At 38.9% G+C, this 127,871-nt stretch overlaps 1 protein-coding gene across 4 annotated transcripts; it reads right to left on the bottom strand.

Annotated features, from left to right (window-relative positions):
- Positions 1-20,960: 20,960 nt before the first annotated feature.
- CDC42SE2 (CDC42 small effector 2) lies at positions 20,961-101,539 on the bottom strand. 4 transcript variants are annotated; one of them, XM_088054525.1, is made up of 8 exons: positions 101,321-101,539; positions 100,344-100,407; positions 86,803-86,867; positions 67,854-67,990; positions 53,622-53,943; positions 27,949-28,050; positions 23,295-23,412; positions 20,961-22,863 (listed from the first exon to the last, which is right to left on the bottom strand). In XM_088054525.1, the coding sequence occupies exons 5-7, from the start codon at positions 53,673-53,675 to the stop codon at positions 23,314-23,316; spliced, it is 255 nt and encodes an 84-aa protein (XP_087910651.1). In that variant the 5' UTR covers positions 53,676-53,943; positions 67,854-67,990; positions 86,803-86,867; positions 100,344-100,407; positions 101,321-101,539; the 3' UTR covers positions 20,961-22,863; positions 23,295-23,313. The 4 variants fall into 4 exon arrangements, with proteins under 4 accessions (XP_087910651.1, XP_014114301.1, XP_014114302.1 ...); XM_014258826.2 differs by lacking the exon at positions 67,854-67,990; XM_014258827.2 differs by lacking the exons at positions 67,854-67,990; positions 101,321-101,539 and adding an exon at positions 100,939-101,033.
- Positions 101,540-127,871: the final 26,332 nt, after the last annotated feature.

The raw sequence follows: 127,871 nt of genomic DNA, 5'->3' as shown, positions 1-127,871 counted from the left end.
GAGACCCTCTACAATCATGCTGAGCCAAAAAAGTTTGGAAGTCTCACTGGTTTGAATTCATTAACTACCCTGTGTGCCAACACAGCAAACAAATGCATATTTCAAAGATATACACTATGTCTTTTTACCCTACTCCCTTTAACCCCAGTAAGCAGAACAGGACCTAGCCTGTTATTTCTTTTTTTCAGATCAATCAGTCTTTTGATGCATAGTGTTACCTTCTTGTACCAGTAGTGAATTGCTTTAATGGAAATGAAAGACCCAGAGCAGCTGATGCCAATTCTGCTGGCATGCATATGAATAAGGGGCCTTCAGAGCAAGTGTTTGTCCATGGGAGGTCAGGAAATAGGGAAGACTGGATGCTAAGGTCATGACAGCGAGGATTTAATGTTTTACTGGGCAGCAGCCAATGCTACACCTGCATGAATATGTAAAGGTAAATTCTCAAAGAAGTAGCAGCATTGAGATGTCTCTCTCAGCACCTCATCAGTTACATCTGCTCTCAGTTCCTAAACAGCCATGTACATGCAGGAAGACTAAAGTGACTGATGCCATCTAAACTGTTGGCAGAGATAGTACTGTGGTGCCTGATTATTTGCAGTTCTCTGCACATGCATAAAGAAAGCTCTACTGTCTTTACACATTTATAACCTTTCTAAGGGTGTTCCCTACAAAAGTATCACATATAATTTAGGTATAAACAGACTGCAGTGGTTTATTTCTGGTGAGCAATGATCCCATTAGCCCAGCAGAGGGAAATCTGGAGACATTGCCAGGGCAGATTGAGTTTCACAGAAGGAAAACCAGCTTGATGTCATAAATATATCAGAATTAGCTAGTGAATGCCTTCCTTTTTGATTACATGACTGCAGGAAATGGTTAGCTGATGTTATTGCTTAGTATGCATTTCAAAATTCTTGTTTTTAAGCTGCACTCCCAAAAGTGTAGCTCTTGGACTTTTTTTTTTTTTAATCTGGAGCCTTAAATTCATCTGTGGTGTCACCTGACTTTCTATAAAAATTACATCTATTTTTGTAAGTTATTCAGACTTCTAAGTTATTGATAGAAGTGTGATGCTGTATTTGGGATTTTTTTTCCTTCTTCTTTATATATTTTACATGTACCAAAAGTAGATAACAGATCTTCACATAAAATAAAGAAATTATGCTTTACTATTTTAAAAGCATCAGGTTTTATAGAAAGGGATATATATTATTTGATGAATACTCTTCTGGTACTTAATAGAAAGTTACGTTGTAACAAGAGGGGGGGTTAAAAGTGGGTTCTTTCCCTTTATTTCTCTCTCAAGTATTCATCTTCTGCAGAAACAAGAGACAATGTAACGGTATCTCCAAAAGGGAATTCTGCTGACCTACCTATGGTGGACAGTAACAGGAACTTCAGATGCCTAAGAAACATGTAAGTGACAGAAATCTAGAATGTAAAGATAATAATGAGAAAAAAGATTCCTAATTAGTCATGAGAGTGAGGAAGAATAATTACATGATTATTATTGAATGTATTGAAACTGGAACAGAATGACAACTGAGTGACTTAGGATGAATTTTATCTCATGTTCTAAAGGGATGGAAAAGTCTGGCAAAAATACACAGTGCCAAGATGGAATTATTCTGAACTGATAGGAAATAAAATATTTGCAGAAACAACCAACCACAAACTCCTACTCAATTTACTGAGCAAGTCTCCTTGGCCTTCTAGGCAAGCCCTTGCCACAAAACTTCACTCCAGAATTTGAAATTTCATTTTAATACTACTAGTTCTGAAAAGGAAAAATAAACATGTAAGAAATTGAACCAGATGAACTTGAAGCTCTTGACTGCTACTTGAAGAATGCTGACTTGCCATCCCAAGGAACTTCAACTCCAGTGGCTGATTTCTCTTCCTCCCTCAAGCCTTCCCCAAGCCTTCCCTACTGCAGGAGCATGTAGTGCAAGGATATGTATCTTCTCCCTATTCTCCTCAGTTAATATAACGTAACATAACATAAGCTAAGGTCATCAGCAGTTTATACCTGTGAGGCTGGAAGCAGTGGTAGGACTGTAAAGAATATGCCATCCTCACTGTAGAAGTATATCACGTATCCATGGATACCGGACCCCTGAGCAAAGCTACTGGTTTTTATTTGCTTATTTAAGAGTTAATTTTAACCTTAGTCAGTTCCTTGGTTTTGTCAATTGTGGCTTTAGAAGCAGTCTCACAAACTTCACAGCTACCAAAACTAGGGGGAGAACACGGCAGGGGGAAGATGCCAGGGCACAGGGAGGCAGGAACTGCTGGCTTTGGTTTTGCCAGGAAGCTTCTCTGTCACCATAGCAGGGCAAGGGACAGTGTTGATTGTGGGGATTGGGACGTGCTTCTGTGCCTGCAGCTGAGCCTACTGCAAATTCAGCTAAATAATGTCTGTCTAGACAACATGTGAACTCCATAATTTGTCTCAAGGATAAACTGTCCCAGCAGTCTATAGCGATTTGTGTCGCTAGCCAGCTGTTCTGCAGAATACCTTGGTAATCTTCCTAGCCCCATTCACAAGTGCCTTCTAGGTGTTAAACCAGAATATTGAACTCAGAAACTGTGTGTTTGAGCAACATCTTTAAGATTTCAATGTTTAACTCCTTATCATCAGTACATAAATCTTCACTGACCTAAAGATACAGATGATAAAAATGCAAAATCATATCAATGTATGCTAATTTAAAAAAAAAAAAAAAAAAAGAGAAAAGGAACTTGATGTTTAGGAATTTCTGAAGTTCTGCCCTGTAATGGTGGAATGGCTTTTAATTTTCTTAAGCAAGTTGACTTTACCCCTGAGACCTTGAGCCCTGATCAAAAGCTTTGCTACAGGGTCCTCTGCTAGATTCCTATAACCTGTGTATCTGAGAAGTTTGCCTGTCATGTCAAAGCTGAGGTGCTTTTACACAGAGATGACCTTTTCTTGGGACTCGTTATCTAGCCTGCATAGCCCGTCATACTACATTGTGCTTATATACAATTGAGGATAAACACAAGCAATTCCTGACTTTGCATGTATGTGAGCTAGCCATATTGGCCTTTTTAATTGCTGCTTCACACAGTATAGATGATGAAGGTACCATGTTCTGTGCAAATACTCATGAGGAAAAAAAAAAAAAATCCCATTTCTACATCACCTGGAAACAGCTAACCATCAAATTATCAAAAAATGTGTTACAGGTGAGTCAGGAGAAGATGAGGATTTTACACCCACTGAGAAAACCGTTGCCAGGCTAAGTCAGTATATCATCTTTTGTTGGTGGCTAAATATTTAGGATAGAATAGTGCTTACTCCACATTTGTTGGCAGGAAACAATATTGCATGTGGAAGTACCACAAAAATTAACCAGGATGTGCAGTTTAAGATACAATATCTAGATAACAGGCCTTCCTAACTCACAGTGCTGCCCAGAGTTTTGATCTATCTCTACAAGGACTGAGGGTAGTATTAGTACTAACACTATATGTGGTCCCACAAGGTAAGTCTTTGTTGTCTTGCACAAAGCCTCTATCTGATCAGTATTTCAAACCTACCTGCAAGTGCTAGGTCAGCAGGTTAATTGGAAATTTGTGACTGGTTTGACAATCCAGGAAAACTAGAGTAATGTCTCACAGGTTTGTATTTGTAAGACACAAATATGTTGAGGTCAGTAAGTCAAAAGCCTTAGAGAAGCATCCCCAAATATTTTCAATTTCTGTGTCAGCAGAGCATTCTTACTATTTAGTATTTTGAGATTTACTGCCAACAGGAAACCTCTAATGCTAAAACCCCTAGGGCTTGTGATTGTATAATTCTAAACAGTGTAACAATACATTTTGTAGCTTTTATAACTCTGGTGCCTGAGGCTGACAAACTTCAGTTCTGTGAGGTTTACTTCCTCAGAATGATTTAGGACAGGGTATTTCAGTAGCAGAGATGTTCAAAAGCCATGAAGAGAGTGATCTGTATCAAAAAAGAGAACTGGAAGCAAGGGGGTACACATGGGGCAGACATCTCATTCTGTTGCCTTCCTCCTCCTGCTGCTACTGTTTTCCCATGCAAACCAACAGGCTCCTTCTGCACAGTGATTTGCTGCTCCTGTAGCTCTCCCAGCCTGTTATTCATTGTTTCTGGCATATCTTTTCCAGCTGTTGCTTGGCAAGAGCCTTCCTGTCACCCTGTTAGTGTCTCAGTCTCTAGTGGAATGTTTGAAATGTGTATGCTTTTGGAAAGGCATATATAATGATGGTCCAGGCAGCCCCTTGATGGTAGCTTCAGGCAAAAAAAGGACAATGTGACTAATAACCAGTCCACATTTTGTGGTCTTAGTGTACACCACAGAACACAGTAATGCCTTCAAAATTTCTTTTTCATTTTCATTAAAGAAATATATTTTAATTTCTTTTACAAGATTCCAGGATGTTCTTTTTCACAACTGCAAAATATAGTTTAAGCCTTTTTGTTTAAATTTATCTTCCTTATTCTGTATGGAGTGTTAACTTTGGTTGTCTTTAACACCATGAGGCACACATAAATTGTTAGGGGCATGTTGAGATGCAAAGTTCACCTCTTTGTTTCCAAGCTTCCTGCCTCATGCTAGGCCAGATTCTTTAATGAAGAAAGGAAGGAAGAAAAAAAACCCTGTGGTCCATCCAAAGACAAACTGATGCTTTAAGTCAGATGATATTTAAATCTGCATTTGCACTTCCTTTACCGCCTTACCCAATTTTCTGTCTGTAGAATTTGTCTGCTTTGGAGCAATAGCTACATGGGAATGAGTTTCCAGTGCATGTTCCATGCTGTGATGTACCTAATTTTTCAATTACTCTGCATAGAAGAGGTAATTTTTGCTACCTGCTGAACTTGCTCTGTAGCTTTGGGCTGTTTTGAATTAAACCTGTTTCTTATCCCCTCCTTATTAATTCCTTAATAAATCATCAGTTTCTGCTAGTTCTTAGATGTGTCATATTTGGTTAGAAAAAATGGAAAACAGATTTAATTCTGGTATATAAGATTTCCTTGGCTATGGTCTGTGTATGGAGAGAAAAAGAATCTGCTGTCTTCCCTATCAGAAAGTTCTGCTCAGGGCATTTAAAAAAAATTATTGTCAAAAATCATATCTCATTTCTTGGAAGACAATAAATGTGGGTAACAAGAGCTAATGGCTGTTGGGTGAAACATATTTAATTTCCCCATTTTAATCATCCATGCTAAAATTTAGTGCTCAGTATTTAACAATTCTGCTGGGAATTCACAATAAGAAAGGGCATTTTGGAGGGACAATTTAATTATTCCATCACTGGTCTGCATGATCTTGGCCCAGAATATTGATATCTTTGTCCATCAAGATAAACAGCTCCAAAAATTCTGTAATAACTCCATTATTGCTTCAATTCTCGGATCCGTATCCTTTCTAATATTTTACTGTGACATAGGCATATATACAGAGCCGCAGAGAACTGGTTCCTCACGTTTTCTTTCTTCATCAAATGCCAGAGGGTCAACTCCTGCTAATAATGCAACAAATCTTGTGATTTAGTATATCTCCAGATTTATAACAGTTTTCTTAATGTTCATAAAATGCACATTTTTCAATAGCTTCTGAATTTTCTCTAATAAAATTAGAGAACAAATTGTTTCATTGGGGTTTTTTGTTTTGGTTTCACTTTGGGTCTTTTGTTTGTTTGTTTTTGCTTTTTCCTTTCTAATCTTACAGATTTGAAAGAAAATTCTTTTACTGAATATGCAACACTTGTGAATTATCCAATATACTTCTTTGGAACAAATTATGATGATATTTATCACCTTTTCTCCCTTGCTAAGTTGCTAAAGATTTTCCTGACAAATCTGAAATGAGTACATTTCTGCATGTGTTTGTGTATTGTCAGACACATATTTGAAAATATGGAGAAGCTTGTGTTTCAGCAACCAAATCAGTGTGCTTTCATCTGGCATTTTTTACACACATGGAAAATATCTCTGTATACTTGGGAGTAATTAAATCTCTTGTTTGCAGTAGCATTTTTTTGCTGACTGAGAGGTTCAGGATTAGGCAGGCTTGCTTCAGCCCATGAAAAACTTGCCAGTCAACAGAACAGCTGACTTAAGGTACTAAACAAATAAAGCCTGTACTAAGTGAATGTTTTTCTGCCTTTCTGTACATATACTCCATTATTTTAGTTAAAATTTAGTTTTTACTAAGAATTTCGTTTGTTGAGCTTTTTGTCAGCCTTAGGACTTGGGCTCATGAAATGTCAGTTTCCCTCCTTTAGTCTCCTAGAAGAAACTCCTTACACTTGTGCATCGATGGCTCTACCTGAGCTGGGCAAAAATCACTTTTTTGTTTAGCAAAGGGGTTTGGACGGCCAGAAATGTTTTGGTGCCTCTGAAGAAGAGAAACGTGGCACACTGGGTCTCTTGATATAGTAAGGGGATAAGAAAGAAGAAAAGGTAGATTTGGTTTCTCTGCTATGAGGTTATTCTAACACCATTGTGTAGTAAAATAAGGAAATGAGACATAAAGAAATTATGAGTAGAATGTACATCAGATCTACCAAATATGAGGAGATAATACACTTGAGAAAGCCAGGTTATTTTCAGAGGGGAAAGCACATTGTAATGGATACTCCCTCATCTAACTCCTACTTTTTAGTAGCTTTCTTCTAAGGAATATTTTTTCATTGGGAAGGATTCCCAAGAGCTATCTCTAGGAGGAATGATAGAGCAACCATTGTGGTTTTCCTTTAAACTAGCATTTAATTACATCAGATGCCACCTACAATGTACTAAGCCATCTGGCTTGTATTTCTTTCATTACTGTAAGCTGGCTTATGGGCTAGATTGGTGCCAGTTCAAAGCTTGGACTGGCACACCTATCACCTAGAGGAAAAAACTACGGTGATGTCAAAGTTATTCATCCAGCAATTATTGTTCACTGCATTCATGGCATCGGTTATATTCTGTAATAGAATAGAAAGGGAGCACAAAGCCTTTATATTTGACATGATTTTAGGACTGGTGAAAGAAAATCACAAACTATTTCTGCAGAAATACTTCCCAATTTGGCCTGTTATCTCAGGAAATTATGCCACAACCTGAAGGCACTAAATTTTTGGGGGGTGAAAAAGAGAGATTATTTGTATTTTTGATCTAACTCCCAAAAATTATGTCTTGTCTCTTGTTTTGTTGGTTCAGATTTCCCTAGAGAGCTTACAGTGGCTACACTGACTATTCAGAGCCAGGGTGAATTTGTAGATATCATAAGGCCCTTGTTTTCCCTTGAGAGTCAATTTAAGTATATTAATTATTTAACAAGCATGACATCGCAGATGTAGTCTGAAGATTGCTGCTAATACACTTCTCTGTCCCGTTGGTCACTGCCTGTCCTTGAGGGAATGCATGCACTATTCATGATTGTAAGTCAGAACGGCACCCTACTCTTCTGACATTGTTTGAAAGTTTAGTTGGCTTGAGCAGTTAAGAAAGATTTATAGCTGAGCAGAGACTTCAGAAATGTACCAACCCCATTATTAGCTAGGGAGGCTGTGCTCTTTTATTTTGGGTTTGCTTCTAAGTGGAAAGGAAGAGTGGAAAAACACAGAAAAGGTCAGAATGACCTGACCACACTCAGTTCCTCTCAATCTTTGTCCTACACTTCTTCCTCCACAGTCCCCAAAAATGTCAACAACAAACACTCTCCAAATTTCACTTCAAAATAACTGTCCCTTCTCAATCTGCTGTTAGTTTAAAGCCAACATTACACTGTTCATGCTTGCACATGGCAGTGATTTACTTAATTTGGCAAGATTGATATAACTATCTTTATAGATATTTGTTAAAACAGATATGTAGCCTGGTACTGAAAGTGTAAAAAAATCCAACAGCTACTAAGGAAAGGAAAAAGAAAACCAAACCAAAACTACACTTTTCACATTTTTGGGAAGTACTTATTTTTCTGACCCTCTGGCTCCTCTTTTGAGATAATTAGACTTTTCTGTCAGCATATTCTTGCAAAAACATCACAGAAGGTGTGCAAAAATTTCAGAAGTGTCTGTAATGAGGATTCACTGTTTATGGGAGCACTGACAGCTCAGAGGGTATGTGGATCACACACATTTCTTCCGTACTGCATTTACTGCTATGAGTCATGGAAAAAAAATGAATGGGTGCTCCAGCAGGTTTTCCAAATCTGCAGCAGCCAAGTTCCTTTTGGTAGTAATTTCTTGCTTATATATGCATACTGTACATAGACAGATTCAATTTGATCTACAGCTTAAATACAGAGGGAGAATGTCTTGTTAAAGACAGAGAGGCCAAATGGAGGAATACCAAATATAGGCATGTGATGCCTTGTATGTCTCATCAGCTACTGGCCAATGAGTGTATAATTTTCACCAAGATGTTCAACCCTGGCTCATAATGACAAAATTTTAAAACAGTTCACCCATATATGAATGACAGAAAAGAAATTAGAGAAGCCAAACTATCCCTGATGGCCTTTGCCCATTGTTATTTCCTTTAGTTTGAGTCCTCATATATTTGTTTTTATTGTGAAGGCTGGGAATTTTTAGTTGAATTTAGTAGAAATTTTAGTTAATTGTTAGTAGCTGCAGGCTGCATTCAGTCCCTGTTTTCTCTTAGCTGGCATCAGGCTCCACACAACCCTCAGCCTCACAGCTGAGCTCACAGCTGTCCTGTGATCCCGCTACATTGTGCCTCATTTATTTTTTCTTATGAGATACACTCCTGGAGTGCTGTTTCCTCATCCGTAGTAAAACTCTTACCTAAAGAATCAAAACCTTAGAAAGAAAATATGGGAAAAGAACTGACTGTACGCTTAGGAGGCTGTTTTCTAACATGTTTTCTACATGTTTTCTAACATGTAGGCACATTCCCTACACTACTGCCTGCAGCAGAGGTCACCAGGGCTTGAATAAAACACCATATTCTGCACAGCATGCTTGAAATACAAGTGTAAAAGCTCTTCAGTGCTATTGCTTTATCAGTCTCTGTGCTCTCTCATGGTCTTGGGAACTCTTACTGTTAAAACTGCCTTGCATCTTTCCTCAAGTGTATAACCACTTCTTAGTACTCAAGAAAAGCTCATACATTGAGTATGGGTAATCAAGGCACCCTTAAGTTTTCACCCCAATATTGCACCACTTCCTGAGACCTGCCAGCCTGAGGAAGCTCCCTTACAGTAGATGGACCTGAGAGAAGCTCACTCAAAGGAGATAACGATCTGTGGAAATAACTCTAGCCTAAGAGGTGAGGACATGTTTCACCAGAGATCAAGGTGCTCTAGTAGCTGAAATATTTCTCTGCAGAGCTGCTTTTGCCAAATGCTTCATTGCTATAATGAAGAACCTTAATTATATGAGCAAGACTTGTGGGATATCACTTACAGAGAATCTAATTATCAAAACCTAGAGTATGTTGTTGCTGGTATGGGACTTATGGGACTTATGGAACAGTGTACCTATTATTGTAGTTCCGGATGTGTTGTTCATATGCTCATTCACTAATCTTCCCCCTCTCTCCCCTACTTTTTCTTTTTTTTCTCTCTTTTTTTCTATGTCAAAGGTTGAGGAAATAGAGTTGTGCTTTGCACTGTCTTTTTCTTGTCATGCAGAGAGGAACTGGAAAAAAGGAGGCACACCACAAGGTTCTGCAACAACACCAGAATAAAAGAGGGCAAAGAGCAAACAGAAAATCACCATGAGCAGCACGTGAATGAAAAAGGTAAGGGAGCTATCAGAGCATGGAGACAAGGCATGAAGAGCACAAGGTGACAGCAGTAGCAGACTAGCCAGAGCTCTGGCCACAGGGTCAGACGTGTGAGGAGAGGAGGCTTGAGAAAGTGGGTCCTTCTGATGCTACTGACCCAGAGCTCCCCTTCAGATTACAGCAGAGCTTTAAGAATGCTCCTGTTCTGGTGTTTTTGTTCAAGTCTCTTCAGTCACATTTTGTTTGATGCAGTTGACGGGAAGACTGAATTTTTTTTGTCAGTGTATGAGGAGCGTGGGGACAAGTAGGAGGTTGGGGGAGAAACCAATTGCTGCACAGAAATCAGATGATTTTTATGCTACAGACTGGCACAAGGAAATGGATTTTATAGGTAAATGGAACACATGTGTGACAATTTCCATGCCCTATATTTGTAGCATACCTTGTTCTGGTTATTATTTTGCAGAGTGCTAACTTTATTTTTTCTTTACTGTGGGAAGCACAGCCCTTATCACACAATACATCTAACTGAAACCTTCTAACAATCCAAGGTGTGCAGACACACAGAGTGAAGGGAGGGAGAAATTGGGCAATGTGTGTATTGATGGAACAATGCATGCAGTAATCCCACTGCCACCATTTTCAGTGTGCAGGAAACAGCCAAGACAGCAGAGCTGCATGAAGCACAGAACAGCTATTCCCTTTGTAGCTGAGCAGAATTATACCTTCAAGGTAAATGGCTTCGTCAAGAATTGCAACAATGCCCTGTAGATTGCCTAGGCAGCTTTCACATGTGCTCTTTGAAGAAGCATGCGTATGAGCTTTGCTGTTGCACAAGGTGTATATTCCTAGGGTTGAGAGGTGGCAAACTTTCTTTTCCTGGTGTTGGTAGGGAACTTCTATATGTGGTGCTAGAAACCAGCTTGTCCTCATGAAGCAGCATTTCAAGGCAAAGCAAATGCAGAGGCCTAGAGTGGGAAATGCTCATTCACTCTGTCACTCCCCTGTGGAGAGAGACTGGAGCCTTCCCAAGGGAAATGGCAGTATCAGAGCAGCATGAGGCCCTTGGGATTACTGCAGATATGATGTGATCTCTGTGGGGCTCCCTCTTTTTGCACTGAGCTGTTCATGCATCTTGGTCCTGCATATCCTACACTGCTAGGATCAACTTTAGGACAGGAAAGATGGAGTGGGATGTGAGAACAAAGCACTGCACGAAGACCTGAGATGTGGCTGGAAAGCTAGTCATGCTCCCTTAGTACTTAATAATGTTTCATGTAACCACTCTCACAAGCAGCTTAGAGCCAATGAAGCTCTGAAAACCTGAGAACCAGGCATGCTTATGCATGTACTGTTTTGTCCTGTGTACACTCCTCTTGTACAGCATGTTTCAAAAATGGTATATTTCCTATCTAGTTCAGAATTGCCTTTATTCCACCTAGACAGAATAAAGGTGGTCGCACAAACAGCTCTTTGAATTTATCTATAGGGAATAACAGACATCAAAGATGTCAAAAACCAGTTCAACAGTGCTTGCCAGGTCAGCTATTTGCCAGGTCTAAGGGGACACAGGAGATCAAGAATTCAGCCAGACTTGCTGGGAAACCATAGTATCATAGTTTAAATAATGTATTTTCTTCTGCCTCATCCATATTTTTGTGCTAACTAGGGCTTATTTCTGACAGCCAAATGCAGCAGAAAATGTGTAACTTTTTTCTTGGTCATGCACATATTTATTAAAACTTGTTAGTCTCTTGCTGTGGGGAAGAGAAGAAAAAGCACTGTCTCTAGTTATTCCTTTGGTTTGGTCCTCAGAGATTTAGGACAGTCTTAAGGGACATGCGGAGAAGCTGTTATATTTCTGAGGTAGTAAATATCTTAGAGCAGTAAAATGTTTCTTTTCAGTGTGTCTGGTGGGAAATGGGTAGTCCCTGGATGGAACTGGTGCTAAAATGCCTGGGAGCCAGGCTCGTAGCTACACATGAGGAGACACAGTGCAACAGAAGGTAGGGCTTCCAGCAGAAAGCCATTGGCACTGCCAGTTAGGATTTTCAGCTTTAGCTGAAGCAAAAGATTAGAGCAGACAGTAATATGGTACATAAGGCACTGTGTCAAACAATCAACTCTGTTTTACCCCTTAGAAGGGAACTTGGGCTTTGCTGCCTTTTTTGCCTCCCCTTTGAGTTGAGGGTTCCGTGAGCATCATCACAGAGCTCATCATAGCAGGGGCTAAACTCTGCCTGTGCTGCCGAAAGGCACAGCCCAGAGGAAGAGGGGCTCACAGTGCAGATGGACACACGGCAGGAGTCCCAGTCTCAACCAAACCACCCACTGTAAGCTGATTTGTAGCAAAAGTTTATCAAGTGTCTGGGATCTAGTGGATAAGCAATGTCACACTGGGTTTTTTCTTAATTTACATTATTTTTCAGGACTTCAGACTGTTGTAAGGCAGACAACCAAATGCTCAGTGGTAAATGGGGTTGCCCTGTGTGAGACAAGTCTCCATGAAGCTGCAGAGTATTCTGCAATGGCAAGTGAAGTCAAAGGGGAGAAAAAAGCATACAGGGTTTTATTATCCAGATATTGATTCAAGAATTCTTATTCTCTAGGAATGAGAAACCTACATACCAACCATGTCAGTGTGCTTCTCAGCTTCTTTGTGGCGTCTTCATCCAGAGAGAAATGCAGAGGACCAAGGGCAGCAGCACGTCACAGAGACATGGTGACTCCCACCACCACCACTTGCAGTAAGCCAGAGGACCCTCTGAAACCTTGAGGTTCTGCACCAGTTAAAATTATCATTATACTCTCAGAGGTAGGTCACCTTTAATATGAATTTTGGTAGCAGACATCTTATACCACCTGTTCCATGCAGTGTTTTGAAGAAAATTAAGCTTAGCAGTCACCAGTTCACCTTGTCCAAAAAAGGATAATGTCTCTCCATCATATTTTTCAAATAAGCTTTCAGGTATAAAGGAGAGCTTAATACCAGGGGTGTATTGGGGTTGCTGGGTTTATGCAGCAAGGTTTTGATAGAAGGGAGGACTGCAGGGATGGCTTCTGTGAGGTGATGCCAGAAGCTGCTCCCAACAGACAGGGCCAGTTCCAGCTGGCACTCACATGTACCCACTGCTGGCCAAAGCTATGTCCATCATAAATACTGGTAGCAGCTCTGTGACAACATAATTAGGAAACAGTAAAAAACCCCACTGTGCAACAGCAACTGGGAGAGAGGAATAAAATATGTAAGTGAAAGAACTGAAGACAACAAGGTCAGTGAAGAAGGAGGGGAATGAGGTGCTGCGGGCACCAGAGCAGAGATTCTGCTGCCCCTACTGCCCCTGGTGAAGACTATGATGAGGCAGGCTGTCCCCTGCAGGCTTTGCCCTGAGGAAGTCCACAGCGGAGCAGCTTGTGGAAGACCCCATGCCAGAACAGGTGTATCAGCCCAAAGGAGCTGTAACTCTGTGGAAAGCCCATGTACAAGCAGGTCTTGTCAGGACTCGTGGTGCCATGGGGGATCATGCTGAAGCAGTTTGCTCCTGAAGCACTACACTGCACTGTCTGGAAGGGATCCAAGCAGGAGCAGCTTGTGAAGAGCTGCAGCCTTTGAGAAGGACCCATGTTGGAGAAATTCATGGAGGACTGTCTCTTGTGGGAGGGACCACACACAAGAAGACTGTGAGATTTCATCTCGCTGGGGAGGAGGGAGCAGCAGAGACCTGTGATTAACTAACCCTATTCCCTGTCCCCCTATGCCACTGCAAGGGAGGAGATTGAGAATTTGGGAGTGAAGCTAATCCTGGGAAAAAAACTTGACCTTCTCTGGATCCTTGAGCTTTTTGTTATATTTTCTTTGCACTGCCCTGAGCTGAGGAGGGGAGGGACAGAGCAGCTTCAGTGAGCACCTGGTGTCCAGCCAGGGTCAACCCACCATAGCTGGTGAACTGACACAAGGGTCAAGAGCAGAGGGAATGGAGCTGGACAATGAAACTTCTTCAGCGTTATGATTCCACAGACTATGTGTCAAGGTGAGAAAACTTGATGGGGAAATCAGGGTTGGAAAAGACTCCTGCAACAGACTAAATATCTCAGTTCATCAGCAGATACCATTATGTCTTTCACTTTAGTCACTTCTGCATCAAACCTATCACTGCTCCTCCTGAAGGCAGCTGCTGAGTTCAAGGTCAGTTTCCTGTAAGATTTAAAGAAATGAATGTCACATAGCCTGTCATCTTCTTTGAGTCCTGGTGCTGATAGCTGTGTCATCTGAGACTTTCCAGATTGCCATTTGTCAGTCCAGAAGGACTGTCTCAAAAGGGTTCCTTCCTTCAGGGACCAGGTCTGGGACTTCTCCAAAGACTCTTCCCATTTTCCTCCATCTAGGTAGTTCTACCTGACCAAAGGAAGTGGAACCTGGAAGTGCAGTAGCTGTTGTATTTTCCTTTTCTCACTCTGCTGCCAAGGCTGGCTTGATGTAGGCTTTTGAGACCTGTGCTCAGCCTCAAAGCAGCTGATAGCTTCACTGTGGGTCTGGATTTTTAGAGAACTGCTGATTCTGCAACACACACCTTGTAATGCACTTTCACCTCCAGGCAGGCTGGGATTTTTCTGTTGCTCCCCATAATAGATGAATGCAAACATCAAACTCACTTGCTGATTAAGGAATCTCAAACAATCAAAATCAATATTGAAGCATTTAGGTCTGAGGAGTACATGTGCCATGTTCACAAAAGCATTTCTCAAATAATCACTCTCTCTGTAAGGAGAACAGGTGGTATGTTTTTCACACCTCTGTTCTCAGAGATAAGAGCTGAAGATGGTATTACATCAGTGACAGTGTTGTGTCGTTGGGGCTGACTAAGAGGATGTCTTAGTGTTGTAAACAGCTTCTCTGATGATCATATGCAAGCATAGAGTCAGAAATATTTGTCAAAACCATGCAAAGTTGCACAGCCAGAGCGCTCTGAGTCTTGCAAAGAGCTGGTGATATACTGTGACATTGTGTTTGAGCAAAATGCCAGATGAGCAGCCCTTGCGGACAGAGCTTGCAGTTGCAGCAGTCATGACTGTGACAGCCACCCTTCTGATCGATATTCTTTTCCTCTCCCTGGAGGTGTTGCTTATAGCAACAGAGATCACATCTACCTGTGTAAGTTCCTGAGACTTACCCCATGTATTTTAGTGTTTCTTCCATTGTGTCAAGATGTCAGTAACAGGACTGTCTCTGCAGAAGCTTGGCAGAGGACAGATCTTATTCCTGTGTCCCCAGAAATGTATAACTGAGATAGATGTCACTAAAAGCTGTATCTGAAGCTGTATTATAAATGGAAGTTTCTTTCTTTCTTTCTTTTTTCACTAGATGATTCTATGTGTTCTTACTGATATAAATGCACAAAGTAAAAGTAAGTTGCAGTGACCTCTGGTAAGACAAGTTATCCTATCCTGGCTTAATTCCTGCAGTCCTTGTTCAAATAAATCTTTCTATTAAAACAAATGAGGCTTTTTGACAAGAATGCTGTGACCCTTTTTACTTTTCTCAGAGGATCTATTTTTTCTTATGTTGTGGTAATTGCTTGAAGCAGCAGAGAACTCTCTTGTTACCCTGCTGCTTCTGTAGCAGTCTTATCTTTCTGACTACAGAACAAGGCAATTAGTTTATGGAAAAGATGGCTGATTTTATATAATTACTACTAAAAAATAAATGAATTTTTCTTTTTCAAAGTGTCTATTATACCCTGTGTGCATCTCACTAGGAAGCTCTGAAGTAACCTTACAATAATTAGTATTACTGATGAAGTGAGGGTAAGGCATTGGATGCCAAGCATTTGATGCTATGTTACAAAAGCAGAATGTGGCAGTGCTGTTACTCTTTAGAGGGTTTTAACCCCCAAACAAATTTCAAAACACTGCTGATGCTACTGCTTTAGGAGCATTGTGGATATATAGGGCCAGTGTTTCTTCCTACGTTTGCTATTTCAAGTCTCACTTAAATTCATTAACTCCAGTTACATATTCCTGACATTCCACTGAGATACGGCTATGATGCCATTTATGGTGGGAGAATTAAGACATTCCTCAGGTGCAAAAAACCAGCAGTAGCACGTGAAGTCTAGAAACAGTTCTTAGGAGCCCCAAAACCTTAAGTGGTACTCAGTGAAAGAATAAAAATGCAGATAATGTACTGTACCTGGCATTTGGGTAAAAGGTTGTGCAGATGAAAAAGCAAAGCACTGAAATCCTGAACTATGGAAAAATACTCTTAGTTCTTTAAAATCATCTAAACTCTTTCCAGCCCTCTGATTCCAGATTCTCTTGGCCTGATTAGAAAAAGGCATTTTTATTTGCAGGTTCATTCATGGTCAGAGGATTGGAGTGTAGATTTCTCAACTGGGAAATAGTTCAGTGTGCTGTGAAATTTGCTTTACCATGAGACAACAGGGAATCCAAAGCAGTTGCCCATCCAGAGAGGTTAGTGGCCACTTTCTCATTACCTAAATACTTAATAAAACTTTTGAAACATATTTTAATGTGAACATCAGCATTGTAAATAATGGGACAGGGCAGGGAAAGGTTATGGGCCCTGTGGCATGGTTTGTTGGACAGGACTGTGGAAATTTCTTGCTTAAAGAGCTTAAATTTAGAAGGCATGTCTGTTCCCTGGAGGACTTTTCATCGTGGGTGTGGATAGCTTTCCTCAGTGAGAAAGCTATTCAAATGAGCAGCTGCACATACTTGATCACAATTTTCCAAGCAGTGACAGCTCTGATTATTGTATTGATAATAGCCAGCTCCAGTTGCCCTTCCATTAGCTGACTGTGCTGGCATAACCCTGCTATATGGGGGCAGGGAAGGAGGAGGACCCGACTTGCTTTACACAGAGTGCCCTTTCTTAGAAAATGTGATTCGAAAGGGAATTTCTTAGTGCAGTACTGTGCAAATTTGCACTTGGGAAGACAGCAGTGCAGCCCAGGAATGTGATATAAATGCCCCACTTAGTGTGTGGGGAGGCTGGTAGAGTCTGGGTCTGTCCCAGCCGCCCCTTGAGCAGGGCAGCTGCTGTGGCAGCATGTGTTGGCTGACCCTGCAGGCCCACTGAGCTGGGGGCATGGCACTTGCATCAGGTTTTACCTGCTGCAAGCACCAACAAAAATATCTATGACTCCTTTGCACCAAGTGGCTTTGGCACTTTGGTTTGGGATGCCACTTCCATCCTTATCAGTCCTGTGCTGGCCTCCACACTGCTGTGGGATGGGTGTTTGAAGTGCTGCTCCAAAAAGGGGGACTCTAACACAGCAGCTGAGAAGTACCTTGTGCTCTCAGAAATTGCTATTTCTTCTTAGAGAAGAAATTATTTTGTCTCCTTATGGCACACACCATTGTGGACAGTATGGGCCATTGATCTACATAGGTCAGAAAGTTTTAATTTTGCTCTATGAGAAAGTGTGTTGTGAGAGGCTTAAAATCCTACTGTTTAAGTAAGCAGCCATCTTCATATAACCTCACAGTTCAAGACTTAACAAAGCTGTTGTTTTAGCCACAGTATTTCCTTCTGTATTTCCAGTGGTCTGGTTGTGATTCAGAGAATGAGCAAGGAAGCTCTTAAATCAGATCATGGCATGGCAATTTCACTCCCTTCCATGGACTGGGCTGGGTGCATTTTGGCAGTCTCTGGGGAAAACAGCATCTGTGCAATTGCAGTTAGATGTAAGACAGATGTTAGGTAGAAGTGGGTGGTTCTAGTAAATAAAATGAAATAGTGGAACTTGAATCTATAGCAGTAGGTCCAAGTATCATCTTGATTTTGTCCAGCTCCACTAAATGAGTTTGGAAACAGACTTCTAAGTTTTTAGAGATGTTAAAAAAAAATTGCTGCATGGCCATCCATTCACCATCCTATGTATGTTCACAGTAAAATAGTTTCTATTTAATCTGGACTTTGAAAATTTTCAAAAGGAATCTCATTTCCCAGCTCTGTTCACCACACAGCCCTGTTGCCCTGAACTGCACCTATTACCCATTATGACAGACCCTGATTATGCCAGCAGGAAATCAAACATCCATAGCAATGTACAGAAAGAGTAATTGTCTTGGAACCTACTACCTGAAACAGTGAAAAATGAACAAACCTTGCAGCACTGGGCTGTTTTTTGCAGCTGTTGCCAATACCTCCTTCTTGAAAAGAATGCCATGGGGAATCCATACAGTGCTTGGTCATCTGTCAAAGTTTACCATTCTCCCCCACTTATTCTTCTTTCTTTTCACTCACCCATCATTTATATCTGCCCTCCCCGCTATCCTCCATCCCTCCAAACCTAAGACTGCTTACTGAAATGTTATTTTTTATTCCTTATTTCCACCTTTGTAAATGTTTTTTACCATTATAAATGTGAAACAAAATGCCCGCATTACTCTACTGCTTAATACACATACCATACATGAGATTATTTTTACTGTTCCAGAATGTGGAATTTCGACAAGTGAAAAAATTTGTGGAGTCCCAAAATATTTATTAGCATCAACCACTTTGAAACAGTACTCTTTTCCAAGGTTTATGGTTCTTCTAAAGTTTTATTGATAGTGTAAGATGATTTCCTAAGGAAAACTCTTTCAGAATAGCCATTTACCCACAGTTGCCACATTTCAAGAAAGCTGACTTCAAAATCAATTTCAAGCAGTACTCGTTTTCTTCCTTGAGGCAATGTTTTAAGAATTGGCCTTGCACAGCAACAGCCAACCTCCCTGATGAGGGATCAAGGTGAGTGACAGCAGGTGTAAAAGTTAAACCCAGGCTCCTTTGTAGTGCATGATGGTTCCTCACACCACTGCTCCATCAACAGGCATCATTCATGTGGAGCTTCCCATCCGAAAAGGCACAAATTCAATATATGCTTATTTTGCCTGGCAGATTATTTCAAATCAATTTGGATCTACAAAGACTGATGTAGTCATATACATTAGTGAGAGATGTAAAAAACTGAAAGCCAGCAACCCCTTCCTGTAACTGAAGGCATAGAATAGGTGAAACAAAGCATATTCCTGGGAAACAGGACTCTGACATGCTGAGCACTGGTAGAAGAGTAATACTCCTGGAATGCTGATATCAATATATAAAGCTTTCTTACTGCTTAGCACTTTGAGGAAATGTGACGTATCCATAGTGGGTGTCTCACTGTTCCATGCTGAAACAGCTCCTACCCTCAGTCACTTGCTGGACTAAGAAAGCTTACTATGATCTTTACAAATATCAACGCCTTCTTGACCTACTGGAGAATCAGAGTAAGCTAATTTCAGTGTTACCTATCAGAGCTCCAAGCCCTGCTTTGTGCCTGTCATGGCATACCAGTGGTGTTTTATATAGCAAGCCAAGTCCAAAAGTGATTTTCACTTCACTTGAAAGAACTGATAAACCAAACATAACACTCTTGTTTTTTTCTGATAGGCTCTGTTACTATCTTGTATATAAAAACACATAATCAAAGTTCTTGAAAAACACTCCCAACAAACCATAAATTTGTCTCCAGACAATGAATGCTATAAGCTTACCCAAATGCATAAATAGCTACAAATGAATGCACGTTTTGCATGACAACTTAGTTATTCATAAATGGGGTTATACCATTCCACATCATATTTAAGGAAGCAAGTTTGGTATTCAGCAATTTACTGCCAACTCAACTAGCACTTTGACTTTTACAGGCTTAATAGAAAACTTACTTGAAATCTGAACTTATTTCTCTTGGCTTGTATGAAGGTAGAAAATTATTTCTTGTACAGTGCTGATAGATGGAATTATCACTGATAGCAGAAATTAATCATACTGCCTAAAGGTGGCTGACTTGGTGATGATGTGGTTGTTCTTTTGGCAACATGTTCAACATGCTCTGTGCCCCCAAACTGAACAGAATGGTCTGGACAAAGCTAGGGAGCACAGAACATGGAAAAAGAGCTCCCAAAATGTGAAGGAATTAGTCTTTCTAGTACATGTATTCACAGCTGCAAAGGCTGAATGCCCTGTTTTGGGTGGGTTTTCATTTTGTTTGTTTTTTTGTTTATTTATGGTTTTGTTTGGGTTGTTTGTTTTGGTTTTGGTTCTTGTTTGTTTGCTGATGGTTTTTGTGTTTGTTGTTTTGTTGGTTTGTTGTTTTTTTTTTTTTAATTCAGAAAAAGGGTGATGCTTTTCCATAGCCAGATTAAGCTATCAATGTTCCCTGTAACAGATTATCTCTGATACCATGATACTCACTCCCATGCTTACTCTGAACATGCACTAAGAAACTGATCCAGGTTGAAACTTAACAATTTGGTCATACAACCCCAGCCTTTACTATAGGTCAGTATCCAAGAGCTAGCTGTCGAACCAGTGTCAGGGCTAGCATGGACTGTAAGGGTAAGTAGATGGGACTGGTCCAAATCAGTTTCATTGTTATGCTTTTGAAGTAATCCTACTGATGACTGGCAGAACCAGCACATAATTTTTAATAAGCTTAATCACTCAATATGCACTTCCAGGGGAACATCTCGTCTTCAAGATATACCTTCGTAGACAGTTTTAAGTGTCTATAACCTCAGCATTTTAAAAAGAAAACCCTTTAGTTGACTGGTATCTCATGGATTTATCTCCATCTTTATTTTCCTTTAGAACTTTATTTCCCTCTAGTTGCCTTTTTTTCCTCAACTGGCAATTTAATGGACTTGGCATGAGCTAAAGTATTCATTATCAGTCTTTAGAACAATTTGGCATGAAATTTAAAGTAGTAAGTTAGTGCTTAAGGAATAACTTTGAGAGTGTCAAATATAAAAATCAATTGACTCAGATATTTGGCAAGGCAATATTGTGCCTTGCAGGTACGTTTAATGCAGATAAGCATACTCTGGTGACAAGTTTTTTACTGATCACCATAGTAATCTGTAGCTCAAACAGGAAAGTAACACGCATATGAGTTTCACGTCAAAAGGAAAGATTTCCAAAGTATTTTTAAGACACTCTCCATTTCTTGCAGAAGCCCCTGGCATATATGTTAGATGTAATAATAATACTGATAAAATTATGGTTTAATCCATTTGGCAACAAAACGGTCATGTGACATGAAAAAACTTCAAGCCTGCAAATTATTTATTGACACTAATAGGTTACTTTTTTCACCACAAATCTGTCTGTAAGATGCAAGTGTTTTTCTAATGCAAATATAATTAATGGAAAGGAAAAGGGTAGGCCACCAACTGAAAGAAAACATTTATTGAATCAAAGTCAATACTTTCCTTTTAATATCTACAAGCCAACACTGAACTGACTTCATTCAAGAATGAACACAATGTACAAAAAAAGTATGTCTGTTATAAAAATATGTCAATTTTTTTGAGCTGAAAACATTTTGGCAAGTGCAAGGTTTGGCAAGCAAATTTAAGCTATTACCAATAACAAAGGTCAAATAATTTTGTAATAGTTTTGTAGTATATTTAAGAGTCATTGTTAAAGTGGCACTGGAAATGCTAATCCCTAAAAAAAATATATGTATCACTGCACTGCCATGTGTTTATGCATCCAGACAATTGAACATTTCACTGGGAATCAGTATCTTTATCAGTGAATACTAACCAACCTAATTTGAACTATTCAACCAGATAAGTCACACCTACCACTGAAATACAACCTAGGGAAGGCAAACTACCTCCATGGCTGTGTATTTTACGTGTTGTTTACAAACAGAGAGAAGATTAGGTAGGTTCATACATATTTAAATCAACCAGACAGCTGCTGCAATGTGAAATCGGGGAAAGGATAGAAATAGAATAAGGAGTCATTTATGACAACAGTGTACATGCATATTTGCATATCAAAATGTATTTGATTAGGCTCAGATATGCCTTATTGGATGGTTTGGGTGCTATTCCCCCATAAAAATTTCATGTAACTAGGCCTCAAATAATTGACTTCTCTAAAACCACCAGCAAGAAGAAAAAAAAAGGGACCATTTATAGAGATAATCTGAAAACAGTGCAATATTAAAATGCAGTTTCACAACATGTGAAAGAAACATGCTTTGGAACCTGAGCAAAAGGCATTTTACTGACTTAGTAAAAAGTCACCCTGTATGTTGTTCTCATTGGCACCTGTTCTGCCAGATTAGTATGTTGCTCTTAGCAACTTCCATGGCCCCTAAATATTTAGTACACAGAAACTGCCAACTACTTAGAAAGGTCTGCTAAACTCTTCAGCCAAAATTGCAGGCAGTCTGACATGCTGCTACTGGAAATGACTGCACAGGTTGAAATTAAGAAAAATTGTAGAAAGAAAAAGAAGCAGCCAAACATGTTGCTCTTCTGCTTTAAATAGACTATAGCAATTCCACAACACTTAGATACGGTACTACACTGGTTTACAGTCTCAAGGTCAGCTCTTTCAAAATAAATATACTGAACATTTACAACAAATGCCTCATGAATGCAAGCTCTCTCTTTATTATTTCAAGACCAATTGGGTAAAATCTAAAATAAAGACATAACTCTGAAGCAGCTAAGTTACAAGTCCTTTTTCAGGAACAGGCATGACTTGGTGTCACAGCAAAATTTTTCAGATCTGCAGTAAGCAATTTTTTTTTTCTTTTAGCACCAAGCAGGCCACCATAAAAAGCAACCTCACGAAGCATGCGGTCATCTACTCTGTTGATTTTGTATGAAATAATTATTTGTGCTTGCAGGTCTCAGACCTTTCAAAAATTGGGTGAACATTAGATGACTGAAGATATTAGGGGAAACTCATTCATTTCTAAACTACTTGAATGCAGAAAAGATTAAAATACTAAAAAGCAACAGAATTTTGTGCATTAGTATTTCTGGGGAATGAGGAAAGCTAAGGTTGGTGCTTTAATTTGCCTTAAAACAACTAAAAAGTGACAACCAATCCTTAACAGCTCTACGTCCATGATACTGGTAGAGGCCAATGCGTGCATGCCACTGAAAGGCACAGTAGGACCAATCTGATAAATGGCATCATCAGAGCAGAACAGCAACTTTTCACTGGACTAATCACGAAGGGTGAACAATGAGCCATCACTTCTCTTGTCATGAGCACAGAAAGCAGTCACCAAGGCAAAAGGAAAGAAGATACAGGAAGTCACATAAACCTAAAAGACAGAAAACACACATTAAACCAAGTTTTGAGAATTCTGAGTGACGATTTTCCAACTGCAATACTGCTATACATTGACTTAACACCATACATCTTAGGAACTACTGCAAAAATGGTACTATAATCACATCACAAACTTCTTCTTATGGAATTCGTTTTACAACTGACTTCACCTGTGAAGATCAGCCTACAATATCATCTTTGGTTAAAACATGCACTGACTGTATCAGTCTGACTTCAAGCAATCTCCTGTCCATTCTGTGAAAAATCAACATTCTTACAAGATATCTAATTTTTTGCTCAGGAATGGATTTTAAAATTGGTCATCATAAAGACACAGGTTTTTATAGGGAGATAATTATTTGTAAGTATGATTGTTTTTCATACTACTCTAACAGTGCCTAAAAAGCAGGATGAAATACTTACAGGTAAATTATCCCCAAGGTTATCCTGCCTTTGTATCCACGAGTTGCATTTGAACATTTGCAGATATGCCACCTCCATAGCCTCCCTTGGATTGCATCTGATTCTGAATTGAGCTGACCTGGGAATAGAAGGAAAAAGGGGGGTAGAGGAAAGAAGAAAGACAGTGAGCTGTAGCATTGTCTTGCTTCTAATTTTATCTTTTTCTCTAGGTTTAGTTTTCAAGTGCTCCTTTATTACCAGTAAAACTACATTACTTTTGCACAAGGACATGTGCATCTAAGGCTTGCTGAAATTTTAACTTGGGCACGCTCAGCAGAAGAGATGAAAGAAGTGGTGCTGAGGCAAAAGTTTTTTCCTCTCTCCTAAAGAAAACCGATTCATGGTTTCACTGACCCCTTGATTAATTAAAAAAAAAATAAAAATCAAATCTCTTACTGGCATCGATTCCACCTGAAAAACTAAAATTTATCTTGTTATATGGAAAATGTTCAGTGGCAAGTACGATGAACTGTAAGTTCATCATTATGTTAAATGTGTAATAGCCAACTTGAAATATCTGTATGACTAATTCAGATCATTAAAACAGGGCTAAAGTAGGATTTTCTAAATCAAAAAAAAGACCTTTTGGTTTGTGGAACATTTTTGATTTATCCACTTATGTGATGACATACAATGCTTCCCTTAATTGATATCGTTCCTTTAAATGGGCATTTATTTTTTAAACCACATTCTAACTGAACTTCCCTGAACATAGCTGATTTGAAGGTATTTTTATCCTGATGCATAAAAATACATATGCACACACATATGACACACCCTTTGAGCCCCCTGTTTCATGCCCCATGTTTCAAGACATACACACGCTGATGCTTTCACTGCCTCTATCACCAAACAGAAAAGGAACCCATAGTTCTTTCCTGCTTGTGTTGCATGAGTCAAAATAGTCATGTCCAATAATCATGTGCCTGCAGGAAGACAACTTGAATCTTAAAGGTTTGAGCCTTTTTTCTCTGCATCCCACAGCATACATAACAACTACACAAAGAGTGGAAAATAACATTCATTCAAGGCTATGCCTGCAGGGCATCACTTGCAATTATTTCATCTATGCGCCTCCTTCACAGAGACCTAAAACATCACTGGAAAGCTGTACTAAAACAGCACAGGAGAAACATACCCAAGCAGCTTCACAATATTCTTTGTCAACAAAGACAAAAGAAACATATTTTTTTCCACATCAAGCAAAACACATGCACATGTACAGAATGCATCGAAACTTGTTCTTCCATGCAGTTTTTAAAACATTTGTGACAAAAGAGCCTGGGTTTTTTTGATCTTTATCTTCAACAATATGGCATATTGCAAGGCTATGCAAAAGACTTGTGTTTTTATGTATTTAAGCAGTGCAATGTAAAACCAGTTTATCCTTTGGCCTTCTGCTAAAGTAAGTGATAGAGCCACAGCAAAGCAATATTACCATCTTATTTTTCTTCAGAGAACAGTGTTCGGAGCCAATTTGCTAGTGCAAATCACATCAAATTGACATCAAAGACTACAAACTCAGTAAAAGACCGTGCCAAAGTGTATGAGGACGTATTAAGAACTTTCATATTTTACCAAGCTGCTCATCTTCTTCACCAAGCATCTTTTGCTGCCCGTGGAAAAAAATGAAGTTTGAATTTTGTTTTTTCCTCAGAAAATAATTAATCCACACAGAAATGTATTCACAAGAGTGAATACAGGATGCTGTTAATTTTATCTGAATGAACTCTGACTCCAGCAAAAAGAACTACAAAAATCTCCAGGCCACATCACCCTTCAGCCTAACAATTTGCTTACAAGACTTGGAAATTTTGTAGAGCAGCAAATCAACACAAATTGCAAAGGTAAAGTGTAAGTTTTTCTGAGTATTCCTGAAAGTTAGACTAATGTCTCATGTTCATGAGTCACACGAGTTACTGCATAAGGAAGTGTCAGTCTCAAATGCAGAGACTGCTGCCCTTAAAACAGAGAATGCAACAAATGAAACTAGTCTGCATTAACAGTTCAGTAGCTATTACGTGTACAAAAACTTTTGTAGGAGACATACAACGTTAAAATTGCTGAGAAAAAGAGGTGTAACATCTGTAGGCTTATAAGTTGTCATTCTTTCTGAAGCACCCTCATTTTGAGGCTGTTTGAGCAACAAGAACTTTACTGCACTGTAAAATGCAGGTTTTGGTATTTTTTTTCTTAGCCAAAGATGCCACTGCCTTTCTTTGATGATATGCAACAGCAAGGTTCTTCTCTTATGTCTAATTTAGACAGGACTTAAGGATTTTAAAGATTCTGGAAAGGAAAGAGGATTGTACCCATTAAGGATCATGCAAACTGTTGTGCTGCTTATGTATGTCATTAAATTTCCTTCTTCCCTTTTCTTCCCTCCCCGCTTTCAGCATTAGGAAACAGCACAGACAGACCCTGAGAAAGAAAACAATGGGAAACTACATGAAATACATTAAATCAAAGACTGAAGTGAAGAATATGAAGCAGCGGAAGAAAGAGATTTCACCATGGACTGTGAAAGCAAAATAGGGAAAAAAGGGATGGGAATGAACAAGAAACAGTGCACAGAGGGCTCCTACTGTTTAAGTACACCTCTGACAAAGAAGCAAGGCACTCTACAGAGGAGGCAAACAAAAAAGCAAAATATTTCACAAATATTCTGAATAGTCAGAAAACCATTCAGTCAGAATCGTAAGGATGTATAACAAAGAATAATGCTGATGAAAAAAGGCACGGGGTAGACAGAAAGCGAATAAAGAAGCTAATTTATATGGGCAAACTGTAATTAAATTGCAGGTATTCACTATTTAGAAAAAGAAGCTATTTAGAGAAAGAAGGCACAAAGAGGTTCCTGAAGCAATATAATGTCCATACCACAAAGGAAATTTATGCAGCAGAATAACATGTGAAGGTTAATGCTGTTATCTTGGAATTTACAATGCGAAGAATGAGTTTGGAGGCCACCATAGAAGAGGCAGAAAATATGCAGTGTGAGAAAGTAAAGACTTGAGCTTCTGAAGCAGGGGGAGTGGGAATGATTATTTTTTACATACAGATACTTTCATCTAGGATCAGAAAAATCTCTCTGGTCACTAGTGCAGCACATTATGGAAATAAAAAAAGAAAAAAAAAAGGAGAGAAAGAGCCACTCAAGCATTCAAAATGAAAAAGTTTATGTAGAGAGACAATAATAATTACCTACTATCTGGAGATAAATTGGGTATTACGCAAGACAAAGGTGAGGGCAAACAGGCAGAAAGTGAAAAAATAAAGCTTCAGGCCATCTACACAAATCTCAAATAAGGCAGCTCAGCTGTAAGAATGAGGAAGGTTCCCTCAGGAGAAACAACAAATATTGAAAAAGCAAAACCCATGCTTAAAAAAAGTAATCAAACAACCTGCTTACATAATTATCAGTTTATTACTTCAATTTATACTGGCTTTAAATATTAATGCAATATATCACATTAAATAAGGAACTGGCTTTAAGTAAATTTTATCAAGTGGAATCTGTGTTTGGCCTTTTAACTTGCTTACAGAGGTTTCACTAAAACCATTTCCAGTCCACGCTGCTTTGTTTCTGGGACAGAGCAGTGCATTTTTTGATGTTGATTTTTCTAGCTTTGCCCTTCCTCATTACATGCTGAGCTACAAAAATCTTTGTCATATCTCAATAAGACCAACTTAAACTAGTTGAAACTACAAATTACCTCCCTTACTATATTATAACTGTCTTTTTTAGCTCTGCTTTCTATTCTGATATGTCTGACAGAGATTTTTTCCTCTTTGTCAACAAGTGTTTGTTATCTCCAAGTATGTTTTCCTTAAAAGATGATTAATAAAATCAAGAAGTATTGTTCATCTACATACAGCTGTTTTCAATATTTAATATTATTGACCTTAGAAACAGATGGATTTCACAGCAATCTGAAGATATACAAGATAGATTTATTTCCATAAGCTCATCTTCATTATCTCTCTTAGCTTCTGTTTTTTCACTTTCAGAGAGCCAAAAATATTTATTGTGCCTATCTTCTACAGGAAGTCACAAAATCTTACCTGTGACACTGCTTGCTCTGGAAATAATTCACACTGCAAACAGGGCTACAGAATATAGAAAAAGCTCAGCAAGAACACCCAAACATTAATTTGTGTTCACCATAAACTGAGGTAAATCAGAGTTTTACAGGAATTATATTTAAAACAGCTTGAGGCATTTAAGGTAAGAAATCTAGTCAACTATAACACACTTAGATTTTTCTATATAATACCTGAGTATATTTTCAAGTATGTATCTGTTTTGATTCATGCATACAACCAGAGAGAACTTTTAGTTTAAAAAGTATTCTGTATAATTTATACAGCATCTAAAATTCATTATCAATAAATACAAGAATTAAAATAATTATATTCCATATTCTTGAATGTAAGTGTTTAGGACTTGGAATTAAAATGCTATCAGGTCATTCTTCAGTTTCATACAGGTGCTTCCTTATAGCTGAAAGACTCATTGCTTCAGCTACAACATACAAATACAGTGTTCATATAATATGAAAAAATATGAATATTAATGTATAATATGAAATGATGTCCATCCACTCACACTTACCGAATTCATTCCACTGAATAGGTCTCCAGATCCTACATGAGCAGTGTGAACGAAGTTTGTCGGCTCCCCAATCATGCTTCGATCAATCCGCCGTCGTCTTTTCTGAAAGGAAGGTAAAGAAAACATCTGAGATTCACTGAAAAGGCAAAACCAGTATGTGTCATAAATGCAGAAGTTAACTCAACTAATTAAGTAATAGAAGGATATTGCATACTCTCTAAGATATTTCAACAGAGTCAAAAAACAGAGACCAAATTCTGAGGTTAACCAAAACGCTAGTACTAACATCCTTTTTACTTGGAGGATGTGTGCCAGACAAGCACGGGTACCAGTCCTAAAGTTTAGGCCAACAAAACATTTGTAAACAACCTTACTAAATTCTACATTTATTAACCGGTATTTACAATATTTCATGCAGTAACTTCTGCCTATATTTGTGTTTAAATAATCAGATAAAATTTGAGTAATTCAAAACAATAATTAAGGGTCAAAGTGTGTTAGAAAGGTCTATGAAGGCACTAACTTACGGAATTTCTTATTTGCATGCCCTGATATCACTATTTGTAATACACTTCATGGCAATGTCCACAGTGCCTTGAGTTCGATCAAAGTTTTGGTTTTACTGAACTCTGAACCCATACACTCAAGGTAACTTCCAGCCTGCATGATTCTCAACTGTGAGCTGAAGGGGTGCAGTGCAGCAGTAAGGCAAAATGCCAGCTCAGGGACTCTACTGTGTGACAGAAGGCAAGAATTGCTTAACCTCTGCTTCTCAATTTTCAGAGTCACAGCTTCATTTTTTAGTAATCTAATAACATGCAATAAAAAAAATTAGAGGCAGTAAAGATTTTCCCCAATTAACGCTGCTTTGGTTGCCTGTCTCCAGCTAAGTGTTGCATCTAAAAGAGAAAAACAAGAAAGCCCTATCCTCATTTCTTAGGCTAGAGCCAGAACCTTACATAGAGCAACTCATGCAGTGTGTAGTCACTGTATGTCTATATTCTGAAAAATGCCTGCATTTGGGAAAAAAAAAACAAACAACAAAACACAGTTCCAATATCTCAGTTTAAGGCATATTGTACCAAGTACAGTTTAACAGCTAAAAAATTACTTGAACTCAAGTGAAACTTTCCCATTACCTTAAAGTTCACTCAGTCTTGTTTTTAATGATCTCTGTTTCTAACTGGCTATGAGATTGTAAGACCACACAGACTCAAGGCATGCAGGTACATGCCTCGACTGGGCTAGCTACAATTTCAATAGCTACAGATGAAATCATTATGAATCAGAGCCCACAGCTATGAGAATACATCATAGGGTTTAGCCACCAAGTACAAAACACATTTAATCCTGTCTTGCACCTTCTCCCTATTACAAAAAACAGATTTCAATAGGTTTCAGTACCTTCTTGCATGCTATGAATAGCTGGGATGAGGAGGAACACATAAAATTCTTTAGAAAAAGCTAAATACAATGATCTGATCTATGCTAAAGCTACTAGTCAATTCTCTAACTCCAAAGAACTTTACAAAATCAATCAAATAAAATATTCCAGCCATAAAAAAAGCTGTATTTACACCATCCTGTACTGTAATATGCTGTGATGTTGACAAGAAAGATGATCTAGACAGCTGTATGAAAATACATTGCTCTAATTAAAACACTTAAAATTGTCTTACGTCTGCAGCAGTTGCCACTCTCTCTCTTTTAAATAAATAGCAGGCAAATGTATGTATCTAAATAATACACCCATAATTTGTTCATTTTAACAGATGCAGAGAAGATGCAGACAAACCTAAAGATTTTAGATTTTTCTTATCTTGTTTATGAGTTTTTAAGACAATTTAACTTTTTCTGTGTGTGTGTAAAGTAACTTATTTTACTCCTTAACTTGTTGCTAAGATCACTGGCCAATAACAAAGTGCTGGATCTTGTGACTGACTGTAAATGATTCTCCACTAATCATCAGCTAGTCAACCAGTAACCACTAGTTAAACTGCACTGCTACCAAACCATGTCTCTTATCTTAATTGAGTTCCTTATCAGAGGCCATCAGCCCCTCATGTGCCCACCCTGACATGTGCCCACTGATATGAGCTCCATTAAGCTATGGAACAGTATTTAAATGCAGTGCCACAAAACAGTTCACTGTGAAAACAAATAAAAAAATTGATTTACTTTTTTTTTTCCTGCAGGATTAACCAGCTTGCATTTACATTACTGTTTTAGGATCCTGAGAATGCTGAGAAGGCTTTTGAAGCAACTTTCCCAGTTCTCACTTACCATTATTCAATATTAATTTCAGACTAACCTTGTAGTACACAAATTAAGACCTTTTTTTAGATGAAACTGAGCTGGAAGACTAACTGATGCTCTCCCATTGCTAACAGACACTGAGGCCAATAAACCAGGTGAGCCAGGCCGGAGCAGATCACAAGACATCTAATGCACATCATGACTCCCCAGTGGCAACTGTTCTGCTGTCCTACACAGCTGATCCTACCAGAATGTGCTGTTCCTGTAAACATGGTCTCAGCCAGAACCAAAATGACCAATTAGAATGTGTAAAGGGACATGGGGAGCACTGTAAAAAATCACCTCCTTACAAGGAATGTAAGGAGAAAGCAGTAGAGGAACATGCCTGTAAAGGTTACAAAGCTTTTACAGAGGACACCATAAATATTAGCATGCCAGGCTTTTCTTTTGAAGTTGTATTTTCTGAGGTTTTGTATCTGTAAGAATACATGCATAACAATGTTTTATACACAGTAAGAATTAACACAGAAGATTGATTTTTTTCAGTAAACTGAATTTGAAAGAAGCTGAGAAGCAGCACATTCATCTCCTACTTAGGAGGAAATTAAATGTTACGATCATTTCCCTCTACCATCTGTGGCTTTCCATGCTTTCTCCTTGTGCAGCTCACAAGCCTTCTGGTGCCACTGATTTGTTGGGATGAAGAACTGATTTTGTGTTCTGGGAATTAAAAGTACTGTGCTTAGGAAGTGGTCCCTGTCCTCTTCAGGGCCACAGAAACTGAGGCTGATCAGCTGAGGTAATCACCATGACTTTCAGGAGGGGAAGACACATAAAACACTTGGCGTTAGAAAGAAATAAAAAATGCTGACAAGGCTCAGCAATATTTAATCCCACTAGGCTTCACTCATACCTCAAACTGGTTGATATCACACCATAAATAATTACCATTTGAATGCATTTACACATCATTAATCTAAGTAGTAATGAAATGTGACTAAAGCTCATCTATAAAACAAATGAATGTTCATGACAATAGTACAAAGAACTTCAACATGCACACACCCCCCTGAGCATCTGTACCATCTAAAGCTTTGTTCTCAAGAAGTTTCTGACAAAACAAATAAATGCCATGTCAGCCTAACTGTGAGTCCTGTGTCCTCTATTTGGGTTCCTAATGGATTTTTTTCCCTAGAAGGAGGGAAACAGAAGTAGGTTCATATTATGATTAGCTAACTTGACTGTTACCTTTCTTGGCAATGTTACTAAAACACTTGGTATCAATGGACAAAAAGAAGTTTAAAATTTGTATTAAATATTTTTCCCCCTTTGTCTTGTGCCAAAGCACTTCCCCTTTTACAAGGAGGGCAAAGGGTGACAAGAAGCACAACAATGATGAGATGAGAGGAAAAGATATGTAGAAGGATTCTGGAAGTGGAATATGATGTGTCATCATTTAATGGCTTTACTCAGTTTGTTCCCTTGACAAAAAGCTGAAGAATTTGGATTGCAAAGTACATACCAGGCAATCTTTACACCATGAAAAGAAAAACTGATCTTGAAACTGAAGCAGAAGAGATGTAGGCTTGTGTGTTAAATGTCTAGGGAGGAATGGAAGTAGTCTGGAGACCCACCTAAGAAGCCTTGCTTTCAACATGCACTAGATGCAATGAAACTGGATCACATTTCAGTTACCATAGAAATGAAGTAAAAATTGATCTTTTCTATTCTTAACCTGCGAGTGACGCTTTGCACCCACATGGTAGCATTTCCTTCGAAATACCAGATCAGAAATCAGAAAGCCTCCAACAGTTGCATCACACTAAATATTTTAACCCTGCAAGTTTCTTGAAACTTTAAATAGTTTTAAACTTTTGCCTAGAAAGTTAAAAGTAGTTATACCATGTATTCAACATGCCCTTCAGCAAAGCCACAAACATTTCACTGCAATGCTCTTTTTCATTGCTCCAAAGACTATTTGTTGCAAGAAATATTTGATGCAAAACTGTAATTTGTTTCTTTAAACACACAATTGCCACTGATGGGCCCAGAAGTACGTAAAATTTCCTTTTTACTCTCCTATATTTTTGGCTTTCAGGGAAGAAATTATCTTTTTTCACCATCTCCAGATTTTGTCCAGAGGTCAGGCTGCTGCACTTTTTTAGCTCAAGCCCTTTCATAAGTGATGGCAACACTTCTGAATTAGGCAGAGTAAAACCAAGGTCTAAAACACATAAAAAAATTAAGTGATATGACTTAGATCTTGGGAGGCTGACAATTACTTTCCAGCTAAAAGCTGAAGCTGCAACTAAAGTCAACTTTTGTACGAAGTCTCATACAAAGATACTCCAAAGTTAAGTGCCAGCCTACATTTGTTTGGTATCAAAAGCAAAGCAATCTGTTAAGTTCCTGAAAAGCATGTTCTGCTAATTCTGCACCAGATATTTTGAGATGACTGCTATAAACATATCAGCAATACAAGTCTAAGTGAAATGTAAGTGACAAACAGCATTGCAAAGGACCCTACAACACCAAAATCTGTGTGGATTTTACCTGCAGCAGGCAGCCCTCGAATGAAAGTGGTATTGCAAAAGTGCAGATGAAGAATGTGCACCAAAGCACAAAGCAATACATGGTGGAAACTGAAGAAATTCAGGGGGGATGATATATTATTGCCATATCATGAATATAAAATCTCTGAAAATTATGCTTCTTTATTAAAATTCACACATATGGCACCTTTTTCCTGTTGCTTACCCATTTATACCATTTTATAAAACAAGAAAAAGTGCCAACTCTTTTTCCCACACAGAAACGTTCTGGCTGATGATGTCCTGGTTTTTTATATCTTTAGGATCTCAGTAAAGTCAATGGTAAGATACCAGGCAACAGAATACCCACTGTCCTCAATATCTACACAAGCAACAAATCAGTGGCAGGGACGGGCTGGATGTTTGCACCTCACATTCAAAATAACATAATTTGGTATTTAAGTCACAAGTAGTAAATCCTTGTTCTAGTCATTCTTTTCTAAAACTAACACAGACACAGTTATGCTTCTATGGAGAACTTTTTTTTAAATTAATACTTGTTAATATCATTAAGCTATCACAAGGGAAGGATAATATCCCTACTGGCAACTTTTTAGCATTTACCCAAATGTTATGAGTGCAATTTTTTTTATACGTATAGTTTTGTCTTATTTCATATGCAGTAAAAATACATTCCACATACCATATTTATGTATTACTTAAGTTATATGTCATGCATCTGAAGACATTTTTTCTGTCATTCCATATTCATTTGTACCCCAAAAGTGTAGGGCATAGTACAATACATTAGAAAGGAAATAACATGCTGATCTGATCTATCTAGTCTGATTTTGTGCAATGTGTTTCCAACCAGACTCACATCAATATGAAGGGTTCCATATATAAAATGCCAAGTGATGCATCTTCCTTTTTTTGATCTTGTCTTTAATTTTAAAAATGTGCAGAAGAGGAGCTTTTGTCCAAATTTGTCACAATTTCTCCTTATTCTTCAAGACACAATTGTTTTTCATGACATATTATTTTGGCATAATGAAGAAAAACAAAACTATGTACCATGCTTTGGCATCTCAACTGGTAAGAGTGAAAGTATCAGCTTCCAAGATTAATTTTCCAGTCTTGTATCAATTACTTCTCTAATTTCAGACTATTAAGAAAGTAAAAGGAGTGCAGATTGTGTATATCAAGGTATTAATAACACTCCACATTTGAGTGGGTTATGGCAGGAACATCTGTGGCTTCAGCGGGCCCCATTCATTTGCTAGGCTTGCCTTCGTGGACTCAGCAATGCTTACTGCTGGCTGGCAGGCTCAGCAACCTTGTCAAGCCAAAAAATAGTTTTTCCCTTTCTCTAAATGAATGCTATCATGAAACAGGCTTATCTCTCTTGGCAAATGATAACTAAAGAATATTTAATTCCTCACCGAAGCCTTATTCAAGAATTAATAAATTTACTTGCTAACTCCCTACATAGAAACTCTCCCTGGTGAGCAGAGAACTGAATGATCGATCTGCACAGTATGAAGAGCTGCTCTGCAGAATGGGTTTCTGTGGTCAGAGAATAATCACTTAACATTTATTGCCTCCAAAAAGTTTTCTTTTTTAGAAGCAAAAAGATGACTGTGCATTCATAAACACTAGGAAGTTACACAAGCTTTTAATGCTTGTCTCCACAACATGAGGGTCAATTTTGACTGCTAGCTCAGTCATTACAATGGCATCAAATACAGTGAGAAAGAATTCATTCTCTGATACTTCTTTGCAACCTTGACTTTTAAATAACAGTATGGCAGTTAGAACATAATGAATATAATAATTTTTAACCACATTACCTAACCCTTTGTAACACCAGGAAATCTAGTGCTAATACATCTTTCCATACTAAACCAATCCAAATCCCAAACTCTCATAAAGCAAAATATATCCCAGTAGAGCCATCACAACTGCCATTCTTATGATAGACAGAGTAAATGCAAAAAAGGAATATGTTCTGGTTTTCTTCTGTATCTACCTGCTACATTTGTTTTCACTATACTTTTTTTTCACACTATATGGGTGCACTATCAAGACACTACATATGATAAGGATTTTTTTTAAAACTAAATAGGAGCTATCAGACTATAGGGTCTCACAGCTGTTTTGTTTGATGCTTCAGAAATAACCATCAAACAGCAAACCTTTTTTGGAGAACTTCTGTTACCACTGATTGAAGTGCCAATTTCAGGATTACCCAATGCAAAAAGCAAACTCTTAATCTTCAAATTCACTTTGGGTTCTTTTTACCAATCAAGATTGGTGTTTCCTATCTCTTCCCTGAGGACCAAGTGACATTTCAATGATAGAACTGTTGAAACAGAGCCATTTCCTAGCTTTGTATTCTCAAACTCAGCTGAAACTTCAAAGTAGTGCAAGCCAAAGATAAAAAAAAAAAAAAAAATCCCAAGACAGAAATCTAAGGGAAGGATTTAATCAAAGTCAAGATAGTCAACCATTTCAAGATGGAGGATTTGGATGGTTAGAGGAGAAACTGAAACCCTTCACTTTATTTTCCTTCTTTGACCTTTTATACTTTCTGTATCTGCTCTGAAAAAATACCAGCAGCAAGATTTCCTCTGCTGTGGCACCTATCTGATCCTCCAGACACTAATACACAGGAAGGGCTAGGTACCTGATCAGAATAGGAAGTATCAGATCAGCCTGTAGAGGTAGTTTTCTGTCCTCCCACACACATGCTGTTCTGCTTCCAAAATAGTCTTGTGCACAGAACGTCTGAATGTGTCACAAGACAAGCTGTGGTCTGAGTGATGTGTCTGTGTTCCCAATGCTGACCCATAAAAATTGCCTAAAAAGGTTGTAGTATCTTGCATCAAATTCTAAATAAGGGGGCTGGGAAGGGACAAGGGTATCCCTTGCATTTGTTTTTGTGCACTGTTTCTCCACACTTTCCACCCTAATTAGGAACCTAGAGACTCATGTTATAAACCACAAGAAGCATGTATGCATATAAAGCTGGAAAGCTAACACCCATATTTACCAACTAGATCATTAGGTAGGAAACACTGTGAGACCAATGGCTAGATGTATAGGATCATCATAAAGTTAGTGTGGTATTTTTGAAGAACAAAGGTTGCACATTCCCTAAACATTTCCCTGAATATTGTTCTCAGCTGTTTTAAATTTCTGAGGTTACACCGCAGAGTCCATCACTTATTCAACCTCCAAGTACGATATAAAAGTTGATGAAAGAGACACCATATAGAGTGTCTCTTTGTCTGGAATAAAATTCCAGACAGCACTAGCATATGTTTAACATTTCAGTGTTTAATTCAGTTTTTGAACGATGAAGTGACAATGACCATTTGAAGTACAGGAGCCCACATACTCTCTGAATAAGCAAGAGCACACCTGTGAATTTCAAATGCCTCATGTCAAAACATCTCCCACACAGAAGAAACACAGAGATGCACAACTAAGGTAATTTACAAGATAAATTGAAATGCTAGACACTGTCTCCAAAACACTGAATTTCAGTGACAAATTCATTCTAAAGCAGGAACATCTGATATCTAAGCCAAACAGAATGATGTTCTGACCAACACTGTGATCTCCATTAACTACAAGACACCAAAGCTGCTGCCCTCACTAAAACACATTTTTCTCAATCTACTACTAGGACAATTTTTATCAGATTACTTAAAGACTCCTGACTGATAAAGGACCTTGCAAACTATGGCTTCATCAGAACAGAAGCAGAAGGAAACTGGCACAGGCTTTCATGCCAGCTCTTAAGCAACAGAGGTAAGTACCAGGTCTCGGGCACACTCAGCTTTCATTATGTTTCCAGAAGTTCATGATGCCTCATGATTTCGGTAGCTAAGGGAGTTAGGAAATTGAGACCAAGGACTGAAAAGAGATGAGTTTTTTTTAAATGTGAGCTGTTACAATGAGCATCTAATAAGCTAGTTAACAAGTGTACACTGGATTCAACTTTTACACCAAAATCACTTTGCATGTACTGACTAGCACAAGTGAAAATAAAGGAACGATGAAATCTGATTGTCTGAGCACCTCAGCAAAACAACTAGCAGTTCCATTCATGTATAGAAAAAAACAAATTGAGGGAAAGTAGAAGAATCGAAAATGTCAGCAAAGGTGACTGATTTTAAGTTTCAACTTCTCATCAGATTAATCTATTTCATAACTTTATACATCAAACTGGATTGTGTATTATCTCAAATAGCTCCTTTTTTTTTTTAGCAAATCCACCACCTTCTTGTATCTTTTGAAGTATAAGCTTTTTGATTTGTTTACACAACATTCCACTATACTATGATGATGTTAGTCATCATATGACAAAACTGGCAATTGTAGCCTATGTTTTCTAAATAAACAGGAAAAAACTGCCAGATGAGGTCAAATGGCTCTGAAAGACAATAGGTCTTTTAAGAAATGTGTTTAGCTCACACATCTAAGGGAACTTGTTCCATTCCAGACACTTTAAGTTACGTAGTAAATCCAAATCCATTCCTTGGCATTAGCTAGAAAGCACTGTCCTTTTCAAAATACACATTAGTATAATTTTAAGATTAGATTTGCAACTTTCACCTTGGCTATCATTTTGTCCACAAATTTAGTTATCCTTCTAATAATTTTATTTTTACTACTTTGGGTGGTTTAATGTCTCTTTAATGTAATTTTTTAAAAATGTATTGAAAAAAACCCAGTAATTTAAAAAATCACACTGGTTTTATACTACAGTTACTATACTGCTTTAGTGTCTTTAGACTATGAAGTCTGACTGCAGATGAACAGGTAATCCAATTAAAGGACAGTAGAGCATGATGAAAGCAACAAATCACACACTCAAGAGAATAGTCTGGATTGGAAGAGACTTCAAATGCCATCCTCTGCCTCCCAGGTTTCAATCCCCCACCCAACACCTTCCACTAGGCCACAAGTCCAAGTTCTCCAAGTCCTTGGCAAGGATGTGGCAGCAACAACTTCCCTGTGCAACTTGTTCCAGTGCCTCACTATCCTCACAGTAAGTAATTTCCTCCTAATATACAATCTAATTCTACCTTCTTTCATTAAAAGCCATTCCCCCTTGTCCTACCACTACCTGCCCTTGCAAGAAGTCCCTTTCCAGCCTTTGTAGGCATCCTCGTCTGTGATACCAGCTTTAGTTTCTCAGCAAAAATCAGAACTGAACATAAACATATTAACTCTATCCTTACAGCTGCCCAGCTGAGTCACTTCCAATTGTCTAGCTGTTGCTTGGACCAAGTGCTTACTACCAGCCTGCACAGAGGAAGTTAACCACTGGAACTTCAGTCAATCCAGATCCACGACACGGATAAGGGACAAGAACTCTGCTGTACAGGACACAGGAAGAGAAACTGAAATAGTGGATTTGTTCACCTGTAAGAAAAGAGACATCTCCTTTTGGCCTCAATGGTCGTCTACTACAAATATAGAGGGAACAGAAGACAGCCTTGAAGGTGCACAGCAGCAGCAGCTTGGGAAGCCACAGACCAAAGTTACAACGTAGAAAACACTAATAAAACATATAATACAATAAACAGTTATGTAGGTGGTCAAACACTAGACCAACACCCCAGTAAACTTGAATGTCCATCCTTTGAGTTCCCCAGAACACAACTGGTCCTGACCCTGCAAAAGTGAAGTCTAGCTGGTTCTGCTCTGAGCAGCTGTATTGCACCAGATGGCATCCAGAGCTGTCTTGTCATCTAGACTACTTTACAAGCCTCTAGCTTCAGATGGTGATGAACAGCAGGCTGCAACTGACTTTCATGTATATTCTCCCCCTGTAACCAAAAATGATAGTAACGTAAAACAGAGGTTAAATGAATGATATAAAGATTCACCACAGTACAAACCTTCTGGAAACTTCTAATAGCTTCTTATAAAAATAAAATCCCAAAGTTTTGATAAGAACATGCCATGAACTGTATCATGTTGAACTTTCTTTCCATTCACTTACTGACCTTCCCCAACAAGAACACAGGAAATACCTGAAGGATCATCTGGCATGATGAAAGCTGAAGCTCCTCATAGACACTGCCAAGATTACAACATGTATCCCTTCCTGCTCAGCCAAATCAATGTCTCTTTACCCCTCAGGTACAACACAAACAAAAGCCCTGAATGTGCTCAAGAACACTGACTATTGAAACAGTTTTGTTAAGAAATTATCTTCCATGCTGTTATAAGACTTCCTAGAGCTAGCTGACTAATATAAAGAGGTTTCCTATGTGCTGTGTGTGCAGGTGTCTGAACACATTTTCATCTTGATGGAGGCACACATGTGCATAGGGTACATAATATGCAAGCCTTCTGTACTCCTTTGTACACTCTGCATAATCTTCTACATCAGAATGATATGCACATACCAAATTCCAGTGCAGAAAAGTCAAGGAACAAAAAATTAACTGAACTATTACCTCCAACCAGGCCACTGTCAGAAACAGGATCCTCACACTCACCATACAAAACCAATCCCTAAGTCTCACACTTTCTCTGGACCAGATAAAGAATCCACTGCACTGAAAGTCATACCCCTAAAGGCATGGCCGTATGTTCTCACAAGCCTGCACACTGTGATTCACCTTTAACTATGACAATAAATCAGGGCCCACGTGGTATTTTCAGAAAATCTCTTTATGCAACTCATTGTAATTCCCTTACTGGGAAACAATGGATTTCCCTGAGTTACGGCACTGTTTATTTTTCAGCAGTAGGATTAATGAGTGGAAGATGTAGTACTTTTGCTGCAGGCAAAAACAAAGCCACAATATTTAATAGCAATATCCTCAGGAATCAACACACATAGTGAATTAATGCGTTTTTAAACACCTCTGTGAGTATCATCTTAGAAACTTGGCATTACTTTGCCCAGATAGCAGCAGCTTCTTGTTTATCTATCTATATCTATATACATATATCTCTGTGCAAGAAAATACCTGAATTTTCCTGGTTTTCTAATGATGTACTGTACTACTCACTTCTCAGTGAAATTTTATCAAAATGAACTTGCTCTAAATGTAGATACCTTATGTTTTTTTTACACAAATCCCTTTTTAAGGGAAGTAATCCTATTACAGAGACACACTCCTGATGGCTGACCTTTCTGGAGATCTTCTCATTGGCATCTCCTTACCAAGTTATTTGTCACCTGAGTGACATTGTCTCAGGGTTGTCCCTGCTGCTCCAAAGGCATACTGATCAGTTACATCCTCAGCATGCGCTCTCTCACATGGCTTTGGATACCCTGATTTGCAGTAGGGAAGAGTAATTCCTAAGTACAGAATCAAAAATTTCCTTCAGCGGCCATCTCATTTCTTGCTCCTGTGCAGACTTCTGCAAAGGTCCCAGATTTGATTTTAAGCCAAATTCAAGTTCATCCAGTTCATTTTAGGCAAATCATTTTGTAAAAAATGCATCCCAAAATACATTATGTGTCAGTCCGTCTTTGCTTGTGCTTGAAGCATCAAAGAAAAAGAAGTTAGAACCTACACAAGGGAAGCAGGAACATCCTCCCATGTTCTTCCCATACTATGAAAAATAGTCATACATTTACAAGGTGATCTCACTAGTGAACATAGAAATGGTGACACTATACACAAAATATAAAAATACAACAAGCAGCCAAGACAATTTAGCAAGGGATAACTCAGTAGGTATTTTAGAGATGCTTACACATCAAGCCCACATACAGTATGGCTAGAAGAATCTCTGGAAGAGTAGCCTACCAGTAAGTCTTAAGGAATGTTCAAATCAGCAGCTGTGCTGAAGACTTAAATTATCTTTCTGCTCATATGCTTTTGACATATTCAGAATAGTAACTGATACAGAGCAGCAACACAAAAGCCTATACCTGACGTGCAGCAAACATCCCCAAAAGACAGAAGGGAAGTTGTTCAGGAACTGATTAACAAGTTCCAACAGAAGCATGGCAACAAAGGAGGAGCAACATGGCCATTGAAAATGTGTAGGTTCAAAAGACAGACAATAAAGACAAAAGGCCATTGTGCAGGAAAACTGGTCAAGCACTGTAAGCCTACATATTTTATTACAACAAAGAATATAAAAAGGAAGCCCTTTCAAGAAATATCCTGCTTTCCTTGGCAATACAAAGCAATCTCTACTTCCTTGTCCAGTGTCCCATCAAAAGGAAAACACCAGCTCCAAACATGCACAGACCCTTTTGTGTAGTCTTGCTGAGGCATGCCACAATTCCACAGGTCTAGAGTGTAAACAATCATTACTATTTCAATTTCATCAAGTAAGGACATTACCCCATATTCCTAACTTATTCATCCCATTCTACTCCTCTAAATACAGTGCTATTGAAAAGATGTATTCAGAAGCAGTAGCAGAAATAGCTTGTTACTCTTCCACTAGCTGCACTACAGAAATTTACAGACTCACAAGTAGTCAACAACATCACACCCTGATTCTTACAGGTAGTGTTGGCTGTTAATACTATTCAGGAGAACCTTCCTACTTACTAATCCATCTCTGTAGCAAGCCTATCCTTCCTATCTTGCAGGTCTTCTGCACCATTTATCCATGATAAATTTATTCCTGCAAAAGCAGATTTTCTATTATTGTCTATGTCTCCTACTTGCATAATTTTTGATACCATTACATACAATGCCTTCAGCCTTATACTGGCAATTCTGAAGCTGGATTCACTGTAGAAATCCAGAAAATATACAGTGTGGATTTCTCAGTGTGTCAGACCTAGTGATCTTGCCAGAATAAAACCAAATTCTGGAGCTTCTTATGACAGGAAGAATTGGAAAGCATGGTTCTTAGACAGCCGAAGAGGAAGCTTTGGCATTGCAACACTGAGCACCATGAAGATATTTAAGATTCCTCCAGGTTCATGAGTTACTGGCAGCTTCAGGGCAACTGCTTCCCAGTTCCACAAGTGTAGTCAGCCTCCAGCAAAACCAAGATACATCCAACATTAGCCTTTTGGCTACAGATTTACAGTGATTGGCAGTTGAGGTCAGAATGAACAGTAGAAAGAACAATTAACATACACAGCAAAATCATGTTTTCTGAAAGAGCTGCAGGCTGGAAATTTCTAAATAGGCTGCACCATAATAAATGTAGAATATTTATAGTAAATACTTTTCATTTTACTCCTCAGAAAATAGAACCATGTGATTAAGAAAAAAAAAGGACATAACTCCATCTTCCTAAAACTAGAGCTATGAATACAGAAGTGAATAGCAATTTTTGATAGGAACATATTCACTGTTCCTAAATGAAAGAAAAACACCAACAACTAAGCTAAAATATTGCCACCATCACTCTGTGTTTCATAACCTGAAACAGGTCAGGTACCCTTTACTAGCACACAGGTTTTCAGTGGACTATGGCACCCATGCCAAATGAAAAAAAAGTCCTGAGCCACTAGCTTGGCAGCATGGCAACTGCCAAACCTTGATTATATCCAACTATTTTAAGAGTTCCCTAAGTCACACAGTCATCAGATTATACCACTCAGAAACACGTTTCCATGATCAAAGCACAGAATTTACAAGAATTTCATTTTCTTCCCAGATTTCCTGCATGGTTTCTGTGCCTTAACCTTGCTTCAGTATCTCACCAGGTTTCCCTGAAGATCTGTTGTGTCCCTGAACAATGGCATTAGTGTAGCCACATATAACTGCTGTCATGTACAGAGATTGACACGTGCTTCTCAACTGTGGTTCCGTTTCAGACTATGGAGAGATGCGTAATTTAAGACAAGAAGTGACTCTGGTTTTCTCTATAACATCATTACAGACAATTTTAAACATAATTTCTTAAGCTTTGAAGTTCATTTTAACACATACTTGAGTTTTGTCAAAACTCAGGGGAAAACATCCTCCACCCAAGAACACTACAAAGGTGCTTATTGTCCAGCTGCGAAGCTAAAAAAAAAATCAGGATTCAGCATTATCATGACACTCAACACACCTTCTTAGGGATTACTACATTAAAATATGGAGAAATTCAAACCTTTATGCCCTTCCCAATTGTTTCCTAGCAAGGTTTACTTTCAGTCCACTCTTCTGTGTTCGTAAATTGTATAGTTAAAGTTAATTTTCCTTTTAAGAAACTAAACCACATAAACTTGCATAAAACCACAATACAAAACTTAGATGTGACTGTTTATCTGGGATAAAAGCACAAACCATACCACAGTTAGTGCATCTTACAGCATTTCTTGTCTTAGGCATTATAAAAATAAGTTCCTGCTATGTTTGGTCATAAAAATAATTTGTCAGTAATACCCCTGCAATGCCTGTGGAGCCAACGTTGCTAAGAATCTAAGCTGAATTCTATTCCTTCTTGGGCATGACCAAATTATTTACTAAATTCCAGTCAGCTGAACCAGAGGGATTGTTCACGGAAAGCTTACTGTTCCAGTGTGGGAAAAAGATTCAGCTTGACTCTCTGAACACAGAGGGAGCTTGTAGAGCTGGCAACTGGAACGTCAAAAGTGATTCCCTGTAAGAGTCAACCCCTTGACGTACATTCTAGCATTCTAGTGATCAACAAACAACTCTAGGGTAAAACAGGTTTTTTGAGCTGTCTCAGAGCATTCTTAAAAGGCAAAGCTTGGCTGGTCTTTTTAGGCAAAAGTTACACCAGTACCAAATAAAATCTCACTCCCTTTGTATATTTTTTTTTTCCTTTTCACTGGGGAATAATGTGAGCTGACTAATTCTGTAACACTAAATTACGTAAATTGTTATGTAATGTAAGGTACTGTAGGGTACCTGGTCACTTTTCCTATCATCAAGATATATTAGACTGGTGTAGGCTGCTGTGTTTTCTCTGACCAAACAGAGTGAACATTACTTACACTGGTGTCTAGTTTAGAGGCATTGAGAAACAGACAAAGATACTGCAAAACATGATTTTGGTGATATGAAACACACTACTGTACAAAAGGAGGATAATTTCACTGTATCAGGGGATGATCAAGACACCCTCACATTTGTAAAGTGTTACAGCATATGTTTTGCAGCACTTATGTCACATGAATATTGGTCCATTCAGAAACCCTTCTTGCTTTATAATCTCATTAGACACAAAAAAGCTATTTACAATGAACACCAGTAAGTAAAAAAACCCAAACAACTAAAAACATGTAATCCAGAATTAGCATCATTTATTTTAAAATGTAGCTAAAATAAATTTTTTCTTAACACCTAAGATGAGCTGCCTTCAAAGAAAATTATCATGTTTATACACACGCCCCATATAAACTACTAAAAAGCATCCAAGAGTATCTTGGCATTCAGTTAGATGGACACAAAAAAGAACCCAAAGCAAACAAAAAACCCCATCAACTAACCAACAACAAAAATAAAACCCCCAAAACAGAAAAAAAACAAACTACCTCTACCACCACCAACCCTCCCCACCCCAAACCAACAAAAAAACACAACCAACCAAAACAGACCAGAAGAAATCAACTAAACAACAAAAGCCAGCCCACAATGTAACAAATATTTTCACAATTCAGAAAAAAGGTATTTGCTATGTAGAAGAACCTGAAGTTTACAGCCTGCAGAAATCCCCACAGTGTTCAGCTCTTTAACCACTAAATCGGCTAACATGCACCTATCTTCCTGCCTCAGTCAGTTTTTTTGTCAGGTTTTAATCTAGGTGTGTATGTATGAAAAGGTGTAAATTTTCTCTTTATTGTCTTCTCTATGGAGGAACAATTTAATAATGGAAATATTGGCATTTTATTCCTGAATTTAAAAGGTCAGTTGAATCTTAGTGACATGAGATGCATGGCACTTGTTTTGTTTCCTTAAGGGTAGGAGTATGCAAAGAGGCCTCAACTGCGTAATTTCTAGTTTTCCAGGAGTCAGTTTAATCCATGCTTTCATCACGACCACATCTTTTAAAGGTTTTAAAATAGTTTTTGTAAAGCAATAATTAAGTAGCTCTCACACAAATCTTGTTTCTTCATTCCCTGAAGTACACACATGGCAGCTTTTTTCCTTCCTCCCCCAACCTCCCTTTCTTTGCATTATGAACCCGAAAGTAATTTCATTTCCAAAGTTTAGTTCTGATGTTAAGAGAAAACATACATTTGGTATTCTTCCATGGAGAGTAGAGGGCCTGTAAGCTCTTTTGCCTCCTACTCTGTGGATCAGCATGCCTATTCTTGTGTTGGCATTTTTCCACTCTTCACAAGTTCAGCAATGCCAAGCTGCTGCCACAAATGCAAGCAGTCCAGTACGCTGCCTATGTGCATGTGCACACATATATGTGTGTGCCTTTACATATCCTAGCAGATTTACTTGGAATTGTGCCTGGCAGGATTTACTGTCCCATTTTAACAGTAATCCATTACTTGACCACCATCTGAGAACCTAGGAATTAAATGGGGTTTTAGTAACTGCAGAACAACAAGCTGCATTTAAAGTAATATTTGTTCCAAACATAGTTAAACAGGACATGTCCTGTATAGATTTCAAGAAACCTACTTCAAGTGGATTTTAGCTTATAAGCCACCTACATTTAAAATACATACCATAACAGTAATATTTTGCATAAATTGATACAGAACTCCAACTCCCAATTGAACATAGGCAATGTGCACTTTCTTTACGCCATTTAATCCCCAAAAGCATCAGCATTTTCACAAAGTAAAAAGCATGCCAGAAGATAAGTTTTATGCAAATATATATAATGAGGTGAAGATTAATAACTACATTTCATGTATGTCCCAATTTTTCTGTTCTTTCCTAATTTCCTAATTTAAGGTTCTGAAGCCACTGATGGCCCAACCATGCAGCTCTCCAAATAACCTGCCTGACATCTTCCAGCTGTAAAACAATTGCAGTACTGAACTTTCAAATGAGTCAAGCCTGAATTGCCAGAAAGCAAAACTCAGCATCAGTGACAGAACTGGAGGGTTTCAGCAAAGGTGAGACTTGAACCTACTTGGAGCCCTCTGAGGCCAGAATAAAAGAAAGCTGAATTTCCAGAGCATTTACCTACACTCAGCAGTCATGACACACTGCCCATGGGAATTTTTCTTTACTTTTTAAGTAAGTACAATACTTTCAAAGGTCACAATTTCTTTTAACAAACCTGAAGTACCAAGCTCTGTGTAACACCATATCCCACTCAGAGAGGTGGATGTAAACCAGAGGGAATGCAGACACTGATAAGCAATAAACAATAACTCTCTCCTTCTATGCACTGTGATGAGATGAGCTCTGTATGTCTGGTCAAGAGATGGAAAACTCCAGCTGGCTGAACAGTAGAGGGTGAAATGCCACCCTATGTCAGCAAAGAAAGGCTTGTCCAGGCAAACTTACAAAGACAAATCACAATTTGGTCTCAATTAATTTCTCAATCTCTGGAGATAAAGCAACCACATACCACCTTGAAACCATCTTGTGCAGATTAAAAACACATAAATCATAATGCAGTCCTGCCAAAGATAAGACAAACTAAAACAAGTCTGATTTGAGAGCATCCCAGCACCAAAACTTATGAACTATGAAGCAAGTAGTCCTTTAAAATACACTATCCAGCAGAACATCAAGGATGGTTATGTTCACCCTGAAAAAGTTATACCACAAGCCACAGAAAAGCAATTAAGACCCTGCCCATGCGAAAGACAACGTATTATAAACCCAGACTATTTTCTAAGCCTAAATGAACTGAATTTACAATTGCAATAAGAGAGATAATGCAGGTGAAACAATTTTTTAAAATTCCATGTCAACCTCACCCCTTTTGATATCAAGTCACTTTCAGAGCATGACATATTAACAAATCACCCAGTGTTACACATTTATTTGTGAGTAAACACAAAGAGAGATGGTATCTTTCCTTAGCTACAGTTAACTACAGCAGTCTTGAGGATACCTCCAAGTGACTGAAAATCTCTCCAAAATTATTTGACAAACAAAAAATACCCAGTGGGTTCAGAGAGTCATTACTTCCCTGAATCTTCATCCGAGTGCAGTTGACAGCTTCAGCTTTTCTGCCCTGCCTCCACTGCTCTATCCTCCTCACTCTGGAGAATATCCTCCTGTGGCAGGATATTAACCCACAATTACAGAAGTCAGCATTTTAGAGTTATCAGCTAAACCACTCTGAAGACAAAGGCAAGAAGATAATTTCAAGTGATTACCTATTAAAGTCTGTGGCTTAATGGATATCTTATAAATTCAGGATCTTTGAGAACAGTCAAGAATAGCATTACTTTAAGTAAAGGGGAATTTTGGTATTGTGCATATCTCATGCATAACTAAGTTTCATGACAGGAACTGCAGAACCAGAGGTTTGAGGAACAGACTGAAAAAGCAACACTTTCAGCATTGTGAAATTCTAATGTTGGGAATCATGTAAGAAAATGTAAGTTCAGGCAAAGATCTTCAAAACAGCAATTTAAAAATACCTATTTTTTCAGTTGCATATCGGTCTTAAGAATTATCACCAACAGAATATCTGAGATCCATTCAAGAAAAGTTACAATAAAAATAAAGTTAAGATATCAGCAGAGGAAGCTTCTAGTCTCAATACTCCCTTTGATATCAGAAGCAGTTAATACCAAAAGGCTGAACATTTAGCTTCAGGGCAATGACTGACTTCTCCATTCACCAACACAAAGAATACTTCCAAACAGTGTTGGTGAAAGTGCACATCTCTCAGACTATGTCCAGATTACCCCTGCCTTTAGCTGTTGGCAAGTTGAAGTGCCCCTAAATCTTCATGCTTCCCCATCTCCCCTACTTGGACATCAGAAGCAGAATAGGATAAAACAGCTGAACTGACAAACATTAGAACTAAGGCACACCAAAAAAACCAGGGTTTTATAGCTTCAAGTTCCATTAGAAAAATTACAGAAAAACTACAAAAAATTGCACTGGAAATGCTTCAGCACAGTCTCCAAGGGTGTTTGCAAAACTATTAACTTTTGCTAGGCAGCATCAACTAGTTCTTGTGGAAGCTCCTTTTGTCACTGACTCATACCAGGTTTTTGCTCTTGAAAATCTCTTCTCACTGAAGAATTTGGAGATTTAAGAGAAACAAGAAATTCAAGGGCTCCAGTCTTGGTGTCCAGATTAACAAAGAGCACAATCTACTTCCTGCCCATGTTTAAGTGGAAAGCCTGAGCTCTGTGGAGCCTGCAGATATTAAAAGCATATTACGTCTTTCTTCAAGTATGCTGATAATGGCAAGACACATTCTCATCAACAGAAAGTTGGCACAATTCTTGTTTCTAACCTCTTCCAAAGAGCTATTTTCCATGTCATCAACTAGTATTATATTAAGTAAATAGTATCAATGCAGCTAATGAAGGCCTAAAAATTTCACAGCCATAATAAAATAACATAAAATACTCACTTTTCATTCAGGTATTTATACATAAACACAAAATGCTTCCTTTGTTTTCTTTATAAACACTTTAATACTTGAACATCACAAAAAATATTTTAAGATGTTTGGTGGGTAATTTCAAGGTAGAAGAAAAACCTAGAGCAGCTCTATCAGGCTGAAAGCCATACAAGCAGATCAGGTTTTATAAATAAAAGCCATGCATTTTGCTGCTTATTTGATTCTGCTCCCTTTGATAAGATGTTCCCTTAAACTACTAACAACATCACTGAGTAAGAAAAAGGAAGAATTTCAAGCATCTAAACTGGCAGCTCAAAATCTAACTCAGTAGAGTAACTGAGAAATCTGAGGGCCCTCTAAGGTTGACATCTTTTACGTGAGTCTTTCATAATCTGACTGCATGTGGCAGACTGATTAAATGCAATAGAAAAAGAGAGCCTGAGTTTTAGATATTTTAAGCCAGAAGCTGCACTTGCGCAGAACTGTTGTACTGAACATGGAGCCTGAACCAGTACTTCTTCAAGTTGCAAGGTGGTGGTATATGTGCCTGCTGAGGGGATGATCTATTCTGCAGCTGTAAGGCACAATGAATGTTTAATTCTCCGCTTTAAGAGTTGCACAAATTGCAGCATTAGATGTATCCTTGACTGTATCTACCACTCCTTCTCCAGAAAGGAAGCTAGGGCTGTCAATATCATCCATGGATAATTTCCTTAAGTAACCAGGGATAAGATAATTTATGTCTTCTGAAGCATCCAGCATTCAGTTACACAGCAGCATGCGCAGGGCTTTTCCTGCCTCTCTTTTAAGACTGGCCTCCCCACTCCACCTGCCCATGCTCCTTCATACATCAAAAGAGACACTAAACAAACTTCACTTTCCAAACCACTTTAAAGATTTATGGCATAGCATGCAACAAAACTCTAATAGCCCCTTAAAAAAAACACAGAATGGAAATCCTCTAAACAAGAGACGAGCAACAGAACATCAACAAATTAACTAGGGAAGGAAGCCTGGAGCCAGAAGTAGAAGAGCATAGTTTATTCTGTTGTAGCAGTGGAGCAATTTTACTAAAAGGTCAAAGCAAACTGAAAAGCTCTGCTGTACTGAGCTTTGGCCCAAATCAGGTAGGAGTGCAATGAGATCATGACCAATGGCTTCTAAGACCAAAAATTAACTTTGCAAGTTAAAAATGGACAGAACAGGAAGAAAGCAGTATAGGAAAATAACAGATTCCTGGTGTAGGCGACAAGCTTAGCCTAAGAAAGAAACCATGGACATTTTTTCTGAAAACCTGCAAGATTTCTAAACTTCTGTTATCAAGCAATGCATCTGGTAGTGGGAATTTGGCATAGTTTAGTGAAACACAGAAGTAGATGAGATGACAGCATAGAGGAAGCATGCAAAAAGTGACTGGGAAACTCAAAATCAGCTTACAGAACCTATAAAGGGTGTCAGTGGGAGGTGTAAGAAAACTGGTGCAATCAAGGAAAGTGCTACTTTTGCCAAAACAAAGGTCACATCATGAGAAACTGAATTCAGGCTACTTAAACCACCAAGAAAATATGAACACAGTTATTAATAGATTAGTATCTCCTCCTTGGTATTATGAAAACAGATATGAAAGCAACAAGTTGTCTGAAGTCTTCACTGTGGTAAAATAAATTATGAATCCAAAAAAACCTCAGAGGGTGATACAACAACAATCTTCCTTTGCTTTTGTTTGGATTCTACCGTGCTAAGAACCTCAGGCTACTAAGAAGCCCCATCAGGAACATGCTTTCTTCAGCTGCATCCCTAATTGGTTTTGTTGCTCTGAAAACCTGCTTTCTTCATTTAATCACTATTTCAGAGAACATTATAGACCCAGATTCCAACACGTGCCTTACGTGGTAGTGAGTACTGCCGTCTTGGATGCACCAAGTGAAATATGTAGCAACCAAAGTAACATTTAGGAGAGAGAGTAGAACACTGCTTTCCAAGACAGCTGTTTTACTTCACAGCAGCAGGATGCATCCAGTTAGCACTGACAAAAGACTAAAAGCTGCGCCAAGATACATTTCACTAAAAGATTATGGTAATACTTGAACAATGTCTTTGATTCAAGGAACCTCAAAGAACACTAGTCTATAACTGCAGCATAGTCTATAACTAACATCTATAACTGTTCCGCTCTGGGGTATGGTATCAGATAAGCAATGGCTGTAAAGTTAATGTGTTCTTATTTTTCTTCCATAAAACTGACTGAAAGGACTCATGCATGTACAGTTCTCATGTTAAGTGCACTACAGCTGAAAAGAACAGAGATGCTGCATTTGATCATTTCAAATATAGCATGATAGAATTTTGCCAGCAGAAAGCAGAGACCATTCTGGCATCCTGGATTTCAAGAGAGAAAGAACTCCTCAGCTCAATGGATGCTAAAAATACTACAGAAACATGCAACTATTAAGACATTCTTTTTATTTCTCCCTCTAGCAAAGAGGGTTTACATTTATGTCACTATCCATGACATTAAATGGTGCCTCAGATATCAGCATCTGCCATAGATAATGAGAAAGAAGTAATTTCAGAGAATGCCCCCTGGCAGAAGGAGGAGACCTAGGAGAGACACAGGGGAGAATGGAAGCAGGTTACTACTGCTTGTGGTGACAGACAAGTTCCCTCCCAGGCTGCCTGACTTTCCCAGGTGCCCTTACACACCAGGCATGAGGGCCTGGAACAGGATGGACAGACGACTGATGGTGTGAACAAGGTTTTCCTGCTACGCTGATCCTCCTTGCTCTGCTGAACAATGACAGGACCCAAGGGAACACATGGAGATGTGTGAGGAAAAGTATGGGCGGGACATAGCAGAAGGTTCTTCATCCAAGGGGTGGTTGGGCACTGGAACAGGCTCCCAGGGAAGTGGTCACAGCATCAGCCTGACAGAGTTCAAGAAGCATTTGGACAACGCTCCTGAGCACACAGGGTGAATTTTGGGGCTGTCCTGCACAGGACCAGGAGTTGGACTCTATTATCGTTTTGGGTCATGTCTGACTCAGGATATTCTATAATAAATGTAAGTTTTATAATAAATAATAAGTTTATAATAAATATAAGTAGGAACATTTGAAACAAGGATCAGAACAAGTAGCAAATTAACTTCCTGCTTTCAAGGTCCATTTTGAGAGGCTGGTGGTGGTTGCTGGTGTTGTTTCAAGACCATATTAGTCCTTCCAAAGAAGAAGGCCACTCAACATGTAATGGCTGAACATGAAATGGCTACGAAACTGCTAGGCAGACCATGAAAAAGCTGAGATGCAGGAGTTAAAAATGGAAAAAGGCACATGAAAGGAATGAGACTAGGCAGATTAGGCATTTCTCCTTAGAACTGGACTCAACTGACAAGTTGAATGCACAGCAGGGAACAGACACATAACTTTTATGCGTGTTTCACTTAGTTTATGGTACAATGGGAAAACATGTAACAGTATTTTGGGACTAAAAACTAGCATGTTTTTCAGCATGTAAGTCTCTCAAATATGCAATCATGTAACACCTGCAGAGATAGGGAAAACTGCTTCCTTAACACTTGTCTCATTTATCAGCTTGCCTCAGACTTACAGTACATGCTTTGCTATTTGTCAGAAACGGTAAACATTCCTGTACTTACTCAGAGGTACAAGTGTCTGATTAAACACTCCACTTAGTGCAACCAAGCATGGCAGAACATTGGCTGTACAGTACAACACAGCAAAATCACATGAGTAACTGCAGGGAAAGGACAACTAAGTGCCTTTCATCAAGCATGCCAAGAAGGGCACACATCTCCTTTTTCTGAGACATATCTTGAAGAATTTTGGCGCTTTGTAACAAGCAATACTCCTACAACATCTGAAAGGCACATTTCAGAAACTAAATTAGTGCTCAACAGCATGCCATTAGTATCTTAAACACAAGCATGGTTTTAATTATCAAGCCCATGCACAGCACCATATCAGCAGAAACATAGTGGGTTGCTTCCTTTCCTTCACTTTCCACATACAATCTCCACCTGCTTCATGAGTCATTACCCACACATCGCTGTATTAACATAGTTGATTTCTTGGGCAGTGACTTAAACAGATCATAGAACCCAAGTAAAGATTTTGTAAGGACTGATCTCGGTATTCTCAAAACCAAAAAGATTATGACATTTCTCTATCTGAAATATTTTGAACTGTCACATCTTATCTTATATCAAATCTATGTTCAAAACCCGAGACAAATAACTTTGGCTCTACATGGGTACAGCTAGCATTTTAAAGGATTGCATGGTATTCAAGCAAGAGAGGAGGATAACAGCTTCCCATGTTGTTATCTCAGAGTTCATCTCCTACAACACTGCTTGACTGAGCTTGAGATAAAGTTGCACTCATTAGTTCAAAAATGCTAATGGTCACCCTTCAATATTTGTATGCCATCAGCCTGGCATTCAGGCTTTGTGCAATGACAGTGTCTAATGAGAGGCTCTTTTTTTCAATCCTTTGGTTTTCCTAAAGCCAAATGTTACAGCTGAGCATATTAATATGAGGTTTCTTTATTCACTCTCAGTTTTTCTTGGTTGCTATAATACTACCATCAGTAACTGTTGGGTTTTTTTTTAACATATTTGTAAAACTACTGTATGACCACTGTCAATTCTATATATTCAATTAGCTTGATCTGGATGTCACACCCTACAATCATCTTTCTCACAGTCCTAATCATATTCCTGGTTAATTCCACCTTCATGCAGGGAGAATTTCTTCCAACAGTACTGGACTCAGAAACATACTCCAAAGATACTTAAAAATATATGAAAACAATGAATATTTCTGTATTTTCTGTTTTACTAACATATACTTTGAAATTTTCTTTAATCTGTTTGCTATGTATTTTTTCACACAACAGCCATTTTAAATTCTATTTAAAAAGAAAGTATTCATAATACGAATGCATCCCTTCACTCTTCTAGGATTTAATCTAAAAACTAACCAAACAGTTAAAGATGAAATAGTTTTTTTTAATTAAGGTGGTGCAGGACTGGATTTCACTTTGGACTTTTTAACATAATCATTTCTTTCTACCATCATTGTCTAGCCACACTCAAATGCAGACCTTAAATCATATAGAAGTGAAGACATTTACACATCTCCACTAAGAAGGTATTTACTCTAGAATGACAGTTTACATCCTCATTACTCTTTTCCCTGCCCTCCTTTTCCATTCCAACAAGTACAGGTTCTTTCCAAAGATCTTGGACTGATTTGCTCTCAAGGACAGGAAAGTAACAGCAGTTTAGAACAGACTTTTTTGATCCCCATCAAGGCAGGCTATCAGTTAATTGCTTAATTCTCAAGCTTGGCCAAACAGCCTTAAAAAGAAAAAAGTAACATAAGAAAACTAAAAAAAGGGAAAAATTTACTTAATTATATAAAACAAACCAGTGCCAATATTCATACTTACAGGCTGTGGCTGTTCTGCAATACAGCAGTTGAAACACAACCAAAACTCACTCATTGTTTACAGTCTGAAGTGGGAACACGGATGAAAAGCAGGACTCGAATCTTTTTAAGTCTGTCTGCAGGTAGTAAGTTCTCTGAACAGGTTTATTTTTAATGGCTCCAATGTGAAAATCTTTTCTCTTGAGTTCTTCTCCCAAGACAAGTCAGTCCCAGTACAAAGAACTTGAAGGCAAAAAGTTATTTCAGAGTCTTCTTCCAGAAGGTTGATCCCCACACCAGAGAAATATTACGTGTGCTTCTTTGGTCCCTAGCGTTACATGAACCTGAAAAGAGAAGTACATTAATCAAAAAGAGACAAGATAAAGAATCTAAAGCTCAAAGCCAGCCACCCATACCACTGATTTCTTGGTTATACCCTGAACCACAGACTGAAGAGGCATTAGCAAACAAGTCATGTGCTTTTTTCTACAGTGACTACCAAAAGTGGTATATACCATGAATCCACGTAAGACTCACATTCCAGCTTTGGTTAGACTGATATCAAGATAACTGATACCAAGAACTGGTGCCAAATCTTTTGGCAGTCATCTCAGTTTGTTTCTAACTTTCAAATGTCATTTCAGAAAGAGGTAATTGCCCATATGCCCCTTTATGTTTCTTAGGGAATCATGCCTGTTAACACATCCTATTTCTCAATGGAAAAGCTACCCAGTCCATTCCCAGTGTGAGATTTAAATGGTATTTAAACTCAACCCTGTTACGCAATTGTCAATCAAAGGTATGCTGTCCTAAATATCAAAGAAACAAATACATTTCTGTATATGTAAAATTCGCAAAATGGCTGGATCTGGTCAACACAATGTATTTTCCTTCCACCCTCTTCTACCCAATGCTTCATTTACAGTTGACTTCAAAATATGGTATTAGTTGCAGACCTTGAAAGGGTTTCCTTAAATCTCTAAAACTCCTCAAGTGGAACAAATGAGGCTCCAGATTCCAACCATTCCTTTGCTCAAATAATGTTTGTTGGTAAACCTCCATTCTGGTTTCTTTCAGTAGGAGTGCAATAAAAATTCCTGTGAGACTTCACTTATCTTGCCCCATATCATAAACTTTACTTCCAGAGAAAGTGAGATAGTAAATATTGAGAAGTTTTTACAGGCATACTTCTTAATAATTCTTCCTACAACCGCATCTTCACTCACACAGATATTTTCACAATTATTATTCCTATGCAATTCCTCACAGGATGAAGTGGTTTGGAGGCTCCATGCAATGCACAAAACTATGCACACACACACACACATATGTATATATATATATATATATATATACATATATATATATATACACACACATGTTCTGTGGCAGAGCAGCTCCACTTTGCTACCACCTTTGTTAGTTCTCTACATGCCAAGCACATGAGCAAAGATGTTCCTCATTTACGGCATACATGCCTTCAAGTCACTGCACTGTGTGGGGCCAAGTACTTTCCAGGACTACTGCCTACAACACACACAAAAAGAATACAGCAGAACCTTTCCCATAATATATCCAAAGCCTTTGTGAAGCTCTCACACTTCTCAGCTTTTAAGACACTAACTGAAGCTTTTTGAGAAATAAATGCATGTTGCAGTAACATCTGAATAGCAAAACCCCAGCTGAAGTACTTGAGCATCCTAGCTTTGAAATATCAATAGACAGCGTCAAAACTAGGTTTATCTGCCCGTGTATGGCATTCCTGGATTAAAGATCAGAATATGAAGGGGGGAATATGCTTTGCTAGGTTATCCTATTGCTAACACCATATAAAACAAAGCAATTTTATTAAACAGGATTCCTTGAGGGCAAGAAAGAAACCAAAACAAGCAAACAATCCCCACTCTGACAAAAATACTTCTATACAACCTTTTGCTTGTCAGGCACTTAATAAAAAATGTCTTAGGATAGTGCTAACATGACATATTTTTACTACTTAAAAGACATTTTTCTTGCTTTAAAGATCACCATCTAAATCCCATGAATGAATCAACTGCAATAAAACAAGGGATTCAACAACCAGTAGTGTGAAATCCAAGCATGAAAATAAAAGTCTCTAAGGAAGTTCTCACTCCATAATTAAGTGGCTTCTCACCCATTTTCTCAATTATTTTGGTGACTGAAAATTCCATTAACTTTGAATAGCAAGAGTAATGAAGAAAACCTTGACAGAAAAATACTCTGCTGTTCTCCCCAGGCTCAGAATTTGCATGCTACACAACTCTTTTCTAAATTTGATTCAGTATGTTACTAAATCAGAAGTAAAACACAGTTAATTGCCATTAAGCATGTTAACATGTGACAATTCTAGTCCAGTGTGTGTACAGCTTATGTCTCCTTAAGACCTGGTTGATTTATTTCTAAGACAGGTGTGAAGTTGTTCTGAAACACAGCAATGCATCCCCAACACTAGTTGTTCAGATTATGAAAAACTGAGAAATCAAATACTCAGAGATAGCATTTTGAAGTTTGACATACTGTAATCTGCTAGAGCAAGAAATGGATGTTTTGCCTTGGGCTTTTCCTGCTCTGCACGTGTCCCAATATTCTGATTTGTGACTCCTAAAATTATGACACTTGTTGACTCCTCACAGTCTCCTGGTGACAAAGACTGTAACTCACGTATCAAATTCTTGTTCTCACAGAGGGTTAACTTCAATCTGCCTAATACAACTAAGTACAGAAGACATGCACTGAAGGGCAGGGAGAGTCCTTTTGTTGGATCTTGGATTTTGTTGATCTGCCTCTGTGTTTGTTCACTGATAGCTGGCACACTCCTCCAGCTCACTGCAGCCTCAAGCGCTGTGCAGAAGCCCTGGGAACAAACCCCAAGGGCTTGTGCGGGCACCTGTGAGCCTGGAAAGCTCTTCCTGGTTACAGAATACCCAAGGGTGCAGGAGCCTTGCCCGACACAGCCACTCTCTGCATGCAGGACTTGTTACCTCCAGGACAGTCAAAACTGACTTCCTGCCTTATATCTAAAGCTTTTGAATGGCAAAGCCAAGCTAAAGACTGTAAACAATCTCTGATTATATGTTTATTCTTAAAAAGACATTTTTAGTTCTATAGCCTGTAAAGTGCTACATTTCCCTTTAGTTTGGTGGCTCTGCAATCACTAACACTTTTTCAATCTGTTGAGTTTTAGTTAAAACACACAGTTGACACATCAGTGTGTCTGGAGAAACCAACATTAACTGAACCTCTTAAAAGGCAAACAAATGCTTAGCAGTATTTGTTAGAGCTCTGGAATTTTGTATGCCTTCCCAGTCTGCTAAACAAAAGATTTTTACAGGGATCAAATTAATATAAATATCAGGTATAAATCTGTTGCACCAACATCAAAAGAAAAAGCAATTAAGCTGAAAGCAAAAAGGTGTATTAGTGATGCGATGTTAGTAGCAACACACTAGAATTTCTCCTACACTACCAGTTGTTTGTCTAAAGAACAGGTTGGAACAGGAAAATTCTGCTCCTCTTTTCCAAATTACTGGTTATGAAGAAAGAAGGAAAGCAAAAGCCTCACAGTGCTACAGCTTCTAGTCAGGTAATTATGTAATATCAGCACACTAGCAATCTCATGGGAAATTGTTCCTGCAAAGCTTGAACTGCATCCCAAGCCTAGCTGCAATTAATGAGGTCTCAAAATATATGCAGTATTTCACATCTAGTTCTCTGCTTTTTCACAGGATTAAGATTTGAATCACAGAACCACAGAATGGCCTGGGCTGAAATGAACTTTAGAGATCATCTTGTTACAGCCTCCCTTCCATGGGCACACCTTCCACCAGCCCAGGTTTCTCAGGGCCCTATCCAACCTGGCCTGGAACACTGTGAGGGATGGAGCATTCACAACTCCTCTAGGCAATCTGTGCCAGTGTCTCACCCTGACTTTGCATCGCTTGCAGCACTGTCTGGCCAGACCTGCCAGATGAAGAGCACAACACAGGCTGAGGAACACACTGCACGCTAACAGCTCTGCCACCCCTTTGGTTTCACTCTTTGCCCAGTTTATGGGGCTCAGAGTGGCAGAACAACGTAGAGCTCATACTAGAAAGACAATTCCTCTGTCTGAACCAGAAATTTATCAGAGCAATGATTCTGAACTCTGAATGCAATTTAGAGTGCACTTAATGACTCACATTACAAAAACAGGATTATCATGCACTTTTATTGCATCTTAAGGCTTTTATACCTTAGTTATGATATCAATTTCATAACATTTATAGAAATTCTAAGTATTAAGAAATCAAGATTTTAAAAAGAATACATTGTTTAAAAATTAAAGTGAAACCCCAATAAGCTAATTTTTGTTGCTCCAAGGTTTATTCCACAATGGCTGGTCTCAAATGCAAAAACCAAAACCACTGCTTATTGTTAAATACCAGTCATAAAGGCAGTGGGAGCAAGCACTGCATTAATGAATAGTGGGCAAAGCACATTTTGTTACAGTATCATCCATTTTTCTTACTAGAGCAGTATCAGCTTTTCTGTGAGAAATATACAGAGCAGTAGAGGAGGAAAGGTAAACCAAGACACCAACCTTCCCTCTGAGCTTTTCACATTTGTTGATATAGAGCAGGTTAGACAGCATTTACCGTAACTGATCCAAACAGGAATATGCACTACGCTGTGAAGAGCCAGTTAGAATAAAACTACTTACTAATTATACAGCTCGAGAACAGCCTGCTCTTTTTAAAAAGGCATCTCTGTAGTTCCTTTTAAGGGTGAACTTTCTATACCCTTTGACTGTATACTGTTCACTATGGCTTTAAACAGGAAATGTGGTAACAACGCTCTTTGACAATCACTTGAAGCAAATAAAACCACAGGAAGAGAAAAAATAAAATACAGGTGTTAGCATCTGAATTTAACTAGGCTTGCTCCAAAGCTCAGACTACTGTTTAAGGAGAATGGGGAAAAAAAGAGTAAAAAATAAAAAAAAAAGAAAAAAAGTAAGTCATGAACAAAAATCATGCCATGCCACAGTATGTCACGACACAACATGATGGGCCATAATAAGTACATGTAGGCACAAAGTCATGACCACTACTAGTATTCTAGTCTCAAGTATTTCATATAAAAAAACTTACAGTTATTCTTACTATAGGAGATTCATCCCATGAAATACATGGGTATTTTGATTTGGGTTTTTTTTTGCCTTAAAGCTTTTGAAAAGCTATCATTTCTTTTAATCCTGCAAGCTGTAAGTAAAAAATTATCATTTCTGAGTGTATTTTTAAGACTCCTTTCACACTTTGCACTTTAAATTTCTATTGTAGCCACACTATTTCCTCTTGATGATAAATAAAGTCATGTGGCAACCTGAAATGAGGGGAGGAAAGGACTAAGGTGTGTCCAAACCAGGAGAGAGGCTGGGCTCGTGCACACTTCACGTTCACTTACGTGTACGCTGTAGCAACTGGACAACACTCTCCAGCTCTCAAAGGAAGTGAGAAGTGTTTATTCATTTGCCAGCCTCATTTCTTGAAATAAAACAATCTACAAGAAGCAAGAGGTTTGAAACAAAGACAACAGAGAGAAAGTTGCCTCCATTCAGGAATTTTGTATCAAAAACTTTATCTCATCATGGCACTGAACTTACAGAAGCACTCTTCCTCCATTCCCCATGACAAGAACAGACACTTCTGGGCACTTTGACACTGATTTTAATGCAGCAATTATGTTTTGCACTTTCAAATCCTGAGAAACTTGAGCTCCAAGTAATTCTTGCCACACAAAGGACAACATTCAATATCAACATAGCCTGCCCGAACTCAGGCTGAAATCCTTTTTTCATTTCCTTATAATCTTCCCATATCAATTCTGCCTTAGTGCCTCCCAAGTGCCTTAGGGTTTAGTTTCAATTCGTTTAACAATCTTCTTCAAAGTCTGAGTTAGACGTTCTTGTACATTTTTGAACCCTGAATACACATTTGACTCTAAAAAGTAATTTGTAATACAGTTTTGCACATTATTTCTAAAGCAGTAAGACTATAGGGCTTGATTTTGGGATTATTGGCCATTTGGAGTAAATTCTTATTTCTTGCCCCCAAAAATACTGAAAGAGTTTTCATTAGTACATTTCCTTAATCAACTTAGGAACAGGTTGTACATCAAATCAAGTGCAACACAAATGAATAGCCATAAACAATTACTATCATAAGAGCAATTTGCTTCCAAGTTAAAGGTTTGAAAGACTGATGAAAACAGGGGAATAGGATGAAGATAGTATTTTCAGCTTACTTAAAGAAGACAGGTGGAATGATTATTTTTAATTGTTGTTGTTGGTAATAGTAGAGAGTCTAACTTTGGGAACAATCACACGCTTCATTGGAACACCTCCAGTTTTTGTGCTTTCACTTTGTAGTTACCCATCATAAGCTCCACTGCAATAAATGTACCCACCTGGAATAATACATGGAATGGCAGTAAAAGATACAGGAAGGAAACCACAGCAAGTTTCTAAGGAGAACTAGGTTTTCTTTATCAGGCTGCTGATGGCATGTGAGGGAGCTGTATAGAAGGGGACAGCAGGAAAGCACACAATTCTGTCAAGGAAAGAACAGCTCACCAAGTGTGATAGTAATCACATTTGCAAGTGCCAACTCTGACTTTAAGCAGAAAGCCTTTAAACATTTTTATCTTCTTTTTTTTTTTCCACACTCCCATCAGCAACTCAGCAACTGCCTATGTTTTACTCTGTAGCCCTTTAGTTGTTATTACAAGGATCCAGCCCTTGAAAGGTCCTTACTATTTAGTGCACAAAACCAACAAACGAGACAGTATGACCTTGTGACAAGGAAATTCTTCATATCCAGTTCCATTTCAAAGCTTCCTCCTGTCTTTAATTAATAACTACTTTTGATACATATGAGTTCAATGCATCTTTTGGAAACAGCCAATTCACAGCTCATACTATTCCCCATACTTACATGCCCATAGCAACCTACTTCTCTTGAAACCACAGTACTGAACATCTAAAAAGTTCTGAACTATGAAAATACAGAGAGACTAATAGAAAACTAATCATCCGAAACTTTTTACTAAATAACATGAAGGCAAACCAAAGATTTAATAAATATGTTCTTTCCTACTTAAGACAGTCTAGGCATATTTTGGTCCTACCTCCAAAAACAGTTATCTAAGAACAAGTAAAAAGCCTTTGAGAATTCACTCCTATGGTTTAGAAAATCTGGTTTCATACTGACTTCCTATTTGCATTTAAAAAAATGCTGTTAGACAAAGTTTTAATTGGTCAATACATTTTCTTCCTAAGTGGCAAGTCCTGTAGAAGGAAAAACAATGCTCTTTTCAGCCTGCCTTCTTGTTACTTCTAACAGGTAATACCAGTCATGGAATTAAAAAGTAAAAAGGGCAAAGTAATGGTTCAAGGCAAACCATCAACAACGTACCATTTCTGTAAAGAATGGAAAGAAAGAAACCCCCAAACAAACTAACCCTCCTGAAGAATGCCCAGCTATTACTTCAACAGTATTGATGGGGAATCTTCAACATTGGCATCTAGGGAGACCATAATTTTAAAATGAGTACAGCATCAGAGAGAATGGAACAGTCTAGGCTCTTATCACATGGCAGACTATACAAAATACTGAAGGGACCCTCACATGTTATTAGTATGACAACAGATAAAAAGCATTACTCAGAGCATTTATCATGTTCTTTTTTTCACAGGAAAGTAACACATCAAAGCAATTTCCAAGGGAAATTTGGGACAGAGGAAAGGAGTAAGAATGAACAAGAGAAGAAAAGAGTCATTAAAAGTGCAAGAGTTCACAGAGGCAAACTCGTAACAGTACAGTAAGTGTTTCATGTCAAAAAATATATCACTATGGCACCACTATTGCAGATTTTAACCAGCCATTGTAAAACAGCACTGCAACAGAAGTCTGATGTTGTACCTAAGGACTTTTTAATGCACTTCAGTAGATTATTGCTGTCACTTCTGTTGTCCCAAATGCCTGGTGCAGAATGCCAATTTACACACTGAGACAAGAGATTTCTACTTTTTTAAATTTTAATTTGTGCAAAGTATGAGGTAGGTGGCAACCCACAAAAGGCTGGCTCCCAGATCATCAAAACTTTACACCATTTATACGTTTCAGCAAATGAAGAAACCACAGTTCATTGGCTACAAGTTACACAGTTCTCTTTAATTGGTATTACACCTTCTGCCGGTTAAATGATTCTCAGGCTAAGTAGTCCACATGCTCAGACTTTCTCCTGAGTCAGTAGGTTTCCTTAATTGGTGGTCCCTGTCTCCCTCTGCCAGAATTACTTTTTACCCAGTTGGAGCTGGTCTCAGAACAGTTGCTGTGTTTGCTTTATTAGTTTCTTCCTTATCTTAGGAGTTGCGCCAAAAGTCCTTGTGGCACATAAATTTTGCTTTGTTTTTGTCCACTATCAGCAGAACATTCTTCTCTCCAAGTTCTGTCAACCTCCCCCTGGGTCTGAGATCACAGAAAAATGTCAAAGCCTAAATCTTAACAAGAAAATTCTACTTACAAGTAATTTATCTAATACCTGGGCATCCCTTCTTTATCTCCCACTCAAGTACAAAACAATTAGGAGACCAAGTGCAGTAAGCAAAAGCAGTCTCACATTTTATGGGACTGGGTAAGTCAATTTCACTCTGAAATTCTACCCCATGAAAACAGCCAAGATTCACACATGGCCACCTGAAAAGCCAGATGAATCATCTCTGTTTAAGTCCGCCTTGGCATGTGACAACACGTGCTTCAAATGGGAGGAGTGCATCATGCATCAGTGAGATGTCTCTGCTTAAACTTTCAGTTCCACAGCTTGCAAACAAAACAGAAGTAGGTTTTGGTTCAAAGTGTGACAGCATTGCAGATTTTTAATCTGCTATAATTTAAGGCCTTATCAGTTATTAATATTGGTTCTCTAACCCTTTTATAATTTAATATTAGCTCATTTAGATAACTTGAACTCTGTGTATGCATCCACATGTAGGCACATGGGAGACGGCTTAAAAGACAAATCACATTTTCAAAGACACCGATGCCTTAAGTTTTAGGTTTTGTATTTTTCATATTCTGTGCTGCCTAGGTGTGTAGTTTTGAGCTTCATATTAAGTGTTAGTGAGCTCTCTTCACATAGTAGGCAGACAAAACAATTCCTTTTCTGACTTAATACCAAGGACAATCATTACAGGTTTCAGGCCCAAAACCATGAACAACTGAAGGTGGACTGAAGAGATCAAACAAGAAGAATGGGACTTCACAACCTGAAGCTATGACTGGACAATTAACCCCAACATGCAGATGGACCAAAACTTATAAAAATGTGAAACCTTGTGACCAGTCATCCATTTTGTGACTACCTTGGGTCCACCCTGGGAGTAGCCCTGGCCAGGCTCTTGTAACTGCCCAAGGTGTATCCTTTAAGGCTTTTTAATGAACACCTACTTTATTCTTAACTCTGTCTAGCCTCTGTTCTAGGTCAGCCTTCTTAAGGCACCAATGCAAGCTGTGGTGACTCTAGAGTAGAAGTGCAATTTAGAACCTCTGGAGAAGGTACTCACAGAAGCTATAGGCAGAGGCCTGTGAGTTTGTTCAGTCCTGTTTTTCAAGTGTAGTGATTCCCAAGAAGTATAACATTCTCTTGTTACTGCCCAGTGTACTGTACTTTCAGAACTCATTTAAATGACCATCCTGCAGCTTAACACAGGTGACATCTGTTGGCTTCAACTCCTACCACTGTTACTGTTTGCTCATTTGAAGAGCACTCACACAAGAACCACACATACACAAGTCTAAATTAGGCTTTGACTGGTCTGAAGTGGTATCAGTTTTTCCTGACTAGACACTTGAGAACAGTATATTAAACATTTGCTTTATTTTACATGGAGTCCATCTTCAGACAGAAAACAGTGCAGAAATGCCAACCAAGTTCGGCAGAAAAAGCAGGATGTAACTGGGGCATAGGCAGAGCCAGAAATTTTAGAACTTGTGTGAGGTGGCAAATGCTAACTGGGCCTGTTTAGATTTTGTGCTAAAGCATGGGGAACAGCACCAGTAGACCCACAAGGCAAGTCTCAAAGAATGCTCTAGTCAGAAACCTGCATCCTTGCCATAGCATTACGTGTGGTTTCAGACCAGACCATGTGGAGAAGAAGAGAACTGGTAAAATGCCTGGCTTTTTCCTATTCTTCATCAATAGCCAGAGATTAACTAGCACATTAATATGTAACACACAGTACAAAGTGATGCCTAGACAGGAGGGTCAGGTTTCATCTTTTTCTAGCAGTGTACAGCAATAAATGTTTTTTTTCCCGTCTCGACATTTCTTAAGTCACTTAAGGGAAAGGAAAATCCAGACATACCTACAGCAACAAAGAAATCTGGTCCAAGTACCATAATTTAAGCATGTCATAATGCATATAAGAGTGTCCTAATTCTGCAACACTTAAACAAGTGCAAAGAAAACGATGAACTGAAATACAGCTCCTGAGAAGCACACACATAGAGCTTCTATGCCTCCACAGCACAGAAAACCCCTTTCAGCCACTTCTACACACAAGAAACCTGCTAAATACTGTGAGTGCATGCACATGCACATGTCCATACAAAGTCACACACATAACCTACAATTAGTAACTGCAGCAATCATAAAGTATTTAACTTCTATGGCTAAGGCTCTCAAGCTATATCCAGCAAGCATGAAAACCACCAACCAGAAAGCTAATAAGCTTTTACCTCTGCAGACTTCAGACAGCCTGCCTATACTAAGGAGAACAACTACAAATGGAAAAAAAGTTTCTAGGAGCACCTGGCAAAAAAAAAAGTAAAAACAAAAATTAATATCTTAGAGTTGCAGTCAGTATGAAATAACATTTTTCAGGTCAACAGCATATTTTGTTTTTTTGCTGGAAGGAACACTCATTTTTCAAAAGAGAATGAAATCTAGAAAAGGGAGAAAAATCAGAAACTCTTCAGATTTTTTTATACACACAGTTGCTCACACTAAGACGTTACACATGCACAGAGTTATATACCTCATTACAAGAAATAACACCAGTATCTTCACAGGGTTGTTTATCATAGAAGAAATACTGTAATTCACAAAATATCTTCTTTTGTGACTGTCTTCAAATTTCAGCTTGATCCAGATAATGCATATTAATTAAAAGGAACTACTGCTCTATGCTTCTTCCTTTCCCAAACTGAAATTCACTGCAAATGATCCTTAGTATTGAGTTGAATTTGAGTATTTGCTTTACTCTTTAAAATAAGAGTAATACTTGACCACAAAGAGTTTTTGCTGCCTACACTGATAAAAATGTTTACCTCCACAGACTATGAAAAAAATGTAACTACAAACAAAATCTTAAAAATCCTCATTGACTTCAATTTTGTGACAGATAGATGCTTACTAATTTTTTGGTTGGAGCTCAAGTTTGTTGTTTGGCAAGTCCATGACGGATGAACCCATTCTGAGTCAAGAATACTTTGATTCAGACATCATCAACAAGAAGGTTTGAGTGAAGTCAGTCCTGCTGTGAAGAATTCTGCTAGGCCATATCTTCACAGGAATGAAGGAATCTAGGCCATGTCTTACCATAAGCTAACAGAAGCAGTCTGAGCTCACTGTGATGGGGTCACTCCCTCAGCCTTATCTTCTCCAAGCTGAACAAACCAAATCATCCTAACTACTCTTCGGAATTCTTGCTCTCAGGACCTACCACCATCTTGGCCACCTTCACTCTCTAACAGCTTTATGTCCTTAAACTGTGGCACCCAGAAATGCCCCAGCACTGGAGGTGAGGCTGCCCCTCAGAGCACAGCAGGACAATCCCCTCCCTTGCCCAGCTGTGATGCTGTGCCTGATGCCCCCAGCATACAGTTGACCCTCCTGGCTGCCAGGGCACTGCTGGCTCACGTTCATGTTCAACTTGCCATAAAACCAAGCCCCTGATCTCTTTCCAGCTCTCTTTCTGGATGGCTGCTTTTCAGACTTGCTCTCCAGCTTGTATATTCAAGCAGTATTACTTTGGATGAGATGCAGAATCTGGCATTTGCTCATTTTACGTTTCATGTGGCTGGTGATTGCCCAGGTTCCTCGTCTATCCTGATCTCTCTGCAGGGCCTCTTCACCCTCAAGGGAGTCCACAGCTCCTTTTAATATAATTGATAAATTACTTCATGTAACACTCAATACCTGCATTCAGACCATTTTTTAAAACACTTTAAAACACTTAAGTGCACTGTTCCTTAGATGGAGCCCTCTGGAACCTCACCAGTGACAGGTCACACCAGTCTGATGTCACTCCATCCACTGTAACCCTTTGTGCCTGACCCATGAGCCAGCTGCTCATCCATCACGTTTATCCAGCTGAGTGCTGGACATTTTCTTCAGAAGGGTCCTGAAAGATACAGCATCAAAAGCTTCACAGAAATCCAAAAAGATGACATCAACTGGGCTCTCTCGGACAACTGGGTAGGTTACCTTGCAAAAGAAAATTAAGTTTGGCAAACAGATCCCCTCTTGAATTCATGCTGGTTGTGACCAATGACAGCATTGTCCTTAAGATGTTTTTCAGTAACTCCCACACCACGTACTGAAGTGAGACTGACAGGCCTGTAGTTACTAGTCCTTCTCACTTTTCTTGAAAATTGGGTTAAATCACTTCTTACTTTGCATTCAATTACTACTGAATTGATTACCATTTAATTTCCATTCAACTATTGATTAATAGTAATTTGGTCTCCATGTAATCACTAATAAAAGCCTTTTAGTTAACATTATAATCATGACTTCTCTTAGTTCACCTGCCACATGGCATTTTATAGACCAGACAATATGAACTACTTTACCAAATAAAGTTCAATTATAAGTTATTAAAATTTAGAAAAATAAAACAGGAAACCAGGTAGACATGTCCAGTTTTAAGCCCAAAAGACACTATGCCATCTTTCCTACATATGTAGAAAAATAACCAAGTACATATAGTCAACTTAAAATAAAACACATGGTGCACAAATTTTCAACACTTCAATGCAATTTCATTGAAGATACCAGAATTATTGACCTAGTTAAGAAACAAAGTGCTATACAAAAAAGGGAGTTTCAAAATGTTCCATAAACATTCTAACAAAGTATGTATTCTCAGCAGAACAGTTACTGCTGTTCTGCAATCTGAACCCAAAGGAAACTAGATGGTCTCCTCAGAAATGGGCTGCCTATCTTGCCAAGTAACACTGACATGTGTTCCCTGTGTACCCACAGAAAGGCCATCACTGTTAAAAGTGTCCATTTGGGAAACATTCTGTGGATAGTATCTCAGTGCCAGAGTAAAACTCACCTGGAGTTCTACGGCCAGTGTTAAACCACTGCAATCCTCAAACAGTTTGACTTTCACAGGAAACACCCGCATATACAGTAGTGTATGGCTTACCTACACTGGCAGGTATCCAGGGAAAGGAAAACTTAGAATTAATGTATCAAAGCTACAAGTCATTTTTCCTACAAGCTTTAAATTACCTTGCTCATATCTTAAACAGATTCATTTCAGCTCCTGAAACTGAAAGCAGCTGACAAAGCCATAAGCAATTTACAGTACTTGTTCACTAAATATGGAAGAAATCTTACATATCTCAATTCTTATCTTCTCACCGTAAGGAAGTAAATAGGTAATGTGAAAAGCCAAATAACCACGGGATGACACTATTTGAACTTGCAGCAAGCTCCTAGTAATATTAACAACTTCAAAATTGTACTGTCATACAGACATTTCTGTAGACAGAAAATACAAGCAACATCCTCTTAAAAAACAAGCATATTCTCAAATAGGATATAATTTGATAGATTTGATAATTTGATAATTTGTAAATTCAGTCTGCCAACAATACACTAATAAATTGCAGGTTATCCCATGCCACAAACTGTCCTATCTTATCCAAGAGCCTACTAAACAAATGTGTTTAAATATGCTTCATAGCATAAAAAAAATGCTCTTCTACATTCTGAGTTTGGGATTTGTTTCATAAAAACAAAAAATCAACCAAGCTTCAATTTCTTGAGCTGTCAAAAACCCATGCTATGAAATAAACTGTGAAAAATATAATTTACCAACTGGAGAACCCTCTGTTCTCTGTGATGCCAAGTATTTGCTGTATATTACATTAATAAGCATGAGAGGACTGAGACATTATACCTGGACAATTCCTGCTTTGCTTCCAGAACACAGCCAAAGAAACTTTCCAGGATGCATCTGGATTCGGCACATGGTCTCTTGCCTGCCCTCAACAACTTTTTTGGTAGTGTCTGTTTCACCATTAGCTTCAAAGTTTTCTGTGAAACAGAAGCATTTGGTTTGTTTAAGATCTGGGCTGTGTGACAGCAGGGGACAATAATGAGATCAACAGCTACACAGGAGCAGATTTAGTGGCCAAGGGTGCAGCCACTGGGCACCCAGCTGGCTGCAGACTTCACCCTGGGAAGAGAGCCCTTGATCAGGGATCTCACACAACTTTCCAACCCCTGTGGGGGCAGGCTGCAGCCTCATGGATGTTATGTACCTCTGCAAGCACCCTCAGTGCAGGTAGCTGACATTTTTAAATCTTAAGGGGAAAACAGATGGATATGTAGATTACTAAGGTTTTATTTTTCTCCCCATAAACACAATCTGATTCACCTGAATTACATTTATTCATTCATTCTGACTGCAGAAGTACTTCAGCCAGCTGGCTTTGATGTACTCATGCATCTGCTGTTAGTTCTCTTTCTTAAAAATTATTTTTGTTTGCCCTGAAGTGTATTTTGCACCAGAAACATGCTATTATTTTTTTCCCAATGCATTCCAGCCTAAGCTCACATCACACAATTATATTCACTGAAGACAGAACATGATATTCGCAAAGCTGAGTCATGCCAGCTACTAAATACAACATCTTTTAAAGAGGGTTTAAATAATCCGAGATTTTTTTTATCAATTAATTCAGGGACTGTGAAGGTAAACTCTTAACCTTACTGCTGGTAGAAGATGCTTTCTGTATGCTAAAGCTCAACTCACAACAAAGTTACCTGCTTCTCGTTTCCGTAGAGTTAGAGAAACTCTGTATCGTGCCCGTGTTCAGAAACAGAAGTTGTAAATGCAGAGTCAAACACAGTGCTTGTGCTGTCTGGAGTCTTGATTATACCCAAATTTCATTAAACAAAAATTACCAAGGTGCCCAGCTCTCCTAATCATGTTCATTTTTCTTGGATCGATCAGAGAGTTCTATTCTGAATTAGTAAGTAACTACCACAATTAGTAAGTAACTAACACAAGATGTTCCCAAAAAATCTTAACCACACAAAAAAAGCCCACAAAGAACCACATCACAATCCTCCCTGCCCCCAAATATAAGGGTATTTAATGATTTAGCACAAGGCTAGACAGCATTTGCTGCTTAATTCCTTTTAGCTTTCAGTTAGTCATGTTCCTACACTACTTCTGCCTTTTCATGTCTGAACATTTACAGGTTAGAGACCAATTTATTAACTAAGAAATCGGAAAATATATTCTGGAAAGGGGGGAAAAAAGAAGGCAATGCAAACACTGGATATGAGACAAGATCTGCCCATGCTTACATACACTATGCCTATAGAAGAGGTAGGTGTATAGTTGTCTAAGATGTGATTTCATACATAATCATTGCACCACACTTCATCCACATCCCATGATGGCACCTCTGGAGATGCCAAATGTGGCTGTATGTGAGGGAGCTGACTTGCACATGCAGAGCAGTGATAGGGGAAAAAACAGAAAGCTACTACAAAAAAAACCAAACCATTTCCTGAAGTTTTTTTCTAAACTGACAACAGTCTCAGTAGGCAAGTACTGGAAATTTCAGCACGTTATTTAGTGGGGGAAGAAATGAAAAGGTTCTTGATGTATGTTAAAAAGCTACATTACCAAAAAAAATTGATTCAGTAATGATTCAAAGTCTTGGCCAATACTTCGATAAATAATACCAAGCACGTAAGCAGCCTGCAGTTTTTTCCCTGAACTTCATACATTCCCAGCATTCTAATACAGACATGATTCATCATCTTAGATCCAGTGACTTCTTTGATATAATTTGTGATACCAATTTTGAGATAGGATTGTCACTGCCAAGGCTGGTAGCTACCATAAAAAACCATCATGCATATATATAAGGATCTTTGAGTATAAGCAATTGTCATTAATTCTATTTCTAGTATTTGACAGGAATTAGTTGCTAAAACCAAAAAAAAAAAAATAAATAAACAGGAGGCTCATGGAAGGTATAGGCTTTAAAGAAGTCTCCTGACTCTTCCTCTTTATGTATGTGGGAAACTAAGGCATGCAACAATTGCATTGTAAGATAGCCATGGACATTCATAGTCAACTTGCTCTAAGCATGCACATTTCCACCATTTTAAGGATTTCAGTGTGTAAGCAGTGTTCAGAAACTGCTTACAGATGCTAATGACAAAAGACCCTTTCAAAAGGCAAACAAGTATCTATTAGTTTTTTTAATTCTGTATGCTAATTTTTAATGATTTTATGAACAGACATAACAAAAGTAAAATATGTTACTTTCTCTTAGAAAGCAACTGTTATTTGCTTCATCAAAAGATCTTCATTGAGTAGTATGCCTTGAAAAAAATTGAGTATGTGCTACCGATTACTTTAATCTGTGATGTTTTTAAAAAAACTCTACACATCTTCCTTGGTATCTGCTTTCATTGCGTTCTAGCAATACAATTACAAAGACATATTCATAAAATTTCACTACAAAATCACATTATTTTTGAAGGGAATCTTTTCACCTATACAGTTTGACTGCTCAGAACACACGTAACAAGTGGTCCTCTGCATGTCTGGCAGTAACACATGTTGCTCCTCAGTTAACATAATTTTAAGGGAAGACTAGGTTTAACCCTTCTTTAGGTGGAAAGACTGACTGAAGTAAGGAAATATAATATATGCAGTTGCTGCAGTCTCCATGGAAACTACTTCTCTACTAGACAGGCGAAACTACAGCATCCACATGGCAAGTTAACAGTATATACTTATCAAGTTTTAGGTACTCTTGGTAGTGTCATTCCCCTTATGTCAATCTCATGTATTTATAAAACCTCTGCAGTATCCTCAGCAGCTCTTTGACAAAACTCTTTGTACAACCACCTAACAAACCCCTAATGGATACAGCCAGTCTATTCTTTAGGTAGCACTAATAAAATAGGTACACAGCTGTTAGAGTTATCAACGCTTACTTTCCAGGTACACACCAAACAAAACAAAACAAAAACAAACAAACAAAAACAACAACAAAAAAGTGAAAGTAGATTCGTTGTCTTCACTACAGAGAGGCAGCAATACAGGACTATAACTGTGCCAGGTAACACTTATCTCTCACTGTTTACTAATACAAGGGTTTGCACAAATCACTAGAATTTTGTACTCTATTTTGAAAGGATTCTCATATGACAGGATTTTAAAATGCCTCATTTTTTTCCTCAAGATACAGACATTATACTTACAGCTTGAGATTATGAGTAAGAGTCAAAAGCCTTGTGAGACAATTTGCACAAGAAAAACAAGCTAAAGAAAGAAAACAATTTGTTAAACAACCTTAGGTACTACTGCTGACCTACTGAAGTTACCAAACTAACTAATAACATCCTGTTTTCTGATGGATATATTTGCTAGAACTGCATTTCTTTGCATAATTCTCTTTCCTAAGCATTATTAAGTTGAAAGTATATTTTTAAAACAACAAATAAATATATAGTTAAGTCATTGGTTAATTTGTGGCCACTAACATGGCCTGGTATTTACCAGGATGTTCAGTTTTCTTTTGTTTGTTTGGGGTTCTTGTTTTATTCTATTAACTAAGAAGCAGAAAAAACCTCCCTGGAGTTTGAAACTTCATTGTGTAGATAAATGCCAGATAATATAAACATAGCCTGCTTTGGAATTTCTAGTTACAAGAAGAAACAGTGACAAATGGACAGGTGTGTTTCCCCTCTGTAAAGGCCTCCACACCACCATTAATCAATACTCTAAACAAAGAGACATTAAAGTAATAATTGAAGATCTTGAATCTCTAGTCCATTTGTTTAATTCATTTTTTTAATGCCATTTGAAGAAAACAAATGATGCAGTATCCATTAGTTCCTTTAGAAAGTTATTCTGATGATTAAACCATTTAAGTCTGAAAAATATGCCACTTCATCTCCTTATCGTTCACAAGCACTTTCTCATCTAACTTCCTCCCCTTAACTTTTTCCCCCGCTTTCTCAAAGAACATTTTCTCTACCTCCTCACTTTTAAAAAGGCAAGATACAGGAAGAATTACAAATAAGCATCTGGAAAGTGTGCCTGTCGGAGAACGAGTGCATCACTAGCCTTTTACTATCATTTTCATTACGTATGACATTCCAAGTAAAGAAATACAACACACTGCTTTATTTTAAAACAATTTAACCAAGGCTTTGTCGTAATTTTCCCTATTTCACAATTTACCTTGACATTTTTGCCGTGGATGCATTCCATATGTTTTGAGTTTTCAAAAAAATTAATAAATATTCTGTTGTTCTTGTCTACGTATCTAGCTTCCATAGGATCATCGAACTGGTACACCTCAAATCTCAAAGAAATAAAGATGCTAGAGTTACTTTGGGAAAAGCAACCCCCAAACTACCAGGCACATTCCTCAAGACACTTGCACTAGTATGATGCTGTTGTGGTTGAAACTACTGTTGGAATTGCGTGTAACTTTTATCTTTCTGCTGGTATTTCAAACAAACAAAACAATTGCCCTCAAGGTGTGTCAAGCTACACAATTCTCAGTCTCTAGCGCTTTCCCTTTTGCGCTGTCTCTGCTCTTCTTCTGCACTGTGAAGTAAGCATGTTAAATCCTGGGACAGTAGGGGCAGGAGCAAAAAGTTGGAAAACAAAATAGAAAGAACAAGACAAGCAGCCCTTTCATGCTGTGTTCACCTCTTTATGCAGTGATGGTGAAAAAAAGCCATTGAAAGAGAACTAGGTTCTTCTTGCTATGGAGTCCTTTTATACTTACATTCCAACAACTTTTGTTAATAGAGGAACCTGTGCCTTTTGCTTCTGCTCCTGTTGTCCAGGCCTCCACACTAGCCCAGCAAAGCCTTCAGACACTTCTCTTACCTACTTCTTGCTTTCTCTTCTTTCTCAAGAATATCAGTACATCTCTCCTCCACTGAACACACGTGGCACGGAAAAATCATCCACTAAATATTAAATTCTGTACAGGTCAAAATAGTATCTACTTACAGCAGGTGTTATCAGCATGAAATAAAACCTTATTGCTGTGGCAGTAAGTGATGGCACATCATTGAGGTTACATTCTTTTCCCCATTGTGGGCACTTCAATTTGGCCATCACATTACCTGGGAATATTTGCTTATCCACACTGAAAGAACACTTTGAAGTACAAAGACCCAGCTCTGGAATACTTGTATGATAGGAAGGAAAGGGAAGAAATGAGATTATTTATAAGAAAACATGTTTGAAAACAGTATCAGCACTTGTGATACAGATCAGAGGCATACTGTCTCCAAGCAATCTCTCTTCCATTATTTTATTTAGTTACCTGCTGGCAAACAGGTAAGAAAGGTAAAGGAAATACACACACCATACTTCCTCCTAGTTCCCAACCCTCTGACCTAAGAAGAAAGTGAAGCATAAAAAGTAAACAACGTTTTGACCGTTGTATTTCTTGTGCCAAAACAATCACAAGGCATGGAGTACTTCTGCTGACAACTTGAAAAGTCCTGAATAACAAATGTGAAGTATAATACTAATGCTGCCTCACTATGAAAAGAATGCTGCTTCCACACAGAGTAAGAATCTTAGTAAATATAAGCATGAAGACTCAAATGTTTCTCACATCCTTCAAAACCATTTACCCACCTGAAACAGGGAAATACAAGTTCCTTTACTCAAGTTCAACTGCAGATTTTTCAGATGGCTAACACAACAGGCAGTTTTTTGTAACATACATGACAAAGTCATTAGGAAAATGGCAGTGACAACTATTACAGCACTTTGCATCAGGAAGGACTACCTTCAAGAACCAAACTAGCCACAGACAGCAAAGTAACTACAAGGCTTAGTAGCCCCGATGGACTTCAGATCAGATGCTTTCAAGTTTAAGCCTGGGAAAAAAGCACTTGTCCAGAACCTTCTGCACTACTCTCACCAGATGGTGTCCTATTCAACTCTTCAACAGGTAAACTTAGTTTATAAACTTAGCTATTTCTCTTGGTGACTACTTCCTTAGACCACAAGGTAAATATATATTCAGAAGCATCATCCTGGGTCCAGCTGTTATTATGAAGAAACAAGACAAACCATAAGAATTTCCTAATATACAAATCCACTACTCTTACCGGTGCTCCCATGGTCAGCAATGCTTCCCTTTCAAAACACAGACATAGGGTCATTTAACACAGCAGAACTTGTCCCATGCCCTCATTGCAGCAATGTAGAGATAGAAACCACTGACTAGTACAACAGCTTCATTTTCTCTCAAGAACTACTGTGGCAAATGACCACAAAACAGGCATTACGCAAGTTCTGAAAAGACAAAAATAGCCCAAACTAGCACAGTGCCTTTTACAGAAGAGGTACAATGAGAGATTTTTTTGACTTTGAGAGAAGATGCACTATTTTCTTTACTTCTATGGAGATGCTTTCCCGTCTCCAGTTACCTTGAGCTCCTCCTAAGATGCTTTTCAGACACTTTCACAGAAGACATTGCAGTATCTTTGGAATATACAGCTGGTGATTACAACTGGTAAATATTTTCACACTGACATTCACAAACTGCAGTTTGCTTTAGTGCTCTGTCTGCACACTACAGAACGGCTGTGAAACTCCATTATTATGACAAGTTAAGCTGTAAAATTCAGTGGAAGCCTTTCCATCACAGGAAAAAAAAGAAAGGTGTTTCCTGTCTTCACACTTGTCTTAATTGTCTGGTTTTGGTTGTCTGTTTTGAGTTATTTACTAACCAAATAGTATTTCATTTGTATAAACCTTCCCAGTGCTTTTGCTGAGTCGTTAGAGTTTTGCTAGAGGATGCAATTGAATCTGCACGTGTAATTGACTAATACACTCAAATACACTCAAATCAAAGAAGCAACTACTTTGACTAAATTGTCAAACAGCTGCATGGTGACAATTCAATTTACCATTAAAAGTTTCTCTGTTTTGAACAAGGTCCTATCTCCCCCAATGTCACACAACTGGTCGTTTGCCCTCCACTGTGTGTTGGGGGGGGTGCAGTGGGAGACATTTTCCTTGTATCTGCTGACAAAGATTCGCTCTGTGTATTTGGAAACAAAAACCCAAAAACCACACCCAATTCCTTTACCTGGGATAACAGCTTTCATCTGAAAGTTAAGCTGTAAGAAGTAAGCACTCAGATAAAAGTTGCAGTTGCTTTTGAACATATTCTTCCTTTTCAAATGAAGGAAAAGGACTGTTAAAGATGGTTTCAAACTTTAAATCTGTAGCTTTGATTTCACTAGCAACTACTGAAAAGAGCACAATATATAATTACTAAATTGAGTATTTAAGTACAGTCTCAAATCCTCTCCCAACCCAAGACGTTTACCTCATTTTTCCCTCACAAAAAAATACAGAGAATTCTACAATTTGAGTATCGAGGTTTCTCCAAATATTTTAACTTGACCTTTCCCTCTGCACTTTACAGCAAGCCAACAAATATACTTAGTAAAAGGAACATGTTCTCCTTAGCTTTCACCTTCAGTACTCAGGTTAAGAAGCAAAAAAAAAAAGGAAGGTAAGAAATTAGGAACTCCTTCATTCTTCCATCAAGCTTCATTAAATCCTGTTTGAACAGTTTAACATGATGACAGCTCTTCACCCAGCTCCTGCGCAGGACAATAGTGCCTGTGTAGCACAGTCAGTGATCATGGCCCTGGACTTGCAATTCCCTCAGGTCAGCATTTTGGCCTGATCAGAAAATATCCAGGAATCACCACATCTGCAGCTCCATTTCTCTGGGCTGTGACTTACAATCAGCTTGTGCTACCAATACTGCAGACTGCATCTAGGAGGTATGACAGTGTAAGGGAGAAAATCCAAAGATCTGTACACAACTTGTTATTTAAAAAATGTCTACTGCACTTGTCAAAAGACTGAAAAACAACTGAAATACCCAAAATTTTCTCATTACAGTAACTAGATAAGCATCATGCAGTCAGTAACAGCATCTTCACTGGCAAAGTGCACTTGCTTCCTAAGCAGATTTTCCCCTTTTTCTCTGGAGAAATAAGGAGTGACAGCTCACGTGTGAGATTTAGCACACAGACCAGATATGGTTGTGGTCCTTTCACACAGAATAATCACTCACTGCTCCAAAGCCGTCTTTGTCTGCCATTCAGACACAGATCATTTGGTTTAAGGTATTCATTATTCAGTTTCTCCCTCAAACAAACGCCCCCTCTCACCCAGACATGCAGCCCCAAACAGTGGCTTGTGAATCCCTATCCCCAACTAGGTAATTAACGAAGCCTATTGTATTCTCATCAGTAGAGTTATCCTCAACTCATTCATGGAACTTCCCATGAAAATAGATCAGATTGCTGCACCTTAAAAATGAAATATTTAAGATCAGTTTCTCTAGAAAATATGTCACAGTAAGTAGAACCACTTTAGAAGCACCAATGCAAATATCCCTTTGAAACGATATGCTTTTAAAAATAAATTCCTTTCTTAAACCAATGCATCTCTAAGGATTTTGTGCACCTACATTACAAAAATCAGCTCAAACTGACTTCTTTCCTGCCCTTTAACTGGTGATAATGGATCGTCCGCACTGTACCAAACAGCACTGAATTCTCCAGAAAATGCCCTATATCAAGACTTTTAAAAGCAACAAAGACACTGGCAAGTCTTTTGCCATTGATTTATCTATATACTAAAAGACACGCGGACATATTTCAGTCTCAGGGTCAAAATTAAAACAAAAAAAATATATATATCCCTAGGAGGAATAACAGGCACACAGGTTCATCTAAATACTAGGCTACCCATTCAATTTGCTCATCCTTAACCCTCCAGCCATCCTGTGCTGGGAAGCTGCCCTCATTCTTTTCTCCAGGCCCTTGTTGCTAGGGCTGCAGCTGCACAGCTCATTGCTGCTGAAGCACATGTCTCTAGAGCAGGACACAAAGGGTTTCATTATCTGCTCCTCCCAGCCGCCAGATAAGAGCACTCCCCCCTCTCCCCCCAGCAGAAGGCAGGCAGGCAGGCAAGCCTTCGGCAGACCCAGACGTGACCACTGACATGAAGAGCTGCAGAAGGCACAGTGCCCTGGCTCAGCTACCTGTCACCACCAGCTCGCTCCCTTCCAGGGACACACTGCAGAAGCTGCTCATTTATGATCCAGTCTTGACTCATGACTTCATGGGGAGCTCACACCGTAGCTCAACTTAAGAACTACTGAGATGAGACCTGAATTTTTAAAGCTAGTGAGAATAGTCTCCTAATAAAGCCAGTCTTCCAGAGAGAGCTCTGTTTAATAGATGTGGCCTTCTCTGGGGAATACAGATTGAAGACAGAAAACAGAAAAGGACTCGGTGACCAAATCAGCATACTGTGCTCTGGTCTAAAGCACTGTTCATTCACACTGAACAACCTTCCCATGGTTTAATTTAAATCTTTATTGGCATTAAAAGCTAGATTAATTCTGTACACTTGTGGAGGAGAGGGCTATAGGCAGTGTTTGCATTCAGAAAATGTAGCTAAAAAATAAAATTAGAAATATTTAAAAATTTATTATTTCTTGGACGGGCTTTGATATCTTCTTGTTTGTAAATGCCAGAATATTGTCAGCAATTTCCTAAAAAGAAGTTGTTTAGCATTTCTGGTGTCAGAAGAGAGAAAACAATTAAATAAATTGCTTTCATTTTGGATTTCTCTTTCTCAGGGGGAAAAATTCCCTGCTGAAGAGCAGAAAATTATTAGGGAAGAGAAAGACATGAACTCTTCATGAGAACCCTGAGTATCAACACACAATAATTCATAACGTATGTTTTTGTGGCTATGTACAAGTAAGTAGCTTATAATGGAAACAGAACACTTATTTCATGTACATCTTACACATATACTTTAATGAAGTGATTATCAGTTCTACATTAACAGCAGATGCAGAGATTAAACAGAGTACAAAAGCATTCCCACACAGGATCTCAGACTATCACACAACAAAAGGTGGAACGGAAATCACAGTTTATCTAGGCCTTTACTAAAGGCCAGACTAGTTTTTCACTTAATGCCATTAAATCAGCAGTCCTGTACTTGGAGGTCTCTCTCTGCAACAGTGGACAGTCGAGGAACCATCTAAGATCTGTGCCAGCTCAGAGGAAACCAAGTCTCCACAGAAGGCAATATGAATTCCATTGTTTTCTGCCCGTAAGATTAGCAGAGCATGCTGGCAAGGCTGTGCTCTTACTGCACTCCTGAACAGTCAGAGAACTGATGACTTCCAAATACAGTCTGAAGTCAAAAGGCTGGTACCTTTCCCATAATCTGACAATTGTTACCTAGGACTGGAAGGGCCATAGGCAGAAGCTCGCTGCTCTAACTTTGTTTGTGTTAACAAAGGACAACCCAGTCTAGTTCATGGAAACTTTCTGAGAAACAGGTTAGACCTTCCCTCATGTCCTTCCTTTTGGTACTTCTACTGAGGTTTCTGAGCCTCATGATTATTTCTGAAGGGCACAAAGAAAGAAAGCAGAGTTGAGCAAACCTAACTTCCTTCAACAAAATAAAAGTTCACATTTTGAAAAAAGCAGCACATTTACAATTAACTGTCTCAGTTCCATGTAAAGCATCTAATCCTGAAGAACACAACTGATATTATTCAAGGATCCTGAGTGAAATACTTCTAGCACAAAAAAAGCTTTATTTTTTTCTTAACCTACAATTGCAGGCTTTCTTCCATCACATGAACACACCATAAATAGGAACAAAATAAGATCAAGAAAAGGTACAGGTACCATTGTTTACTTGTAATACTAAGTATTTCAGAGTATTTGATTCTACCTGCTTTCATCTAGTCTTATATCTCTCTCTCCCCCTCCTGTTGCATAGCTCTGTAACTGGGATGATAGAACAGCTAGCAGAAAGAACTTCAATTTCCATGTTAAAGACATAGATCAGCTAAAGTCCAAGAAAAACAAACAAACAAACAACAAAACCACCACAAACATCACCTGTATTTTACATTAGGCAGCCCACAAGGCAGAAGTAATTCAAAAAATAAAGAGGGATAAGAGAGGAGCAGTAGAATAACACACCGTGACACTGCAATAACAGTTCTTGAACATGTAATGTAGCAAATAATGCTGACACCTCTTGAAAGAGAGCCAATCTTTTTCTGTTACTAGTACATCCATTATTGAACATCTGAATATAACAAGCAGGTGTTTTTATTTTTGTACAGCTAGATAGACACCTGAAGCATTTCAATTGCTCTAGTGAGATGTGCACAAACCAAAGCTCCTCTTTGAAGTTGAGAAGTTACTACTCTCAATTTATCAAGTGATGGACTTTGTTCCTTTTGTAGATGCATGTTTTTAGTAACTGTGCTAATAAACACACCCTCAGAACATCATAATCTTCTGTAAAACAAGCTATTATTTCTGCATATATGTGAATCTTGCTTCTAGAGGATTCTCAGCTATATGAAAAAAAACCAAAAATAAAAAAGGCAGTGAAACAAACAAAAAACCACTTCCACACTTGAGCTCAACTTGAACTACCAAATTAGCAATAGCTGCTCTGCTACTCTACTGTAAAGCTTCCGGTGAGTAAATGCTACGTGACTTCTTTAAACATATATGGAAATGAAAGTGCATCAACCTCTGGAGACTGGAAAAAGCACACGCTTTTGTAATAGTTTGTTTTGGGACATGAAACAGATTTTCCTGCTACAAAACTTTACACTGGGGAATTAGATGTCTCTTTACAAGGGGTGTCTAATCACAGCAAACCAAGATATAGGACCAATATATAGGTTAACAAAGAGTATCCACAAGTGTCCCATACTACCTTAAAGATCCCTTTCAGCCCAAACCATTCTGTAATTTGTAACACATATCAACTCTCTTCCCCATAAATGGCAGTACAGTCAGTATTTGCAGAGCTATCAACTTTTTCCCAGGCTTTAAAACGAGAAATAGTTACAGTCTTTCTCCTGTACCACCCACCACTTAGGACTTCATAATGTAACACTATCCATCAACCTTCAAATTCTGGGTCAAACAGAATCACCACAGTGGTACCAACCACTACAGCTATTTTGAGATCCAACCAGCACAAAGGAAGAGGCAGAAAGGTAGCAGGAAGGGTTAGTGCTATATTGGAGCTAACAGGAAAGGCTGGTATTCTAATGGGGGAAAGAGATGAAGAGGAGAAGCAAGGGAGAGTATAGCAGAGACAGAGAAACTACGCTTATGGAACAGGTCTGAAGTTTACATATGATATAAAATAACTGGGTGGGAGATTTGTTTCATTTTAAACAAAAAAAAATCTTAAGAATAGAAAGCATAACAGATAATCTACTACATTAAAAAGCTTTGCTGAAATATATCTAAATGTTCACAAGCTAAGATAGTCACAGAAGATGTGGAGGAGCTAGATGGAGAACGAAAGAAAGAGGGTATAGAAACCACTGTATTTATGAGAGAGCACTTGTTGGCAAAATCATTCTCTAGACTGGGGTATCTGAAGGTAAGTAGAATTTTGACAGTAAGTTGTGTTTTTCTTCAGTAGCAGTTCTGTTAACAATGAGAAATTTCAGCGAACTTCCATGAATTTGTTCTCATTACAAAAAGTAAATCAAGTAGTAACACCTATATACAAACTAGTCTGGGGATCTGCACTTTACAATCAGTGCAGAGATTCATGTCATTGTATGGCTTTTCATTTACTTGTTAAGTCACAGTCCATTAAACGGCAGAAAACATTCAATACAGCAGTCTCTTGCGGCTTCTCAAGTTAGGGCCCTTATGTTAGAAGCATCTCAAAACTCAGATGGAAAGTTAGGTTGCTAGATTATCAGAAGTGCCAAGTACCGCCTGACAGATTTTTTTGAGATGCAGGTGCTACCCAACTACAGATTTAGCTTGCAACTTTACAAATCAAACAATTCCTCTGGTGCTCCTGCCTCCCAGTACCTAATTACAATGCTTCTCTGTGACTCTCATCCCTCTTCTGCCTAAGGTAATTTATACATATATATATATATATATATTTATTTATTTATATTTTTATTTGTTTGCATTTATGTGCTATAGCAAGTAACTATCACCCATGTAGTCTTCTTTCAGAGGAGATATTTCGCACTTCCTCCTTATCACAGTAGAAACACCTCTCCCACAATACCAGCACTAGCTTAATTAGAATACTCTTAAAAAGGGAGCTAGGGCAGCCTTACTATCTAATTTTTTAATTCACTCATGTTAACTAAAAACCAAACAAAATCCCACTGAAGCTGCTGGAACTCCCCACTATTTTCCTGCCTGAGACAATTCAAAAGCAGCATTCCTCTTCCACCTGTCAATGGGATTTAAAGAAGTTCCAGCTTGAGGCCATCCACTCTCACAGGTCTTCCAACTGTGCACCAGCGAGTGAATGTGCCCAGGATGTACAAATGCATTTCAGCCTTTCAAATACCTCATACTTAAGGCCCAACATGGCTGACAAAGTAACTGTTGACAAATACTTTAAATGAAGTATAATAAGCCAGCACCAAACGGAAGGTCAGTCATGCATAACACACTCAGAGAGAGGCAGATCTATTATGCAACACAAATAATGGAAATACCAGCCTACTTACCCTTCCTCCCCTATTTACTCAGTAACAGAAAACATTCCTGGTAGGATTAATAACTGGGAATGAAGAAAGACTAGAAGGATTAAAGACTGATATACATTTCAATGCAGAGAAAGACTTAAAGACAAGATGTGTTTCTTTTGAATTGTCTCGGTTAAAAGAAGAAATTGAATTCTTGAAAAATCTACGGCCACTACTTCATGCTAAAGGGGGCAGGAGCATCAAGGTATTGCTTCACTCATTGTATTCCAAAAAGAAAATTACATAACTAAGTGATGTGTCATGGTAAACCTAATATGATTTGAATGAAGCATATGCCATGAACCTGGATCAGTGTCTCCTAGATATATGGCAGGACCCAAATAGCCCAGTCAAACAATTCTGGACATGAGCAGACATGCAAACTAGGTCTCTGTGAAATAACAGAAAGGAACCAAGGAATCTGTAAAATCTGCACATCGAAAGCAAAATGTTACTAAAATTTTCAAGACGGTGTTCTCAATCTGTGTGCTGAAACTATGAACAAGTGCATACTGGAACACATCACTCCTTCAAGGAACACAGATAAAATTGCTTTTCCTAATAAGGGAGTGCACAGTAGGCTGCACATAATGTTAAGAACAAAGCTAGAATATAATCCATTCTAAGTCCTTCAGTGTACCATACCAAACTGTTGTTCCGAAAGACAGACTGCAAGACTATTTTGTGTGGCAAAGATGAACTTGAAAATTAAATTCTCCCATTAGCATAAGTCTGTTCATTACTTGCTCTTTCCTTCTTTATCCTAGATCATTCATATAGGAGAGAATAGGATCCTTTTATTTCCTTTCAAGAAAATGGACAGCTGCATGATTAGAAGCTCCACCCAGAATTCAAGAGCATTTAGATATGTTAATGGAACAAACAGATCTCCCCTGCTTGTGTTCACTTTCAGCCAGATTTCATAGGAGCTTTTCTCTGCCTCAGAGCTACCTAACTTACTAAGTTTTAAGTTTTTCAAGTAACTTCATGCTGCAGAATAGGAGCCCTTAATTCTTTAGTACCTGTAGTAATCTTATTTAACTGTCTACCACCGACACACTGTCTGGAAGCTTTAGTGAACAGACAGCATCGCACATATAAATCTACAGAGAACAGTAAGCACTAAACATAGCAAGGACTATCAACACTCTGCCCAGGCTCTCCCATGAAACAGGATGCAGATGTTCAAGTACACCCAGTACATTCGTCCTTGGCATTCTCTCTGCAGGGAGCACTTCGTCCCAGACATTAAGTATTGAATGGACTTTGGGTCATTTTCGGTGGAGATGTAATTATACAAGGTGTAAAAAGGCAGAAATATATTCATCAGCTTCTTGGGCTTTGTGCCATAACTACAAAATGGCAGACTTTTTTCTGGTATAAAATCACGTATTAAAGAAAAAAATTTGATTTCAATGTACAGTGTAAGAGAGCAGGAAACAAGATGTTTTTCAGGAAGTCTTATTACCCGCTGTACATAAGATTAGTCAATTTAAGAAAATTATTATAGCATACAAGTTCCAGAAAGGAAAAAAAAAATTCTTATAGAAGAGAACTACTCGATCTGTAATATGAAGTGGATTCTGTAGCAAATTAGAAGTCTAATTATGAAACTCCAAAAATGAAAGATCTCTCAGGTGTACTGAAATTCAGTATTTTGAATTACAGAAACTGGACATCATGCAGGTGTATTTCCCAGCATAATTCCTTCATGGGTCTTCTGCTTTCCTTCTCTTCCCCATTATAGCACACAGGGAGAGAAACCATTTTAAGCATGTAATTTAGACATCAACCAATATTCCCTGCACACTATTCTATCCTATTTTTTGTTTACTATTCTCTTCATACAGACAAAATATAATGAAATTTGGTTTCCATGACTGCAATTCTCTTATTGACAGATCTTGATTCCTAGCTTTCCTCTGTTTTATGGTTTCCAATGCCACAAAGCTTCAGAGAATTTGTGCTTCATGTTCCACATACTGTGAAAAGTGAGAGCAAAAGGACTGTGGACACATTAATATAGTTCAGGTGGATCAGCTGCGTTCTACCTTACAACACAAATAAAATGCAAAAAAAAAGCAAGGAAACATAAAAGACATAACAGAGATTTTGAAGATGTGTGGTTTTCTCTATGGTGACATCAAGATGTGCACACAACATATGAACAGTCCACCAGCATTTTAGGGTACGACGTCTGGATGCAAAAAGTAATGCAAGAATACTGCACCAGCTCGTAGTGCTAGACATGAATGTAACAAAGGCTTCCTTGCCTTAAGTGATTTACACTTCTGACGCTACCTTCACAAGAGAGAATTTTTTTTCCATCTTTTCCCTTACCCCAGTATTCTAGAACTTTAGTGAATTAGCAATATGAGGATGGAAAAATGGAGAAAAACAGGTTTTTGTTTCGGTATTTTTCCAGATTTTTCAGAATTTTCTCTAAACAGTTGGAAAGTGTATGTTTAAGAGTATCATGAGGCCAGATGAGGAATACTAACTATGAAGAAGAGCCACAAGCCTAAATGCTTCTACTTCACATGACTGGAAGTAGATCCACAAAGCACATGGTCAGAGTCATGCAACAAATAACCCTGGCAATGTGAACAAAGCTGAAAGTCCTCCCACACAAATGCAGTGAGGCAGGGAATAGAAAAATTGCAGGGTTCTAGGCAAAGAGGCAGCAGGAAATGGTGCTAGAGCACTGTCCCATCACTATCTTACATTCTTTCAATTTCTGAACCTCAAAAACCTTAAAATAAATTAAGAAAAATATTAGGATCTAAGGCTTTTCTTTTTTTTTATTATTTTAATCTGGAATAGGCTACATCATAAGGTGTTTATGGAGATTTTACTGTCACCAACTTCACAGCTGCCAGCAAAGGCAAGTCAGGGAGGTTGTACTTCCCGATCTATGATTGAAGCTTCCTGCAGACTGTCCTGGAGCTCTCACAGAAAGGCCAGCCAACAGGTTAGGAACCCATTGCACTTGTTTCTGGAACAAGAATGAAATACACATTTTTGTACTGCTGAGTTCTCTCTGCTTTCTGTCTGCTCCTGCTCCAGTGGGGATCACTACTCACTGAACCACTGCTCCCTAAGGTCTGTTTCTTCCCCAGTTGCCTTCCTGCACCAATTGTCATCCATCCCTTTGCCCTCCTGCTGCTGTTTACAGTACAGCCCTTACTTCCCTCTGGTTTTAAATACTGATCTTTTCCTCTGAGTCTTCTTCAAACAGGCATCATCATCATCTTTTACCTACCCTTATAATCCCTACACATGCTACCCAACTGCCTGCCTTCCTTCTTTCCCCTTCCATCCACCCTCACAGGATGGGATTTTTCTGCTTGTGAATTTTTAAGGGCTTGGCAGCTTTTAAAACTATTTTAAAATTACTTTAGGGTGGGGCTACTATTTCTTTCTTTCTTTCTCCCCTCTCCTGACAGAATCGAAAGGAGATTCCCCATCTGCACAGCCCATTCTCATTCTGCACTGGAACATTTTCTCACAAGGTGGGCAGATAAAACATCTGGGGATGCCCTGGAGCCCAGCAGCAAGCAGCAGGCCAGAGGAGGAGCTGCAGGGTCAGCAACAGAGACTGCAGCTCCTGCTCCCAGTGTGGGATGCCATTTACATTTCAGTTTCTCATGCTAATAATACAATCACCTTTCTGTCACATACTTCTCCAGGGTAAATTCCTGTGCAGACTTTCTTCCCCAGACTCTCTGGCAGAAACATTTTACAAGCAAATAGTGAAATCAGAGCTAAAAAGATCAGGTGATAATGGAGAGGAAGTGCACAACATGAAGGATAAGCCCAAATATGTCTGGTATCGTCAGTCATACTGAAAACACTTCAGAGCTGTCAAAAGAACATGGGGGGAGACAGAAAGAATGAAACAGAAAATGTAACACTAACCAGTATTTTAAAATGAAAAATATAATTTTACCAATATTTTAAAAAAATTCAGCATACTTTGAGGATTTTTAGGGTAAAGCATCAATTTTTACTGCTACTTGAATTACATACTAGATGAATGGTGACCAGAAGCAGAGAATAAGGCAAAATAGAAGAAAGATACTTAGTTCCTGAAAAATAAATTGATAAAAAAGCCTGCAAAACCCTATATGGAGGGTTTTTTCAATGTATTCCACAAATTACATCTTTTTCTGAGGAAAAAGCGTGTGTAAGAGATTTTTATGTACATTTCTACGGTAGTGATATCCTACAGAACCCTTTTCTTCCACAAAGTTCATTTGGATTTTTAGACAGCAAAATATGAAAACAGTAAAGAAATACATTAAAGGAGAACTACAAGCTTCTAAAATTAAAATTGGTATGTAGCATTGAGCTGCCAAGAAATCATCAATAGTTTCAGGGTTTAAATGTTCCATTGGTATTAGTGTAATCCACAGCAATTAACCCTACATAAATGTGCTACAATCATTATCAGTGACTGAAGTCAAATAGGAATAGATCTGAGAATTTTGGTGGAGGCAAATTCAGGTAATTAAAACCACTGGCAGTTCCTACACATTATTTAACACCACACCAAAGCAGATGTGCTTGAAGGAAAAACTAGAAAGTAATGAATTAAAGCTGGATGGATCCTTAAAATCAGAGCAAACCAGGATAAACAATACTGTATTATATGGAGTTGAAAATTAAATTATTAAAGCCATGAAAGTTATTACACAAAGAACACCAAAAGAATGTTGTCATCTTCTTTTATAAGAATTAGGTATTGGAGATCAATTTAGAAGCCTTAGTTGAAACAAAGGAAGTGAAATGTGAAATATATGTAATTAACAAATTCATCAAGCATTTTCTTTGGTAAGGAAATTGGGAAAACAAATCAAAGTGTATGTGGCTGCACATACCATGAATACGAGAGTCTGCTGGGGCAACAAGACAATGCTGTCAGAAATAGTTTGTTAAATTTATTGAGCATTACAAAGTACCTGGGCCTCCTATAATATTAGATATGAACATTAATATATTTTTATTATGAGCACAAAGAACACTTGAATATCCTAAGTCTGTTGGAATTCTTATCAGGGGCTGCACAGAGTTCACAAGAGGTGCCATGATACCACATTCAATCTTAGTAAGCTTAAAATCTGTACCCTGCTTGGATGGTTTTGGTACCACAATAAATATTTATAGATCTGTCAATGCATCAACATTTAAAGTGAAAAGTAAACTGAAAGTATTACCCACCTGAATTTCCCAACTTCTGTTACTTTCTTCAAGCAGCAAGTTCTTCAGTGAAGATATCCCCAATTCTAGACAGTGAGGAAAAATGGAAAAAACAGCATTAAGTTACTATCTGTTACAGTACCCTAATCCAAACAATTTAGTGAAGAGCAATGTAACTTCACAGTTCCAGAAAAAAAACCAGCTACCAAGAGGGAGACTCAGAAGTTCCTCCAAGGTTTCTCCTTTGCAAAGCGTCACAGGTGTCAGAATGACTGAGCTACTTCCACTTGTGAATGATTTCAAGGATTACGGACTACCTTGTTTACAGCAGTGCTGAAAGAAACTTTTGATCACTTGTGCACCCTCAGGTCCTCTTAATTCTTATACCCCAGTATGTTTACGCACTGTTTAAAATACATAAATAATTTTTATAGATATACGTATGTTTGACATAGTTAAATGAAGTAAATAAGGAGTATGGGTACAAAAGCAGTACCTACTTAGCTCTGGCTGCTTCCTTTGCTAGGGTCAGACTTTTATATTAGCAGGGCTGTGTGGGAATTATATGTATATTCCAACATTATTTTTCCAAGATTAGCTAGCAACCTCTCTTAGTGATCAGATTTCAAATTACTGGTAATTCCAGGTAGTTCAGGGAATAATTGTTTTGTACTAGTTCCCCATAAAAATGTGTAACTTGGCAGTTAAATGCCATGAAGTGTGTGAGGTTTAGCAAACAAGTTTGGTATTGAATCATGTCCACAACATCTGTTACTGAGTTCAGCAGTTCTCAGTAAAAGGAAGGATTGCAAGTACTGCAGACAATAACAGAAAGGAAACACATTTATAAGAGCTGGCTCTGAGTGACAAGAACCACTGCTACTTGAAGTCGCAGCAGAATATTTAGTGCTGTTAAACCTTTATTCAAAAAAACCCAACCCAAACAAACCAGAACACCAAGGTATTCACTGAGCATCCACCTGCAATGACAGTCATGACGGCATTGATAGATCAGAAATGGATTTCAAAACAGACAGAAGACTTTAGGAAAGTTAAAAATACCAAACAATCAAGTTTGCACTTCAAATGTGCATATAAAAATAAGGTAAATGTGGTAGTAAATGAAATTTTTTACATTTCCTGTGCTAGACAGGGCAATGTTTTGCAGATTTTACTAGAGTAACCAAAACAAACCGAAACAATCTCTCCCCAAAAAAGCTCCACCTCCCTATTACATTTGACATCCCCAATGTTTTAACCTTCATGCTTTATGGTGAGACATTCGCTTGCTGACTTTTACTAGGGAGCTTTTTTATCATATCTCAGCCCTTCCTTGCTCACAAACTAGGGAACAAAGTCTTATCTTTCTTCTCAGACTGACATAAGACAGATTTAAAAAGTAAAATTAAGGGGTTTTTACCTTTACCCATGTAGTTGTCAGAAAAATTATGGACTAGAAACAAAGAGCTAAGGCAGATGAGAGCAGGTAAAACAGACTATAAATGCAGAAACATAGTAAATTAAAAGAAAAATGTTGTGAAGGAAAAGGGGCAAACTTGTCTGCATACCATTACATGTCAAGAGCTATGAAAGTCCAATATGAAAGCAAATAAAATCCTTAAAGCCAGAAAGGCAAGCACGTCTTTTTAGAGTAGATGTCAATTTAGTAAGAGAACTGTCATTGAAAGTTAGCTACCTTCTAGTTAAAGACTCTGTGAACAATAAATATCTGATACATAGATAGGAGAAACAAGTAATTTAGCTGTAGTTAAACAGCTCAAATGCACTGTAGTTAATGTAGTTAAACAGCTCCTCACTCAAATGCAATGCAACTGAAAGAAAAGCGGAGAAAGATTCATCTTAATAAATTTTACTGAGAGAAAACTGCATTATGAGAAATTAGCAAAGAGAACACAATAATAGCACACATAACATCCAAAGCATGTAGAGACCAATTCTGTATAAACATTTTAAATATGTAATAACATTTATACAAATGAGCTAACAGTAGATATAAGAATATCTCTATTTACAATCTCTAAGCCAAATGTCTTCCTCCACCCCTCTTCTTAAAGAAAAACAGACTTCAAGACTTTCCTAAAGACTTTTAGGATGTCCTAAAGACATCAGAAATCTAGGGCCATGCCGTAAGAGGAGCAGGACAGAAAAATAAAAGTCATCCTTGTACAATAACATCTCAAAAAGCCAGTCACAAATGAGATGATCTGGACCAGTGGTTACAAGTCATCATGTCACAGCTATTTAGAATCCCATATGTATGAAGCCTGTAGACTAAACCTACATCCTAATGGACAATTTAATTAACAAAATCATTTCTATAAATGGTAGACTTCTGGCTTGAAAGACTATTAAGTGACAGCAGAGTGGAAAAAGTAGCTGTTTGCAGGTACTGCCAAGGCACACTACTAATCAAGCTGTGCCAAGTTTCTATTAACTCTGGACAGCTTACTGCAGACTTGCCCACATCACATTCACTAAAAACACCAATTAAAACATGCATTTGTCTAAGTGGTATCATTTGTGTGAGAATTTGAAGCTGTAGATTTGTTTGAAGCCTTGTTTTCAATTATTATTTCTAAATAATAATTACATTACTGATTTAAACAGTTACAAGAAATCACTAATGTTGCCACATTAACAAGTGATTTCACTTTCATCCTGATATTATCTGCTCAGATGACTTTTTATTTTGTTTAGCCCATCCCAGCTTACATGTCACATCAGCCTTTTATGAGGAGTTCACTACAAAACCTGTGTATGAAATCAAAGATGACAAAAAACAAATCAATATGGTAAATTACATATGGGTTCTCTTAGAAAAGTGAAATATATCTATTCGTACAGTGCTTCCACTGAATAGAGACACACTACTTTAGAGAACCTCAATATCAAAGAAGTATATTTTAGTGGAACAGCTGTAGAAACATCATAACCATCAAAAGAATTGAGAAAATTAATTTTGCTATTCCTAAGTATCAAATTCAGAGAGCAAAATCATTAGTGTAGCTCTAACATTTTCTAAGTTGTTTTCTAATTACACAAAACAGGTTGAAATTTGATACAGAACTTGAAAACACTACACATGTACAGTGTAAGTTTTAAAAATGTATTCCTACCATAAAGAAAAATATTTTCTAAATTAAAGAGCCCATGAATTTACAATACACGAACAGTTAAATAGCCTGCAAATAATTCAGTCCTGTCCATTGGAAGAAAAAACCCAGAGGACTTCAGCAGTTTCACTGTTTTATCCACTAGAAAATAAAAATTCAGAAGTTTGCATTGGGTTTCACTGTTTTCAATAGAACTTTTTCATCCTTTTGAAAGCTATTAAAAACAAGAATGGAAAAAATACCAATGCTTAATTTTTCACCTAAGTAATTTTTATCTCTGTAGGCATACACCATATATACACACAGATTTACAATCCTCTTTCTACTCTAGGCAAAGGCAAAGTACATACATACATATAGCCCACAGAGCATATTTTATTATTTCACTGTGAAGCTTGTAACTGATACAGCAATTAATTACACAGAAAGACCCACAATAAATGAAGTCCATGAAATGTCAGTCAGTTTAGAGCTGTTCATATTTGGCACCAAAAGAGCCATAAGGTATATAACATTAAAGATAAGTTGAAAAACATTGTCAAGTTCATTTTAGTTTCTCCCACTCCTATCAGAGGAATACAAATCTCAAAATTAGAATATTTTGAGAAAATACAATGCTCAAAATTAGAATCCTCTAGAAGACAAACTAGAGATGGAGTTTACATTTAAGATATGTCTTTAGGAGAAAGACACTCTGTTTCTTTAGGAGAAAGATACTTTATTCACCGACTATACAAGACTATATACTATACTATACACCAACTATACTAGAGGACTTGGGACAGTAGCCTACTTAAACTTACCTCAGAATGCATTTTCTTCACTTCAAACACTGTTCTCAAGATTGCCTTAGAAGATAACATCAAGACATTTCAATACTTCATAATGTTTGCATTTTTCTTGGTTGGCCTCCAGAAATAACCCCAAGTCAGAAAAAAAAAAAAAAATCAAATAATTGTCCCAGAAACTAGTAGGAGTCAGACACACAGATGACTGGTGTTCAAGTCATGTGTATCTCTACTGGCATCAGGCTTTCCTATTTCTTCTCTTTCTAAGGAAATTCCTTGGATCATCAGAGACACACATATCTGCTTTAGAAAATGAACACATAACACTCTACAGAGAAGACTTGTCTGCTCTAAATCACTCAGGTGACAATCAACCTGTGTGCTACTACAGATCTTGTATGTAACAGAAGTAGACAGGTCAAGGGTATGATGAAATGAAAAAATCCCACCCAAAAATACAACAGTTCACTGTCTGAAGTCCTACTGACCCTCAAGTTTTGTCTTTTAAAGAACTAGAAAGAGAGTTTAGTGGACAGTAAATATCTTCCTCCTCAAAAAGCAAAAAAGGACCTAGCAAGTCACTAGATATACAAATGATTACACTGTGTACACAGTGATGTTCAGCCCTCGCAAAAACAGCCTTGAAAAAACAGCTTGTTTTCCTAAGGCAAAGACTGTCAAAGTCATCACTTCCCACACTTTCACTCTCAAAAGGAGGCCTGGCATTTTGAAGGAAAAATATCACAGTAATAAGTGCTATTACTATGACAGACTGCGTACAACAAGTGAATAGCTTTATAAAAACAAAATGCACCAAGTAACATGAATGCACACACAGATGGCTCAGATTTCCAGATGACCTCCCAAGTTCAGGACAGTCTGAATGTTCACGTCATGCCAGGCTAGTAACTCTGCTCTACTGGAGGCAAAGGCAGCTCTGGTGAACCTCCTGACTCATCTGAACTCTGATGCAGAAAAAGAATCTCAAGTCCCCATCCTTGGTTGTTCTACTACAAGATTTCTCTTTGTAATGAGAGAGTTAAGAAGCCCACTCTCTCAGGCCATCTAACAAAAGTCATAATAACTTGGTCTGCATTTTGAACCCATATCAATGCCTATAATTCTCAATAGCAGTGGGTCAGTATTTTTAAACTAGTAAGTTATTACAAGTAATCAAAATTTCATAGAATCATAAAATATGCTGAACTGAAAGGGAACCACAAGGACCATCACCCTACTCCTGACCCTGCACAGGACAGTCACAAGAGTCACACCATGTGCCCAAGAGCACTGCCCAAACACTTCTGGACTCTGTCAGGCTTGGTGCTGTGCCCACTTCCAAGGCAGCCTTCTCCAAGAACCAGCCACAGGTAAAGAACTAGGTAGAAAACCTTTTCCTAATATCCAGCTTAAACCTCTCCTAGGATAGCAGCTTAATACCATTTCCTAGGGTCCTATCACTGGTCATCACAAAGATCAATAACTGCTGCTCCTCTTCCCCTTACAAGGAAGTTGTAGACGGCAATGAGGTCTCTGTCTCTCCTCAGTCTCCTGCAGCCTCAGCAAACTGCATGACCTCAGCCACTCCTCATATGGCTTGTGCTCTACATCCTTCACAGCCTTCATTGTTCTCCTACTTTGAGATTTGAGACAATCAATATAGTAATGGGGAAAATAAATTATTCTTCATCCAAGTCTCCAATTTTCCCAAGTTCATTTAGACTACTGTAGTAAAGAGACAAGAAAAGTCAGCTTTTAACTTTTCTGTCCACTTTTCCTACAAATTCATTTACAAGTTTATCTGTCGCCAGCACTAAGGACAATTAACAAGTTTCAGAACAGAACACAGTTCTTCTTTATAAAGAAAACCCACAACAAACCTAAACTTGCATTGATGATGCTTCAGAACTAATTCTGTGTCTGAGAAAACAATTGCAAGCACAAAAGAATCCAAATATGCTTAACCAAGATCAAGCACCTTAAACATTCACAGTGTTTTGGCAAAAATCACCAGGACAAGCACTATCAGTAATAAGTGCTCTTGGTAGATATCTCTAGCAAGACTTTTAAGTCTATCTGTAAGTTCTCAGAGAGAGAACAAAGAAATTGTGGAGCTGCTTTGCTAGTTTACAAGATTATCATATGCCATTTTCTGAACAGAAAAGAAATTCCACAATTACCTATATCTGATTATTTCAGTAGATTTGTTTCAGAAACACACACACACACAAAAAGATTAAAAATCGGACAACAAGGACTTTTAATTCCATCATATTACTTTGTTTTTAATTAAGCAAAGAACATGCAGTCAAAGAACACGAATGTCAAAGAACAAGCAGTGCTAGTGCCACTGAGCATATGTAATACTAACAGATTCTGTTAATGCAGATTCCAACTAGCCTTCCTCCCACACACACACACACACACACACACACACACACACACACACACACACACAAAAGCACATTACCATGGTGATTTGCAAAATTTGCTGCCTGGGACTTCAGAACAGTGCAGCATTTGAAATGCCCTCAGCATCTTTGAATAGATGCAAACACAAATTAAGTTACATTTTAAAAGACAGTAAGTCACAAATAGTATGATAAAAATATCTGTACAGAAGAACACTGACAAAAATATCTGAATGTGATCTCGACCAGTAGAAACAAAAGCAACAAAGCTTTGAGATCGCACTTTTTGTCCTTGAAAGAAAAAGAACAAAGTTTAAGAATTTGAAAAAAGAGGTAGCATATATACAGTATAAAAAGCATAACCTAGAATCACCCATAACCTCTGTCAGTATTTGAGTACCTATCTGATCTGTGGAAGTGTCACTTTCAGAACAACGTATTTTCATTAACAGTATTCTTAATTTACATACTATTTCACTAAAATGCACACTCATTTGGACTATCACAGGTCTGCGCCTCTTCTGAGTTTCTCCCAAGTGGGATCACTCTTGATGCAATTTCCTTTTATTTATTACTATTTTCAACTGAACTAAATAGTAATAAAAAAAATCTTAAGAAATAAGGATCATTGTACTGTGAATACATACATATCCTGACACACAGAGGACAAAGGACTGAGAGCGAAGGTGACAACTGTGCCCCAACCAAATAATAAATAAGTTAAAATCAAAACCACAACCTCCACTATCTTTATTTTTCTGTATATAAACCGATAGTGCTCATACTTTGGCTTGTAAGCACCTCTGGATACAACTACCTGCAATTCTACTGAAGAAACACAAGGAATAAGACTCCACCGTAATTGCTAACTGCTGGCTGAAGGCCAGTACCACCCTTGCAAATGCATTCTTGCGGAGATGCAGCTAACTTGCTTTGCAGATTTAAATTGTAATGAATTTAGGATCTCAATGAAAGCTTCACCACTAATTTAATCATAGACAGGGTTTGACCTGCAATGATTAGAGCTGAAAGGAGTCACCACTCTTGGTGACTTTCCGGGAAAGGCCTGAGCTAAGTGAAAGTGCCACTTAGTAATCATTCATGGAAAATAAAGGCACCAGCGCAGGGATTTAGAGGTTGTTCTACAGAAAAAGCTTACAGGAAGCTTGGATACAGTAGACCCTAGACTCTGTTCACAACAGAGTGAAACTGTCTGTACTGACATACTGCCACTTCAAATTCACCTCAATGCAATCTCAAGGTGATCTGAGATTTTTGAAGGGTATCACAAGGCTTTGCCAATTACAAATCAGCTTAGAACAAAACTGGGTACAGTTGTAAGAAATAGCAGAGCTGAGCACACGTAGATATATCCTTTTAAAAAGTCCCTATTTCAACACTGAAATATAGACTTGATTACACAGCAAACCCTGGCTGTACCACTAGACATGCTCCTACTGTGGGCACATCACTTACACATTTCTGCAAGATGAAGCTTTCATAGGACAAAACCAACTAACCAATCAAAAAGTAAAATAACAGAATGCATCAAAACTTGCTTCCCATTACCTCTGCAAATCACTTCTCACATATGCTTGAGGACAAAACTAAAAAAATCAAATGAGGAAGGAGTGCATGAAATACCAAAAATAACACAATTGGTGAAGATTACTCCATGCTCCCTTCTTCCTCACCTTAAAATTAGATGTTACTTAAAATACACATTTTTAGCCTTTCTTCCAGTCTACGGTACACTGACTTCTTGAATATGTCTACACCAAATAGAATGGGTAAACTCCTATTTCTTAAATAATGACATGTAATTTTGGCTGGAGGAAACAGCTTCTACTCTACCTCAAAATCTGCTTCTACAGTTCAAGTGAACAGGACTACTTAACTTGAAACTACATTCTTACATCAATTTCAGTTTTCTTTAACTATATCAAGGCAGAACAAACTTTATAAAAGTCAGCTTACTAGAAAAGAACTTCAGTGCAAATATACCAGGGCAAGACACCGTTCACTTGAAGGGTTAAGAGAAGAAATAGGTACCTGAGCTCAAGTGAAAAATTGTTCTCAGGAAGCTTTAAAGGAGTAGGTAGAATTCCTCTAGCAAATGGTGTTTGATGCTAATAGATGCATCACATGGGGCCAATTAAAAGAGATGTTATCAGACAGCACAAGATTCATTGAATATGAGCTGTAAAGATAAAAGCAACCAATAAACGTAACATGACACTTTCTGCATATAGTATTTCAGTACTAAGCAGTGTGACTGTTTTGACAAGGAAGCCAGATGCAAATTAGCAAAGTCCTATTTTTGCATGAGATTTGAACAGTTGGTCTCCAAATTCAGTGAGTGAGTACAAAAAAGATGATTAAAGGTCCCACTCCAAAAATGAAGCATGGGAAAAGTATACCAAGCCCATACAAAGATAAGCCAGAACTTTAAGACAGAAAAGGTACTAGATTTAAGACAGAATTCACAAATCTCAGACAAAGACACACGTTTGTTTTTTCTATGAGGACAACTGGGATTTTAACTGGGGAGGCTTTGGTGACAAATTTTCTATTCTGTGAAAACAAAGTTTTCCTAAGGATACATTTTTGAACTCTTTGTAATAACTGATAAAGTTCAAGGCAGTCAGAAAAAAATAGGTTAAGTTGTACAGAGAAAGTACAAGATACCAAAATATCCAGCAAACCATGATGCAGTCTGCAATCAGTTACTTGGTTCATGCACAGTTTTGCCCTTGTACTGTTTATATATTGATAAAACAAATAGCTCTCTTAGCCTAAATGGCTAGAGATACTTACAATATTTTATCCCTGCTTGCCTAAAGCACAACTCAAAGCACTCTAACTGTTTAGCTGTGAAAAATTATTAGGTCACAGAGGTCATCTCCATGTGCAATACTCTCCCAGCATTACAAGCCCCTTACTGTTTAGATCAAAGTTTCTCCTTTTCTATAAAGATGAACTGCATTTTCTCCTCCAGCACCTCTTCCCTAACACAGAGGCATTGGTTTATGCAGCGCAAACAAACCTCATCACAAGCCAGCAAACTTCTGTTACAATTTATGTATGGTGGGGAAATTGTTCAAACTCAGTCCAGTGAAGAACTGAGGTAACTGTTATCTAATAACTGCAGTATCAGATCCAGGGCTCAGGTAACTGCAACTCAATAGACCTCTGACATTACTAGATGTCAGCCTCTAATATGATACCTACTTTCAACATCAGACAAATAAGTAAACCATTGCAGACAACTCACAGAGACCTATTTCAGTTGTTCGCTGAATATAGTTTAGCTGTAACACAGAAGCAAGCTGTGTAGCAGCTCTTAGCTCCTTAGGCAGTGCAATCAGCAGCTTGCTTTCTCCCATGCATGGCTCATGCACTACTGCACATGCAGACAGAAGGTACCACAAAATCACAGAATATGCTGAGTTGGAAGGGATCCCCAAGGATAATGAAGCCCAGCTCCTAGTCACTGCACAGGACATCCCCAAGAGTCAGCTCTCCCTCTGAGTCTCACAACAAATATTGCAAATCTGACTGAACAGAAAACTAAATAAATTAGAAGAGGAAGTTAATACAGTTCAGTTATGTTTCCAGGAAGAAGCCTGCAAAACCTGCTGACAATTGCATTGACACCTTACGTCCTCCTCCTTATACCTCCTTCCTAAGCAGTTCTGTTAATGTGATACTGACAAAACACACGTAAGACTGCTTTGAAGTAGGTCTGCACTCCCTTAACTTTGCCTTCTAAATGGACAAGAGAGCTCCTCTTCCCCTTGGAGTTGAGGTGAAGCAGTCAACAGAAACTACTGCTCTTCTTATGACTACCCTTGCTCTAGTAGTTTCATCTCACACATCCACTCTAAGCACACACGAAACATTTGATTTGAGAAAGACAGTCCTCAGGCAGAGCTACCCATTTATGTAACGGCATTGAGCCAAGACCTCTCCTAGGACACTCACCAGCCTCATTTTCTCACATTCCCTTTGCTACTTAATAGGCAGCTTTCTCACTGCTAAACTCCCTCTTCAATCTGCCCTTTATGCAAAGCCCCCACTTAAACATGTTCAGTGCAGCTGTTTGATTGCTCTCTTACCCATGCTCAATTGCTTCAGGTTGCTTCTTCCTTGAATTCCTCATCATTTCTTAACATTTCTAGTCATACAATAAAATGAAAGACTTACCATGCAAGGCAGACTTGCTTCATCAAAACAACATTAAACCTTTAGGTGACTGTGAAATAGTTAAAAGCCTCTCTTCAGATCAATTGATGTTCTTTAAAGAAAAATTAATCTAATCCACCCATCTCAAGACCAGCATCATTCAGAGCAGCATTCCCCCTCTCCCCTTTATTTTCCTCCCAGGCTCGGTTACAGAAAGGAACACCATGTGCCTGGTTTTCTAGTGCATCTATATCTAGTCTATTCAAAAAAATATAATTTATTTCTGCAGCCATGACATACACTTTGCCTCAGTACTTTTTAACACAAAAGTAATACAGCAGTTATAATATTAAAATAACTCCTTCATGTTAACCCTGCTAAGTATACTTTGAGCATTGACAAAACTGGATTAGAAGACAGGCCTTCATGAATGTTTCAGAATAATTAAGAAAGCAATTCTCTCACTTTTAAAGTATGAAAACAGTGACTGACACTTTCACAACACCCTAAATTCCTTTAAAACTCTTTTATTCGCTTTACAATATGCCTATTTTAGAACTAGGAGACACAAGACAGCTAGTATTAAACAAATATGGTAGTAACAAACAGATTTTGATGAATATGGCATGAGGAACAAGGGCCACACTCGCCTTCACCCACTTTTGCTATCTGTATGCACAGAGAGGTGTAGAAAGAGAAACACACACCCAGGGGTAAGGCGGTAACCAAAGATAAGTGTTTACATATGTTTACATAAGGCAACAGTCTATAATGCTTGCTAGAATCATACCTAGGAAAAACATGTATTGCACTAATGAATTATATGCTAATCTGCTATTCACTACCTAGACTGAGGCTGCCAAGTGTAATCAAGGGCTGCAACTGAGTTGCCTGAAACTAATTGGAATAGGCAAAGTATATCACTCAAAAGTGAAAATTAGTCACATCTGAATTCTATCCAAGCACTCACAGACACTGACCAGAACCCAGTGGGTTTCTGTCCAGAGCTAAAACAAAACATGACAAAGTACGCAAAACAGACTGGTAGAAGATTTTCCTTAGCACTATGGTATGCTAAGTTTACATTTAATTTGTCAAGCTAAGTTCACTGAAAATGAAAGTAACAACAACAAAAAAAATTCAACAGGAGCAGTATCTCCAGGGAGTACTTCAACACTGGGGTTATTTTTTTCCATTATTGAATCATTTAATTTCATATTATGCTTCATGACTAAAAGGTAGGTCTATAAATCACATTAAGCAAAGCAAGTATCTCAGTGCTATCCCTAATAGTTTGAAAACAATATTCTGAACTTCATGAAAATGCCACCTCAAAGATATATCACAGAATGAAGTATGTCCTCCTTGTCAGTGGTGTAAAGTATTTTTCTGGTAGTGCACTATAATTCTAGTGAGGAGAAACTCAAGAGGCAAAAAAGAAGCCCCTTCATGCCCCACCTCAGGATCAAAAAATCTGGCAAAGGTATCTTAAGGGTACGTGCAAGCTTGCTCAAGTAAATGGGTGTTACACGGACTCCTCAGCAGTGGACAATTACAGCAACAACTGCTGATTAACGCTATTTCACCACCAACAACCATTACCTCTAGAAAAGCAACTTCTTGTTGGAGAAAGAGATTAAATGAGACATTTAATCCTTCTTATTTACTGTTACAGCTCCATGACACATAATCTGATTTTTTGAAACCATTTTAGGGTTAATTTTTTATCACTGCAGTGAAAGCTCTGATACACTGGTTAAAAAAGGCACAGCAAAATATACAGAAAGGAAGTTAGAACATACACTCACTTTCTCATCTACTTTCCCTGTTCCTAAATCAATTTTTTTTTTTTTTTTTTTAACATGATGGGATATTTGAAACATTTCTAAATGTCTTTTCTCTACTGGGATCAGTCACTATGTCCTCAAGACTTCCCACAGACCAACACACTGCACACCAAGCCAAAACACTCACATCATGAGAATTACTAGCAGGCTTCAAAAGAAAATTATTTTGTATGGTTGTAAGACAGCACAAGTAAATTAACAATTATTTTTTGTCAAAACAGCCTTTGAATAAAAGATAATTCAGCTAGTATTTCTGGGCAAGCTACATGTAACAACCATTTCAGAGATCTTGGTTCCTCTGGTGCACAAATGCCATATAACATTAAATGGACTGCATGAAATAATTTGCAATCTATACAACTCTGGCCTAGGTATAGAGAAACTTCACCAGGAAGTGTCTTGCACACTGAAAAACTCATACTTGTTAAAGTCACTTTAGATGCCCAGACAGCTATGTCCAGGTTCCAGCTTCTCACTCAAGCTAATGGGATAACCCAAATTTAAAAGAGCAGTGATGTACCTATTGACACACAATGAAGTTGTATGTATATAATAAATTTGTACAGTGAATTATCTCATTATCTCATTGCTTATTGGATCTGCGACTTATTTCATTTGTGGCTTGATCACGTCCTGAAATTTCACTTACAATAGTCCCTTTCACCCTTCAAAAAATAAAAATTACAGTATAAATTTAATATTTAATTACATCTTTCAAAAATGCATCTATATTTTAACACTGCAAAAAACAACTCAGAAACATATCTGTACCTTCAAGGAGCTGCTATTAATCGGATTACCTAGATAAAATACTTGACTAAATATGCCTTATGACTGAGGAAAAAGCAGCACCTAATCTCAGTTATTTCAGTCAAATATAGGGAAACACACTAGTATTACCCTGATGGGTATTTCCTATACACTGATTTAAGTCTAAAAGGTGGCTGTCAGCCCTGGAGGATTAATTAAGTCCCATCACTATAAAACCATACATAAAGCGAGCACTTAAGGCATCACTTTCTCACAGATTTTCTTTACTCTTCTATTTTTTTGCAGTCTAGAAGGGACGTATATATGCAACAGGCACGAGAAAAGTCTGTCTAGGGTCTCACTTAAATGACTCCTCAAGTTTTTGTCTTGTAGGCATGAAATTATCAATCATCAATACAAGTTCAGAAACAAAACTGAAAAACTTACAGTTTAATGCATACCCAGCTTCAGGTAAACGTCACAGGGCCTCACGCTCTCCTGGAGCGTTCTCCTATGGAAGAGTTACAATTCTGGTAAGCGCACAGGGTCACACACACAGAGTAACTACCTGGAAACCACACGCTCTGCCCAGCAGACAAGCGCCACATTTCAAAGAACCGCTGTTAAACGCTAATTTACCTCTCTAGACGCGCACGAAAGTCATTGCTGCTACACCCGGGCGCCCTCCTTCCCCTGCCCGGAGGGCCTTACACCCCTCCCGCGGCGCCGCGGGGCTCCGCACGGCGCTCGGGGACACGGGTGGGAGGGACGGAGGCGTCGCGGCATCCCCGCCGTGGCACCACGCCCCGCTCCGGGCACAGCCCGACCCCGGGCCCCGCTGCCCGCCGCGGCACCTGCCCTCCCGCCGCACGCTCGGGCGCCGGGCCGGGGGCGCGCGGCATTAAAAAAGAACAACAACAACAAAAAAACAACCCCCCAAACCCAACCCCCCACCTCAACAAAACAAAACACACAAAACCCAGGAAACCCAAATCCGCCCGCCCCCCCCCCCTTTTTTTTTTTTTTTTTTTTAATCTCCCACCACAAAATCTGTCGCTCGCTCCTCTTTGTCCGAGCGTCAAGCGGGATTACGGCAGAGCATCACCCGCCGCGCCCGCGGCACTGCCCGCTCCCGAGGCGGCGGGGCCGGAGCCTCCCCCGCATCGCCCCGCCCAGCACCGCCCCCCCCCCCCCCGGGCACCTCGCTCGGCCCTCGCTCGCCGCTGCCCGGCCGCGGGGCTGGCGATGCGGGAAACACCGGCGGTCCCAGGCGGCGGCGCAACACACCCTCCCGCACCCCCTCATCGCTCCCAGCGGGCCGCCGGGAAAGGCAGCGCCCGCAGCCCAGCCCAGCCCAGCCCAGCGGCAGGTAGAGGGAAGGGTGGCGAGAGCGGAGATCCCCGCAGCCCTGCCCCGGCACTCACCGCTGCCCACGGCGGCGCCCGCTCCTTTGTGTGCTCGCCGCGCCCCGGCACCTCCGTCTCCCGCTGCCGGGCGCCCCGCGCCCCCTCCCCGCCGCGCCGGGGGCGGAGGAGGACGCAGCCGAGATCCGCGGAGGAGGGCGCTACCGCCCGCCGGTCACATGCAGCGGGCAGGCGCGGCGCAGGCTCCCGGCGAGCCCGGCCGGCAGCGGGCGAGGCGAGCTCGGGGGCGAAGATGGCGACCTCGGCGGCGCGGGGAGGGAATCCCCAGGCCGGCCCGCTCCGCTCCGCGCTGCCGGCTGGGCTGGGCGCGCCGGGGAGGGGAGGGGACAAAGAGCGCCTGCCGCTGCCCGTCAGCGCTATCGCTGTGCCGCCCGCTCCGCCTCCGCCGCCGCGCTCCCTGCCCGGCCCGCTCCGCTCCCGGCGCTCGGGGCTCGCTGCCCACCGCGGCGGAGCCCCAGCGCTGACCGTTCTCTAGCCAAAATGTGCTGGCATCGCCACGGCCTTAAGGAGTGGCGGAAAGCGGGTCACGAAAGCTGGTGTGCTTGGGGTCGGACAAGGAAATGAGAAGGGGATTTGTCTTCTGTCTGCGAGCTGTTGACAGCAGCAAGTCCCCTCTGCGTGTCGGTAAAATTTCCTACGCGTCCTACATCCCCCGTTCCCCCGGCGGTCCTTCAGGTGCTGACAGAGGTGGTGAGTCATCATGGGTGATCCACACCTGTAGCTGCCTTACTTATTCAAAATAGGTATGGTGCCACTGCGACTCCCAAAGAGAACTATCTCCGCTCCATCCCAGCGCATCATACATTGTCTTTTAAATGTAAAAAATAAGGGGGAAATGCTGAAGGTGGCAAGCATGACTCAAATAGGAAACACGATGAGCATGCAATATCAGGTATTCATTCCTTGCTGCGTGCAGAAGTATGGCTGGAAGCTATACCCATTGACACCGTGTTGCTGTCAAGCTGTGATTCTTTACAGAGAGACTTAAGTTGCCATCTCTCCTGTGCATGGCTTTTCCTGGTTTTGCACATCATCCGTGGTTCAGTGGTATGAGTAAAAGTTAAAAGTGAAAAATGTGGCAATATACTTTTTTTTTTTTTTTTTATTGCCAACATCTCATTTTTATGGTTTATTTTTTTTATTTCTCCAGAATATGTTTTTACAATTTTGGATATTTTTCTAAGAGGCTTTGCCCACCAATATTCCTATGTCTAATTTGCCTTCAGAAGAACATAGTGTGAGAAGTGCCTCCAAGAGGCATGCCCTGACACTGATCTTCCTTTCAAGAGCCAGACACTGACAACCAGTTTCAGCTCAGTGCCCTGCTGTGTGTGTTTAGATGATGAACACCCTTAATTAGAAACCTAGAATCACCAAGGTAGGAAGGGCTCTCTAAGATTGTCAAGTCCAACCATCAATGCAGCACTGCTACTGTTACCCCTAAGCCACTTACCCACATCATCTAGCACCAAATCCAGATGCCTCCTAAGGACCTCCAGAGATGGTGACTCTACCACCTACCTGGGCAGCCTGTTCCAATGCCTGACATGCCCTAACACTGAAAAAAATATTTCTAATATCTAATCTGATTCTCCTGCCTCAGCTGAAAGCCATTTCCTCTGGTCCTATCGCTGCAGGCACAGTAGAAGAGACTGACCCCCACCTCACTTCAGCCTCCTTTCACGGAGTTGTAGAGAATGATGAGATTGCTCCCTTGAGCCTTCTCTTCCTGTGACTAAACAAACCCAGCTACCTCAGCAAGGTAGGGCTCCTCATAAGACATGTTTTCTAGTCCTTTCATGAGCCTTGTTCCCCTTTCCTCCAGCACCACAATGTCCTTTTTAAAGTGAGTGACCCAGAACCAGACTCGAGGTGCAGCCTCAGCAGCTCCACGTACAGTAGGATGATCACCTCCCTTGTCCTGCTGGCCACACTATTCTTGGTTCAGGCCAAGATGCCTTTGGCCTTCTTGGCCACCTGGGCACATGCTGGCTCACTCTGAGCTGGCTCTCAATGAGCACCCCCAAGTCCCTTTCTGCCGAGCATCTCTCTCCCCCAGCGTGTAGGGCTGATGGGTTTGCTGAGACCCAGGTGCAGAACATGGCACTTGGCCTTGTCTTATACCTGCAAAGAACAACTGCTATTGTTATTTCCATTCTGCTGAAGACTATCATTATTCTTCATGGATTTTACTTCACAAGAATCCTGTTACCTAGAGAAACTATTATTATCCCTGCTTTCAAGGTGAGAAATTTAAGCATAAAGAGACAGTATACCTTGCCTCAGGTAGTATATATATATATAGTATGTGGTAAAACCAGAAACTTAATCCAGAATTTTGGTGCAGATCCAGTTAGTTTAAAACCACAAATTCATTTTCTGTCTCAGTTCTGTTTCTCAGGACTCTGTTCATGAAAAAGTGTTGTGAGAAGTAGCAAAGCAGCGTTGGAAAAGACATGCTAAAAGAAATTTTGTTGAATTTGCACAGAAAATAATGTGTACTTACATGGAAATGTTGAGAGTAAGCAGAAATATCTGGTTTCATGAGCATATGAACCAATAAGGGGAACACCATGCAGTGTGTTGTTTCAATACTGTTCACTTAAGGTGTGCGATGTAAGAACTTCCAGTTTCATTTCATGTAGGAGCAGGTGAATTGCAGAAACATCATAAAAATCTTTGGCTAAATCTTCTAGCACAGTAATGACATCCTGAAGGACTGTGCACATTAGTGGACGTTCTAAATTATATTCCAAAAAGTTGTGAGATTTTCATCAAGCACTGTGATAACATACAGTTTCAACTGTTGCCCACAGCAATTCCTCTCAAGGAACAAAGATATGTCAAGAGCATCCACAGTCGTCTGTGTTAGATGTTTCTGGTGCCACTTCAGAGTTTCAGGCCTCTCCGCTGTCACGTGTCTCAACAGTGACTGGTGTGCCCAAAGTGACATTGTGTAGCCAGCAGCATAAACTTGTAAGAAGCCAAGCCCTTCAAACCAGCAGAGTGAGAAGATTCATCTGCATTTTGAAAGCATATGCCAAATGCTCGTCAGAGGATAGTCATGTGCCAGGCTTCTTCTGGCATCAGTGGTACGTATTCAGCTGCTGTCTTTACTAATAAAGTACTAATCATGTTGCATGTGAGAGGGAACTGTGTGTAGAGCCAGCCATGCTTGCAAGTGAACTCAAGCCTTGAGAAGATTGAACTGTGTTGGACAAACATGCCCTGACCAACAGTTTTTATTCTATTTTATTTAGTTACTTCCTCAAAAGTGCAGTCATAGTGCCTTTACTACTTTCCAAGTATCTCTCTCATGTCCTTTTGACTAAATACTGACAATTCTCCTGATTTCTTTCTTCAGTAACAGTCTTGCCTGTATTACTGACTACTTTTACTAATTACTTCTCCCATATCCAAAGACAGGCAAAACTTTATGTTTGAGAAACCTCTTCCTCTCCTGCTGTCCTCAGGGCCTCATGACAAAGCCTGAAAGAAACGGTCAGGCAGAAATAACTCAGTATTTATTGAACATTTCAATAAATAACCAAACAAGTGTATCTTTCATGGTAAATGATGTTCTTTCCACTCTGTGATCCAGAATGTTTTCTAGTTAACATACCAAACAAAACAGATAGAAAAATCTGTCAGTACTGGGATTGATGGTGTCTGTGAAAAATGAAACAATTGATTTTAAAAGGGAAAAATTAGCTTATAATTCCAAATTTTAAAATGTATTGTCTGCTTTTTCAAAGCATGAGCAATAAAATGCACATGCTGATTGTGACTAAATAGTAGTGTGTGGGTATAACTCTGTTTCTGGTGTCATATACATGTCAGTGAAACTATGTGCCAGCAATTAAAAGTGGTCAAAAGTGGCTCAGCTACTCACTGAGTTGCATTAGCTGACCACACCTGCATTTCTCATCTGTGGCAATTATCTAGCCTCATGCCTTCATAAGGAATTTTTTTCATTGAAAGGATTGTTAAACATGGGAATGTACTGCTCAGGGAGTACCATCCCTTGAGAGGTTCAGGAAACCACTGGGAGTGGTGCTTAGTGCCATGGTCTAATTGACAAGGTGGTGATCAGTCAAAGGTTGGACTCCATGATATTGGAGGCCTTTTCCAAACTAAATGATTGGTGATTCTGTGATTCATGATGGCAGCCGAGGTGAACTTAAATTGTTTTGCAGCTGCCAGAGGCAAGGAACCAAAAATACAGTCTGTTAATGTGGCTCAGCTAACATTATGCAGTGTATATATATATATAACATATATACAGTGTTATGCTCTGATTGCTCAGTTGGTTGCAAGGGTCTTTTGGTGGCCAGTGCAGAAGGAGACTCCAATCAGAGCTGCCAGTTTTAAGGGGAGCTCAGCCCAGTGAGTGGGGGTGGAGCAGAAAGGCTAATTTCTTGCTTGTCTTCTTTTAGGGTAAAAGAGGAAGCTGCTGAGGACATTCACTTTCCACTGTTTCCTCTAACTGGTTTTTCTCTGTGAACAAGCCAGTGTAAGGAAAAAACTTGTGCTTTTTTTCCCAGAAGAGGCAGAAGTTTTGTCTGGAAATCCCAACAAATTCTCTTAATCTGTATGTGTTTTGCATCCAAGTCCCTGTATGTGGCTTGATAACTATCCGTGTGGAAGCGGATGCACCATGGGTGCTCCCTGAAGGCTTTATCTGTAGTATATGTCTTTTTCTGAATTAGATCCAGAGACCTCAAACATAAGCTGAGGTGGTCTTTCACCAAGTAGTGTGAAGCAGATTTACCACTCACTAAAAAAAGTTGTGGGGAGAATGGAAAAGAATGTGTGTCCTCTTGACTCAGTAACTTCTCACTCAACGTGTAAAGACATGAACTTGGCAAAGTGGCTCAGAGCTTTGCTGCATAATAAAATGAAAATCCTTAAGCCAAAGAAACTCACCAAATGGAAATAAAATGGAATTTTCTCAGATAACAGTACTGTTTCTATCAGAAAGGAACTTTGGTAGTTTCTGTAGTAGCTGCAGTGATATAATTGCTTCATTGTGAGCCTGCAATGAAATATTTGCATAGCTTCATTCTTTGTCCTTTTTTTCTGACAGAAATGAAACTCCACAAACAATAGCATTTTTTACACTTGCAAGAACCCTGGTGGTAATTAAGTTTCTAATGTATTTTCTGTAACTTCATTTGGTTTTTATTCTGACTTGGGAAATTTGTAATTATTTAGCATGCATCTTTGTTTCCTCTCTCACCCTCTGGCTGTCTGGTCTGTTTAGATTGCATATTTCTGTGCTGTTTGTGCTATGTTTGCACATTGCCCAGTATTAAGCAACTTGCAATTTGTTTGGCTTCTCTACTTGCTATTGTGATACAAATTATAAATAACTCCACACTTTTAAAAATCATTATTATTTCTGAAGCTCTAGGGATTAACTCTGGTTTCCTGTTTATGAAAATATAGTTTTGCTGGGTTAACCAGAGACTGGGGGCATTCCATTAGGCACAGTAAAAAGCAGGCTTATTTTACAAGCTTTGTGATGTGCTACTATGAAAACAGGTAGGATGGTCTGGGAATGAGAGGAAACACTCTGGAATCCTTTGTGACATCTAATTTTTTTTGCCGTTGCTGTTAATATTGCAAGTGCCTTGCTAATGGCACAGTTTTACAGACTTATCTCATTAGCACTACTAGCTACGTTCAAGTATTTTCCAAGGAAACTTTTATTTGTCTGGGAAAAAGTCCTCTGACCTTTTTAGCATCCAGCCAGCACTTTTTGAGAGTTGACAAGGGTTTAGTTCTTTGAGGTTTTTTTGAGTTAATTTTCCTGCTACATATTTTTTAATTGCCATTTCCACTAAAGGTTTATACTAATTTGTTTTTTTAATGCAACTGCTTCAAACCTGTTCTGAACTGCAAACCAGGTGTTCTCATGTTCTAACTGCTATTATGCTACCTGTCCCTGCAATAAAACAACTCAGTGTAACTGAGGATTAATGACAAGATGGTAAGCCTTCATCTAATAACAATATAAACCTCCATTGCTTTTCCTTGCTTAAAGCTATTTAAACCCATTTTGCCTCATCACCTAAACTAAGGGAACATCAAAGGAAAACCAACATTCCCTGTACATTCAGATTAATTCTATTTCTGACTTAAAATAAAATAGGATGGTGTTTCCAGAGTCAGGGGTATTTTGTGCTTGTGAGGTGAATTCTGTCATATCCATTAAATGCTCCCTGGTTCTTAAACACAGGAATGTTCCTCAGTCTGATCCTCACCTTAAAACTTGAATGACTTAGTGGAAGACATACCACTGTCTTCAGTGAGGCCAGTTTTTTCACCTTGTAAAAAGTTTCAGGTCTTAACAGAGGGCTGTTTGTGTTTGGGTACTTTTTCTTTATACCAGGGACTTTAATGTTCAGTTCCACCTTATAAAATACAGTGTATATTTTCCTCTGATTTTGTTTTTCTTCTCCTACACTGTTTATTGTAGCTAGTTAAATTTAATTGTTTAATGTTAGGCAAGTGAATAGAATCTTACTCAGCTAATGGAAAGGTAACCTAAAATGATGGGTTCACTCTAAAAGCCTCTTGCAGTAGTATTTGCTGTGCCATCAATCACTCCATTAAGATGCCTTCCCGGTTTATGTAACTGACAGTAAGTCACAGCTCATACACTGTTGGTATTTTTGATCTCTTGGCACCCTGCTAGATTAATTCGGAATTGTTTTCAGTCCTAGGCCACCACAGATTGCCAACATTTATTTTGAACAGGATATTCATATTCATGAGAAGAAAACAACTGCCCTCAGCATCTGAACAGTGACTGGAAGCCTGCAGCATATGCTTTGAACTTGCAGCTGGGATGTCAGACAGTGATGAGTACAGGTGTTTATTTCATGTCCACAGTACTGGTCAAAAGAGGTAGGGCTCACAACAGACCTAGCTGATGTGCTTGGAAAACCATACTGACTTTTTCCTATAACGAGAATCCCACTAATTGCAAGCATAGTTGGGAGTCTTTCAGAAAACTCTCAGGTCAAGCCAGAATATATAAGAAGTCACCTCAAAAATTAAATTCAGCTGCTATTCACGCCCCAGAAAATGTGTGTGTGAGGTTACAGAGTTTTTTTTATCATCTTGACATCAGGCTCACTGATTCATTCTTGGGGGAAGGTGAAGTTTTGCACATCCAGCTGCACTGCCAGACAGACAGAATTTGCCACAACAGGGCATGGGTGTCTGCACAGGCTTGTGCCCAAACACCTGCCTTTTCACCCCTGAGCCAAACAGGCCCACTGACAGCAAACAACATTGACAGTGGTGTAGAACATTTTCCTGAAGTTGAAGTGTATGATAGTTAATCTGAATGCTAGTCTCAGATTTTCAAAGGGAAGAGATATCTCAGTCTCAGCCAAAACTACAAAAGACAAAAGTATGCATATAGTTGAAATACGACTAAAATGGACTATCAATAGGAGAACAGCATGGAGTTCCATTAATCCTGTAATCCATATATTCTGGTTTCTTAGACTTTCTATCCTGTGATTGAGTCCCCAGTGTGTGTGGTAAAAAGTCAAATGACTAAAGTACTTCTTGCAGAGGAGACTTTTGGGAAGTCCCTGCTGTGTAATTTCTCCACAGTCTAATAAAAGGAAAAAAAATTCTGTTGGTTTCCATCTCTTGGACAGTATTTCTCTTATCTTTGAGGGTACCTTGTTTGCTCAAACTTGTAGCATCTACAAATCTGTGACTTTACCTTTTTATGATAAATGCATAGATAGGTACAGCATGTACAGTTTGAACTAAGGTAAGAAGAGTTTGACTTATGCTGACACAAAAAAACCCAAAAAACAAACAAACAAAAAAAAACCCCAAAAAACCACTCTAGCACAAAACTGAGAAAGAGACCTGAAGAGAAATATCTTATTTTCACAGTTACGCATTTGGGAGAATTGACCTAGAAAATGGGTCTACCCGATTACCCAGCTGATATGATGAAAGTCTCACCTGCCATAGGCAGCCAGAATACATTTTTCCAGCTTTTTGCCTTTAGGAATATACAGTGGCAATAAAATCTGCCATCTAATCACACTGTAATCCAAATAGTCTATTTCTTCTGTGTGTTGAGTGACTGCCTTTTCTCCCCTATGGCACAAAGTTGAGAAGGAATCATTCAATCAATGTTTTTCTTCCCTTATACTATATAGTTAATTTATTTCCTTTTGTCAGGAAACCATGCAAAATGTGGGAAGCTTTCCTCAGATGTAACTGCTGAACTCTCAGTAGCAACATTTCTGTCTAACATATCAGAGCATCATGGTATTTAACCCGAATTAAGTACAATCTTACTATTTTGAAAATCAAAAGAAAATACAAACATAGTTTTAAACTAAGGGGATTTAATGCCTTGGAAGTGGTGCTGGAAAAAAAGTTCAGCTGTTTGAATTAATTGCAAGAGATAATCAATTATGCCTTCCTGAGAAGTGTCAGAAGAAATGGTTTCAGAAGTATGAGCACTCAGTGGAAGCAGTTTGCTGCTGTGCCTTCAGGGTTCTACCCAGCAGCCAACAGCAGGTGCGGTGCAGTAGATTGGTACTGGTGTAATGAGAGTGAGATGACCAAAGCTTCCTTCCTACTGCTGTGGTATTTGTATCAGATGTTCATTCAGTGAGACAACACTTTAAATATGTTTTAATATGATAACAAATATTTTAAATGGCACAAAAGTTGTTTCAACTGACATTTCTTGCTCTCTTTGTGTTGCAAGTATTCCTGGAACCTCCTTTTTTTGTGGGACATCAGCAGTAGCACAGCAGGAGGTGATAGCAGTGCTGAGAAACATCTTCCCTTCCATTCACTTAGAGAAATATTGGAACATTCAGACTTCACAACTTGTCTCACAGAAGTATTGCCTCCATCTTGTTCTGGAACTGTTTAAAGAAATTATTTGAAGTGAAAGTAATGAAACAACAACACTAACTCAAATAATTAACTTTCTGTGAAAAAAACAGTGAAGGAATGCACACCTGTTTTTCCTCCTTTAAATAGAAGCATTCAGCTCCTGCTAATAAGCAATTTGAGTAGAGCTTGGTGGACTCTGAGTAACTGCAAAGGAAAAACAGGCACTGCATGATAAGACTGGGTGAACAAACTTAAAAACAATCTATGCTTTAAATGGATAGTAAATGTAATTCAGGTTCCAAATTAGATCTGGGTGGTGCTCCAGATATTGAACTCCCATTGAAAGTTACAGCAAGTTCAGGGGCATCTCATATTAAAAAGCAATAGAATTTTCATTGTGTCTGAGTAGATTTCAGGTATTCAGTCCTGTATGGTTCATTCTGTAAACACTGCACACTAGTGTATGAGTACCAGTTAGATATTCTACCAGACTAGGTTCAGCAGTTTAACAGTCTATCCTTTGCTAAATAGTACAAATGACACTTTTTTAACCTCCTAAAAACAGTCCAAGCAACTTCTTGATGAATTGTGTTCTAGTTTAAAAATCCCTGACAAAGAGACTGATTACAGTGCACATAGGAAACCAAAACCAAACAGAAATAAAGTTAAATAAGATGGGTTATAATGAAAATGTGGAGGACAGAAGCAGGGAACAGCTATATAAAATATTCCACTCATTTATATATTTAGGAAAACATTCCAAGGATTTCTGTGCTGAATACCTGACTGAAACAAAAAGGTCTTTTCCTCAAACAGCCCACAGCTGAGCTGTACATGGCAATGATATCTAAATAGGACTGTGCCCTGGAGGATATAAGGATGTGTAATTTTGGAAAGTCAGTGTATATTCTGGTGATTTGTCTCTGCCACCTGATTCCTTCCCTTTTGGTTTCTGTATCTCTAGCCTTGCTGGTCCAAATACGTGCTTGGAAACCACTTGATTCACCAAGCGTATTGCAGCCTGCCTGTGAGACAAAACCAGAACCAGCTGCAACGTCGTGGTTGTTAACACACTGCATTGCCCTGTCCAAAAGGAATTCAAAACATCAAAGAATATCACACAGGCTGCTATGAGCTTTATTGAAGAGGATGTGTAGGACACCAAAAGCAAGGGACTTGTGAGAGTAAGACTGGGAATGATGTTCTGCTTCATAATTCCCACCCCCAATGTTCACAGTTTTGTCAGCATCTGGTGATATACTGTGGTTTGATTTCGAGGCCCTTGTCCCCATGGCACTTCAAGTGCTGATAGCCAGATCACTGTTTAAACCACAGTCTTGTTGGAAAATAGCCCAATTTACCCATGCAAAGTGGGATCATGTTTAAAAACTATTTAAATCCTCTCAGGCACTAAGCCTTTGTTTAAAGATATTTTTTAACCTGAATACTGCCAGTGCTAGAGCAACTTCAGTAATGCAGAAAACAAGTGGGAACAACAGCAAAGACATGTTGCTGGCAACCAATGCTGCTCAAACCTGTTCCACATAGTTGCCAGAGCTTACTGTGTAATGTTACACCAGCAGATTCACACCAGTCAGAAAAGGTTGTGATTTTTTGACAAAAAAAATTCTATCCTCTAGGAAAAGTTTACAGATTGATATTGCAAGATAGTTTATAAGATATTTGCAGGGGCAAATCAAGTTTAATATCTAGGCATATGTTAATGGGTGTTTAAACAAAACAATGTACTGACTAATTTAGGTTACAGGACAGATTTGGAAGACTCCTCCAAGTTTTTTCCCCCCTACTCATTCTAGATTTGGAAAATAATGTGAGTATTCCTGGGAAATGAAATTCTTTATCTCCCATGCCACTTCCTCAAGAGTGCAGATGTACCTATGATGACATAATGTGATGAAATAAAAGGAAATAAATAGTAATGTAAGGATAGATCCTAAAGGCCTATTTCTGTTCCCAGTGAAATCAATTGAACAATTCCCATTTACTTCAGTAAGTAAGCTTTGATAGTTTTAAAGGAACTTTAATAGCAGAATAGTTGTCTACCTTGGGCAAAAAGGAAGTGGGGGACTTTCAAAGTATCAAATTAGGGACATGGGGTTGTATTCTATTATGCCTGGACAATCTGGTACAGGAACAGAATAACTAAATATGCTCTAGTCTTCCTTCACAAATTTCCAACTACCACTTCTCTCAAATGAGACTTAAAAAGAATACAAACACAGAGACACACACATACACACACAATCCCAAAGCATCCTGTTGAAGCTATAAAATTCTTCCCTCCCTTCCTAAAACTACCTCTGCATCAAACATGCAAATTTATTACCCAGGAACAGGAGTTTCAGAAAATGTTTTAAAAAGACAACTAGTGTTGGATCCTCATTTGTCAGTACAAAAAAAAAAAAAAAAACACCCTCTTATATATACTTGCTTAAGTTTCAGATAAACCTATTATGACACAGGAATCTCAAAATATAAATATTTAGAGTGCCCTAAAAACTTAGAATTAGAATCCTACACCTGAATTTACTGATGTACAATAGAAGATGTAAAGTAAACAGCTGTGCATAGAATATTTCACTTCAGTATTGCTCAGAAATGTTAGTCTCTCAGACCCTGGCTATACAAGGACTGTTTGACTGTTGTATTTATATTCTCTACAGAGAATAAGTATTTAAATCAAATACATGTGCATGCATGCATGATTGACAAAGAGAAAGAACCATTTCCATGAGGTTTCAACAACTCCATACTCCTGTGAGGATATAAAAAAAACAGAGAAGTGCCTTTCAAACTGAGTCAGTGGTATGTACTAGCAGGAGCACATTTGCAAGTAACAGTGCCTAGATACAAAGTAATCGTAAAAATAACCTTTTAAAGCTGCCTGTAACAGAGCAAGTGGTTGATTAAAAACATCCCCATTGTTCTTGTTTATTCCGTTTTGTATCAGTGGTTCTGCTGCAATTCATGTTGTCTTTTTGAGCCATTGCCACTGCTGCTATCTGGAAAGAAACAACTGAAGGAACTTTACTGATCGCTGTCTTTATATAGTCACAATATGCCAATACTGCAAGGCTGCTAATTCTGTAAACCAACTTTTTCTCATTTTGTGCTTCTATTATCTTAGATAAAATAACTACTGCAGAAAATGTTATGAATAGCTCTGTAATATCTCCTCAGGCTGGCAGCAGGGTGCTATAGAAGGCAGTGTTCTTAGCTGCTGCTTCTCCTACACATCTTTCCCAGTTGTCACTTCACTCTGCTGTCTTTGGTGAAGTGGGTTTGCAATTGCCAACAGTTATAAACCTCTTGTAGCAATGCAGAAATGAAAGAAAGAGAGCTACTGGAAGAAAGGAATGAAAGTAACCGTGGAAGAAAGGCCCTTTCCTCAGTATCCTTTTCAGCAAGGGAATAATCTCGTTTTAGGGATTTTGACTGGGTTAGACTGAATGAGCATCCATTCTTTGACGATGCAAAGGGTGCCCATATCTGTTAACCAGAGAACAAGAATAAAAAAAATAAAAAAATCCCTAAATTGCTAGAAACACATATTGTGGTGAACAGACAAAATGCAATGCAAGCAATCCTCTGTGATTCAGGCCTGCAAACAAACTCAGATGGTATGTTCCTTATGTTTGGGTCTCAGGAGATATTTCTAGGATTTAGCTTTCCCTTTTAGTTTTTTTCCCTGAAAATATAATTGCAATAACTCTTAATACATTGCTAAGGCCTTGGCTCTTCACACATCCATGTCAAACTTATACAGACAAGCTGTCTCATTTAACAATTCTCAAAGTGCTAAGTCACTCGTGTCTGACACTGCCTGTCATCGTACTCTATATCTGCACTGCTTGCACTCACCACATGCCTGTGCTGAGGGAGTGCAGGTAGCCCAGCAGGCTACCTACATGACCTGGTAATCCACCTCCAGAAGCTTCAATTTCGCCTAACAGATTGCCGGTTAGAGTGGGTAACTCCAGAATGACAATCTGCCTTACAAGCTAAAAAGGCATCTTTTTCTTCTTTATCCCCTAGTATGGGAATACTGAGATTGCCTTCAGTAAGACTGTTCCCAAATTTGAATGCAGATTGATGTCCTGCTGTGCATGGAGAAGAAAATACAAAATGCTGATACTGCTCTATGTTGTTTCACTTCTCTGTCTGACCGAACAATGCAGATTTAGAGTTTAGGGTTTTATTGTTGTTTTAAACATCAGTATGAGGAGAAAATTAATTGTGGCGAGAAGAAGCATTCACTCCATTCAGAGTTGAACTGGTGAACATGAGAGGAGGCTCAGGATGTTGCAAACATTTTAAGTTGTAAAATGTCTTGTTACTAGCCAGAAGCTTTTATTATGCAAAGAAATACTTTTCCTGCCTCATGTAATCTGACGTACATTATTAAAAGTCTAAGTTTAACAAAGCTATTTTTATTTTCAGGAAGTCATAGTTTATATGATTTAAAACATGAATACATAGAGGACTGCCCTGGGGAAACTAAGCCCATATCTGGAAATGGAGCAAAAGATCACTTGTACCAGTTTTTAATTTAACAAATTCTTTTGCAGAAGACAGAACTAGTAGTGTTCATGCTCCCAGTATACTTAACATAGTGGTGTCTCTCAGCACGAAATGTTTTATTAATGATTTTAGCCTTGTTCTCATAATTTGCAAGTTCTTATAGTTGTTCTTTCCTGTAATTAAGTACCTCTATTATACAAAAAATGAGTTGTGAATAATGAGATGCCTTCCAAAGAGTGTGACTTAGATCAAGGTCATAAGAATTAGTCTTCTTAAAATACTCTCAGCTCTGCCACCAACTTTATCTGAGACCTTCAATAAACCAATTAACCTCTCCACATCTGTTACTCCACCTGTCAAATGAGAATGGCAGTACTTCCCAAGCTTGCCAGCTACATTTTATTCTAAAGTACTTTTTCAACTTGTGAGTACAGTTCTCTCAAGAGCCAGGGGTTACTGCCCAGGCCTTGATGGACTCGGCACAGTATGAGGGATGGACATAACCCTAGTCTGAGCTGGGGGTTTGTGCAGCTGGCTGACCATGGCTACTTTGAAGGTCAATACTCTAGTGGAGGCCTACAATCACTTTATTGCAGAATTTACCTCATGGGTTTGTAGGTCTGAGGGTTATTTTACGGATAAATTTGGTAGCTGATGTCCTGTACTAATTTGGCAGAGAATAGTTTAGAAACCCCAAAGTAAAAATATAAGAAATTTAATTATTTTCCCCAAGGGTTTTAATCTATTAAAATTCTCCGGCTCTTTTTTTTTTTTGGTGCATCTTGAAAATGAACATAGTTTTTAGTATATATACAATTTGACTCTCAATTTGAAGACTTTCTGAAGTTGAGAAACATATGGAGCATTTGGGAAAAGTGGAAAATGATCCTGAAAGGAGGTGCTTGTCACTCTGCCAATCTCCCTTGTTCTCCTGACTCTCTCTTCTCTTTTCTTTCCCTTTCCCTTTCCTTTTCCCTCCCAAAGGATCTTTCCCAAGAGTCATTTAACTTGTAGTACAGTTCTCTTTTGCTAAAACACTGCCAGTCTTCCTGACACTAGCAATTAGTTCCAGTTATTATGAGCTATATTATACCACTGTGCTGCAACACTAGGGAGTAACAGCTAGTTGGATAAAGGATACATCTAAATTTCACCAATTTTTTAAACAAAAAAAAGGTTTACATGAGAGCTGTTTTATGGAGTCAGGAGAGTTAGATAGTTCCTTGGAGGTCCGGTAAAAGACAGAAAGTCACCCAGCTGAAAGGAACAGCCTAACCTTGGCACTTGAATTCTCCTTGTGTAATTCAGTGCTGAGAACTTAAAAATGATGGCCTTTATGAGCCTCGCTACTTAGCACATAGTTTAGCTCAAGCAGGCTCCATTCCACCACTAAATTAGACATGAAAGGGATACAAGATTCAGAAGTGCAATGGTTTTGTCCTAGTGTCTAGGTGCCTCCAGTTTTTCCCAAGGGGCAATAGCTGGAATATCTCCTTGACACTATCTAGGTCTTATTTGAGTACCTTATGGTATGGAAGGGAGGAGAATAAGAAGAAAAAAGAATCACGTATCAGTCATCAGAGTAGTAAATGTCATTTTTATAATTGATCTAAATTTCATACATTGGTATTTATTACCAGAAACTTCTATATATGGAGGCAGCTGTTATTTCCTTTAATGGGCTTATTTTACTCCTCTGCCCACATACTTCCTTTGCTTCAGGCATGCCCTCCTGGCAACATTGATTATGAATCATTTTACTTCTGACAACTGTTCTGAGTACAGCTTTTAGAAAGCCATGAAATCCTTCCTTCCCCAAGGTGTTTTAGGTACCAAAAAAAATGCTAATAATATAAAAATTAATGTTTTTAACAGTCTTGTCTACAGTGAAGAAAGAGAAACTGGTTCATATTGTTACCAAGGCAAAGCTATGTTTGTTCAGTGCTGTTCACTACAAGGTAGATGAAGAAATTTTATGTGATAGTTATCCATAATAACTCTGTGAGACCAGGCAGGCAGAGGTCATAAAGCAAGACATAGCTCCACAGAAATATATACTCAGATAATTTTAAATGGGGAGTATGAGCTGTGACAGCTGCTAGGAGAGCCTATCTAATGTTCATTTACTTTCCCTCCTTTGTTTTCCTTCAATAATGAGCATGCAGCAGTACCGGTTTAGTGAAAATTTCCATAAGGACTTAGAGGACTTGAAGCCAGTTTGCAAATGTCCCCACCTGTAACTAAAAACAAAAAACCATAAACAAAACAACAAACCAAAACCCATTAAATTAATAAGAGTCATATCCAATTCACCTAGGAAATGCAGAGGCATAAATTGTCTGTGGCTTCTTTAAGATTTTTCAACCCAAACCAGATATTCCTTACGACACAGGTCAGTAGCTGGTTTTTTCCAGGTGCCCCGTTATCCCCTGAGTCAGGAGCAGCACTGAGTTGATCCTGAGTGGGGGTGGGGTTTTTGTGTCACCCTGAGCTGATCTTTGGCCCTGTTGCTGTTCAGAGAAGCAATTCTGCTTCTCCTGTGCCATCCAGCTGCTCAAGTTTGCCACGTGCTTGCATGTTTGTGGGTGTCCCTCAGCCATGAGACGTCAATTCTGATCTTACTGAAGGCCGGAACCAATTGGTTTTATGTCTTCAGTGTTTCCTCAGGTAATTTCCTTTAGCATTATGGGTGTGGGAGTGTAATTTTGTCAAACACAGCCTGCCAGTGTCAGCATGTGGTTAAGCCAACTTCAAACACAACCATTACAGTTGCATGAGAAACCTTCATGTTGCAGCAGGAGGTGTTTGGGTCTGTCCTTCTGCCCCTGCAAGAGCTGTGTGCTGTGGAGCAAGAAATCCACAGACATTGTTCAGACCTTGAGCTGAGCTCAGCACTGACAAGGGTGACTAACACCCAGTTTTAGACCCTCATGATCTAAGTCTCACCTGATGGCTCAAGACATTTATTCATTACCTATATATAAATATGCAAGCATACAAGATCATGAACCATAATCTAGGCATTTTTTTAACCACACAATCATACTTTTCAGAGCTTCTTCTAGGACAATCTAAAGGCAATCAGGCTGTGTTTTTTCTTTATGCTGTAGGAGTGTATAACATCAAACACAAGCACCCACAACAATTATTACAGTGATGTATAAACTTCCAGCAATTTTCTATAATCTTTCCTATATTTTTGTGTCCACCAGCAAATTCTCCCCAACTGTATTCTGGATAGTGCATGTCTGACAGATAATTATTGCTCAGAAAATACATTCCATGTGAAATATTTTGTAGTGCAGTGATGCTGTATGCAATTAATCAGAGAACTGTAGCATTACACCGTATCTCCTGGAACTGACTTCAAGCAGTGATTTCTAACAAAAATTGCTGCTGTGAGAAGCAGAAAAATTGGAGCAGTGTTGGTCCCTGCAGATGCATTCTTCAGATCCCAGATTTCCTATTCCAGATACAAAGCCATAAAAATTACCAATGTTTCATTGTAAAATACAGTAGAAAGTAACCTTTTTACCTTATCAAGCCTGACCTCTGACAAGATGACAATAGGGCTATCTAGACTTTTCATGTATATGTTTGTGAGTGCATACACAAGCATGCAAATTACATGCATAGGTATCAATATCCTCATGAGGGTTCTAAAACTGAGCACTGCAAGATGAATAAGACAAGGTACAATTCTTTGTACAAGTAGTCTAAAATAATAAAGACATGACCTGTATGAGCAGGACCTTTCTCCCCCAAGAGTATTGTTACATCCATCTTGGATCACACACTGTGAAAAAAAGGACTTGGTGTCCACAGCATTACCCAAAGTCCCAGACCTTTGCCTTTCCTCCAGGCCTTTATATGCTGGTTTGAGGTCTGCTGACACGTCATGGAAAATCAGGTTAAAGAGGCAAAGGCAGGTGTTTTCTTCTTGCCAAACTAGTGAAACCCTCCTGTGTTACTTCATGCAGCTTCCTCTTTGGGAGCAAATTTACTTAAAGATGAGAAATGGGAACTGCCTCTGCTGATACATCTTCACAAAGCAGTGCAGAGAAGGCCACCCAAGTGCATGAGCAGGTCCTGGAGTGCTTAATGAAAAACAGCACTTTTAATTCCTGTGCCCTGGAGGACCAAGCTCTTGATTCCATTAATATGGAGGAGAGACATTTCCCCCCTAAGGAAACTCCGTATTGCCACTATTCTCTTAGCCCCCTTTCACAGGTCTGCCATAAGGTGGTGTTGTTCTTCTCCTTTGGCTATTCATGTTGCATATTCTGTTCCAGTTTAAGAAGTGTCCTCTTGGTTGTGATTATATGCATAGATGCTGATCACTCATACTCACTTTTCCCTGGACTATCTCTCACCTCATCCCACCTGCGTGCCCTGACATTGTACAGGGTCTTTGGGTGAAAACCAGAGCAATTCTGTCCAGTCACTGTGGTGCACACTCATCACTTGGCACCAAGTGCTGCTTCTCTGCTGTGGATGCAAACGCACACCCAACACTGCTGTGGCCTTGTTCCTGCAGCTAAATGCAGAAGACAAAAGAGACACAGTTACTCTGAAAAGTGACTATGGTGTCATGCAGATAGTGCAACCTGACTGTGGCTTTCTGGCTTTCTCTGCCTTTGGGAACTATAACCTGCTCTCCTTTCTGCTGACAGCATTTTTTCTTTCCCCTCAGCTGCCTTTAATGCATGGGCGATTAATGCACTGCGGATACACAGCCAACATTCATCCGCTCACTCAGCCAGACATCTGGAGCTCAGTGGCATTTGACCTCTTCTTCACTCTGGACCAGGCAGCGTGGGCAGTTTTCATTACACTCCCTGGTGCCTTTATGTTGCCACACAGATGGACACTCCAGACCCTGACGTGGATACCTCACTCCTGCCTTGGCTCCAGATGTTTTCTTCAGACTGTACATGTAAGTAAAGGAATCAACAGCTAATTTCATGAAGGGAGGAAGGGAGGGGAGTTATTACTATGAAAACAATATTGTGCTTGCAGGGAAAATACTTTGGATATAGGAACTTCAAAGTAGGACAAGAGTGATAAGAAACAGATCTCAATCAGAGTTTAATTTCCTGTTTTCTATTCTAAACAGCCCTATGTCACAACCAGTGCAGTATTTCTATCATAGTTAGGTCAGGGAGATTTTATCCTAAACACTACCGATTGCTGTGATCAGAATATGGAGAAATAACAAGAGATAAAATATGTTTTCTACAAAAGATTTTGACCTGCTCTCTTTCTGCTCTTCTGGTAACCCAGCTGCAAGTATAGATTCCCACAACCTACTACCACGATTACTAAAACTTCTTTCTCTTTGGCTCCCTATTGTAATTTAATCTATAAAGCAGATCTTAGAACTGTTCAACTTGTCTATAAACCTGGCCCCATCAACCCTCTTCATTGCCTTTAGCTCAAGGCTGCTGTTCTGATCTCTCAGTGAAGTGAAAGCCAGCTCCCCTCTAGGAATTCTCACCACCTACACTACCAGGCTGCTACCCTCAGATCATGGTTTTCTATCTCTAGAAGTGCCTTCAGTCTCTTTCTGGCCATCTCTGGGCTCTTCATGAGAATCATAGAATCACACAGAATCACATAAACAGTGGAGTTGGAAGGGACCCACAAGGATCATTGTGTCCAACTGCTTGTCTTGCACAGGACATTCCCAGGAGTCACACCATGTGCCCAAGAGCATCATTCAAATGCTTCTTGACCTCTGCAGGCTTGGTGCTGTGACCACTTCCCTGGGATTTCTTTCAGTGCCCAACCACCCTCTGGTGGTTTCTGCAAGATCAAACCTAATCCTCCCCTGACACAACATCAGGCCATTCCCTTGGGTCCTGTCCCTAGGTACCAGAGAGAAGAGATCAGTGCCTGACCCTCCTCCTCCCCACATGAGGAAGTTGTAATTGTAATGAGGTCACCCCTCAGTCTTCTCCAGGCTGAACAGACCAAGTGATTTCAGCTTCTCTTCATACAGCTTTTCTTTTAGGCCCTTCACCACCTTGTGGTCCTCCTTGGGATACCCTCTAAAAGCTAAATATCTTTCTTATATTGTCATGACCAAAACTGCACACAGTGTTCAAGGTGAAGCTTCATCAGTGCAGAGCAGAGCAGAGCAGAACAGAACAATCTCCTCCCTTGACTGGCTGGTGATGTTTTCTCTCCTTAGTTTCTGTTTCTATTTCGTAATTCTATCTTGGTTCATGCATCTCTGCTCATGGAGTACACATATATGTTCTAAAATAAAACTTTGTGGTGTTTAGCTAGGTAGATAGGTCAAGCTTTTGTGGTGCCCAGCTCCATTTCTACCTTTATTGCTTTTTTAAAAAAACTAATCTATAATCTCTTCATTGGAGGGGAGGGGAAGGGAGGGGAGGGGAGGGGAGGGGAGGGGAGGGGAAGAGAGGAGACTCGAGGAGACTCGAGGAGACTCGAGGAGACTCGAGGAGAGGAGAGGAGAGGAGAGGAGAGGAATAAAAAATAAACCAAAATTGTTTCTATTCAAGGGTACTCTTCCAAGCAAGAAAGAAGAATGAAGAAATTTTCAGTATTCTAGAACTGCGACTAGTCCTCAGACTCTATACTGGCATCAAAATGCAAATATAATCTGCATAGCTATAAAGTATTTGCAATCTAAAACAAATACATGTCTGCACCTAATGAAAAAACAGGGACAAATCTGGGCTTCCTGAACTGATTGTGGCTTGCAAACAGTCCAGCTACAGGCAGTGCCTGCTGCTGTTCAATGAGAGAGGGCTCTGTAGGCCCAGAGGCTGTTGGATCATATCAAATTCTTTGACTTGAGGAGGAAAAATTTTAGCCAAAGGGAAGAGTTTCTGTGGTCAATATAAATAGCTTTTCCTAGCTCTTCCTCTGGTTGTTGAACTCACCTGGCTTAACTGATAAGGAAATTCCAGGCAGGAAGTTCTTATGCTACTGAAACTAATTAAAAAAACCCTGTGGATTTCCAGGGGTCTTGAGGCAACCAAGCATTATGATCTTTCCAAAAACCCTCTGCAATGTTGTCTTACCCAGTTCTTCATGTTGGGGTGATGTCTACCTCCCACAGAACATCAGTCACCTCCCATGCCTTCCTCAGTACCTCCTCCCTCTGCTCCTGCTCAGACACCAGGAATGGCCAATGACCCTGAGGCTGGTCACTGCTAACCACTCCTGTCTCACAGAGCTAGGGGCCAGCTACTGACCAAGGTGATAGATGATGCTGGGAGGATCCTGCCTGTTACATTATGGGGGAGGCTATCATGGCAGCAGCGTTGTTTGGGATACTGAAAGTCTGGAGATGACTGTGCAAGGAGGTTAGGACAAGTGAAAATTGGAGCACTTCCGAGGCCTGCACAACCCACTCCCAAGTGCCAGTAACAGCAGCTATGGGCTGATTGTGGGTACAGCTATCCCTCCCTGCTCCCATGCCATATACTTCCCTGAGCCGAGGGACTGCCTCAACTGTCACTCACCTGGTTTTGTTCATTTGGCTCCTTAGGGTCAGCTGGAAATAGGCCAGAGTACTGTCTGCCATTTGGAGCTCTGAGAAGGCACTTCTCATGGAATCAGGCTTTTACCTAGAATGACAGGGAACAATTCTCCACTCACATCTCTAGCTTTCCTTTCTTTCCTCTGAGGACGTATTATTACCTATAATAAAGGAGCCAAGAGCACAGATGAAAGCCATAAGACAACTATGTGTTAGTGTTTGATGTGTTTGTGCCCATCTAAGGTTATCTAAGGGTACTCAGGTACACAGATAGGCAGAAAACTAGAATACTTTATTGTGCCAAATACAAGGTTCATAAAATCAAACACAAACATAAAATCATTCAAACTACCTTTAAGTCAGATGATATCTGTTAAAGCATTAATATGCCATATGTAAAGGCATAAAGATGAGCATAACAAATGAGGGAAGTTAGAATATTTGACACAGTGTCTATCTTGGCTTTGAAGCAGTGTGTCCATGGCTGCACTGCTGTGCAAGCATTCTGTAGTGTGAAGCTTTGTTGAGTTTCTTAGACAAGTTTTTTGCTCCATACCAAAATGCCATGTGCAAGTACAGGTTAGAAGGTCTGAAAAATGCTTTGTCGGTGCTCTCTGCGGTTGTTTCTATCTCTTTGGACTGATGTATTACACACACATAACTATATATTTAACTGTACTAGATATACTTCTTAGATAGCAGCTACATTGTCAGTAGAGATAAAACACACAGGACATGAAGCACAGAGCAACTTTCTTTGAAAGTAAATCAATCACTTTGTTGAAGATCTATATAGGTATTTACCAGGGTAAAATTTAAAATGGCTCCAGAAATAAAATGAGAGGTTATGCATTCTTTCTATTGATTTCTGTATTGCTTTTAGGCTCCTGCATACCCAAAGGCATGCAGTGCACACAGGAACTTGGCGTGCTTTGAAGATTATGCCAAATTCTGCTTGTTTTATGCAAGAAGGTGAATTCAATTATATTGCTCCTGTGCATAAGACAGAAAAAATTAGGTCCCCAAATCCTTATTTCCTTGTCAAATTGTCCTTATAAAGCATGCTGCCAGTTCTACAAGCTTTTAAGCAGTGGATTTAATTAGGCTGTTTATATAAGTAGAAGCATGTATTTGTTCAAATGCTGCCCAGTTCAAATTCTGTGCCACAGCTGAAATTTTCATATGAAGTCATGTTTTAAGGAAGAGAGACACTCCTTGCTGAAAGCCCTCTTCCACTGCTGTAGCAGTAATGATGTGGGTGAGGGCCACACAATCAGGGGCTTTAAAATTGTATTTCTATACAGCACCTTTCTTCTTCCTTGTTGCGAGATTGATGAGCAAAGATAAAGCAACAAGAAGCACTGGGCTTTCTGGTTTTAATGGACTCAAGATATCCACAGTGATTTACATGTTGCATATACTGCTATCTGGCATGGAGTAGGCTGCTGTTAACTCTTTTTATAATTCAGCAGGGGTAGCAGAAACAATCAACCACTCAAAAAGAATCATCTGAGATATTTGATACATGGCTAGCATCAGTTCCTATATATTAAAAAAAAAGGAGAATTTTGGTTCTCAGTAAGAAAATTATAAAAAACTTGATGGAGGAAACATAAAACAGATAGTGGCCAACAGACAGAAAAGATAGAGAAAAAAAGACTCTTTCCTGTACATAGTCTTAAGTCTTGTTCTGATGATTGTACCCAAGTCAGAGTTTGCTGGGGGTAAGTATTGCATAGGTTAGCAGAACTAGAATTTCATACAAGAAGCTCTCTCACACTCCTGAATAGCTTTTGAATGAATCTGAAATATGGAGTGGGAACAGTGGAATCCCACTGATCCATGTGGGATTGAGTTTTCTCATGTTTAACTTTGTGGGAATACCAGGAAAGTCCCTGCAAATAATTTTTAGCCATTACTATTTCAGAAGTAGTATACTCAGAATCCATCTGCTGGGTGAGGATTAATTAACCCATGTTAATAAAGTGTTAACAGCCAGTAACATTACAACATCTGTGAAACTGCCTCTGCATGGAGTTCATGAAGAGTGTGGTGCATTGGTTTAGCATGGCAGGGTTTTCATGGCTGAAGGGCATCTGTGAACAGAAGATTCAATGTCAGCTGCCTCCAAGATGGTCCAACCACTGGCCAAGGTCAAGCCCATCAGTGACGGTGGCCTCCATCATGCCTCTGGAATAATGTGCTTAAGAAGGGGAAAAAAACCTGTGTGGCAGAAGACACAGCCAGAGAATGGAGCAGTGAGTACACACAGCAGCAAGAGCCCTGCAAACACCAAGGTCAGTGAGAAAGAGGGGCAGGAGGTGCTGGAGCAGATGTTTCCCTGCAGTCCCTGGTGCAGACCATGGTGAAGCAGCTGTGCCCCTGCAGCCCGTGTGGTTCCACAGTGGAGCACAGACCTACGGAGGACCCCACTCTGGAGAAGGCAAATGCACCTGAAGGAGACTGTGACCCTGTGGGAAACCTGTGCTGGAGCAGGCTCTCGGCAGGACTTGTGGAGAGGGGACCTCAGGCTGGAACAGGTTTGCTGGCAGAATTTGTGATCCTGTGGGGGACCCACTTCAGAGCAGCCTGTTCTGGAAGCTCATTCTTCTTCATTTATTTATGTATATGGATGCTGCCTTGGAGATTTATTTAAGCTCTTTAGTTTCTCTTGGTTTATTCCTAAATTCAGACAGGAATGAATATGAAACATTATTCCTTCACCAGTTTAATAACTTTTAAGGTAGCTTTTGCACCTCTATTTAGCAGCCCTTAGAAATTTCCATATATGAAACAGTCCTCTCTAAATAAAACAGTAAACAAAAAGAGACATAAATAAAAATAAACACAAAAATTCTTAATTTTTTCTTGTTGCTAAAATTTGCAGAGCCCAGTTACTTCCGTAAATGTGGGTTTTTTTAGGATTCAATGGGATTTTAGTTTCAAATCTGTTCCAGATATTACATCTGGTCCAAAGCCATCCAGTTAAAAGGCAATTGCAAGTGTTTTTTTTTTTGTTTTTTTGTTTTGTTTTGCTTTTTTTCTTTAAAATTTTGTCTTTTCCTAATTAATTTTCTTTCTTTGACATGGAATAGAGGAAATAACACTTAGGAGAAATTCCTGAGAAACAGTCTGACTTAATGTTTGTGGTTTGAACTACAGTATATTTGATAAATTACTTCATCTGTTAGAAAAGTGAGTTTTAAATGAATGGAATTGTACAAGAAGAAAATGATAAAATCTGCAGCGAGCTTGATCACAGACATAGTGTTGTTTACTCTTTTCCCAGGTTTTGGGGGCTTGTTTTGTGCTCCCTTTCTCCCGCATATTTGAGGTGTTCTGCCCTGAGATGGAGAAAGAATATGTGCCAACATATGCATGTTTCTTCTCTATTTTAAGTGTAGTTTCAAATACATGTGGTTGAAATGTGGTTTAGAAAATAGCAACATGCATCTTAAAACAAAAGAAATCGCAACATGCATCTTAAAACAGAATTTCAAACAAATCTCTCTTAGGGCAAAGGGAAGCAAATCAAAAAGCGTGCTTAAAAGTATGATTTGTCATTTGATGTAGCTGGTGCATCATAGCATGCTTTCCATCTGAAAAAGGCAGGTAACACACCTTTTACAAGTATGTGTCAAGTGTTTTGTCACTAGAGCTACAAATTCCCTCAATTTTTCCTTTTGTGCAGCAGCTAAAGCAAAGCAGTACTGAGAAGCAAACATGTCACAGTTCTGCCCACCTGACGCCTTTCTACATAGCTTCTTCTCTGAACACACAATAAAGGCATTGCAAAAGGAACCTCACAATTTCTACAGTCCTTTTTTCCTTTTTTTTTGGTTTATATTGTTAGACTGACATAAGCTGACATGTTTCATTCTCTAAATTTCATTCATTAAATTATAATGATTTAATTCTGTATTTTCATGAAATCTTGAGAAGCCAAGAGTTTCCTGCCTAATGTGTGCACATCTACAATATTACCAGAAAGTAATATGGATAAAGTTTTGATATGATCTTTTTCATTATAACATGTAAGAAGTTTATAGTCCTCTTATAGGGGAAATTTTCTTTCTTCATTCTCCGTAAGGAATAAAATATACAGCCAGAAATCTCCACAAGTTGTTGCAACTGTGCAATTGTTTATCTAAGTCCCACTGAATGCACCTGAAATGAAGCAGAAACAGGCAAAATTACACAGAAAAATGACTGCAAAACAGGTAATTGACCCTAAACTGTTCTGCTCAAAGAAATTACTTTCTGAGCATGCTGCAATTCTAATTATGACTGCAATGAAGCCACAGCAAGCACAAATTAATTTATTTTTTACCTTTACTATTTCTTCATTCAGTCCTCTGTTCCTCTTTAGTCAAAACATCATCAATCTTCTTTTTTCCTTCTCTCTGCACTGCAGACTATAATTAAACAATGAAAATATAGCATTTATCTACAGAGGAAAAATGTTTAAAGAACCGCTTAGTACATGGAAATTTTTGTTTCACTCAGGCAGAATTAGTCCTTAATATTTCTTTATTCCATTTGCTCTTCCCTCTATGCATGTTAATGCTCTTGCTCTCATTCCTATGGTCATTCATTTTGGACTTCATTTATTAGTTTGACAGAAGCCAGACTTACTTCAGCTGCTACTGGACAATACTGCAGGGTCCAGTGAGACAACTTGTCTGCTTGTGTTTCCACAAAACATGTTTGTAGGAAAATTACCGAGGAAACTACATGCATAATTAAATTAGTGACCAAAAAAAAAAAATTTAGAAATTAAAAATCTGGCATGTTCTTAATATCAAAGGGAAATTCTTCCAGGGGCTATTTTCAGCTAGATAAGAATTCTTTCTTTGCCCCTTCTCAGTACCATATCAGAGATCTCTTCTGCTAATACAGTATAATATGTTACAGAATAACAAGGCAAACTGCTACAAAGGTTACTATATATATTACATAGACTTTGAAATATTATCCAGGGGCATTACAGCCTGAAAGACACGCTCTTCCCCTTGTGACTCAGCTATGTGTGAAAAATGCAGGTTTGTCCCTCCCTTGTTCTTAAAAGCACTTTTTTTCCATTGGTAGTTTGTGCTGAGTCTCCAAAGACCCCCCAAGAAACTGACTTCTGATTGTACCTCTAAGCATCAAAATTTTGCTTCAAAATCTGAAGCAAAGGACAGTGGTGTTCCCAAGGACAAAATGCATGAATGGTTGGATAAATGATCCACGCAGCAACATCAGGGCTGGCTCATGTGGTGCAGGTGGACAGCAACAGACCAATTAATAAATGCACACTTGGAACAGTAAGGAAGCATTGCAATGACCTTTTTGTTTTTTCTTTTACAAACTGACAGGGAAAAGTGTAGAGTATTGTACAGGTTACTGCCTGCTTGTTTTGACTACCACCGCTCTGGTGCATAGTGATCAGCCTGACAAAATTCCCATGCTCAGTTACAGAGATGTCTTTCAGCTGGAAAGGGTGGTTCAGGGCAGCTGAGTCAACCTTCACCCATGGCCACTGACCTCAGAGAACAGGGCTGCCACTACTACAGCAGCAGGTGCAATAGCAGAACTCTTCTCACTTTTATGGTCTGGCAC

Source organism: Pseudopodoces humilis, chromosome 4 (genome assembly GCF_049639895.1).
Source record: "Pseudopodoces humilis isolate 2021_Gansu_Grassland_sample_001 chromosome 4, ASM4963989v1, whole genome shotgun sequence".
Taxonomy (NCBI): domain Eukaryota; kingdom Metazoa; phylum Chordata; class Aves; order Passeriformes; family Paridae; genus Pseudopodoces; species Pseudopodoces humilis.
The sequence above is the reverse complement of the archived record's forward strand: the minus strand, read 5'-3'. Positions and strand labels throughout refer to the sequence as shown.

Excerpts from the sequence above, each read along its gene's own strand:
- CDC42SE2 (XM_088054525.1), bottom strand. The coding sequence starts at position 53,675 with ATGAGTGAGTTTTGGTTGTGTTTCAACTGCTGTATTGCAGAACAGCCA. Across the intron at positions 28,051-53,621 it reads TTGCAGAACAGCCACAGCCT|AAAAGACGACGGCGGATTGA; the intron begins GTAAGTATGAAT and ends CCTTCCTTTCAG. Across the intron at positions 23,413-27,948 it reads TATTCAGTGGAATGAATTCG|GTCAGCTCAATTCAGAATCA; the intron begins GTAAGTGTGAGT and ends TTCTATTCCCAG.